Below are 144,179 nucleotides of genomic sequence, written 5' to 3' on the forward strand. Positions count from 1 at the left end.
TTTACTTTGTTTCCTCTTACTGTGGTTTTAATTTAGTCGCAACAGAGAGTGAAACCTCCCTGCTCTGCACTCGATGGTGACGTCCCAGTTGTCACCAGGAGCTGGATTATAGGCTTCACAAAAGTGAGGGGGCAGAAATATTCTAATTTCGTTTTTAACTATACAATAACAAAAGCTATTACGAACCAGAAAGAATACCTTAAAATTATCAGCCAAAATTAGATCCTCAGAAAGGCCTTTCAAAGCTTAATCAAGATAAAATGAAATGAACATAAAATTAAATTTTTTTTAAAATCCAGTAAAAGATGAAGGAATTCAGAGAAGAACAAGAAAAAAAAATAATTTATGGGAGAATAAGGGTTCTAAATTAGACACCTCTCTTGAATCATTGTCAAAGACATATCTTACTTGAATTATGATCAAAAACCCATATCAATCTCCATCCACTAGAAAAATAGGAAACAATGACTCAAATTGTTGTCTACCTTCCAGGTATGACTCAATTCCCAATTCTATGACAATTTTCATGCTGTTTTTATAAAACACCAGAACAAATGAATGTCAACTTGGGAACAGAGAGCATAGCTCTCTTGCCCCCAGTCTTAGGAAGAGTCAAACATTTGAAGATTCTGTAGCTTCTAGGAAACACCACCAATCTCAAAGACAAAATGCAGATGTGGTTATTCCATAAGAAGAGAGTCCCTCTGTGTCTTTAATATGAAACTAGTATGTGTCCCAAGGTCTTATCACAACTCATTCTTCAATGAGTCAAGAGGGAATCTCTTAAAATGAAGGCACTCTTCCCAAGCCCACCAAATTAGTCATTTTAGCCTCCTGTGATATAGTAAACATCTGTATGATTTGTTTGTTTGCTAATTCACCTTCCAGGTGTATGTTTCATCTTCTTCTCATAACAGCATTCTACTTTCCAATGGAGAAACTTTCCTCCCTTCCATTAATCCATTTGGTTTGGGGAAGGGGACAATGACCAATCCCCAGTTCCAAAAAAAAAAAAAAAAGAAGAAGAATATATACATATATATAAAATCCAAGATCAGAACATTGGATGTCCTGGGCTCAGTGATTGTTTCCAGGATGGGTTTGTGACATCAGCTAGGCCAATAAGACAGATATCTCCAACCTTTGCTAAAACTGTTGGTTCTACCACCTGGGTTGTCTAACCGGTGGGTAAATCTAGATCAGCTGGCATCATCTTTACTCCAGGAAGAAGCATTCCTGGGAATGAAACTAATACAAAGAAGAAAAAGCAGAGTCAAGAGATGGAGAGAGAAAAGGTCTCGGCACTATTATTTGAGCACCTGGGCCCAGCTTTACCTGAAGTTACTTACACAAGTAGTTTTCATTTATATCAGCAAATAAATTTACTTATTGCATTGAGCCAGTTTGAGCTGGTTTTCTGTCATGAAATCAAGAGTCATGACTAATCACTTTGGAAAGATGGTCACAGCTGCTCTATACTCTCAGCATTTGTTTTTTCTTTTGCCTCCCCTGCTTCCTCTATACAATGCAAATTTCCTTCTCTATGGCTTTGTTGACTTGCTCCCACCAGTCTGAAATGCCTTCTGTGTTTCTCCTTCCTTATCTCCCTCACGGTCCATATTCAGTCCCAACCTCAAGAAGCCATTCTGATCTGCATCTAACTCCTGTTTCAAAAGTCTACTACACTGCTGTCGTCCCATCGTTTGTTGTTTACATGCCAGTTTGTCTGTTTACAAGTTCTGTCCCCAGCTACCTTACAGGATCCCAGAATAAAACATTACTCCATCAATCTTCAGAGTTTTACGACAACGTTCACCTCAAGCCTGCAGCATTTCTCATTTGAGCTGCTGCTAAAGCCTCTAGACGGAACTCTCCATACCCACACTGCCCCTTTACCCTGCACTTCCCCACAGCTGATGGATACCCCTGCTGAAAACCCTTGATGCCTTTGGAATGCTCTAAGAATCATATCCAAATTCCTTAAAGTGGCCTACAAACCTCTACAGGATCTGGCCTCTGCCTTGCTCTGTACCTGCCCCTCCCACCCTCTTCCTGCCTTCTCTCTGCTCCAGCTGTACTCACAGTGTTCAGAGCCTCCTACTCACCATGCCCCCCCCCATTGCAGGGGAATACCTGCTGTCCCCTCTTCCCTTAACACTCAGCCCTCCCTTCTTTCCTAATCACTCTTATTTATTCTTTAGACCTCAGTGCAATCTCCATTCCCTTGGGAAGAATGTCTATGACCCTACCGATTCAGTTACCTTTCACCATCACCATTATAAGCTCTCATGACTCCATGGCCTTTCTTTTACTGCATTTATTAAATTTGCCATTATTACCTTAATGTGTATATTCACATGTCTGACCATTTTGTAAGCGTCTCTCTCCTGCTTGAATGTGAGCCCCATGAGACGAACAATGACTGTCTTTCCTCACCGTCCTATCTCCGGCACTTAGCAAATACAACCTCCCAGGAGGCACTTAATACACATTGGCTGAATCAATGGAAGAATCACCTGGTTGGGGGCACAGCAAATATTGCTGGCTGGATGGAAGGACAGACAGAAGGAAGGACAGACAGAGGAAGGGTGGATGCATGAAATTAGTGGTGAATGCACTTCTTTCCTCCAGCTGTGACTGCTGCCTGTATTTGGAAAGCTTAGTAAAAATAAATAAGGCTCTTAAGAAACGATTGCAGACTTGTCTGGGAAGATGAGCTCTTGGATGAGACACGGCAGTCACAGAGTCCTAAATTGAGAACAGGACAACCTCTGGGACAATAGAAAGTGAGAGAACCATGGAGAAGTTTTGAACAGTTGATAATTTTGCCCTGTGAGTGGCAGGTACCAAACATGTAATTTCAATGCCTACCACCCCAGTTCTGTAATTGAGCTCCATGTTTGCTTTGGGCCAAAAGAACAGCTAGGCGGAGACTATTTATTATAATCACAGAGCCTTCTTCTGATGTAGATTTCTAAGGCACTGGAGTCATATTTTATTAATACAGCTTTTCTTTGTGTGAAAACTAGCAGAGTTTCGCAGACCCAAGGTATTTAAAAACTTTTTTATCATGTCTGTCTCCAACCAGGTAAGTCAAGCTATTGAAAAAAATAAAAGAAATAAATAAAAATGACATTATTACAAGTCCTATCACCTGCTGATGGGTTTATGTGTATTAAAACATGCATGGATGATAAGGATTTTGATGTTTTCAAATAAGTTTTTAGTTTCCCAGACAAAATGGAATGTAAGAAGGATGATAAGGAGAATAATTTAGCAGTTAAGAACTGTGGCAGGCACTTCCTGAGAGCTTTATATGTATGATTATATCATGGAATCTGCAAAACAGCCCCAGAAGCCAAGCATTATTTTCTCCTTTTAAGAGATAAAAAAGGAAAGGGTTGGAAAGGTTTAGAGTCCTGTTCAAGGGCATTCAATAAGCAAGATGCAGAACCGGGATTTGAACCCAGGTATCTGTCTGGTTGAGTAAACCTCTGAGCATCTTGCCCAACTTCATTGCCTCTCTGTCAAAGAGAGGCCCCATCTAGGAGGCTAGAGTTTTATGGTTTTTGTAGAAATATTAACCAAACTAAAGGAAATTATGAATTGCTGTTTCCCTGATGATAATGACCATCTCTATGCTAACTGCTAGGAATAAATAAATAGGACAAATCTTTGCCTTTGAGAGGCTCAGAATCTAGATGGCTCTGTTCCTAATGTAAGGAGAGTGACTTTGGGATCATTGGATCGGGAGGGGGGGAGGAAGAGAGGTAATCTAGAAAGTCACGTAGGACAGGCAGTGTTGGGAAGTCTTGGGGACCCTTCAGGGAATGGTGGTCCCAACATAAAGCACTCTGAGAGCCACAGGGAGAAAGTGTGCCCTCCTAATGAAAATTCAAAATCTAAGTGTGTGTCCACTTACCAGATGATGTTACATGCACAAAGACAGATCTAAAAACCATATCCTAGGTCACTGCAAGCTTTCCCTACCCATAAACATATAACCACTGAGGTTCCCACCCATGGAGTACATCAGAATCAACTGGGCACAGTGTCAAAAATACAGATTCCTCAGGCTCCTCCCCCACAGGATTTTGTTCATTAGGTCTAAAGTGAAACTCTTGAACCTGCACTTTTAAAAAATGTTCCCAAAAGATGGTCATACTAATGGACTGAATTTGGAACAAACATTCTATTGGTAGAAGCTGACCATTATAAACCATCCTAATATTCTGATTTATTTTTAAAACCTTTCATTCTGGTTTTCCTAGCTTTCATCTTTTACTTACACATTTATTCATCCATTGATTTACTCAAAAGATGTAGTATGTTGTGGGTGTTATTGTCTTCATGGAAGATTCTCAGACAAGCTGGGCTGCACCACTTATTATCATACAATTTAGGGAAGATATTTATCCTCTGGGTCTCTGTTTCATAGAAAGTGAAGGTGATAACACCAGCCACAAAGTGTTGCTTTTGAGCATTTAGTAAGATAAAGTTTATAAAGTGCCTATCACCCAGAAAATGTTCAATGAATTTTAGTTCCCCGGGAGCTGGTCAGGTTTCAGACACTGTGCATGGCATTGGGAAAACAGAAACAAATAAGATATGGCCTTTGTCTTAAAATATGCTCACAAGTCTACAGTGTGGATTCTTGGGATGTAATCCACATAAATCGACACTGGGTGACAAGCAAGAGAAAGATTCTATTAGGAGGCTAAAGCAGGAGCTAAATTAAAGCAAAAGCTAAACAACCAGGCCTCACACATGAAGGAAACCAAAGCAGCTCTGGGAATCTGGGGACCGAACCAAAGGCCCATCATTTGGGGGATGCCATGGTCGAGAGCTGTGATCATGATTGATCTCAACTACTGGCCCGGGCCCTGCCTTCACTTGCTTAAGATTCAAAGTCAAGAGAGAGAGACTGATTGGCTGAGTTTGGGTAACATGAATGTCACACCTTAATGACAGAACCACCAAGGCTGCATGGATGCCAGAGAGGGGCTTCCGTGAAAGACAATGGAGGCAGTTACCAGGAGAATGAGTTCTAGACGCTAGGCAGATAGAACCATGTGTCCACCATGGACAGAGAGGGGGAAGCAAGCTCCAGCTATTTTGGAGTGATTTTTTTTTTTTCCCAAAGTCAGTAAAATTTTTTTCTTTCAGACATTTGCATGCAAAGCATGTTCTACTCACCTCATCAAAGAAGATATACAGGTGGCAAATAAACATATGAAAAGACACTCAACATCAGATGTCATTGGGGAATTGCAAATTAAATCAACAAGGAGGTACCACTACACACCTATTAGAAGGGCCCAAGTCCAAAGCACTGACTACAGCAAAGGCTGGTGAGGATGTGGAGCAACAGGAACGCTCATTCACGCTGAGGGGAATGTAAAATGGCGCAGCCACTTTGGAAGACAGTCTGGCAGTTTGTTGCAGAGCTAACCGCAGTCTTACCGCACGATCCAGCAGTTGTGTTCCTTGGTATTTACCCAGATGATCTGAAAACCTATCTCCCTACAGAATTCTGCACATGAATGTTTATTGCAGCTTTATTCGTAATTGTCAAAACTTGGAAGGAACCAAGATTTCCTGCAGTAGGTGAATGGGTAAACAAACTGTAATATAGTCACACAGTGCCACATTATTCAGAGGAAAAAAGAAATGAGGTGAAGCCCTGGAAAGACATGGAGGAAACGTCAATGCATATTGCTAAGTCAGGAAGTCAGTCTGAGAAGGCCACTTGCTGTATGATTCCAACTATATGACATTTTGGAAAAGCAAAACCGTAGAGACAGTAAAAAGATCAGTGGTTGCCAGTGGTTAGGGGAGCAAGGGGGGAGAAAGAGATAATAGGCAGAGCTCAGAGGATTGTAAGGACAATGTGATTATTCTATGACACTGTAATGGTGGGTGTATGTCATGAAACATTTGTCAAAATAGAATGTACAACACTGAAAATGAACCCCAACATAAGCTATGAACTTGAGTTAATAATGATTATCAGTATTGGTTCATGGATTTTAACAAATACACCACATTAACTCAAGAGGCTTATAATAAAAGGGAAACTGAGGCAGGGAGAGGAATTATATGGAACTCACTTTCTGCTCAGTTTTTTTGTAACCTGAAAATTGCCTTTAAAAATCTATTTATGATTTAAAAAAGAGTAATACTTAAACTTTGGTCCATCAGACTACATGCTACATCAAACAAAATATGCATCACTATTGTAGCACTATGGTCTAGAACACTACCTGACTCACAGCAGGTGTTCAATGATGTAATCAATGACATGTAAATGAATAAATGAGCCGAGGAACACATATCCACTCCTTCAGCATTTCTGATAAGATCATTCTTAAAACTATAGATCCTGAATCCATTAATATCAGGAACAGTTTATAAAATTGCATGATAGAAATACAGAAACTCAGCAAAACTTGAAAAAGTTGCCTCAAAACAAAGTACGTCAAGCAAATATAGTGATGAGTTTTAACTACATTTGAGAATGTATGCACAAATAAATATCTATGGCTTAACTCTATTAAATTGTAACCATAGAGGCTGTGTAGGAAATTGGAAATATGTGCAAATATTTTCTGAAATTTCTTTCTTCTTTGGCATGCTTCATAGCAATACATTTAATATAGGATTATTAAATAGAGAAACCACAAAAAGATTTTTGCCTCTATGTTAATAATATAATATTAACTTGTTGTAGAGGTAAACATCTTTATTTTTGCTGAGCACTTAGTACACACCATCACAGAGATACAAAACTGGCAAAGACCAAGTCCTTTGTAGTGGGCAAGACTGGCCAGTGACACAGATGGCTTAGGTTCCAGGAGAAGAGAGACTCTAGGATAGATTCTAGAAAATTCTGGAAGTGGTGACCATGGGTCTTGCTGATGGTCTAGCTGACAGCAGTGAGGGAAAGTGTTTTAGTTCCCTACTTGAACAGAGAGAACTCTTTTTGAATAGATGCAGTTCACCTAGGAACCTCTGCACTGAGGATCACAAAAAATTATCATTATACAACTTTTACCCATTATATTTTCAGCTTCCAATAACTATTGTCCCCTAAATACAGGGTGTGAGACAGGGATCCACCTCTATGGAGCACCTACTATATGCCAGGCACTCAGCTGCACATGTTACATGTGAAACCAAATAAAGGGCCTCTGAAAAGAATCCCAACTGGACAATGTTCAGCAAAAATATAACATTTTTAAAGTCCATCAATTCAGTTCAAGTGTGAACTGTCTATGCAGTGGTGTACCACGGAGCCACTTTGAAAATAACATGAAGGCTGTGTGTATGTTGATGTGGACAGAAGCTGCAACAGTGGCTAAATGAAAAAAAGATTATAATATATCATGATTTCATTTTTGTTAAATGTTTTACACAACATAAACATATACATACATACACACTTCTTGTCACATGTAGAAAAGCATTGGGAAGGTGGGTGTGGTAAAGGTATTAACAGTAGTTACCTTTTTATTTGTAATTTTTTGCTTGACAACTCATTTCTGAGTTTTAGATAATGAGCGTGATTGGGTTATAATAAGAGGGTAAGTAAATGTGAAAACCCCCTTAGGGGAGAAATCTGTCAATCCAATCAAATGGTTAGCCAATTCATCATGGAGGAAAATCAGAGCAGCCAAATCAATGGGCATCACTTAGATATAATAGCTTGCTCACTGATTTAACCAAATATTTTAAAGGCATTCCTTTGACATCTCATTCCAATTGTGTTGGATTGTTTCCGTCACATTTTAACAAGCACAAATTTATTGATTCATCTTGTGTGCCAAGCACCATGCTAGGCCTATGTGGTACAGCAGAAAACAAGGGGATGCCTCCCCAAAATTCATGTACTTGTGGGGACATGTCTGTGCCTCTCCTCCCATTCACACAGATCCACAAATAGACCCATCTCCCACAGATGGCAATCAAATCACATTAAAAAATGAATAACCTATTTAATCTGCCTACATTTTTGTTAATGTGTCAACAGGGGTTCTTTTTTAATACAAATATTTTTCTCAAATGTAAAACTGTTTAATAAAAGTGCAAATAATATTTTTTAAAATCCTAATAAAATCCATAACAGAGTGTTGAGCTGACTTGAAATCTACCATCCCCGAGACAACTCCTGTTAACTTTCTGGGGACATCCTGTTAGCTGGTTTTCTATAGATTTGTCAACAACCAACCATCTGTATTCACCTGGGACTGAGGAGTTTTCCTGGACACTGGACCTTCGGTACAAAAACAGGGACTATCCGAAGCAAAGCGGGACAGTCACACACCCTAGATGAGTGTGTGGATTTATATCCCCATCCCCATGTTGGCATAGTGAAAGTGTTCCATTGCATGAATTTGCCATAACTCATCTAAACAGTCCATCGCTAATGGAGATTTAGATTGTTCCTAGTTACAAGCCACTGTTTCTATTATAAACCATCTGTGATGAACATCCTTGCACATATATCTTTGCACATTTGACAATGATCTGTTTGGGATAAATTTCTGGAAATGAAACTGGTGAGTCAAAGAGTATGTACCTTTACATATTGATCTGTACAGCTAAACTGTCCAATTTAAACATTTTATTAATTCATACTTTAGCCCAGTTGAACATGAGACTATTTTCACATATCCTTGCCAAATCTGAGTTTTGCCAATCTTAAATCTTTTCCAATTTGATGGGCAATTCAGTTCAAATTCTTAATGCATGCATTCATTTTGAGGACAAAGAATTATTTTTCTATCGAAAAAATCAAATGCTTTATTATGAAATATAATTTACAATCAATCTTAAATAGCTTTATGGAGATATAATTTACATATCATAAAATTAGCCTGTTTTAAGGGTAGGAGTTGGTGAATCTTAGTACACTTATTGCTGTCAGCCATCACCACCATCTACTTTTAGAGCATTTCCACCACCCTAAAAAGAAACCTTGTGCCCGTTTATAGTCACTCCCCATTCCCCATGTAACCACAAATCAGTTTCTGACTGCCTCTCTCAGAATTAAAATTGCTTAGTATAGCGTAGGGTGACAACCCCCTGGTTTACCCAGGACTGATAGACTTCCAAGGTCACAGGATAAGGAGCTAACACCAGGACAGTCCCGGGGAAACCAAAAGTTGGGTCACTCCACCATAGTGTTTTTCATAAACCAAACTTTCTGGTCTCCCCTCCCCTTCTCACCTTTCACCTGACCTCTGCCCACTGGAGTCGCATGATTTGGTGAGTCAGGGTGAAGGCATCTCACAAAGGGAGAATCCCTGGAAATCAAGGTCGGTAAAACATTCTGATTTGAAGAGAATACAGCCACAAAGCAAAGTGCTCCTTCCGACTCAGAATAGAGCTGGCCGCCCCAGTTAAATCACAGGGACACAATGGTGATGCTCCTCATTTGATGTCCCTGACACACAATCCGCTCCATCCAACCATAACGTCGAGAAGGTGTCAGTACTTCAACGATACCAAGAATGGCGAAGAGGCGAGATGGATATTGCACTACACTGGGAGAAGTAACGGATGCCTGAGATGGGCCGCAGGACTGCCCCTCATCCTCCCTTCTCCTCCCTCCCATCCCCATGGGTGGGTACCATTAATCCCATTCTACAAACGAGGAAACACAGAGCCGGGCAGATGGCGTCACGGCTCATGGCTGGGCTCAGGGACCGGATTCCGCCTGAGTCTCAGCCCAGCACCAAAGCCTGACTTCCCATAGTTACCCCCACGGCCTCCTAGAAACAGGGAGGACTAAAAAAACCTAATTCACAATGTAGGTAGAAATACACTCTCTAAATTTACATCCGTTTCCCAACAAACACAGACACATAAAACCACTGATTTATTTTTTTTCCCCCAAAATGTCTCCTCTCCATGAAGGAGTATTAAATTGAAGTGGGAGGAGGAGGGTGGGAGTGGAAGGGTTTGCAAGTAATAGGGAAGCCAGCATAATTCAAAGTGAAACTGATTTAAAATTTTGCTAAAATTTTTTATGTTTGCATATTTCACACTTACAACATACCTTTAGTCTTATTTACAGTTTTGATTAAATCTATACTTTGGTACTTTACATAGTATAGAAAAATATAGTTTTATGGAAATATTTTTCAGGGAGATCCGTAAAAGTGTCTCCTGTAATTGATATGACATTTCAAAATACAGTCAGTGTTTCAGAATCAGATACATTTGCTGGGCTTAATGGTAGAAGGCACCTCACATTTATATTTACTAGTTTTTAATCACCTCATTATCCATAGTTGTGAGTATCTCTGATTTACCCAGACAGGAGATCTGGGGAGTAATATATTTGAAGTTACTGGAAATTTTCCATTTTTCTTTGCCTAAAATTTTTCTCCTTCTTAGAGTAATGGGACTGGAGAGAGAGAATCTCAGCCTTGTTCTTGTACCACCAATGGATACTGATCCCCGTGTATATCAGTCGGCTGCGAAACTTTGCTTGGCCATAAAATTGGAAAATGTAGCTAATGTCAGGACTTGCCTATTTAAACCCACATCACTGAAAATAAATCCAAAGACATCTGATATGTCATTTCTTATCTAGATTACTAGATTTCACTGGTACCTGTCACCGTTAACATTGCGGTGTGGGGAAAGCCACTTGAACATGGCTTATGCCTACTTTACCCATATCTGACAATGAGGGAGTGAGTCTCTGGCCATAAACAATTTGCATTTCCTGACACTGTATGTTGTTGTCTTTTGCATGCTCTGTAACATGGGCGGATAAGTAGCAAATCATCCATTTCCGTTCTCTAAAGCCACCAAGTTCTCAGTAAGTAGTTTCAGCAGCCGTCGCAAATGATCAGATTTGTGAAAGCAGAGAGACCACTGGGGGACTACAGACATGGCTTTGTTGGAGGTGATAGTAGTTTGGGCCAGGAAGTTGGTAGGGTTTCTTGACCTCAGCACACTGACATTTCGAACCAGAATGCTCTTGATGTGAACCATCCTGTGCATGGCAGGGTGGGCCACCAGCTTTCCTGGTACCCACCTTCTAGATACCAGCGGTACCTCCCCACAAGGGTAAAGACCTAGAATGTCTCCAGACACATTGCCAAATATTCTCCAGTGGGCAAAGCTGCCCTGCTCAAGGACTTCTGAGCTAGACAAACTGGACAGAAGGCAGAGGTATAGAAAGGTGGAATTAACAGGACTCGTTGCGCTTAACCCTATGTTTTCAAAAATAAATAGCAACTTCATGATCAAGTTCTTTTTTTTTTTTTTTTAAGTGCTAGAATCATTATCCAAGAGGTAATCCAGAGCTGTCTCCCTCTGTTCTGCCCCTTTCCTCATCTGGCCTTTCCCTTGGCACTAGCAAGTACTCTTGTTGTCTTCCCTTCCACTGCAGGCAGTGCGTGTCCAGGGCATGGGCACTTCTACACAGCAGCCGTCTGGGTCTCTCTAGGACCTAGAATGAAGAAGCCCAGAACGTGCTTCCCAGGAAAAAGAATTTCACAGGCTCAGATCAAGCATGATCTTCCCTTCGGTTCTTCTTTCGTTTTTTTTTCCTAAATAATAGCTTTATTGAGATGTAATTCACATATCATAAAACTCATCCTTTTAAAATATACAGCTCAGCAGTTTTTAGTATATCCACAAGGCTGTACATCCATCACCACTCTCTAATTCCAAAACATTTTTATCACCCCACGAAGAAACCTCATGCCCATTAGCAGTCACTCCCCACGCTCCCCTCCCTCCAGCCCATGGCAACTACTAATCTATTTTCTGTCTCCATAGATTCGCGGGTTCTGGACATTTCGTACCAATGGAAACATACAATAGGCCGTCTTCTGTGTGTGGTTCTTTCAGTTAGCATCAGGGGTTCGAGATCCACCCATGTTGTAACTAGTGTCAGAACCTCACTCCCTTTTGTAGCCAAATACTACTCTGTCCTATGGACAGACCACATTTGCTTATCCACGCATCAGTTGATGGGCTCTTCCCTTTGGTTCTTATTGGTGAGTTTGTCCCCTGATGTGATTGTGTGGACTGAGCCCCTTCGTGGTACAAACAAGTAAAACTTTCCAGCCTGACCCATGTCTGAAATAAAGGAATAATTGATTCTTTTTTTTTTTTTTAATAATCTCCACTGCCTTTTCTGAAGCTCTTGGAGTCTTTTTTTTTTTTTTTTTTTTTTTGAGAGAGAGAAAGAATGAGCAGGGAAAGGGGCAGAGGAAGAGGGAGAGAAACTGACTTCCCACTGAGCAGGGAGCCCAGTGACCAGGGGCTAGATCCCAGGACTCCAGGATCATGACCTGAGCTGAAGGCAGATGCTTAACTGACTGAGCCACCCAGGTGCCCCAATAATTGATTCTTTTATTCAATGTGTATTATTAAGCACCTAGTGTATATCAGTTCTAGGGCACTGTGTTAGGTCCTGGAAATACAATGATAAAAATAACCCAAGCCCCTGCTTGCCTGGGATATTTCATTCTAGCAGGAGGAAACAGACACCGAACAAGCTGGACAGGATGGAAATTCATTGATTCACCCCTCTGTTGAACATGACCACAGGCAGGCACCTCACCCGAGCTGCAAAGACATGGGTGGAGAAAACACAGAGCTTACCTTTCTTACACTCGCGTCTTCCCAGGGAAAGCTCAGACACACAATTACAGTAGTGAAGGGGCTCAGGGCAGCCAACCCCAAGATATGCCAAAGGAGCACATTGATTATTTTAAATAAAAGTTACTTGAGAAACAGCTGGTGGGGGAAGGACACTCTGACCCTCCTCTCTGTCCCCTAAAAGCAGGAAATGAATTCCCATGTGATAGGTACCCTTCCTGCACCTGGAAGGGGGGGAGAGGCAGGTAGAGAGGCATCCTTACCACGAGAAGTAGAGAATTCAGGGCCAAGAAGGCTATCTAAACAAACTCTGCTCAATTTCTCCACTAATTAACACCCGAGCCGAAGTTTCTTTGCCTTGTCAGTTCTTTACAAATTTTATTGTTTCTTTGTCTTAAAGGTATATAAATAGCCCGCTTTGGTCACTTCTTAGGATCCGTATCTATGAGAACTCCATCCATGCAAAATTAAATTTGTGTTATTTTTTTCTCCTGTGAATCTGTCTTTGTGTGAATTTAATCATTAGACCACCCAAAAGAACCAAGACAGCAGGGAAGATTTTCCCCTCCCAGATGGCAGGTTGCACTGAGGGCTATAATAAGCGTCTGAGCTGCAGTCTTTGGGGAAAGGCAGTAGGGAATAAAGAAAGACAGAAAAAGCTTCAGAGGGGAGGGGCACTTTGAACTGGCCCCTGAAGAGCACGCCTATCTATGGGGCCCCAGTGGACGGGAAGGGGGCAGGGAGCCCTCCTGTTGTCCAGCATATACATCACCAACTCCCCGCCACTCTTAGTCTGGATCTGGGACTCCTTCCACCTGACTCTTAGGCTTGCTTTTGTCCCATCTCCCCTTTGGCATTTGTCCCCTCCTACCCATCACCCCCAGGTCTTCCAGCTCCCATAGCTTGTTCCCTCTTTGATCTATCTGGACTTAGAAGGCTGTCACTGCTCACCAGATATGGACCTTTCTCTTGGTAACTATCCTAGAAATGAACAGCCTGGGGGTCCACTTGTTTGGTCTTGCCTCACCTGGGTCTTCTATGGACAAGAAGGGGGCAGGCCCCATGTCTCAGAAAGGAAGGGACCAGGGGGGCACCCTAATCCAGCCCTCACACCTAAAGAGGCACAACCCTCTACTTCTCCAGTACCCATTAGGAAGCATGCTCTGGAGGCAGACATCCTGTCCCAAATCCCAGCTCCACCAATGAGGTGGGCAGGTTAGTTCAGGCTCAGTGTTCTCACCCGAAAAATGGAAATAAAATTCAATCTTTGGATGTCTGTTCTAAATGAGATCATATTAGGTAAACACCCTTCAGGATGCCGGCATACAGCAAGCACTTGATAATTGTTAGTGCTTATTTCCTAGTTATGTTTCCAAGGCCTTTAAACCCAGCACCGAGAAGCTGCAGAGACTACAGTTCACGCAGGCCTGAACATAATTGGAAAATGGTACCCCTTTCTTTTAGAACTCAAGACGCGATCACTATTTACAGGATAATGTTTAGATGTTATGGCAGCATTTAATTTTAATGATCTATAGACGTGAATAAATGAAGCTTAACCATAAAAGCAGGCTGAACTCAAATGGATGTCCTATACCTGGGCATACTCTCAATTCAGACCAGCAGCGCATACAAACACAGGCAGAAGCGACACCACTGACCCCATGTTCCCTCCTGAAGCACTTACGGTTTGCAAAACACCTCCCAGGAGGTTTCCCAGGAGAGCAGGAGATCAGGACCCCAGTGCCCGCATGTTCTCTAACAGTCTCCTCACCTGTCTGACCACAATCCCTTTTGGAAGATAGGTACCAAGCCATTCACAGGCCAAGGCGTAGTACTTCTCCTCTCTCTGTAATACTCGGTGACTTCCTTCCCCTGCAGTGGCTCCTGTGGTGACCCCTGCAGCCAACAGGTGTGTGGTCTCTGAGGTCACACTGCTTAGATCTAGATACTGGTTTGGCTTCCCCCATCCATGCAACCCTGTGCAAGCTGCCCACCTCTGTGTGCCTCAATGTTCTCACCTGCAAAATGGGGCAGTATCAGAATATACTTTGTTACTACATTCCTTCAGGGTTGATGGGGGTTTGAATTTGACAAAATATATAAGGACAGTACTTAAATGTTAGCGATTTCTCTTTTCCCCATCCAAATTCCGTCAGAGCCTTGAACAAGCCTTGCAAGGACACAGTCAACTCTCAATCAAATATTCACTGGCTCTCTTTCATGACAATGAAGGGCCTAAGGAGGTGTCTGAAGCAGGATTTCCATGTATTCTCTAGAAATGTCTCAAGAGGAGCAATGAGGAAAGAAGTAAATTCTTAGGAAGTTAAAAAAAAAAAAAGGGAAGGGGGAATCGTCTGAGTTTCTGGAAATGATCTTCACCAATATTAGCAAAACAAGACAGAGTTCACCCATCCTCCATTCTTTAAGATAGTCAGGTGCCAAGCAGCTATGCAGTATTGGGGGCCACTAAATGCCATTCACATGATTTGTCTTATTTTATTTCAATTCAACCTGAAGTGAAAAATATTTTTACACAAAGCACAGTAATAATGCAGCAACCGCCACATAATGATCAGGTTCAATAACAGATAATTATATGGAAAGTACTTAAATGCTAACTATGTACTTTTAAAATGTTGCAAAAGTAGGTTCATAATTAAATTATAATTACAAGTAAAAATCAAGACAATGATTATTCCCTGAGAAATTTGCACATTTTTATTTCCAGGATTGCATGCGGCTTCTCTCACACTCTGATTCATTTCTTTTGTTGGTAGCTCCTCTCTGATCCAACTCGTTTTGCAGGATGGATTTTAAATTTAAAATTAACTAAAATTATCTTGCAGATTACTAATTACCATATACAGTGATTTCAATAGAATAGCTGGGTTGCCATTAAAAAGCAGCTTGTGAACATAAAAATTTGAAATTGTGCAAGATTTATAGTGAGAAAGAGAACACTGGCTAATCATCTAATGGAAATTTGGCTATTGGCTAAAAGGCTAGAAAGCCCTAACAAAAGTTACCAACTACTTATGGGGACAGGGACATGCAGCTATGAAAGTGGCAAAGCTGCAAAACTCCCAGAAGTTTGTATTAATACAAACTTGTCCATTTGCAAGTGCAAGAAACATACCCAACTGACTAAAGGAGAGAGTGTGAGAGACAGAGACAGAGTCGAAGAAGAGGAAAAGAAGAAGAAGAAGAAGAAGAAAGATGAGTAGGAGAGGGGAGGCGGAAGATAAGATTTGTTGATTCATAAACTCAAAAAGTTTAAGTGTAACTTCACTTCAGGCCTGCCTAGATCCAGAGTCTGAAATAATATCATTAGGGTTTAACTTCTTGCTCTGTCCAGCCCCCAACCCTGCTTTCCTCTGTGGTCACTTTTTTCCCAGCCAGGAACTCTTCACGAGGTGGAAAATGGCGGCCAGCAGCACGACTCACATCCTCAGAGCCGCAGAAGCCCAGTGGAAGATGAGGGCTCCTTTCCCAGAGTTTCAGCAAAGTCCCAGGTCTCAACCTCATTGGTTCAAAGGAAGTTAGGTCACCTTCCTTGAGGCAATCTCTGCAGTAATCAGGGCAATGCCGTACTCCGGTCAAATCTAGAACTGAGTTGTGCGCTAATTATATAGGGGCTCAGATTCCTGAAGGAACACTGAGCTGTCACTTCCAGACACAACAGGAGGAGATGCCTGGATGCCTAAAGCTCTCTGGATGAACAACCAAGTAACCAGATTTGTCCCCATTCTCTACTTTCTCCCATCATCTTAATTAAATAAAGGAATTTCCATCTCTGCTCAGCTTTTCATTACCCTCGAATGAGTCCTCTTCTCATTCAGTCAAATCTAGGGATTTCAACCAACATATACTTTACAAACTGGGCCGGAGAAATTGTTTACATGCATATCTGATCACGCTAACATCTCTCCATCACCACCACTAACCCTACGTTTTGACTACTTAAAGCATACGAAAAGTAGAAGAAATAATATGCTGAATTGCCATAAATCTATCACTCAGCTTTAGAAATTGTAGCCATTTGCCAACTTTCTCTGTAACCTCCATCGTCAGCACTTTTTTTTTTTAAACCGGAGAATTTTTTAATTTTTTTATTGTAATGTTAATCACCATACATTACATCATTAGTTTTGGATGTAGTGTTCCATGATTGTTTGTGCATAGCACCCAGTGCTCCACGCAGAACATGCCCTCTTTAATACCCGGTACCAGGCTAACCCATCCCCCCACCCTCCTCCCCTCTAGAACCCTCAGTTTGTTTTTCAGAGTCCATCGTCTCTCCTGGTTCGTCTCCCCCTCCGATTTCCCCCACTTCATTATTCCCCTCCTGCTATCTTCTTCTTTTTTTTCTTAACATATATCCCATTATTTGTTTCAGAAGTACAGATCTGTGATTCAACAGTCTTACACAACTCACAGCACTCGCCATAGCACATACACTCCCCAATGTCTATCACCCAGCCACCCCCTCCCTCCCACCCCCCACCACTCCAGCAACCCTCAGTTTGTTTCCTGAGATTAAGAATTCCTCATATCAGTGAGGTCATATGATACATGTCTCTCTCTGATTGACTTATTTCACTCAGCATAACACGCTCCAGTTCCATCCACATCGTTGCAAATGGCAAGATCTCATTCCTTTTGATGGCTGCATAATATTCCATTGTGTATATATACCACCTCTTCTTTAGAAGATGGACATCTTGGCTCTTTCCACAGTTTGGCTATTGTGGACATTGCTGCTATAAACATTGGGGAGCACGTACCCCTTCGGATCCTTACATTTATATCTTTGGGGTAAATACCCAGTAGTGCAATTGCTGGATCGTATGGTAGCTCTATATTCAACTGTTTGAGGAACCTCCATACAGTTTTCCAGAGGGGTTGCACAGCTTCCATTCCCACCAACAGTGTAGGAAGGTTCCCCTTTCTCCGCATCCCCGCCAACATCTATCGTTTCCTGACTTGTTAATTTTAGCCATTCTGACTGGTGTGAGGTGGTATCTCATTGAGGTTTTGATTTGGATTTCCCTGATGCCGAGCGATCTTGAGCACTTTTTCATGTGTCTGTTGGCCATTTGGATGTCTTCTTTGGAAAAATGTCTGTTCATGTCTTCTGCCCATTTCTTGAATGGATTATTTGTTCTTTGGGTGTTGAGTTTGAGAAGTTCTTTATAGATTTTGGATACTAGCCCTTTACCTGATACGTCATTTGCAAATAGTTTCTCCCATTCTGTCGGTTGTCTTTTGGTTTTGTGGACTGTTTCTTTTGCTGTGCAAAAGCTTTTTATCTTGATGAAATCCCAATAGATCATTTTTGCCCTGGCTTCCCTTGCCTTTGGTGATGTTTCTAGGAAGAAGTTGTTGTGGCTGAGGTCGAAGAGGTTGCTGCCGGTGTTCTCTTTTAGGATTTTGATGGACTCCTGTCTCACGTTTAAGTCTTTCAACCATTTGAAGTCTATTTTTGTGTGTGGTGTACGGAAATGATCCAGTTTCATTCTTCTGCATGTCGCTGTCCAATTTTCCCAACACCATCTGTTAAAGAGACTTTTTTCATTGGACAATCTTTCTGGCTTTCTCAAAGATGAGTTGACCATAGAGTTGAGGGTCCATTTCTGGGGTCTCTATTCTGTTCCTTTGATCTATGTGTCTGTTTTTGTGCCAGTACCATAGCGTCTTGATGACAACAGATTTGTAATAGAGCTGGAAGCTTGGAATTGTGATGCCGCCAGCTTTGCTTTTCTTTTTCAAGATTCCTCTGGCTATTCGGGATCTCTTCTGGTTCCATACAAATTTTAGGATTATTTGTTCCATTTCTTTGGAAAAAGTGGATGGTATTTGGATGGGGATCACATTGAATGTGTAGATTGCTCTAGGTAGCATTGACATCTTCACAATGTTTGTTCTTCCAATCCATGAGCATGGAACGTTTTTCCATTTCTTTGTGTCTTCTTCAATTTCTTTCATGAGTATTTTATAGTTTACTGAGTACAGATCCTTTGCCTCTTTGGTTAGATTTATTCCTAGGTATCTTATGGTTTGGGGTGAAACTGTAAATGGGATTGGCTCCTTAATTTGTCTCTCTTCTATCTTGTTGGTGTATAGGAATGACACTGATTTCTGTGCATTGATTTTATATCCTGCCACTTTACTGAGTTCCTGTATGAGTTCTAGCAGTTTTGGGAAGGAATCTTTTGGGTTTTCCACAGTATCATATCATCTGCAAAGAGTGAGAGTTGGACTTCCTCTTTGCCGATTTGGATGCCTTTGATTTCTTTTTGTTTTCTGATTGCTGTGGCTAGGACTTCTAATACTATGTTGAAGAGCAGTGGTGAGAGTGGACATTCCTGCCACGTTCCTGACCTTAGAGGGAAAGCTCTCAGCCTTTCCCCATTGAGAATGATATTCGCTGTAGGTTTTTCATAGATGGCTTTTATGATGTTGAGGTATGTACCCTCTATCCCTATACTCTGAAGAGTTTTGATCAAAAAAGGATGCTGTCCTTTGTCAAATGCTTTTTCTGCATCTATTGAGAGGATCATGACTCTTGTTCTTTCTTTTGTTAATGTATTGTATCACGTTGATGGATTTGCGGATGTTGAACCAGCCTTGCAGCCCAGGGATAAATCCCACTTGGTCATGGTGAATAATCCCTTTAATGTACTGTTGGATCCTACTGGCTAGTATTTTGGTGAGAATTTTTCCATCCATGTTCATCAAGGATATTGGTCTGTAATTCTCCTTTTTGATGGGTTCTTTGTCTGGTTTTGGGATCAAGGTAATGGTGGCCTCATAAAATGAGTTTGGAAGTTTCCCTTCCATTTCTATTTTTTGGAACAGTTTCAGGAGAATAGGTATTAATTCTTCATGAAAAGTTTGGTAGAATTCCCCTGGGAAGTCATCTGGCCATGGGCTTTTGTTTGTTGGGAGATTTTTGATGACTGCTTCAATTTCCTTAGTGGTTATAGGTCTGTTCAGGTTTTCCATTTCTTCCTGGTTCAGTTTTGGTAGTTGATACATCTCTAGGAATGCACCCATTTCTTCCAGGTTATCTAATTTGCTGGCAAAGAGTTGCTCATAATATGTTCTTATAATTGTTTGTATGTCTTTGGTGTTGGTTGTGATCTCTCCTCTTTCATTCATGATTTTGTTGATTTGGGTCCTTTCTCTTTTCTTTTGGATAAGTCTGGCCAGGGGTTTATCAATCTTGTTAATTCTTTCAAAGAACCAGCTCCTAGTTTCGTTGATCTGTTCTACTGTTCTTTTCATTTCTATTTCATTGATTTCTGCTCTGATCTTTAGTACTTCTCTTCTCCTGCTGGGTTTAGGCTTTTTGCTGTTTTTTCTCTAGCTCCTTTAGGTGTAGGGTCAGGTTGTGTATTTGAGACCTTTCTTGTTTCTTGAGAAAGGCTTGTATTGCTATATACTTTCCTCTCAGGACTGCCTTTGCCGTATCCCAAAGATTTTGAACAGTTGTGTTTTCATTTTCATTGGTTTCCGTGAATTTTTTTAATTCTTCTTTAATTTCCTGGTTGACCCATTCATTCCTTAGTAGGATGCTCTTTAGCCTCCATGTATCTGAGTTCTTTCCGACTTTCCTCTTGTGATTGAGTTCTAGTTTCAAAGCACTGTGGTCTGAAAATATGCAGGGAATAATCCCATTCTTTCGGTACTGGTTGAGATCTGATTTGTGACCTAGGATGTGATCAATTCTGGAGAATGTTCCACGGGCACTAGAGAAGAATGTGTATTCCATTGCTTTGGGAGGGAATGTTCTGAATATGTCTGTGAAGTCCATTTGGTCCAGCGTGTCGTTTAAATCTTTATTTCCTTGTTGACCTTTTGCTTAGATGATCTGTCCATTTCAGTCAGGGGGTGTTAAAGTCCCGCACTATTATTGTATTGTTGTCAATGTGTTTCTTTGCTTTTGTTATTAATTGCCTTATATAATTGGCTGCTCCCATGTTAGGGGCATAGATATTTACAATTCTTAGATCTTCTTGTTAGATAGACCCTTTAAGTAGGATATAGTGTCCTTCTTCATCTCTTAGTACAGTCTTTGGTTTAAAATCTAATTTGTCTGATATAAGGATTGCCACCCCAGCTTTCTTTTGGTGTCCATTAGCATGGTAAATGGTTTTCCACCCCCTCACTTTCAATCTGGGGGTGTCTTCGGGTCTAAAATGAGTCTCTTGCAGACAGCATATGGATGGGTCTTGTTTTTTAATCAAAACTGATAGCCTATGTCTTTCGATTGGGGCATTTAGCCCATTTACATTCAGGGTAACTATTGAAAGGTATGAATTTAGTGCCATTGTATTGTAAGGTGACTATTACTGTATATTGTCTGTGTTCCTTTCTGATCTATGCTGCTTTTAGGCTCTCTCTTTGCTTAGAGGACCCCCTCAATATTTCTTGGAGGGCTGGTTTCGTGTTTGCAAATTTCTTCAGTTTTTGTTTGTCCTGGAAGCTTTTGATCTCTCCTTCTATTTTCAATGATAGCCTAGCTGGATATAGTATTCTTGGCTGCATATTTTTCTCGTTTAGTGCTCTGAAGATATCATGCCAGTCCTTTCTGGCCTGCCACGTCTCTGTGGATAGGTCTGTTGCCAATCTAATGTTTCTAACATTGTAGGTTACATATGTCTTCTCCCGAGCTGCTTTCAGGATTTTCTCTTTGTCTCTGAGACTTGTAAGTTTTACTATTAGATGTCGAGGTGTTGACCTATTTTTATTGATTTTGAGAGGGGTTCTCTGTGCCTCCTGGATTTTGATGCCTGTTTCCTTCCCCACATTAGGGAAGTTCTCTGCTATTATTTGCTTCAATATACCTTCTACCCCTCTCTCTCTTTCTTCTTCTTCTGTAGATCCCAATTATTCTAATGTTGTTTCGTCTTATCACATCGCTTATCTCTCGAGTTCTGCCCTCGTGATCCAGTAGTTGTTTCTCTCTCTTTTTCTCAGCCTCTTTATTTTCCATCATTTGGTCTTCTATATCGCTGATTCTCTCTTCTGCTTCATTTATCCTAGCAGTTAGTGCCCCCATTTTTGATTGTACCTCATTAATAGCCTTTTTGATTTCGACTTGGTTAGATTTTAGTTTTTTTATTTCTCCAGAAAGGGTTTCTCTAATAACTTCCACGCTTTTTCAAGCCCAGCTAGTATCTTTAAAGTCATGATTCTGAACTCTAGGTCCGACATCGCAATGATGTCCGTATTGAGTAGGTCCCTGGCTGACGGTACTTCCTCTTGTTCTTTTTGCTGAGGTGATTTTTTTCATCCTGTCATTTTGTCCAGAGGAGAACAGTTGAACGAGAGAACAAAATGCTAACAGGTTAACAACGTCCCCAGCAAATATACTCTATACAAATCAGAAAAGAGCCGAAACCAGGGGAAAAGAAAGGGAAAAAAGAAAAAGAAAGAGGAAAAAAAAAGAAAAGAAAAAGATAAAAACAAACAAAAACAGTATAAACCAAAAAAAACAGAATATGATCAAATATGATCAGGCTAGTGCATAGATCAGTGCCACACACTAGATTTTGGGCATATTTTGGTCTTTTAGAAGAAAGTGCCTCCTAAAGTTTTAAAGGAAGAAAGACTTATATATGTACAAAATAAGGGTTGATACAATGAAGGGATGGAAGATGACTGTAAAGATGAAAATTATAAAAGATTTTATAAAAGGAATTGATAAGAAGTTGTTTGAAAAAAGAAAGAAGATTTAAAAAAAAAGAAAAAAAAGGGAGAGAATGTGATCAGGCAGGAGACTAGAACAAAGCCATACACTAGTGATTTAGGGTATATTTTGATCTGTTAGAAGAAACTTTTTGTCAAAATTTTAAAGAGAGAACAACTTATATATATATGCCAAAAATAAGGGTAACTTCTATGAAGGTATAAAATATGACTCTAAAAATGAAAAAAAATGTTTTTTTAAAAAAGGGATTGATAAGATGGTGGTTGAAAAAGGGAAAAAGAAAAATTAAAAAAAACAATTAAAAAAATTAACTTTGAAAAACTAATGAATCATGGTAAAAAAAAAAAAAAGCCATGAATTCTATGTGCAGTATTCCCCTTGCGCTGGAGTTCTCCCGTTCTCCTTGATCGGTAAACTTGGTCTTGGCTTGCTGGCTGTTCTTGCTGATCTTCTGGGGGAGGGGCCTGTTGCCGTGGTTCCCAAATGTCTTTGCCGGAGGCGGAATTGCCCCGCCCTTGTCAGTCCGGGCTAAGGAAGCTGCATCGGTTTGCTCTCAGGAGTTTTTGTTCCCTGCAAGCTCTCGGTACAGCTTTGGAGGACCAGGGTGAAAATGGGGGCCTCCCACTCTCCGCCCGGAGGAGCTGAGAACTCGGGGCCCCGCTCCTCAATGCGTCCCCAGAGAAAAGCAGTCACTCCCGTGTCCCCGGTCTCCGGCTGCACTCCGTGCTCACCCGGCCTGTGACCGAGCGTTTCTATCTCTGGCACCTGGCCCCGTGTGGAGTCTCCAAACCCAGCAGATCCCTGCGGTGCGCTCCCGCGCCGCTCCTCCCAGGGGAGGAAGGGGAGTCTCCCCGGCTCTGCCGCTTGCTGGGTCCCTGCTGGAGGAGCAGTGGCCTGACTGGGCCGCGGATCACAGTTTATGGCAACCCCGAGCTGAGAGCCCGCGCCTCGGCTCCGTCTCTGCAGCTGGCTTCCCCGCTCCGATCCCTGGGAGCTCAGCCGCACTCAGGCACCCCCGGTCTTTCTGTGACCCTGAGGGTCCTGAGACCACACTGTCCCACGAGGGTTCCACCCCCCACTTAGCCACTGGAGCGACGTCCCTCAGCGGAGCCGACTTCTAAAAGGTCCGATTTTGTGCTCCGCGGCTTTAGCACTTGCCAGAAGTGGCCGACGGAGGCCCCCTCCCCCGCCGTCTATCCTCCCGAATATCGCCTCGGATTCACTTCTCCGCACGTCCTACCTTCCAGTAAGTGGTCGCTTTTCTGTTCAGAGAGTTGTTGCTATTCTTTTCTTCGATCTCCATTTGAGTTCGTAGGTGTTCAGAATGGTTTGATCCCTATTCAGCTGAATTCCTGAGACCAGACGAAGTCCAGGTCTCCTACTCCTCTGCCACCTTCCTCCGCCCCCCTAACCAGAGAATTTTAAAGCAAATTCCCACTGTTGCCCTTCTAGGTTCTCTGACTGGCCTAATAGTTAAATTGACATAAGACAGGTTACTAGGAAAAAATAAATTTAATTTTGCATGTGGGGAAGCCCCACAAAGACATGAGAGGCTCCCTTGGATGTCAGGTAATTGAGGCTTATCTACTCTCCTGAGGTGAGTAGGAGGCAGGGGTCTGGAGTTTCAAAGGGGAAGGAAGACAGTTCACAAGAAGATGAGAAGACCCAATGTTTGGTAATCATGCCATGCAGCTAAGTCTTTCTGATGCAAAAAGTTGTTTTCGGTAATAGGTCTGTTCCTGGTACAGGTGCCCTGTGTACGGTCTTTTAGGCCATAAGAGGGAGTTAGAAAGCTCTTCCTGAGTCTGGCTGCCCTTGATTGTCTTGAGCAGGAAGTAATCCACATGCCAAAGTGGGACATTTGGGACCGCCCAGCCTGAACCTCCTCCCCCAAAACTTGAGCTATTGACCACCACCCTAATTAGGCATTGAGTCTTTTGTTCCAGAGAAGAAATACAATGGGGAAATTTTCCCCAAGTTCTCACTTTGCAATTAAGAAGATTTTGATATTTCTTTTCAACAGAGGATTATATCCTTTCATGTGATTCTAATCTCCACCCCCCCCCCCATCAGGGCCAACGACATGACATTCTGCTGTGTTCTCAGAAGACAGCAAATATTGCAGATATAGATTAGCCGTAATAAATTACCAAACTCAAATGCAATTCGACATATGCAGGGCACCCGGCCACCCTCAACTGCGTCCCCACATCTTGATGTGGTATATAATGACTCTGGAGCAAGTTTTCTTGTAACAATTAACAAATCTGTTCATTTGTTTCCAGTTTATCCTAATTACAAAGCAACATTACATGCTTTAGTCCAAACAGCAAACAACAGTATTAATGAGAGGATAATTCCTACAATTTGGGGAAGTTTGTACAAACAAGTCAGAATGCCTGCTAAAATCTCCGCTCATGTTCAAACACACTTTATCAGATTTATCAAAACAGCAAATCAAGCTACTACTTAAAAATAGTTCAGTTCAAGCAGCCATCCTCATCAGAATATTCATTCGCTTTGAAGAACACTCAGTGAAATAGCTTTTAATCAGTTCTAGGACACTCTAACCTCGGGGGTTCTGGGCAAGTGATGTCTTTATTGTGCTTCCATGAGATCACTGAGCTTCCCAATTGAATTTGAAACCCATTTGCTGCATGAGGATGTGTAAAGATCAAAGGCCAGGTAATGTCCTCAGCCAAGAACAATTAGCAAATTCAGTTCTTCCCCACCTCTTTTATCAAGGAGAATCATTGGTCTGCTTTAAGGGATATGTTTGGTCTCTATTAAAATCACTTGGGCACTTAAGGGGGGAAATTCTAAATGCTCAGAATTCCATAAGAATGAGCAACCTACACAGAGTTCATGACAAGGAACCAGACCCAACCAGCATTTCCATGAACAGATATATTAAATAGGTTCTCGCACACGCACGCACGCACACACACACATGCACAAATGGGCTCATAAAGAATAACTTCCGCAATCATAACAAAATTGATTTACATATACTAAACATCAAAATTAACAAAATAGAAAAAAACAAAGCCATATGCCAAGCCCATGGTCTGAATCTGGTCCACCACCTATTTTTTTTTAATATTTTAAATAAAGCTTTATTATAATACAGCCATGCTCATTCACTTATGTACCCAAGACTGCTTTCCCCATCTGATGGCAGAGCTGAATAATTGAGGTAGAGCCTGTCCAGCTCACAAAGCCTAAAATATTTACTATCTGGCTCTTTATAGAAAAATCTGCCAGACCCTAGACATATGAGGCTCAGAAGAGAAGATATAAATTATAAATTGGCTTCAGGTCTACAGAGGGGATAAAAAGAGACACAATCAGAAATTAAGAGAGCAGTGATATTGTTTGCTGAATGCAGAGATCTGTGTTTTTAAGGACAGTGAGGGCATCCCTTAGCAGGGGGACTTTAGATTTTCAAAAGATATTTCAAAACCTCCCCCTCTCCTCCCCCGACTGCATCGGGGAGCTTCATCCACATGAATTTGTCCGAAGCCCCTGGCACCTTTCCTAACTTCTTGCCGGGCATTCTCATCACATTCTGGGGCTGACAACTTGGTGATTTGCTCTCCAACTCTTCTTTCCTTACTTGGCTTCTCCGACTTGGCATCTTTTCTGCTATTGACTCAGTCTCCCCTCTCCGCGGGACCCTGACTCCAGTTTCAGTCTGTGCACTAGGTTTTGGTCACCAGCCTGAGAATGCTCTCATTCTTGACCTTGGCCCACCCTTGGCATCTTGGTGCAGACAGCTCAAATGGTCACCACCACACCATGAGAGTCCACATCGAACACCAATTAACTAAACATGTTTTTCAGTGTATTTTTTAAGAAGGAAGCCTAAGTGCCTCCCCTGGCTAACCATGTCCTGATGGCAAACACAGCTGACTTCTCCCATCTAGAGCTTGCACACTATGCCTGTCTATGTGGAGCCAACAACCACATAATATTCAAAAGAAAATGGGAGATGGCTAAGGGACAGAGTCTAGCCGTGTGGAGTAACCTTCAAACTCAATGCCTACACATGATTCAGTGACAAATCATCCTGTTTGAGACGTGCTATATAACTTTACAGACATTATGCTGTTGTTGTTCAGACTCCCTCCTTTAGCCTTCCACTTACAACTCTCAAAACCTCCTGTATGGGGATTACACACTCCTCCCTTGCCCTAACATTTCCCCATTTTGGTTTTCTCTTGGAGCTTAAATTATTGACGCCATAAACCATTTACTTACAGAAGCCCTAACTTCTTCACCATACATCTTGAGAAAACAAGTCTTTCCAGTCCCTGATACATTAGGAAAGGGGAAAATCATGGGCTGAAATCCTTCTGCAACATCTCCCTTCCTCCTCTATCATAGAGGACTGCATACAAAACCCTTGAACACTCCACTTTACAAACAATTCAAGAAATTTTCAAGGATGATTCTGATACTACATGATTTTTTTTCCATTTATGATTACTGGCTTCACAACCTACCCAGTGTAAGGGGAAACAGCATTATTTCTCTCCTGAGAACACACTTGCTCCCTGAATCCATTGCCCATGAGACTGTACAGTTGGTGAGAGCAGGATGGTAGCATGCCCCCAGCAGCTCTCATAGTGCCTGGCACATATTAGGTGTTCAAAAAAATGCATTTACAACCAATGAATAAATGTAGTAGGAACCAAAATGGATGATTTGGCTTCAGAGCGAAGATGCAGAAAGAACATGGATCAACTCTAATGCCCGTTGGTAAAGCAGTGGCTGAAGAAACTGGGCATTGCTCACAGAATAGAATGTGTAGCTATTTAAAGAAATGGGAGATATATAATAGATCTGCATAATAATAGACCACAGAAAAGAAATAAGTCACATATACATATATATTATTACTTCTCCTAGGTGTTTTATTGAGTAGGGAAAAGAAATAAGTTCCAGAACAACATGAATGGCATGATATCATGTATATAAACAACAAAAAAAATTTAGTTCTATATAATTTCTTTGCATATGTGTATGTACACAGATAATATCTAGAAGTGTATTCTTAACAATAATTATCTCTAAGGAGGGGTAGAGTGGGTCAAAGGAGACTTTAGTCTTATATGTAATGTTTTATTTGTTGTAGAGAGAACATATGTCTTTCTTAGGGAATTAAAATCACTTTTTTTTTTTTAAGTAGACTCCATGCCCAGCATGGAGCCTAGCGTGGGGCTTGAACTCACAACCCTGAGATCAAGACTTGAGCTGAGATCAAGAGTTGGACACTTAACCAACTGAGCCATCCAGGTGCCCCCACAATCACTTTTTAAAAAGCAGTGACTGGAAATGGCTTTAGTAGAATAGATATTATTCTTTAAATGTTTGGTAGAATTCCCCTGGGATGCTCTGGCCTTGAAAAGTTAAAAATAGAGCTACCCTATGACCCAGCAATTGCACTACTGGGTATTTACCCCAAAGATACAACTGTAGTGAAAAGAAGGGGCACCTGCACCCCAATGTTCATAGCAGCAATGTCCACAATAGCCAAACTGTGGAAGGAGCCAAGATGTCCTTCAACAGACGAATGGATAAAGAAGATGTGGTCCATATATACAAGGGAATATTACTCGGCCATCGAAAGGATGAGTACCCACCATTTACACCGACATGGATGGAACTGGAGGGTATTATGCTAAGTGAAGTAAGTCAATCAGAGTAAGACAATTATCATATGACTTATATGTGGGATATAAGAAAGAGCACAGAGGATCATAGGGGAAGGGAGGAAAAACCAAACGGGAAGAAATCAGAGAGGGAGACAAACCATGAAAGATTCTTGACTCCGAGAAACAAACTGAGGGTTGAGGAAGGGAGGTCGGTGGGGGGATGGGGTAAACTGGGTGATGGGCATTAGGGGGTGATGTGATGAGCACTGGGTATTTTACGCAACTAATGAATCACTGAACACTACATCTGAAACTAATGATGTACTATATGTTGGCTATTGAATTTAAATTTTAAAAAATTAATTAATAAAATAAAATAACAAGTAGTGAATGGGAGGTGATCACACGGGCCTATCCGTTCCGCTCCATCAGGAGCAGCCTTGCTATCAATAAGCAAAGACAGAGCTGCCCCATAGAAAGCCTGTCTCTACTCTCAGCCTTCCCAGAGCCCTTCCAATCTTTTCCTCCTGCTCACTCATTCTTCCCAAGCCTCTTGCTCTGCCGGGTGTCTCTCATTCCCATCCCACTGACTCATGCCAGCTCCCAACCCCCTCTCTCTCCGCCCACCGCTATCTCTCGGCACCCACTCTCAGGATCCCAGCACCCAACCCTGCAAACCTCCTGGAAGCCACTAATCCAGGGGGTGCGGGAAGGTGGGTGTGGTTCTAACAACATGATACACGTGGTGAGACCAAAATGTGGGCAACGGTGATTTGCTAAAATATAAAAAGCACTGAGTGATTTTCTAGGTATTTATTTTCATACATTATCCCACTTAATCTTTAAGGCAGCCTCCTGAGGTCATTTCTATTAGCGTTCCTGCTTCATAGATGAGGAAACTGATCACAAGGTGACAAAATCAGTAACGGGGAAAGCAGGCTTTCGAATCCAGGCAGTCTCACCCCAGAGTCTTCGCCCTTACCGATCACCATTTCACATCATCCCAGCCCCAGGAAGAAGCACAAGGGAAGGCAGGGAAGAGGTCAATGCTCAAAGGCATCATGTGGAGCCATAGGAGAAGAGATGATTTGAAAATTAGATTGAGGAAGAATAAAAAAATTTACACTAAGGCGTTTGGATGTTGTTTACTAGCAAGGTGGAGCCACATAAGGCTTATGAATGAGGCGGTGTAATAAATCCTGTGCTTCAGGAAGATTAACCCGGTACAGTGGACTGGAGAGGAGAGACAGAAAGAGGCCATTTGGAAGTCCTCTATTAAACTAGCCCAAGCATGACGTGATAAGGGCTTAAACTTGCTGGTGGAAAGAAAGAATGAGTTTGAAATTACTTAAAAAGAACACCTCTCCTTCTGTTGTCAGTTCAGTCTTTGTGGTGCAAGTCTGTATTTTTCCTTCAACAGTACATAGAGCTCTTCCCCTCCCGTCTTTGGAATTTGCTCCATCCTCAATCCCTTCCACTGTATTCAAATTCTGTTGTGCTTAACATTAAGCTGTGGTGCAATCATATATTATGATGCCTGAGAAATATTCTCGAGGGCTCCAGAGCAAAAGTGAGTTGGTGATTCAGAGCAGGGAGCATTAAGGTTAATTGCCTAATAATTTACTACAATGAGTGCATCTGTAGACACTTTGATTTTCACTAATTGTGGTGTTAAACAAAGTAAACAACACTCTGTTCATATTCCAGCTGTGGAAATGTGTCAAGGGGAACCTTTCCTGTGATTTATAACCCCTTGCTTTACCTTTGAGCACAGGCCACTTGATGGGAAGTTGGAAAGACCAATGGTTTTGCAGACTCCATGGACGGGTTTAGTAAAGATTTCCCTTAATATGACTGTAAGCTGACTGTGACATTCAGAGAAACCAGGCACGAGCAATGCTAATGTGATTGGATGGGTCTTGGAGGGCCTGTTGTTAGCACAGATCACCCTCTGTGCTTGGGGGCAGGTTGAATAAGGAGGGTAGGATGGGAACCCCAGACAGGGACAGACAGAATGAAATAGTTAAGAATGGAGTCAAATCCAGACTCCATACTCAGCTTCTCCAATTACTAACTGGGTGGCCCTGAGCAAGTGAATTAACCACCCCAAGCATCCTCCTCTTCATCTAACCAGAGACTATCAGTACTACTCCAACAATTACTGCGTGACCGAAATGTGACACTTCATTTCTATGAGGCATCGAAGAGTTTTGCCATCCCAACACCTTTCCCACTTCCTTGATTTTGTCTTGCAAAATTGGCTTTTCTTCTCCTCTCAGTCTGAGTGTTTTGAATGGGGACTGAGTCCCCATCTCTGGCTTCAAAGACAGGCATGTGACCTCACCTTGGCCACAGTTAATCAGTTTAAGGGTGCACACATCACCCAACCCAGACCAATCAAGCCAAATAAGGCCCAACTCAAGTTACTTTATTTTACTTTTCGATGGAAGAGGGGTGTTCAGCTTAAATCACTAAAAGAATTGGACATCAGATCAGAACAGACAGCAGCCACATCACCACCACAAGAGGAAAACCCAGTTAAGGAGGCCAACCAGAGGAACACAGACCAAAACCCTGAAGGGAGGAATATTGGGTTCCTATGACATGGAGCTCCTGGATCCAACCATGCCTGAAGCTAGAATATACTGAAACTATTTGTTTCATAAACCAGTAAATTACCTTTTGTGCTCATGAAAGTTGAGGTAAGGCTTTTGGAATTTGCAACCTGAAGAGTTCTAGTACTTTAAGTTTTTTTTGGTTTTGTTTTGTTTTAAAAGAGAGAGAGAATGAGCACATGAGGGAGCGGGCAGGGAAGGAGGGGCAGAGGGAGGGGGAGAGAAAGAGCATCTCAAGCAGGCTTCATGCCCAGCGTGGAGCCCAATACAGGGCTCGATCTCATGACCCTGAGATCATGACCTGAGCTGAAATCAAGAGTCAGAGGCTTAACCAACTGAACCATCCAGGTGCTCCATTTTTTTTAAGTAAAGCTTTAACATAGTTGGTGACACATAGAAGGCACAAAAAACTTTCTTATTATTGAAGACTTCAATATGCAGCCCAGTTTGAAAACCGTATTTATTTTCCAAATTACCAGAAGTCCATAGAAAGGGGATCCATTTCCTAGTTTCTGATGTGGTTCAAAATAAAGCAAATGTTCCTAATTTAGATCACCTTTTTGAACTAATAGAAAGGCCCAAAGATGTTTAAAGTAGTAGTAATTTGGGGGAGAAGTGGGGAAGAGGGCGTATATAAAAAGAAACAAATCTCAGCCTCTGGCCCGTTGTCTGGTAATCTAGAGGCCATCCTGTCCTGGTGGTGTGCCTAGCCATCGCTAGTCCAGAATTTAATCCACTCGAGGGAGGTACTTTGTTCATTCATGCCATCACAGTATAAAGTTTTGCATATTTCACTTCTTACCTTGCAAACTCATTCATGTTGTCAGATCTGTACAATAACCCACAGGACACACACCCTCTGACCAAGGTGATATTTGGAGCTCCACTTTCCGGATGAGGAAGCCAAAGCTGTAAGAGATTCAGTGACATGACAAAGTCTCATGACATGCCCCAATCATCTGCCCAACTATTTGCTCACCATTTCCCCTGAGACAACTATTAGCCCTTTGGAATCTCTTGTCCTTCATCCCTAACAGAACCAGGATAACAGGCTTTTGTTAGCCCCACCTCACCAGTGACCGAAGGTTTAAATGTGATGATGAATACAAGCACATCTAACACCAAGCCTGGGACAAAGGAAGAGTCCGGCAAATGTGCGTTAAGTTGGAGTCTGTGGGCACAAATCAAACTCCTCAGAGGAAAAAATATCGATTGGGAAGTTCTGCCCAGAAGACTCATGCGGCACACTAGAAACATGTCAAGAATATTCCAGGTGGTCTGTTTGTATTAGCAAAAAATCAAAAGCCATCTAAAGAGTGGCCCATAGACAGATGTGGCAACATAAAGCACACCTCCACAAGACAAAATTCTACCTAGCGATTAAAAAAGGTATGCAATGCAATAAGCCCCAACACAGAAAGATCTAGAAGATGTATTTCTGAGCAAGGAAAAAAAAAAGGTGACAATTATACGTGTAAAAGAATAAAACAATATATATTTGCAAAGGATATACATGTCTCCTTCCAAAGACTATACATAGAAAAGCACATAAAGAGAGGTTTGCAAGGACACACACAAAACCTATGGGACAAGTACTGAATTGAGTGCAAGGGTCAGAAACTAGTCACATCTACTGTGTTTCCATTTTTAACAATGAAAACGTGGGGGCGCCTCGGTGGCTTGGTCGTTAAGCATCTGCCTTCCGCTCAGGTCATGATCCCAGGGTCCTGGGATCGAGTCCCACATCGGGCGCCCTGCTCAGCAGGAAGCCTGCTTCTCCCTCTCCCACTCCCTCTGCTTGTGTTCCTGCTCTCGCTATCTCTCTCTCTGTGTCAAATAAATAAATAAAATCTTTAAAAAAAAAAAAAAAGAAAATGTGATCATGAATTACTGATGCAATTAAAAATTAACAATAAGGAAACACTTGAGGCAGTTGAAAGTAACCTCGGATTGCTTCTAGCTAAAAGTAACCTGCTTGAGCTACACAGTGCTGAAATAGACGAGAATAAATAGGAAAAAGACACATCCAACCACTTACTGGGATAGAAAACAATGGGGTGAGAAACAAGCTGATGGACTGAATTCTTCTTGCTTTAAAATGTTTATTTTATTATTGTTGTTATTGTTATTACTATTATTGCTTCTAATTGGCTGTGTTCCATAGACACAGTGCAATTATCTTTCTTCAAGATATCATCACTCAGTTGAATGATCTTGCCACATGAAAAACAGGTTTGCATATTGTTGGGAAATTATCATCAACTTTCTTTTCTCTCCGAAAAAAAATTCACAATGACACTGATGAGTTCTGTTGTTCTTCATCTAATACCTTCACCCAGTATAAATCCATAATCTGCACGAAGTCCTTGAAGTGTGACATTAATGGAGGAAATATCCTTATTGGAGTGCTGCAACCAAAATACGATTCTGCTAGACTCAGCGCGCGTGGACCAGTGCACGCTCCGTCGGCTCCCCCTAAGCAACGTGCTCTCAGCTGCCTGGCCACACATCCTGCCGTACAGTACATGAGTTTCTACTCTCATACAGCCCGCTTCTAGAACTCTGAAGAACAGGGGCCAGTTTGCAGAAGTGGTGTCAAGGCCACATGACAGTCTCTTCTCTCCACTTGGCTGACTTGGCCCATTTCTACTGGCTTTTGGCTACATAAGTGTCTTTCTTTAGTCCAGATCCACTTTTCCAAGTCTTAGGTTCATATGCCCACAGCTTTTTTACTTTGATGACTCATCTGCATCTCAGACTTAACATGTCCAAAATGAAAACAGTGATTTTTCTCTCCTAAGTCTCTCCTGGTCTCCCCCAATCTTAGTAAGTGACCTCAACATCCAAAAGGTAGCAGTGTGAGAGTCATCTCTGGCTCCACCGTGTCCCCTAATCTATTGGCCATATTCAGAAGCCCTGCTGGTATGACCTCCAAGTGTCTCTCAGATCCACCTGCTTCCCTTCTCCTAAATTCCTATCACCAAACTGAGATGAGCACCATTGCCTCTCACCTGGTCTAGGGCCGCACCTCTACTTGCTAGATGGGATGCTGCCTGGTTCGTGAATCATTGAATAGAACCAAGTAGATCTTCAAATTCAAAATAAAACAAAACAAACAGGGTTACTCCTCTGCTCTTAATCCCTTCAGAGGCTTTGCACTACACCTAGATTAAGACCTCAGCTCCTCCCTGGAGGCAAAAGGATTAGAGCCTGCATAAAGCCCAGACCTTTCCCTGACGGCGGCACACTTTCATCTGTCCTGTTCTAGAAAACAGTCTCCTTCCCACCACATTTCCTTTCCCCTGGATTTTTGCATCCCTGCTCCTTTTTGCCCTTAAATATCACCTCCACACAGAGCCTTCCACCACCACCCCCTCTAAGCTCGGCCCTGCCTGCTGGAACAACCACTGTGCTTCCTTCGTGGCACCAGTCATCAGCTTTATTTACCCTATCCCTGTGTTTATTTGCTCATTAGCAGGAATCTTCTCTAGCTTACATATGGCTGTAGACCCACTGCCAACCTCAAGGCCTGACACACAGCTGAGATGCAAATAATCATTTGTGGAATAAATGACTCGGAAACACATGTATGGGGTTCTGTGCTATGTGTTCAACACTTTGATGGGGCAAGGGGAGGGGACTTTATAAAAGGCATGGAATTGAATGCCTAAGCTCTGCCCTGAAGTATGGTGTACTCTATTGAAGAGACAGAATCTACACCTCGACAAGGTGAAACTAACAACATAAGCCAGTAGCTGCTTGAAGATTCACCTGAAGTATTAACTTGTATGCGTTCGGTCACATGGAGTTGGCCGCTGAACTTCCCGTGGAAGCAGGGCAACCAAATGGAAGACTTATGAATAAAAGGTGTAAAGTCACAAAAGTTGGAGAAGTGAGAAATAACGAGCTCTGGGGTATTCAGAAACAGTTTTATACAGGTGGCTGGATTTATACCAACCTAAGATGGGTCAGAATTAGTTGCAACCACCCGAAACCACCTAGAGCTATAGCCTGATGGTCCTGGAGGGATGTACAAAAAACAAGGAGGCCATTCGCCTGCCAAATAGCAAGACATTTTACTCTCTCTCCAGTATCTCCCATACCAAGGAGTTCTGGCAATTTCCTAAGTCAACTCAGAACTGGAACGAGACGTTGTCCAAGATCCCTTTGGTTCCCAAACTCCCAAGTCCATGCCTCCATGTCCCCTCCCTCCCCAACCCAGTCCCTGCCTCACTTGTAGGATTTTCTTGAGGCTGAAGAGAGAGACGGAAACCATTGCCTGAGAAAGTCTGCTACCATCTATGCCCTTTCTCTGAAGGGTTCTCCTCTCCCATTTTGTCCTTGTTAGCTCTAGTCAGTTTTGGTTCATTGGCATCTTTCCATAAGCAGTGACAATTCGGGGCGTTGCAAGACAGCTCCTGCCCTACGCTAAGCCTCAGGACACTTATCAGCTAGAGGCAGATGCATGCTCTTCACGTTCCTCACCTTATTTACCTAGGGCTGTGACTGGTCCAAAGTCCAAGGTCTTGCCTAACAAATGTATCTTCATGCAAATTAACTTGGAAGGAATGGGAAAAAAATAAACAAAGAAGCAACGCAAATGTTTAGCCACTCAAATTTTTCTGTCTTTAAAAATAACTCCAAGAACAAATGGGGGAGGGGGCAAAGTTCAAATGCTCTCTATCTATTCTGAGTCCACGTCTAATGTTCTTTTCATACTAGACCTTTATGCAATTAATAAGAACATAGATCAAGAAATTGAGGGGCATTCCAAATGAAGGGAGGGAGAAAATTTGGATCAAATGAGAAAGCTCTATGTTTGGTGTGCTCGAAAGAAGCTAAGGGGCAAGGCTGGCTCCAAAATTTCTATACAGGGAAACTGCGAGGATGACAATTTGTTTGGAAGGGTGTACAAGAGGAATGGATGTAATCCGTGTCTGCATGGCAAGCACGCTGCTGTAACTCGAACCATTTGCTTATTTAGGCTGGTAGGACTGTGGGAAATGACAGAAGGGGCTGAATTTCCCTCCAGCCATCTCCTGGCACTACCAATGATGAAGAGACAAGAGACAGGTGCAACCAAACTGAAGATGCCCATTTGGAGTAGTGTGAAGGGAGGGCTGGAGAGCCCAGCTAGAGGACAAGACAAGAACAGGTGAAAGCCTGGAATGTGCTGGTAACAGTGGGAAGGAGAGGGAAGATACAGGATGCATTCCAGAGGAGGAATTCAACAAGATGCAGTGACTGGATGCATTTTGGGGATGAGGGAGATGAGCGAGGCAGAAATTCTCCAAGGTTGCAGGCTTGGCAGGCTGAGCGTGTCTTAGGCAAGTCAGGAGGAGATATGGGTTTGGGGAGCACGATGATGAATTTGTTTCTCCATCTGCTAAATTTGAGGTAACGGCAGGATTCACAGGTGAAAATGTCCAGTATGTTATTGGAGATACAGGAGCCAGATCCAATAGAGTGCCTGGTATTTGTAAAACAGCAGGGGCTGAAAAACTCGCCTAAAATACACAGACACTGCAGTGCTTTGCTGAAGCCTCAGAAGCCTGTGAATTGTCTCTTCTCAGTTCTTCGTGATGCCCGGAATTATAGATATATAAAACCCCCAAGCCCAATGACACCCAGATCTTTCTAAACAGATAGCTCCGAGAGCAAAGATTCACAGAGTTGGGAAATGTATAGGAAATCCTCCAGTTCGGTCTGGATTTGGGACATTTGCTTCCTACCTGTATGATGCTTCTGCTCTGGCTTATGTTTGTATGTATGTCTTATCTTATGTGTCTGTATATTCTTTATGATTCTGACCGTATCTGGCTACCACTACATATCCATCCAACATGGCGCCTGTATACTGTTATAATTTCTCACCTAAATCAGTAGTGGTTTCTTTTTTTTTTTTCTAAATAAATTTAATTTATAATACAGTATTACTGTAAGTGAAAAAATAGCATCATTTGTTATAAATAGAATACAATTGTAAAAATAGAGCTAATGAGGAGAAAGACATTGAATTTAGCGGCCCACTAGCTTTTGTGATAGACATTTGTCATTTTTCTGGCATATACAGCCTCTGAAAGTTCTTCCTTTGTGGGGAAGTCTAAACTGTAGGGTCTTGACATCCACAGTGGGTGCTGAAGAAGCTTATGGAGAGCTCGGTCATCCCATCTCCTGGCAAATGACTTGGACTTGACCAGTCAGATGCTCTGGCTCATGACTTCGAAACTTAAAAGGAAAGAATCAAGGACAAAGAGATAGTCATAATGAATTCACACTGAGGCACCCAAAAAGGGCACATGGTACATTGCAAATATCATCCACATGCCCGTGCAGCCTGTTTTCATGACATGTTCTTACTTAATTTCTCAGATTTCCTAGACTTCCTTTGGTTGCAGATAGAGTGAGTTGAAAAATGTCCTGCCCACCCCCCCACCGCCAAAAATCATGTCCACTCAGAACCTCAGAATATTCTGTTATTTGGGAATATGACCTTGCAGATATAATTAGTTAGTTTCATCTCAAGATGAAATCCTGGACCTGGGGTGGGCTCTAAATCCAATGATTGGCATCCTTCTAAGAAGAGAGAAAAAACAGACTCGCAGAGGAGAAGACAATGTGAAGGTGGGGGCAGAGACTGGCATGATGGGTTGACAAGCTAAGGAATGTCAGAAGCTGGACAAGGCAAGAAAGAGTTCTCCCTTGGAGGCTTTGGAGGGAACGTGACCCTGTTGCCACCTTGATTTCAGACTTCTAGAATCCACAACGATAACAGAATAAATTTCTGTTGTTTTAAGACCCCAAGTTTACAGCAGGCTTAGCAAACTAATACACTGGGTTTGGGGACACCTCTTCTGATTACGTGGAGTTCCTTGTATCTGAGGTATGCCTTGGATGAACACACCTATTCATCCTGCTGGTAATTAGCATTTTCCGGTCTTGGGCTCTCATCTTCTGGGAGCTACCCAATTTATTTCCTTAAGTGGCTCCTGTTGTTTGCAGCCAAGGACCAGGTTGAAATGTCTATCAAAGTGTGTAAGCCTGAGATCCATTTTGTGCTGAAATAAAAGCAAGAGTTAAAGAGCAGTTGCAATATATAATAGCACCAGACAGAGACTTTCTCCTTGGGGCAATTGGAAAGACTGAAAGCATTTGAAAAGTAAATCTGTGACTTAATGTTATTTGATGCCACATCTCTTTACTGCCTGAAGTCACCTAATATAACACTCGTGGTATGTCTCACATCCTGGGAAATACCAATTTAGTAAAATGTCCCAACTTCACAAATAGAGAGATTGAATCTTGGTAAGGCAAAATAAAAGGACTTGCCTACAATCCTACAGAGAAGCCAATAGAAGAGCCACATCCATGACCCTGTTCTATATTTTCTCATTTGACACCCCCACACACACACTTTAACTACACATCTCTTCTTAGGGTTTGTATTCACCATATCGCCAGCTTCAGTAAACTTCAGTAAACATAGTAAACTATGCTTTACCATCTGCCCTTCATGCAAATATAGCAAGGACACACCTTGCTCTGGACAACTCCATAATATGCCCCAGCTACCTTGCCCTGGCCTCCTGTTTCCCTCATTACCACCACCCACTGGGGTGCTTTTCAAATGCAAACCAACCAACCTAGAGTCTCTAACCCCCTTGCTCATCAGGCTCTCACACTCCAGGCCACTATGCACCTGCCCTCATCATCCCAGGGCCAGGTACCAGACAACCAGGTACAGCCCCCATACCCCAGAGCCCACCAAGATCATTCAAACAAGCCAGTCCTAAACCGTTTATCCTGCCATGCCTGCTCCCTCCTTCAGAAACCACAAGAAAGGCTCTTGCCACACTTTCCCCCTTTATCTCCTGCCTCTGACCAGCCTCAGTGCTTCCCAGTGTGCTCCCTCCTCCTGGGGACTGTGAGTAACAAACTATCTTTCAATGCAGGCATCTCCTGATTTGTTGGCCTTATATCTCACATTTTCTCATCGTATCCTACATTTTAAGACAAGACTCTCAAGAAGGAAGTGTATGCCTTCAGCTGCCATAGTTGGGACAATTGCAAAAACCCTGAACAGCATTGGGATCTAGCATGATGACATTGACTTCTTTTACTATTGTTCCATTTTCATAGGAGATAAAGAACAGCTGGTACTTTCTTCACACATCCTGCTTTAGTACTAAAGTAAGAGCTTGAGAGGGAAGCAGCATAACTCTGGAGGTAGCCCGTGTGGTTTAAACCCAACCTTCACGACTAACCAGTTGTGGCATCTTGGTCAGCGATTAACCCCCCTAGCTCTATTCTTCCTGTCTGTAAAATATCAGTACGGCCCTCATAGGGTTCTTATGAGGACTGCAGGACCCCGTGTAATTAAATCACATAGTACATGCCAGGAAAGAGTAAAGAAGGGCTCACTAGACTTAAACTCCTAACTAGATCGATCAATAATTTCAAATAATGTACATCAGAAAAGATGTCCCCAAACCCCATGCTTCTGGAGGCTTGCACTTGGTGGGAACTTAATGCATGTTTGTTTATTGCCAAACAAGAACTCATCTATTTCATCAACCATGTATTGAACACCTTCAATATACCTTTGAATGTACCTCTGCCTGGCATAGACAATGAACATATAAAAATAATTAACTTCATTCTGTGCCTCCAAGTGTTCCAAACCTAGTTTACTTCCAACATAGGAATCTATTAAGGGCGCCTGGGTGGCTCAGTTGGTTAAGCGACTGCCTTCGGCTCAGGTCATGATCCTGGAGTCCCGGGATCGAGTCCCACATCGGGCTCCCTGCTCAGCAGGGAGTCTGCTTCTCCCTCTGACCCTCTTCCCTCTCATGCTCTCTCTCATTCTCTCTCTCTCAAATAAATAAATAAAATCTTTTTTAAAAAAAAGGAATCTATTAAAATTTCAAGAGAGAATCCCCTTGACTCGAAGAAAATCTCACCTTTCCAATAGAAAAAAATAAAACCGACAAAACTGATTTCATTGGGTTTTATCTTTTCTGCTCACCCAGAAATCATGATTTGTTAATGGCTCATGAGAAAGCACTACAGCCCATGTCACTGAACTATAGAAATCATGGGGACCGAGTAACAGCACAAGTACCTTATGCCCAAAGTTTCCAATAACTCAGGATAACTCTGTAATGGCTTAACACCCAGGTGAGAAAAGAAAGGCTATTTTCCTGGAACATTTTACAGAAGCATTCTTCAAAAGTGATTCATTCTTGGTTGGAACTCTTTGGCATGTTTGGGGATCATTTATCAAGTGTGTTTACAACAAAGGTCTCTCTCCAAACTTAGGATGTGTGAAAACAGCCCTTAACACAATAAAAATAATTCTAACCACCAAAGTAAGCAGACAGAGACTCTGGACAGTCAGCTATAGGTCAAAGCAGACAAAGTGAACATGAAGTGGGGCTTATGCCAGGCTCCAGGGATGATCTTGTTCTTCAAAGAAGAACTACTACTCACTCCCTGCTGCTGAAAATTCCACCATTAGGGCACCATGACAGCTCTTTCAGCAGTCTGTTTTGACCCTAATTAAAATGCAAAATACTGGGCGCCTGGGTGGCTCAGATGGTTAAGCGTCTGCCTTCAGCTCAGCTCGTGATCCCGGGGTCCTGGGATGGAGCCCCGCATCGGGCTCCCTGCTCAGTGGGAAGCCTGCTTCTCCCTCTCCCTCTCCCCCTGCTTGTGCTCGTGCTCTCTCTCTCTGTCAAATAACTAAATAAAATCTTAAAAAATAATAATAATATAAAATGCAAAATACGAAGCCTGCTGCTGAGAGACAATGCCCCATGAGTCTCCTGCATTTCTTCAAGTCTTCTGACTGCCTTTGTAATAGGCTATTCTTTCAAGAATTGTGTACAGCAGGGCGCCTGGGTGGCTCAGTTGGTTAAGCAACTGCCTTCGGCTCAGGTCATGATCCCGGAGTCCCAGGATCGAGTCCCACATCGGGCTCCCTGCTCAGCAGGGAGTCTGCTTCTCCCTCTGACCCTCTTCCCTCTCGTGCTCTCTGTCTCTCATTCTCTCTCTCTCAAATAAATAAATAAATAAAATCTTTAAAAAAAAAAAGAATTGTGTACAGCAATTGGAAGAGAGGGATGGTGTCTCCTTAGAGAGTGATGAGCAAGTTTCCTGCTCGAAGTAAGAAAGCTAAAATGTCTCTTTCCAGGGCAAAGGGCAGAAACTGCCCATTATAAAAGATTTGGGTTTCCTAAACTTAAGAATTCTCTCTTGTAACCCAACCGATAACCTGCTGCGTGTGCAGGCATCACCTGGCCCTCTCTCTGGTACCCTGTGGGAACTTGCACTTGGAGAGCAAGCACCAATGCTGAAACTCTGGCCTTCTACCATTGCTGTAAGTAGTAACCTGTCTGTCTCTGATCCAGGACTCTCGTGTCTTCAACAACATCTGTAAACTGTAAAGTCCTTAACACCTGCTGTCTCATTAATGTTCCTTTATCAATTGGAAGTTGGCTGTCAGGGGCTTTTCCATCAGCCCCTCCTCACATTTAGAGTATAAATAAAATGATAGGTTTGCTATATGGCTAAGGCTTCAGGACAAGTCACCTCAAGTCCTTTTTGGGGCAAGCTTCCCCCTAAGTCCCTCCCATATAGAAACTCATGGGGCCACCATGCCATGTAACTCAGCTACCCCAAACTGGGAGAATTTTGAGAATGCTGAAGACCTAGCAATCAGGAGAGAAGGAGCAAAGAATGAAAAAGGACAGAAATTATTCCAATTCTTGGCAATTTTGTCAAAACCCACCCTGCCAGATATTATTTAATTCAAAGTTGTGATCGATTCCAAAACTCAGTTCATGAATGCATCTTTAGAAAGAGTAAAGAATAAAGAACAGCTCAAATCTTTTGTATCCTATTATTGTTTATCTCAGACCAATCTAATTATCAAAATTAATTATCATGCTTACATATTCCATTGGAATACCAGGGCTGCCAAATTGCAATGCACTGATGAAATCCAGCTCCCTGCCTATTTTTATAAATAAAGTTTTATTAGAACACAGCACACCCATTCATTTATCATTGGTTATGGCTGCTTTTGTGCTACAATGCAGAAGGGAGTAGTCGAAGGAAAGACCAGATGGTCCCTGGTCCTAAAGTATTTGCTGCCTGACCCTTCACAGAAAAAGTTTGCTGACCCCTGGTAGACCCTAACTTTCTTTCAGTCACCCTTGCTGCCTGAGTTACCTTCCCAAATAACAAAGCTGACCTTCCTTACTGAAGTCTGGTGCCTTACAGGATGAAAGCAGACTCCCCCCCGCCCTCTGCGCACGAGCCCAAGCTTCCTCTCTGACTTCATCTGCCCTCACACACCCCTCACTTCTACATCCCCAACACCCCAATCTTTCCCCCTGTCCTAGGGTCTTCTAGGTCTGCCCCCAGCTCTGTACATTTGCAGACAATATCCCTCTGCCTAGAATTTTCTTTATCAGAGCAAACTTCTTACCCCACTCCCTTTTAGCTTTTACAGAAACCCATCTGCCTCAGGTCTCAAGCAGAGTGTGCTGCTCCATCCTGTGTCCTACTAACATCTCTGCTGAGCAGGAGCCCTGGAGTGGTGTACGGGCTGGGCACAGGCCTCTCCCCTGCCGCTGTGAGGTCGAGCCAGAGGTCGCTCCCCACATCACCTCCTCCTCCTCGTGCCCAGCCTCCAATCACTCCCCTTCTCTAGCTGTCCCTCGTGTCCTGCCTCATGGCCACTGCACCTGCTCCTCCTGCTTCTCAACTTCCACACATCACCCCTCCAGAAAGGCCTTTCCTCACCGCCCTGACTCCCCAGCCCGCCCCTGCCCACACCTACATTCCAGCAAAACACTCTATTTCTTTCTTAGGAATTATCATAAGGTCTAATGAACTTGTTCATCTTTTCATCTAGTTGATTTTTCTCTGTCTCTTTTCACTAAAATAGAAGATCTGCAAAGGCAAGAGATCTGTCTTGGGCGTGGACATTTCCCCAGTGCCTCACATTGTCCGCATTCCATATACATCTGTTGGTGGAGCAGGCAAATGTCTCTCAGTGTCTATATCGAAGCTTAACCAGAGGGCCGGAGCTGCTGGTCAGGGAAGCAGCACCAAGACTATGAAGCTGACAAGATTCACTTTCACACCTCGATGACATCGAGTTGGCAGAATGCAGTGCTTCTCAACATTGGCTGCACACTGTAATCAAATGAGCAACTAATAAACAAACAAACAAGCACTGATGCCCTCCCCCTCTCCCTGGAGATTAGAATTAAATTGACATTGAATTTTAGAAAGCGTTCCAGGTGATTATAATGTGCAGCAGAGGGTAAGTGCCACTTTACCTTGCTTGGTATGCAGGAAAGAGAATAGACCCCCTGGCACTGGGATTAGAGAGGCTTGTGTTACACAAATGAGAGAGAGAGACCAAGGCAGAAGGGGAGGAAGGAAGCCAGGCCATGTGTGGCCCCAGGACGGGAGGATGAGAGTGTTTCCGGAGTCAAAGGCCATGACTAGCCCATCTCTGGGCACCTGTGGGTAAAGACAGGCGGAAAGGCGGAAAGACGGACAGACACAGAGATTGGACTGAAACTAACACCGACGGCCGACAAACACACAGAAGTATGCGCAACATCACAGCGGTCACAAAGTCAGCAAGCAGGTGTCCTTTTTTTTCTATCCAGTTGGAAATTTAAAAAACAACTAAATTTTTTTTTATTTTAAAATTTTGAAAACTGCTGCATAATATTAGCAATACCCAGTGCTGGTGGAGATGTGAAGAGACAGACACCCACAATCAGTGACCTTCCTGAATTAGGTTTGGAGGGCGACCACCGAGACCCCACTTAATGGAAACATGGTGTGATCCCCCAAGATCCCTCCGTGGTACCAATTCCCTGGCTCCAGGCACACTGGCCTTGTGTGTTTAGCTCCAGTCACACTGGCTTCTGCCTTATTTCCTGAAGAATCAAGTTCCTTGCGGCTCACACCCTGGGACTTAATATATTAGTGGTTCCCTCCACCTGGAACATCACACAAAGACATGCCCTTCCTTTAGAGATACCTCCTCTGACCAGGCCACCTACAGGGAGCACCACCGCCCCCCATCACTGGCCCCTGACAGGTCCTTATTTCACTATGTCCCACTGATCACTACTCCTAGTAAGTCCTACTTATTGTCCACCCATGTAATGTCTGCAGCCTCACAGATGCAGGCTCTGAGCGGAGCTCGCCTGCTGTGCCAACAGCTGGGTCCCCAGTACCCAGGACAGAGCTTGGAGCTTCCTAGGTAGTCGAGTCGTCAAATGAGTAAGCATTTTGTTGAGAGCTGCATCCTTAATACTAAGAAAACTGCATGGCACAAAATAAAAACTCTCTAACCAGATTTGGAAGGAAGGAGGGGAGGAAATAGATTCTGGATGCTTCTCTGAGTGTGAGACTCAGTAGGAGGGAAATGGAATGGTGTAGGTGCAAAAGGAAACAGGGAAAGACAGCACCAGGAGAGAAATACAGGACACAGAGCAGGGCCTCAGGGTGGCTACCGAAGATCAAGGCCACCATACCATCAGGGTCCCTCGTCTCTGTGCACGAGCCTTTGACCACCAGCCGCGTGCAGCTGACCCTACACAGGTCAGTGAGTGAACAACATCCGTGTAAGGACCTCCAAAGGGCCCCACGCCTCAAGGTCTCCCTTAAGAGCCAAACACACAGGATTGAGGGAGCAAGGCCTTGCAGCCCCAGGCACCATGGTTAGCTGACAACTGACACCTGGCGGCAGCCACCCCCAACACCACCTACCCCAGCAGGGCGTCTGCAGCAGAGCATTAAAGAGCGTGGACGCCGAGGTGACCTGGCTCTCCTCAGCAGGCAGGACAGCTTGGGTAGATCTCTATTATCAGAGCCTCAGTTCCCTCATCTATAATATGGGCTAATAATGGGGCACCTGGCTGGTGCAGTCAGGTAAGCGTCAGACTCTTGATTTCGGCTGGGGGCATGATCTCAGTGTCGGGGGATCGAGCCCTGTGTCGGGCTCTGCACTCAGTGCGGAGTCTGCTTGGACCTCTCTCTTTCTTTCTCTCTCTCAAATAAATACATCTTTAAAAATTAAAATTAAAAAATAAAATGGGCTAATAATAATTATTGTACCTCCCTTGTGGGATTGCCACGAGGGTTAAATGAATGCTTATCTGTGAAAGAGTAGAACTGTGCCTGAGACGCAGGAACCACCAAGCATGGCCACTTGGGGATGGAACCTCCGCCGCTCACCTGTCCCCCCTCCCATGACACCGTGTAGTAATAAGAGCTAATCTTTATCACGGCCTCCCAATTAGCCAGCCATCACCCTAAGCCCTTTACGTGCACAATTTTAGTTAACTCTGGTAAAGCCCCTGCAGGTAGTTATCATAAATGAGGAATATAGATGGCAGACTTGCCTAAGATCACACAGCTAACAAGTCTCAAAGCCAGTATTTCAACTCACTTGGTTCTGGCTTTAGATCAATGTGTCAGTAAGTCAGTAAATGAAGAGACCCAAATAAAGCAACGCATTGAGAAACAGCGAGGAAGACCCTGAGCGGGGAGGGAGACATGAATGGCCCCCGTGCACCCCTCCCTGAAGACAACTGGTTTTATGTAACAACCTCCAACGTGGTTATGCACTTTTAAAAAATTAAAATCATTCCCCAGGGCACTTCAGCTTAACCTTCTCTTCAACTGCTTTATTAAGACATAATAAAACCCCTAACCTAGATATGAAAGCCTTCGCAGAGATGCCTGCCTCAGTCAGCGGCTTGTGTGCACTTTGTCCCCAGCTGGCTCACCCACTTCTGTGGCCGGCATGGAGGGGGAAGTGCTTACAAAGGGAGGCCCAACCCGGCCAATGTTCGTCAGGAAAATGTGCTTTATTAGGAGAAAAAGAGAACAACCCAAGAGATGGTCCTTGCAACCAGATCTGCAATTAAAGCTGAACTGCGCAATCTTTTTGTTTAAAAGGAGATCGATGGCATCGATTGAGTCCAATAAGGCAGCCACCTATGAACGCGTTACAGATCCGACTGCTGCAAAACACGGTTTTGAACTAAAACGTATAAAAATAACCATGAGCGTTTTATGGCCAAACATAACTGGGTTACCCAATGGGGAAGCTAAAGAGTGCTCATTTTATCAAGGGAATGGGGTGCAAACACATTGAATGAGGTCTTTGCTGGTGTTCCCTGCTCTGTAGTCCCCTCCACTCCCAGTAATTTGCTGGAGGGCTGATTTAACAGGGAGGATTTGAATGGTTGCACACAGCAGTCGATTAAGTTAGTGCCAAAACCTTAAAAGACTCCAACCAAGGTAATCAGTTTAGGGGGATTTAGGCCACATGGGCTCTAGATCTGGTTTTGCAAGGCAATTGTAAGTCTCCAGTCAGCTGGGTTTGAGAATGATGCCTCTTTTCACCAGGAGGAAATTTAGTGATGACAGGAAGGCTGACAGACTGGGGAGTCACCTTCCAACATTAGCAGCATCGTTCCAGGCTGGAACCAAATTTCAGTCTTAATAGTTTTCTCCATCTTAGGGAGGTTGAATCGCAGTAATTAAAGGGTCATTTAACTCCCCAACCCCAGTGTATACCAGGATATTTAAACATGTGAGTTGTTATAAATGACACAGAAACAAAAATGTTAATACCACGTTGAAACTGTTGCATAAAGATCTGTTCAAAGAATTTGTGTGTTTTTGGTTTTTTTTAAGGGTAATGCAGATTTGGAAAAGGCAGTAAAGCCAGGCACCAAAAGCTGCTTGGAAAATACTTATTCTCAAGCCATGATATTCCTGGCAAAGTTTTGGTTTTTTTTTTAAGAGGGAGCCCCCAGGAAGCCCCAGAAATGATTTTCCACGCAAAGCGCTGAAATGGAATTTTAAGTTTAACTCAGTTATATGGGGGCTTGGGGCTTTTATGTTGCTTATAACTTCATAATATAACCTGGCAGTATTTTCATCCCATTACTAGGGTTTCCATTAAATCAGATGCTGGGAAGAAGAGAGTTCTCAGAAGAACTGAAGAAAAGCACAGGCAATTTTCCTATCTCTAAACGAAAGTGAAGGGGATGAAAACCGAAATGCAGCCAATCACCCCCAGGATCCTGGTGAACTGACCTCAAGGGTTGAATAGCTAAACTACAAATAAAAATGAAACTAAATAAGGAGAAAGAAGACTGTACACTGAAGAGCTAAAGCTCTGCTTTGCTTTTGTTGCTTTTCAAAATACGTAAATCCATGCATTCATTCAACAAATATTTTTGGAGCACTTACCATGTGTCTGATAGAACTCATAATACTGAGGATAGAGCAGTGAACAACACAGACAAAAATCTCTGCCATCCTTAAGCTTACACGCTGCAGGGAAAGCCAATATGCAGGTAACAAGAGGGGCACCTGGGTGGCTCAGTTGGTTAAGCATCTGACTCTTGGTTTCAGCTCAGATCATGATCTCAGGGATCGTGAGATCGAGCCCCCACATAAGGCTCTATGTTCAGCAGGGAATCTGCTTGAGATTCTCTCCTTCTGCCCCTCCCCTCACTCACACACACGCTCTCTTGCTCTCTTTTTCAAATAAGTAAATCTTTAAAAAAATATGCAGGTAACAAGGATGGCATGTCAGTATTTAGAGAGACTCACACAGGCAGGCTTCAGCCAGCATAAATCTTTGAATTACATGAAGGTGCCCCATTCTGGGTGGATCAGTTAGAAAAAGATGTCCCTCCCTCCCCCTCCAGATACCAGGAGTGCATGAAAGGCAGAGTAGGGGCTGGATTCCAACCTCCCTCAAACTCTCTCTTTTGTGGAGAACACAACTAGTACTTGGCATCACAGAGGTTTACAGGTGGTCAGGAAAACCTTCTGGGATAAGATCTGACATGGATGAGGAAGCAAGACGTTTTGATATCTGAGGGAACAGTGTTACAGGCAGAAGGAACAGCAGGTGCAAAGGTCCTGAGGCATCATGTCCCGTGTGTCCATGTCTACTAGAACAAAGAGGTAGGGGTCTGGATTGGGGCAGTCATATTTCCTTCATCTGGAATTCTAATTCTAAATAAGACATAGGTTCTTTCCTTTTAGTAGGTATGAGACCTAGCTGGCTGCTGCAGAACTGCTTTGAAGAAAGATCTTTGGACACCTGGGTGGCTCAGTCGGTTAAGTGATCATGATCCCAGGGTCCTGGGATCGAGTCTCACATCGGGCTCCCTGCTCAGCAGGGAGCCTCCTTCTCCCTCCCCCTCTATCTGCTCCCCCTGCTTGTGCTCTTTCTCTGACAAATAAATAAATACAAACTTTAAAAAAAAAATCTTTCATGATCAGGTATTACATTTAAAAAAAAAGCTTTAAACTTGTGTAGTCTTGTTTCTACTTGACACACTGGCCATCCTGATGTGATCTTGGGTATTCATTCAACAAACACATATGAATATGTGAATATTTACTATGAACAAAGTTCTATGCCAGACAATGAGTAAAACATGAACACTGAGCTCATGATGCCTATGAGCCACAGTGTGGGGGGAAAATAAACAAGCGGAAAATTGAAATAACAAACATTGTTAAGGGCCATAAGATAAACAGCGTGTGTGGATTGCAGAAAGCAGTGGGGCATGGAGGGGGTTCTGCACTTTAGACAGGAAAGGCTAGACTGATTTCTTAAGGACTAGAAGACATTCTCGAGAAGGGGGGGTGAGGGAGGCAGTCCTAGCCATACACAGGAGCAAAAGTGCTTAGCCAGGAAAAATTTTGATCTATTGGAAGAACCAAAAGAAGTTCAGGATACCCAGAAATATGCATGAAGAGGAAAGATACTGTAATAGTCCATCAGAGCCAGATCTTGGTGGGTCTTACAGCTTCGGGGAGAGAGCTCACAGGGCTTTGCTATGTGCAGTGGGACAGAGACAGCCATGGAAGAGTATTAAGCAAGGCAGTAAGGCAGTCTGATCTTTTCATGTTGCTACACTTGATCCTCCCTAGGGAAGAGGTTCCCAACTACCTTAGTCTGTTCAGGCTACTATAACAACAACAAAATAAAACAACAACAAACCCAAAGATGAGGTAGCTTAAACAACAGACACAGATTTCTCAAAATTCTGAGAGAAATCCAAGAGACATCCCAAGAGCAACATGCCAGAGGATTGGGTTCTCAGTGAAGACCTTCTTCCAGGTTAGTAGGTGGTCATTTTCTCATCGTGTCCTCCCACGGCAGGGGGCAGAGAGAGAAGCCCCAATTTGACTGGGACAGTCCAATTTTATGCCTTGTGTTCCTACATAATTATGAAAAGTATCCTCTCACACTGCCAAGAGTGTCTTGGTTTGGACAAAAATAAATAAATAAATAACATGATCCCCCACCCAGGAAGGACATCTCTCACCAAGTGCAATGCAGTGTTTCCCTCCAGCGTTGGAATAAGTTAATGTTTCTCTAACTGAGCCCCAGATAAAGTAGCAGCTGACGTTTAGGGGCAAGCTGTATGAAATACATAAACCAGCAAGATGGCGGAGGAGTAGGAGACCTGGATTTTGTCTGGTCTCAGGAATTCAGTTGAATAGGGATCAAACCATTCTGAACACCTATGAACTCAATAGGAGATCGAAGAGAAGAATAGCAACAACACTCTGAACAGAAAAGCAACCACTTTCGGGAAGGTAGGACGTGCGGAGAAGTGAATCCAAGGCGATATTCGGGAGGATAAACGGCGGGGGAGGGGGCCTCCGTCGGCCGCTTCTGGCAAGTGCTAGAGCCGCAGAGCACAAAATCAGAACTTTTAGAAGTCGGCTCCGCTGAGGGACGTCGCTCCAGTGGCTAAGTGGGGGGGGTGGAACCCTCGTGGGACAGTGTGGTCTCAGGACCCTCAGGGTCACAGAAAGACCAGGGGTGCCTGAGTGCGGCCAAGCTCCCAGGGATCGGAGAGGGGAAGCCAGCTGCAGAGACGGAGCCGAGGCGCAGCCTCTCAGCTCGGGGTGGCCATAAACTGATCCGCGGCCCGCATGGAAGTTATTAGAGAAACCCTTTCTAGAGAAATAAAAGAACTAAAATCTAACCAAGTCGAAATCAAAAAGGCTATTAATGAGGTACAATCAAAAATGGGGGCACTAACTGCTAGGATAAATGAGGCAGAAGAGAGAATCAGCGATGTAGAAGACCAAACGATGGAAAATAAAGAGGCTGAGAAAAAGAGAGATAAACAACTACAGGATCATGAGGGCAGAATTCGAGAGATAAGCAATACGATAAGACAAAACAACATTAGAATAATTGGGATCCCAGAAGAAGAAGAAAGAGAGAGAGGGGCAGAAGGAATATAGGAGCAAATTATAGCAGAGAACTTCCCTAATGTGGGGAAGTAAAAAGGCATCAAAATCCAGGAGGCACAGAGAACCCCTCTCAAAATCAATAAAAATAGGTCAACACCTTGACATCTAATAGTAAAACTTACGAGTCTCAGAGACAAAGAGAAAATCCTGAAAGCAGCTCGGGAGAAGAGATATGTAACCTACAATGGTAGAAATATTAGATTGGCAACAGACCTATCCACAGAGACCTGGCAGGCCAGAAAGGACTGGCATGATATCTTTAGAGCACTAAACGAGAAAAATATGCCGCCAAGAATACTATATCCAGCAAGGCTGTCATTGAAAATAGAAGGAGAGGTAAAAAGCTTCCAGGACAAACAAAAACTAAAGGAATTTGCAAACACAAAACCAGCCATAAAGAAATATAGAAAGGGGTCCTCTAAGGAAAGAGAGAGCCTAAAAACAGCATAGATCAGAAAGGAACACAGACAATATACAGTCACAGTCACCTTACAGACAATACAATGGCACTAAATTCATATCTTTCAATAGTTACCCTGAATGTAAATGGGCTCAATGCCCCAATCAAAAGACACAGGCTATCAGATTGGATTAAAAAACAAGACCCATCCATATGCTGTCTGCAAGAGACTCATTTTAGACCCAAAGACACCCCCACATTGAAAGTGAGGGGGTGGAAAACCATTTACCGTGCTAATGGACACCAAAAGAAAGCTGGAGTGGCAATCCTTATATCAGACAAATTAGATTTTAAAACAAAGACTGTAATAAGAGATGAAGAAGGACACTATATCTTACTTAAAGGGTCTATCCAACAGGAAGATCTAACAGTTGTAAATATCTATGCCCCTAACATGGGAGCAGCCACTTGTATAAGGCAATTAATAACAAAAGCAAAGAAACACATTGACAACAATACAATAATAGTGGGAGAATTTAACACCCCCCTGGCTGAAAAGGACAGATCATCTAAACAAAAGATCAACAAGGAAATAAAGATTTAAACGACACACTGGACCAAATGGACTTCACAGACATATTCAGAACATTCCATTCAAAAGCAATGGAATACACATTCTTCTCTAGTGCCCATGGAACATTCTCCAGAATTGATCACAACCTAGGTCACAAAGCAGGTCTCAACTGATACCAAAAGATTGGGATTATTCCTTGCATATTTTCAGACCACAATGCTTTGAAACTAGAACTCAATCACAAGAGGCTAGTCGGAAAGAACTCAAATACATGATGGCTGAAGAGCATCCTACTGAAGAATGAATGGGTCAACCAGGAAATTAAAGAAAAATTAAAAAAATTCATGGAAACCAATGAAAATGAAAACACAACTGTTCAAAATCTTTGGGATACAGCAAAGGCAGTCCTGAGAGGAAAGTATATAGCAATACAAGCCTTTGTCAAGAAACAAGAAAGGTCTCAAATACACAACCTAACCCTACACCTAAAGGAGCTGGAGAAAGAACAACAAATAAAGCCTAAACCCAGCAGGAGAAGAGAAATCATAAAGATCAGAGCAGAAATCAATGAACTAGAAACCAAAAGAACAGTAGAACAGATCAACGAAACTAGGAGCTGGTTCTTTGAAAGAATTAACAAGATTGATAAACCCCTGGCCAGACTTATCCAAAAGAAAAGAGAAAGGACCCAAATCAACAAAATCATGAATGAAAGAGAGATCACAACCAACACCAAAGAAATACAAACAATTATAAGAACATATTATGAGCAACTCTGTGCCAGCGAATTAGATAACCTGGAAGAAATGGGTGCATTCCTAGAGATGTATCAACTACCAAAACTGAACCAGGAAGAAATAGAAAACCTGAACAGACCTATAACCACTAAGGAAATTGAAGCAGTCATCAAAAATCTCCCAACAAAAGCCCAGGGCCAGATGGCTTCCCAGGGGAATTCTATCAAACATTTCAAGAAGAATTAATACCTATTCTCCTGAAACTGTTCCAAAAAATAGAAACGGAAGGAAAACTTCCAAACTCATTTTATGAGGCCACCATTACCTTGATCCCAAAACCAGACAAAGACCCCATCCAAAAGGAGAATTACAGACCAATATCCTTGATGAACATGGATGCAAAAATTCTCACCAAAATACTAGCCAATAGGATCCAACAGTACATTAAAAGGATTATTCACCATGACCTAGTGGGATTTATCCCTGGGCTGCAAGGTTGGTTCAACATCTGCAAATCAATCAACGTGATTCAATACATTAACAAAAGAAAGAACAAGAGTCATATGATCCTCTCAATAGATGCAGAAAAAGCATTTGACAAAGGACAGCATCCTTTCTTGATCAAAACTCTTCAGAGTATAGGGATAGAGGGTACATACCTCCATATCATAAAAGCCTTCTATGAAAAACCTACAGCAAATATCATTCTCAATGGGGAAAGGCTGAGAGCTTTTCCCCTAAGGTCAGGAATGCGGCAAGGATGTCCACTCTCACCACTGCTCTTCAACATAGTATTAGAAGTCCTAGCCACAGCAAGCAGACAACAAAAAGAAATCCAAGGCATCCAAATCGGCAAAGAGGAAGTCAAACTCTCACTCTTTCAGATGATATGATACTGTGGAAAACCCAAAAGATTCCACCCCAAAACTGCTAGAACTCATACAGGAACTCAGTAAAGTGGCAGGATATAAAATCAATGCACAGAAATCAGTGACATTCCTATACACCAACAAGATAGAAGAGAGACAAATTAAGGAGCCAATCCCATTTACAGTTGCACCCCAAACCATAAGATACCTAGGAATAAATCTAACCAAAGAGGCAAAGGATCTGTACTCAGGAAACTATAAAATACTCAGGAAAGAAATTGAAGAAGACACAAAGAAATGGAAAAACGTTCCATGCTCATGGATTGGAAGAACAAACATTGTGATGATGTCAATCCTACCCAGAGCAATCTACACATTCAATGCGATCCCCATCCAAACACCATCCACTTTTTTCAAAGAAATGGAACAAATAATGCTAAAATTTGTATGGAACCAGAAGAGACCCCGAATAGCCAGAGGAATCTTGAAAAAGAAAAGCAAAGCTGGCGGCATCACAATTCCAGACTTCCAGCTCTATTACAAAGCTGTCATCATCAAGACGGTATGGTATTGGCACAAAAACAGACACATCGATCAATGGAACAGCATCGAGAGCCCAGAAATGGACCCTCAACTCTATGGTCAACTCATCTTTGACAAAGCAGGAAAGAATGTCCAATGGCAAAAAGACAGTCTCTTCAACAAGTGGTGTTGGGAAAATTGGACAGCCACGTGCAGAAGAATGAAACTGGACCATTTCCTTACACCACACACAAAAATAGACTCCAAATGGTTGAAAGACCTCAACGTGAGACAGGAGTCCATCAAAATCCTAAAGGAGAACACAGGCAGCAACCTCTTCGACCTCAGCCACAGCAACTTCTTCCTAGAAACATCGCCAAAGGCAAGGGAAGCCAGGGCAAAAATGATCTATTGGGATTTCATCAAGATAAAAAGCTTTTGCACAGCAAAAGAAACAGTCCACAAAACCAAAAGACAACCGACAGAATGGGAGAAACTATTTGCAAATGACATATCAGATAAGGGGCTAGTATGCAAAATCTATAACTTATCAAACTCAACACCCAAAGAACAAATAATCCAATCAAGAAATGGGCAGAAGACATGAACAGACGTTTTTCCAAAGAAGACATCCAAATGGCCAACAGACACATGAAAAAGTGCTCAACATCGCTCGGCATCAGGGAAATCCAAATCAAAACCTCAATGAGATACCACCTCACACCCGTCAGAATGGCTAAAATTAACAAGTCAGGAAACGACAGATGTTGGCGGGGATGTGGAGAAAGGGGAACCCTCCTACACTGTTGGTGGGAATGCAAGCTGGTGCAACCACTCTGGAAAACAGTATGGAGGTTCCTCAAACAGTTGAAAATAGAGCTACCATATGATCCAGCCATTGCACTACTGGGTATTTACCAGAAAGATACAAATGTAGGGATCCGAAGGGGTACGTGCACCCCAATGTTTATAGCAGCAATGTCCATAATAGCCAAACTGTGGAAAGAGCCAAGATGTCCATCGACAGATGAATGGATAAAGAAGAGGTGGTATATATACACAATGGAATATCCTGCAGCCATCAAAAGGAATGAGATCTTGCCATTTGCAACGACGTGGATGGAACTGGAGGGTGTTATGCTGAGTGAAATAAATCGATCAGAGAAAGACATGTATCATATGACCTCGCTGATATGAGGAATTTTTAACCTCGAGAAACAAACTGAGGGTTGCTGGAGTGGTGGGGGGTGGGAGGGTAGGGGTGGCTGGGTGACAGACATTGGGGAGGGTATGTGCTATGGTGAGTGTTGTGAATTGTGCAAGACTGTTGAATCACAGACCAGTACCTCTGAAACAAATAATCCAATATATGTTAAGGAAAAAAAAAAGAAGAAGAAGATAGCAGGAGGGGAAGAATGAAGGGGAGTAAGTTGGAGGGGGAGACGAACCATGAGAGACGATGGACTCTGAAAAACAAACTAGGTTTCTCGAGGGGCGGGGGTTGGGGGGATGGGTTAGCCTGGTGATGGGTATTAAGGAGGGCACGTTCTGCGTGGAGCACTGGGTGTTATGCGCAAACAATGAATCATGGAACACTACATCAAAAACTAATGATGTATGTTGATCAACATAACAACAAAAAATTTAAAAAAAAGAAATACATAAATCATTAAGTTCTAGAATGATTGTATGAGATACTTGAAGACGATAACATGGACTGGGAGTAAAGATGGACTTCTTCCAGTATGTGCTTATTCCAGACAGAAATGCACTCATTAGAATTTCTGCCAGTATCAGCTGCACAATTTAAATTGTTTCTCTCTCTCTCCTGCTATCTCTATCTCTCTCTCTCTCTCTCTCCTCCCCTCCCCACCCGCCCCATGGAGGGGTTACAGTTGAATTCTGGTAGGAGAACTATAAATACAATGAGACCAAACCAGAGCTGTCTCATGAGGTTGTGAGATTATCCGTGAGAAACAGTCACGGGGACTCTTGTTTTTGTCATCACTATAGATTTGAACTATTTTCTTGGCTTAAGTAGGAACCAACTGCTCATCATAATTGGTACCCCTCTCTCTACTTAGATATTGGCATATGTCATTTTCTCGAACAGGATTCTTTTGGGTAAAGGCAAAGTAAAGATGGCATGGCTGAGACTATCTGATAAATTTGTGATTTACAAGGATAGGGGTTGGGGAGTTGTTTGTTTGTTTTGTTGGATTTGTTGTTGTTGTTGTTGTTGTTGTTGGAAATGGCATGCCAAGCAAAAGAAACAGCAAGAGCAAAGAAATGGAAGAATGAGTTTGTGCACTTCAGGAAATGGCTAGTATTTCTAGTATGGTGAAGGCAGGTGAGTCATGGAGAAGGATGGCTGCAGACGGGATTAGAATTGAGCGACCTGGGCCGTTTTGCAAAGATTGTTGAACGCCAGGCTATGGAGTTTGAATTTCAACCAATGGACGTGGGGGAAACTGAAAGTTTTTAATGCAACGGAGCAACATAATTACAATGCTTGATAAATAAAGCTATAAAAGAAAATTAAGAGATGTAAATAGATGGTAAGATCAGAAGAAGGGACACTGGTTAGGTGGCCACAGCCATGAATGGGGAGAGAGGTAACTGACCAAACCATAAAGGAAGAGAACCAGAAACGAAGAGATTAACTCACTTGTTTCTCATGCAAATAGTGTTCACTGTGGCCTCCCTCCTCTCCAAGTCTCACTTTGACCCACTTTCCCATCTCATCTTGCAGTTGAAGAAGAGATGACCAAATGTGATCAAAAGTGAAAGATGGAAAAGTCTAAACGTGTTTCCTCTTGTCACCTGTATTGATAAAATAATGCCTACCATGCCTTGTATACTCTACCTGCCAAGTGCTATTGTAAGTGCTTTATTTTTATTACCTGACTTAATCCTCATGATGATTCTATGACCTATGCATAATTATTATTATTCCTATTTTGCAGATAAGAAAACTGAGGCACAGGAGATTAAGTCGCTGGCCAAGATCATGCATTGAGTAAGAGGGAGAGGTGAATTCAACTCTGAATCCAGAACCTGCCTTCCTAATGTACCCCTTCCCACTTCCTGATATAAAGAGGTCAGTCTGGACAGCTTATTGGTGAGGGACATACATGATATAATGCTATGCATGATATGGTATTCCACATCTTCAAGCAGGAAAAAAAGCTATTTTTAAGACCAAATATTACTTCTAGGAGCATAATCAATCACTATAATTTCTTTTTAAGGAATTATTTCTAGTAAATCCATTAAAAAATGGTTTGTGTTCTGCCCTGAAATTTGTTTGATTCTATTCAAGAAAGCTACAGGGAGCAAAGATGGGGAGATGGTACCAATGCTTTGTTGTCATTTTTTATTTGACAGATAGATTTGTCCCGGTACTCTGATGGAGACATCTCTCTCCCACCGACCCCTGGACAATAACTCAGATTTTCACACACCAAAATCTCTCCAATGCCAAGAGCACACTTTTCCTTCAAATCCCAGCTCCTCCCAGCACCTGTCCTTCTCCATGTTCTTAAGGCCATCAGATCTCTAGGATTCCAGTGACAGCCCAGCTTTTGTGCTGTTTACAATGGTGGCCCACTCTTCTTAAAATATAAGAGCATTGGCAATAAAAATTAAAAAAAAAACATATAGTATTGGCACATCACAATTGGACCTAATAAACAAGAGCAGGCTGAAAGGAATAGATGAAAAATGAACTCAGTTCTTCTCCCCCAGATGGTTCTACAAAAGCCTCCATACCACTTTTGTCTTTCTGTGCATCGGTGTGTGTGTGTATGCATAGATACACAAACCCCAGCGGTCTCAGGACATTCATTTTGTGTGTCTTGAAAGCTCTAATACCAAGATGAAGAGGGAGGTATGGGGGCTGGGGTGGGGAGGGCTTTTTGTTGCTGCTGTAGTTTTTGCCAAAGCTAAAGGATCCTTAAATGGCCATATATAAACCTCATCCTAGTATAGTGCTATAATGTTTATAATTATAAACATAATTTCCTGCCTTTCTTGCATTCAGAACCTGAATCAACTCATTGAGTTTAACTGTTTCACCTTAATTTTCTGCCAACAGACTATAAGCTTTCTTTATTCATTCAAGAAATATTTATTCATCTCCTATGATGACGCAGCCTGTATAGGACTCTAGAAGTCTAGAGGTAAGCAAAACAGATGCACATTCTGCCCTTCGTGGAGCCTATAATCTAGTGGGAGGGCCAACTATAATGAAAAGAAATACACAAGTTATTACATAATTCTTCTGCAGTATGTTCTACTCTAGTGGACTTCCATTGGTTTTGCATCTCTAGTGCCCATTCTCTCTTTACTAAAGCAGCACCTTGCTTTTCTGCTCAACCCCGCTTGGTGATGTGGTGTGGTTAGGTTGACCCCACCTGCCCAGGCTCTTGGGTCACACACACATTCTAGGCTGTCAGCTTCTGTGGTTTGTCTCAAAATGAGCAGGTGGTACATGTCTATCCAGTGACAAGACTATTGTTGGAACCAGTGGAGCAGAGATGCTCTGCCGAAGACCTCCCTGAAATCTGGGCCAGGCTGAGACTGAAGAACAGCTAGAAGAAAGCAGCCCAGACACTGGACACAGATCAAGTCTTCATGACACCTGAATCCAGCTGTGCCCATCACGCACCCCTCATCTACTCCAATGGCTACATGAGTTGCCATGTACATGAGTCAGTGAGTCCTCTTTCTTTCTTTTTGCTTAAGTTAATTTGATTGGGTTCCTTTCACTTGCAATAAAAAACATCCTGATTAGGGATGCCCAGGTGGCTCAGTCAGTTAAGTGTCTGCCTTCAGCTCTAGTCATGATCTCAGGGTCCTGGGATCGAACCCTGCTTCAGGCTCCCTGCTCAGTGGGGAATCTGCTTCTCCTTCTGCCCCTCCCCATGCTTGTGCACTCTCTCTCTCTCTCTCTCTCTCTCTCTCGAATAAATAGAATCTTAAAAACACCCTGATTAAACAGAACCACAAGGAGAAAGTGCAGGATAACATGAGATCAAATAACACAAGACTGGGTCTAATCCATGGTTGTGTGAAACTCTGAAGTGTGAGTGACAGCAAGCCAGCTAGGAGGGAACGGACTTGAGGTTGGGGACCATGTCTTGGCTAATTCATGACTTCCACAGAGCATGTATTTAATACCTATCTGTGGAATGAAGAATAAAGTATGAAACACCAGTTAGTCTCTCATCCCCACTTTGACCAGCTTACGTCGGCCACAGCAATCACAAACCACAGACTGTTGATTCTCACGGTTTTGTGGGTCAGGGCTCTGCGAGGTGACTCTGCTGACCGCTGACCTCAGCTGAGCTTGCTCACACGTGTGCAGTCAGCAGAATGGAACTGGAATCAACCAGCAGCCTGACTCTGTCCCAGTGTCCTTCATCCTCCAACCGGACCAGCAGGCCAGCCCAAGGACATCATTGTCATGGCGATGGCTGAGGTGCAAGGGGGACAGGCAAATCACAGAAGCATTTCTTAGGACTTCGATTGTACCATGCCCCTAATACTGCATTAGCCAAAGCAGATGACATAGACAGACCCAAGGACCAGGGACAGACAAATGTATTCTGCCCCTTTAGAGGAAAGGACAGTAAAACTGCTGCAAAATGCAGGAGTGCAGGGTGAAATGAAGTGTTGGAGCCATCATGCAATTGGCCATGCCAGTTTAACTTTCTTAGTTCTCTCCACCTGACTTCAAGCTTAGAAAAGTTAGACATATAGTCCAGATATTAAAAACTTAGTTTACTTTCAGAAAATAGGTGCTTCATAAAAACAAGCAGAGAAGCTCACGGGTGAGAGATTGCTCAACAGGAATCTTCCCATAAGAAACACCAGACGTGAGACTGAATAGGCAGTAACATCCAGCCCATTTTCTGGAATATCTTTAGTATAATCATTTTCTAGTAGTTCCATGTAACTTTAGAGCAAATCGCATGCCTGAAATCCAACCACAGAAAACACAGTATCTGTATCATCCTGTCCTTGCCTTGCAGCAACAAGTCAGAGTTATCAGGATTCTAGCAGAGAACAGCCCATTCAAAGGAGTAAAGGAAGACAGATCAATGAGGAGACTGTTTACAAAACCGTGGGCGGAGTTTTCAGAAACAACCAAAGCTAGTGAGGCACCCATGAACCGGCTCAGAAGGTGGGGCTGTGCCAACTTACAACGTATATAAAGGGACCTGTTAGCAGAACGCACCAAAAGCTTTACTTGTTTTTTGTTTTTGTTTCTGTTTTTTTAAGGAATTTATTTAAATTATTAGAGAGCGCACAAGCAGTGGGGAGGGGCAGAGGGAGAGGGAGAAGCAGACCTCACACTGAGCAAGGAGCACGATGCAGGGCTCGGGGCTTAATCCCAGGACCCTGAGATCATGACCTGAGCCAAAGGCAGACGCTTAACCAACTGAGCCACCCAGGTGCCCCCAAAATCTTTACTTGGGGGAGAGGCCGCCCAACGTGAGCTGTGGACAGACGGAGGAGAAAGGAAATGAAGAAAATAAACTACCCCAATTTTTTTCTTTTTTACCCTCCAATCTCCCACAAGCACATCTCTTAGCTGTACCCGACCAGAAGCCAGAGGTGAAAGGGAGTCCAGGTGAGGTATTCTGTGGAGGTCATCATCCTGGGGCACAGGGCCAAGAGAAGGGTGGAAGTTTAAGCTGGGATGTCACAGAATATCCAGGCCACTTATGTATAGTTCCAATAAAACCACTGTTCTTTGATTTATCTTCTGAAGCAGTCAAGAGTGTTAGTTACCAAACACCCCGGGCTCTCTGCCTCTTAAGTGCATGACATGATTGCACTGATCTGTCTCCCAGTATGAGTGAGGCCCAGGGGATTCTTTCTGGCCAATGAGCAGGGATGGAAGTAATGTGAGGCCCTTTGGGATCAATTACTTATTTACTAGGTCAAGACCCTTCAAGACTCTCCTTTTCCTCTGCCATAGTGACCAACAGCATTCCAGATGATGCTACTCCACCAGAAGGGGGTCCACAAGTAAGACAATAAGTAGATTCCCCCCACCCCGAGCCACACATCAATGGATATGTAGAATAATAAGAAATAAATGACTATTATTTAAGCCACTGAGACTTTTAGGTTGTTTTGTTACTATAGCATACCAAGCCTATACTGACTGATATGACCCCAACTAGAACTATACAAGCCTAGTTTTGGGGCAGGGAAAGCATCCTGGGAAATTTACATTTGACATTTATCCAGATGGTAGTTAATGAGAACCCACCATATGCAAAGCACTGTGCTTTGGGGTACAAAGATAAAATGAGTTAACTCCCGTCTTCCAGATGCTTTCTGCTTGCCAAATTAATTTCTCAAAGTAGGAATGTACTAGGTATTTACTATGTGTATGGTGGCAGGACGCTAAGGTGGCTGCCATAACCCAGACCTTCTGATGTTTACGCCTTTGTGTGATTCTTGTCCTGGTGTGCAGGCAAGATCTGTAAATTGCTATTAACCAAGAGAATATGACAGAAGTGACAGGATGGTATGATGACATGTATGCAATTACCTTACAGAAGACTGCAATGCCCACTTTGGAAAAAGAGACCACCTCCCTTCCTGACTTTAATGAAACATGCAGTTGTTTCTAGGGGTGGCCATGTGTCAAGGCACTAAGGGAGGCCTCCGGTCAGTAACTAGCTAGGAGCTGAGGTTAGTGTCCAGCTGACAGCCAACAAGCAACTGAACTCCCAACAACGATGTATCCTCCCCCAGTCAAACCTTCAGATGAAACCCAGCCCTGCCTGACACCTTGACTGCAGGCTTGCAGAGCACCAAGCTAGGCAGTACCTAGAGAAACTGCAAGATAACAGCTCATACTTTCACAGCACTGACTATTTGCCAAGCATCTCATGTGCCATATTTCATTTAATCCTCCCAATGGCCTCGTGATGAAGGTCATGTTTTTTTCCCCATTTGACAGATAAGGACATAGAGGTACAGAAGACTTAAGTAACATACCCATATCATTCGAGTAATAAACAGAGGAGTCAGAAGTCAAACCCAGGCAAACTGGCCCATAAGAGCATCTTCTCAACCACTATATAATCTACCCACCTCTAAATTGTAATCAGAATCCTGAAGTTAGGTAATGATTTTGTTCAAAATGAATCAGATGGGATCCATCCCTATGAAAAGTCATCCTCACTCACTTGCCTTCCGATACGCTCCCTCGAGTGGAAGAAGAAGGTATGGAATTACATCGGATCATGCAAAACCCTGGCTCTTCCCATAGGGAAGAGATGTGTATATGAATATCATCCATCACGTATGTCAACACAGAAGAAGTTTATGAACCACTGACCCAGAAATCCCATATCGCCCCGCCTTGCAGTCAAGGCCCTCTGTGGCTCAGCCATGGTCCGTCATTCCCACTTTAATTCTAAACGATTCCTTTTTCATGGACTCCATACTCCAGCTACGCCAAACTTCTTACACACACCACACGAAACCCCTGCTCACACTGGGTTCTTCCACCCTCCCCTCATCATTACATGTCCATTTCCCATCATTCAAGGGCCATTTGCAATTCTACATCCTCTCAGAATCATTTTTAATTTCCTTGCCTCAAGACCTTTGCCATCTAAGTTCAAGTTGGAAGCAAACTCTTCCATCTCTAAATTCCCATGACATCTCGTTTGTATTTTCTTAATACGCTTAATGTCCCCTGACTTGTGTCATAGTTATCTATGCATAAGCCATGATGACAATTACAACAACTAATTTTTTCTGCATGAGTGCTCTGCATCACATGTAGCACTAAGTGCTTTCACACACCTTTTTACTTAAAGACATGCCTCTAATGGGTAATGTGATTATCCCCCAATTGACAAGCAACCCCCATGCTTGGACATAAAAGGGATGATGCTTGAAGAAAGAAAAAAAGAGAAACTTTTCCCTGAAGTTTACCATTCAACAGAATTCTAGAAGTTTCAGTCCTGATAGCATCATCACTCCATCCTTTGCACAACAAAGGCACAGAACAAGGCCCTTCCATTTACTGCCTGAGCTGACCCTTCCTCCTGAAGGAAAGGGGAGTCAGTTAGGATGCTGTGGGAGTTGGGCTGACCCTCTTCTCTTTCATATCACTATGAGTTCAAGCATAGATTCCAGTCAATAGTGAATGTGTGTCCCTATTTTTCAATCTGACAGTACTATTTGTGGGAATTGAACCTTAACGTCTTTGGGGAAATTTATGCTCTTCCATCCTGAACTAGGGGGCATCTATGCTTTTTGGATACAAAACTGTTACAAATTAAGTATATAGTAATAATTATAGCTACCATACCCTGACTTGAGCACATTATATATGTACCTTTTAACCCCTTAAAAAAAAATTACCCAACTAGTGGATAGAGATATGGGATCCGGAGTCCAAACTTGAAACCAGAATGTTACAGGACAACCAGTTAGAAAATAAAGTAAGTAAACTTTATTGAGCGTGTATTATGTCTCATAGCCAGGATAAAGACTAATATCCTTCCTTGCAAAATTCATTTAATTCGGGGCGCCTGGGTGGCTCAGTTGGTTAAGTGACTGCCTTCGGCTCAGGTTATGATCCTGGAGTCCCAGGATCGAGTCCCACATCGGGCTCCCTGCTCAGCAGGGAGTCTGCTTCTCCCTCTGACCCTCTTCCCTCTCGTGCTCTCTATCTCTCATTCTCTCTCTCTCAAATAAATAAATAAAATCTTTAAAAAAAATTCATTTAATTCTCACTGAGAGCTAGATACTCATTATGCTCAGTTGACAGGAAGAAAGTACAAATCAAAGAAGTTAAAGATTTTGTCCAAGGTCAGATAAAGAGCCCGTGGGAGAGGTATTTGAACCGAGCATTATCTGACACTAAATCCTGTGTTCTTGATCACAGTATCGACGGCAGTGGGATACATGCAGATGGGGCAGCTGAATCCCTGCACTTGATATCTTAGTAAATTGCTTTTGGAAAAAGAACCAAAGAAATAAAAAGGACCCATCTCCCTTTTGGAACAATTAAATATTTGAAAAAAAAAAATTTTTTTTTAAATTCCAGTATAGTTAGCACACATTGTGATCTTAGTTTTAGGTGTACAATATAGTGATTCAACAATTCCAAACATTACTTAGTGCTCATCACGATGAAAAGAATTTTTTAATTAAATAGTAAAATGACATATATACATGATGAAAAGTGAAAGTATTAACCACACTATTACATACTTAAAATATTACATGTTAAAAACAAATCCTTACCTCATAGAAAGACATACTAGAATACGTATAAGCAAAATGGAATTTGCTTCAAGAGATTATGGGGGAGGGGGACTGAGTGGGCACACGGATGAAACAAGATTAAGAATGAAGGAATATTGCTGAAGCAGAGCTACTGCTGCATTGGGATTTGTTACGCAGTTATTTCTGAGTGTGTTTAATACTTTTTCATACTACACAATTCTCTTGAAATAAAATAAAGAGACCCATAGAAGAAGAAGGTAAACTCTCCTCCTCTGACCCCACATCGGATCCCTAGCTCTCTTTCCCAAAACAACCACTGTTGTTCCCGGTCTATTCATCCAGAAATTTCCATTTGTATACAAATGAAGATATCCATTGACAAATGGAAACAACTAACCCTTAATTCTTGCCTTGGCTTTTCTCACTGAGGATGTACCCTAGGTGCCTTCCAGGCTGCCCAGGGGCAGTGGGCTCCCCACCTTCCTCACCCATTTTGTCACGTTTCTTCTTCACCTCCTTCATGGCAAACAACATCTATATTCGTGGGCACAAAGATTTACTTTGGGTTTTTTTTTAATTGAGGTGAAATTCACGTAACGTAAAATTAGCCATTTTACAATGTCCACTTCAGTGGCATTTAGTACCTTCACAAGGCTGTACAACCAGCACCTCTGTCTAGTTCCAAAACTTTTCATCACCCCAAAAGGAGACCCTGTACCCATTAAGCGGTTGCTTGCCATTGTCCCCCAACCCCCTGCCAATCCCCAGCTACCCCCAATCTGCTTTATGTCTCTGTGGATTTACCCATTCTGGATATAAATGGGATCATACAATATGGGGCCTTTTGTGTCTGGCTTCTCTCACTCAGCACCACGTTTTCACCGTTCACCTGTGTGGTAGCATCGTATTCCATCCTGGAGAGAGACAACATTTTATTCAGCCCTTCATCAGCTGATGGACAACTGGGTTCCTTCCACCTCTTGGCTACTGTGAATAGTGCTATGAACATTCCTGTACAAGTTATCATATGAATACCTGCTTTCAATTATTTAGGGCACAGACCAAGGAATGGAATTATTTCGTTCGTCTGTTTTTACAGACGAACTTTTTCTACTTTTCTTTCCTGTGGTTCCTCTACCAGACTGTAAGCCCCCTGAGGTCAGGGCTCCCATGTGCTTCAGTCACCACTTTGTCCTCAGCCGGTAGCACAAGCCCTCATTCGTAGGGGGCACACAAATATTGGCTCAAACAATGAATGAATCAGTCAAGTAAGCAAACCAGAGCACAGCACATAAATCCACCCTATTCCCTCCAAAGCTGCATGGTGAGTTCCCTTGCATAGACTCGCCATAATTCCTTCCCCCATGGACTTGATCGAATATCTCCTCAGCCCTAAATCCTCCAGTGGGTCCCAGATTACTCAGAGTAGGAGCCACAGTCCCAACAATGGCCTGCGCGGTGTTACGTGACCAGTCCCCTCCAAACCCCCGCATTACTGAGCGCGCACCTCCTGTCTTCTCCACTCTGGCCACACTGATCTTGTTATTCTTCAATCTCGCTAAGTGTGCCCCCACCACAGGGCCTTCCCTCTGTCTGGGGAGCTCTTCCACCAAAAATATCCATGTGTCTCCCTCTGTGACCGCCTTCCTGCCTTGCTCATGGTCTACCTTCCCAGCCAGCCCTTCCTTTAATGATCACACTCATTACACTGTGCGCTCAGACACACACACAGGCAGGTGCTCCGGGAACACGGCCTGCCCCCCTTCCCCACCTCAGAAAAACACTGCATCTGTGTCAGGTCCAAATCAGCCTACCTGAAAAAGAAGCCTCGTGAGGGCACACATCTTTGTCCATTTGATCATTTCTGTCCTGCACGTAGTAGGTCCTAGGTGCATATTTGTTGCACAAAGAAACAACGAACTAACCGCCTTGTGACGGGACTCTGTGTCCTAACCCCGCTTCAGTGGGGAGGCTTCCTCTCATCTCCACTGACCTGGACATCAAACTTAGGGACAGTTCGCTTTCTGAATTCGGGACCAGGCTACATCACCTAGCAGGGAGCCCCACGAAGACTAGCTTCCGTGGCTCTGGGATGCTGAAATTAACCTGGGACCGTTGCTGGCCCCCTGGCTTGTCTGCACCAGTCCCTGCAACCTTAACCACTATCAGTGGGGACGATTTCCAAAATGCTCCTCCTGACAAGAACAGAGAATTCGATTAATTATAATTCTTTGCTCATAGCATGCTCTCATCATTGGTCCCTATGTGTTTGTTTATGTTTGTGTTTATTTTGAATAATATAATAAACACCTGTGAACACCCATCCTAACACAAAAAGAAAGAAAAGAAAAAAGAAAAGAAAAATGCTCCTCCTGCGCAGAGTTACAGGCAGATCACTGACAAACCTACAAGAAAACCAGGGAGTGATCATGACTGGAGTATTCTGCACTCACACAAATGCGCGCGTGCACACACACACACGCATGCACATTCCATGCATGGAGACAGGAGCATCATAAAATGCATGGATAATGCCTTTCCCCACAGTGATCTGAGCTCTCAGACAACTTAAATTACAACATTAACCACGTAGCTTTTGTTAAGTGTTCTCTGGGCTCTGGAGTCAGAAGTGCATGGTTCAAATCCAAGCCAGGTGGCCACAAATACATTATTAACCTTGCTGAGCCTCACTTTCCACATCTACAAAACAAAGATGATCGCATAGGGATAAAAGGGGGTTAAAATGAGATCATTTATGTAAGATACACAGCACTGAACCTGGCTCACATCTGGGGCTCATTCACTGCACACGTATTTGTTGAGCACCAAGCATGTACCAAGCACTGTGCTGTTTTATCTGCTCAGTGTCATGACACATGTAGATTGCCCCAACACTCCTGGAGCTTCCCCTTATCGAGGAAGATGACCTTAATTTTACAAGTATTTGTGTGACCATAAGATCAAAAACTCAAATAAATAGACTGAAGAAAAGCAAGAGCGTTCTGGCAGACTGCATATTCTAATCGAGCTCAAGTGAAGAAGCCTTCAAGAGAAGGCTTCCTGGAGGAGGTACCACCCAATCTGGCAGCTACAGGAAGAGCACTAGTTCACTGAGTAAAGAGGGATGAGAAAGCAGGGGGAAGCATTCTCCGTGCAGGCAGCACCTTCCACCTGTCCTGCTCTGTCCAGAACTTTCTTGGTTTTAGCACTGAAGGTCCCCCAGCCTGGGAAACCCCTCAGTCCCAGAAAACTAAAACAGCTGGTCCCTCCAGGTCAGTGGACATGCAGGTGGAAAGACCCTCAGGCAGAAGGGAGCATGGCTCGTCTTAGGAGCTAAATGAGAGCCAGTGTGGCTAGAACACAGGGATTCATGAAGATGAGACAGGAGAGTTGTCTTCAGAAGCTCTTGTGCCATATTAAGAAATGTATTCTTTTTTTTTTATAATTTTTTGTTATGTTAATCACCATACATTAAATCCTTAGTTTTTGATATAGTGTTCCATGATTCATTGTTTGTGCATAACACCCAGTGCTCCATGCAGAATGTGCCCTCTTTAATACCCATCACCAGGCTAACCCATCCCCCCACCCCCCTCCCCTCTAGAACCCTCAGTTTGTTTTTCAGAGTCCATCATCTCTAATGGTTCGTCTCCCCCTCCGACTTACTCCCCTTCATTCTTCCCCTCCTGCTATCTTCTTCTTCTTTTTTTTTTCCTTAACATATAATATATTCTTGGGATGCCTGGGTGGCTCAGTCTGTTGAGTGTCTGCCTTTGACTCAGGTCATGATCCCAGGTTCCTGGGATCGAGTCCCACAATGGGCTCCCTGCTCAGTGGGGAGCCTGCTTCTGCCTCAGCCTGCAGCTCCCTCTGCTTGCATGTGCTCTCTCTCTCTCTCTCTTTCTCTGATGAATAAATAAATGAAATCTTTAAAAAAAAAAAAAAAGAAGTGTATTCTTGATCCAGTGAGCAATAGGAAAACTTAAAGAAACTTAAACTTTGAAGCAGGCGGTCGAAGTGAGCCAAGGTGGGATTTTGTAAAATTTACCCCAGCTACTGGGTAGAGAATGGCCTGGAAGATACTGGAAGCAAGTGAGCAAGTTAATCAACTCAATAAATGCTAGTTCTTGTTAATACCATTAGTGTTATTTCGAAGTGGGGAGAACCACCCATTACAAATGCAGCATTCCAGTTTGGCTGTCGGGTGTTTGGAGGCTGGTGGACCTATCTGTGGAGTACCCACAGCAGCCACAGAAGCCGGCTCTGTTTCTGTCACATGAACTTCCAGAGAATGAGGAGCAAAGACTGAATTACGCTTTCACTCCGGTCAGCAATAATAGAGTTCCCCATTGTGAAGGACTGAATTCAGTCAAAAATTTAATTTTTTAAATAAATAGAACAGAAAGGTCAAAATACTGCTGGTAGAAATGGGGATGTGAAATTGGAAATTGCTCAGAAATGTCTTTTACTTCCTCTCTGTTCTATTAATGACTTTTCCAAACTCTCTCCCAAAGGAATTTCTCTTAGATATGCTAATGTCACTCCATTTCTCTAAAACATCAGGCCAAATAGAAGACACACTCGGAAATCACCTGTGACTAGCCAGTTCTATTTAAAGTGAAATGAAAATGAACCATCCCTATGGGTTCAAGTGGGGAAAAAACAATAAGGTTTGCCACCTAGATTCTGATCTGGCATCTCCCCTCCACCTGGACCATCCTCCCTCCCACTTCTCCCTACTCTTGGCTGGCTGACCTACGCTTACCTTAGAAGCCAGATTAAACACCACTTCCTCCAGGAAGCTGTCCCCAACTCCCCAGGCCAGATTAGACACCCTTCCTATACCACCCGGACATCCATATTCCCCCTTTTGCATCCAGCTCTCTTGTTCCTAGCTTAATCCTCCCTCTTTCCCCATCAGACTCTGGGCTGCTGGAGGGCAGTGACTATCTGTACCTTTGCATCAACTGTGATTCTAGAGCATCCAACAAGCCTGCTGTATAAGGACGCATGGCGAATGTGTGCTGCATGTTGAACGACTGTTTGTTGGTACTCAGTGCTCAAGGTACTGTATTATCTGACATGCTCTATGAACACCAAATTCCATCTGATCCCCTCAACAACTCTATAAAGTGGATATAAAGTTAACAGACTGAGAAAGTGATAGTCAGGAGTTCAATAAATTTATCGAAGTCATGTTGCTAATAAATGGCTAGGCTGGAATTCAAATCAAGTGTGTGACTCCAAATCCTATGTTCTCGACCATTTCGCCAGTGACTCACAACACAAGGACAGGAGGATATAAATGCACTGCATGTTTTGCTTTAAGGAAAACTTTTAACTCTTTCAGCCTCAGGTGCTTTCCTTCCCCAGCACAGAACAAAAACTGAAAGCGAAGCCAGACACCAAGCCACGGTGTTTTCTTAAAACTGAACTCTACTTGCCTTCACGGAGAAGGCAATTTGTAGTTACTGAGGTGAGATCCAAGGTTTAGTGGGTAATTGAAGCCCTCCTTGATCAGCTACGTGGAACAGTGATTAGGGAAGGGAAGACGCTGGGTCTGGGCACGATGCAGCGGGTCGAACACCTTGGTGGCACTTGCCCTCGGGCCCAGCAGGGACAGGGGCGGCTCTGGGAGCCACAGCCTCCTCCAGTGTGCACCCCAGGCACCTGGCCATAAGCTGGAGGCTCCACCCAGTCCTCACAGGGAGGTGCGATCTTGATCTTTCCTATGGATCATAAAGGCGGTGGCTGGCACCAGCAGAGAGAGGCTGAAAGAAGATGCAGGGGAAACAAGCACACCTCCTCCAAGGGTCCAGCCACCACCAGGAATTGCCAAAGAGACTGATGCACAGAAGTGATGGGTGGTGGCCAGCCAGCCATCCCACAAAAGGCAGCTTCTCACCAGCACACCGACGGAGGGTCCCAGCTGACCATCCAGTCTGCAACCAGGAGACACCTGGTACTCTGAGCAGCAGGCCTTCCAACAGGACACTCCCAGACAGGGATCAGGGTGCACCACCCCGCCCCCCGGGTCCCACAGTGCCACATCCTAGCAATGCTCTCGGGACGGTTGTAACACCAAAATAAATCCTTGACCGCTAGCAGGGAGGGGGGGCGCGGAGAATCGTGTGTGGGGAGGAGGAGGCTAGGTTTCCATGGTGCCCTTAGTGCCTGACGATAAGACCATCAGTAGGCATTGGTCCAGCCAACCCTAGTCCCATAGAATGCTGAAGAGGTGCAGTGGTGCCTATGGTTTAAATGTTTAGGAGATGCACAGGGCACCTGGGTGGCTCAGTCGGTGAAGCATCAACCTTTGGCTCAAGTCATGATGCTGAGGTCCTGGGATCCAGCCCCATGCCCTCCTCCTGCTCAGCAGGGAGCCTTCTTCTCCCTCTCCCTCTGCCCGTCCCCTGCTCATGCTCCCTCTTGCACTCTCTCTTAAATAAAACCTTGAAACCAATTTTTTAAATCAAAAAATAAATGTTTAGGGTAGGAGACCTGGATTTCATCTGGTCTCAGGAATTCAGGTGAATGGGGATCAAACCATTCTGAACACCTAAAAAATCAACAGGAGATCGAAGAGGAGAGTAGCAACAACTCTCTGAACAGAGAAGCGACCACTTTCTGGAAGGTAGGACATGCGGAGAAGTGAATCCGAGGCGATATTCGGGAGGATAGATGGCGGGGGAGGGGGCCTCCGTCGGCCGCTTCTGGCAAGTGCTAGAGCCGCGGAGCACAAAATCGGAACTTTTAGAAGTCGGCTCCACTGAGGGACGTCGCTCCAGTGGCTAAGCGGGGGGTGGAACCCTCGCGGGACAGTGGGGTCTCAGGACCCTCGGGGTCAAGAAAGACCGGGGGTGCCTGAGTGTGGCCGAGCTCCAGGGTATCTGAGCGGGGAAGCCGGCTGCAGAGACGGAGCCGAGGCACGGGCTCTCAGCTCGGGGTGACCATAAACTGTGATCCGCGGCCCAGTAGGGCCACTGCTCCTCCAGCAGGGACCCAACAAAGAGCAGATCCAGGGAGACTCCCCTTCCTCCCCCGGGAGGAGCGGCGCGGGAGCGCACCGCAGGGATCTGCTGAGTTTGGAGACTCCACACGGGGTCGGGTGCCAGAGATAGAAATGCTCGGTCACAGGCCAGGTGAGCACGGAGTGCGGCCGGAGACCGGGGACACAGGAGGAGCAGGCCCCGAGTTCTCGGCTCCTCCGGGCGGAGATTGGGAGGCCACCATTTTCACTCTGGTCCTCCGAAGCAGTACCGAGAGCTTGCAGGGAACAAAAGCTCCTGAGAGCAAACCCGAGCAGATTGCTTAACCGGGACCGACAGGGGCTGGGCAATTCAGCCTCCAGCAAAGACCTTTGGTAACCATGGCAACAGGCCCCTCCCCCAGAAGATCAGCACGAACAGCCAGCAAGCCAAGACCAAGTTTACCGATCAAGGTGAACGGGAGAACTCCAGCGCTAGGGGAATACTGCACATAGAATTCATGGCTTTTTTACCATGATTCATTAGTTTTTCAAAGTTAATTTTTTAACTGTTTTTTTTTAATTTTTCTTTTTCCCTTTTTCAACCAACATCTTATCAATCCCTTATAAAAAAAAAAACATTTTTTATTTTTCTTTTTTAGAGTCATATTTTATCCCTAAATAGTAGTTACCCTTATTTTTGGCATATATATATATATATATATATATATATATAAGTTGTTCTCTCTTTAAAATTTTGAGATACAATTTCTTCTAACAGATCAAAATATACCCTAAATCACTGGTGTATGGCTTTGTTCTAGTCTCCTGCCTGATCACATTCTCTCCTTTTCTTTTTTTAATCTTCTTTCTTTTTTCAAAAACTTCTTATCTTATCAATGCCTTTTATAAAATCTTTTATACTTTTCAACCTTACAGTCATCTTCCATCCCTTCATTGTAGCAACCCTTATTTTGTACATATATAAGTCTTTCTTCCTTTAAAATTTTAGGAGGCACTTTCTTCTAACAGACCAAAATACACCCAAAATCCAGTGTGTGGCACTGACCTATGAACAAGCCTGATCATATCTGATCATATTCCGTTTTTTTTGTTTTGCTCGGTTTTTGTTTGTTTTTATCTTTTTCTTTTTCCTTTTTTTTCTCCTCTTTCTTTTTTCTTTCTTTCCCTTTTTTGTCCCCTGGTTTCAGGTCTTTTCTGATTTGTTTAGAGTATATTTTCTGGGGACGTTGTTAACCTGTTAGCATTTTGTTCTCTCATTTAACTATTCTCCTCTGGACAAAATTACAGGACGAAAAAAATCACCTCAGCAAAAAAAACAAGAGGTAGTACCGTCTGCCAGGGACCTACTCAATACGGATATTAGTACGAAGTCGGACCTAGAGTTCAGAATCATGACTTTAAAGATACTAGCTGGGCTTGAAAAAAGCGTGGAAGTTATTAGAAAAACCCTTTCTGAAGAAATAAAAGAACTAAAATCTAACCAAGTCGAAATCAAAAAGGCTATTAATGAGGTGCAATCAAAAGTGGGGGCACTAACTGCTAGGATAAATGAGGCAGAAGAGAGGATCAGCGATATAAAAGACCAAATGATGGAAAATAAAGAGGCTGAGAAAAAGAGAGAGAAACAACTACTGAATCACGAGGGCAGAATTCAAGAGATAAGCGATACGATAAGATGAAACAACATTAGAATAATTGGGATCCCAGAAGAAGAAGAAAGAGAGAGAGGGGCAGAAGGTATATTGGAGCAAATTATAGCAGAGAACTTCCCTAATATGGGGAAGGAAACAGGCATCAAAATCTAAGAGGCACAGAGAACCGCTCTCAAAATCAATAAAAATAGGTCAACAACCCAACATCTAAGAGTGAAACTTACGAGTCTCAGGGACAAAGAGAAAATCCTGAAAGCAGCTCGGGAGAAGAGATACGTAACCTACAATGGTAGAAACATTAGATTGGCAACAGACCTATCCACAGAGACCTGGCAGGCCAGAAAGGACTGGCATGATATCTTCAGAGCACTAAACGAGAAAAATATGCCACCAAGAATACTATATCCAGCTAGGCTGTCATCGAAAATAGAAGGAGAGATAAAAAGCTTCCAGGACAAACAAAAACTAAAGGAATTTGCAAACACGAAACCAGCCCTCCAAGAAATTTTGAATGGGGTCCTCTAAGCAAAGAGAGAGCCTAAAAGCAGCATAGATCAGAAAGGAACACAGACAATATACAGTCACAGTCACCTTACAGGCAATACAATGGCACTAAATTCATACCTTTCAATAGTTACCCTGAATGTAAATGGGCTCAATGCCCCAATCAAAAGACACAGGCTATCAGATTGGATTAAAAAACAAGACCCATCCATATACTGTCTGCAAGAGACTCATTTTAGACCCGAAGACACACCCACATTGAAACTGAGGGGGTGGAAAACCATTTACCATGCTAATGAACACCAAAAGAAAACTGGGGTGACAATCCTTATATCAGACAAATTAGATTTTAAAACAAAGACTGTAATAAGAGTTGAAGAAGGACACTATATCCTACTTAAAGGGTCTATCCAACAAGAAGATCTAACAATTGTAAATATCTATGCCCCTAACATGGGAGCAGCCAATTTTATAAGGAAATTAATAACAAAATCAAAGAAACACATTGACAACAATACAATAATAGTGGGGGACTTTAACACCCCCCTGACTGAAATGGACAGATCATCAAAGCAAAAGATCAACAAGGAAATAAAGACTTTAAATGAAACATTGGACCAAATGGACTTCACAGACATATTCAGAATATTCCAACCCAGAGCAACGGAATACACATTCTTCTCCAGTGCCCATGGAACACTCTCCAGAATTGATCACATCCTAGGTCACAAATCAGGTCTCAACCGGTACCAAAAGATTGGGATTATTCCCTGCATATTTTCAAACCACAATGCTTTGAAACTAGAACTCAAGCACAAGAGGAAAGTCAGAAAGAACTCAAATACATGGAGGCTAAAGAGCATCCTACTAAAAAATGAATGGGTCAACCAGGAAATTAAAGAAAAATTAAAAAAATTCATGGAAACCAATGAAAATGAAAACACAAGTGTTCAAAATCTTTGGGATATGGCAAAGGTAGTCCTGAGAGGAAAGTATATAGCAATACAAGCCTTTCTCAAGAAACAAGAAAGGTCTCAAATACACAACCTAACCCTACACCTAAAGGAGCTGGAGAAAAAAACAGCAAATAAAGCCTAAACCCAGCAGGAGAAGAGAAATCATAAAGATCAGAGCAGAAATCAATGAACTAGAAACCAAAAGAACAGTAGAACAGATCAACGAAACTAGGAGCTGGTTCTTAGAAAGAATTAACAAGATTGATAAACCCCTGGCCAGACTTATCCAAAAGAAAAGAGAAAGGACCCAAATCAACAAAATCATGAATGAAAGAGGAGAGATCACAACCAACACCAAAGACATACAAACAATTATAAGAACATATTATGAGCAACTCTATGCCAGCAAATTAGATAACCTGGAAGAAATGGATGCATTCCTAGAAATGTATCAACTACCAAATTGAACCAGGAAGAAATAGAAAACCTGAACAGACCTATGACCACTACAGAAATTGAAGCAGTCATCAAAAATCTCCCAACAAACAAAAGCCCGGGGCCAGATGGCTTCCCAGGGGAATTCTACCAAACATTTAAAGAAGAATACCTATTCTCCTGAAACTGTTCCAAAAAATAGAAACGGAAGGAAAACTTCCAAACTCATTTTATGAGGCCACCATTCCCTTGATCCCAAAACCAGACAAAGCCCCCATCCAAAAGGAGAATTACAGACCAATATCCTTGATGAACATGGATGCAAAAATTCTCACCAAAATACTAGCCAACAGGATCCAACAGTACATTAAAAGGATTATTCACCATGACCAGGTGGGATTTATCCCTGGGCAGCAAGGTTGGTTCAACATCCACAAATCAATCAACATGATACAATACATTAACAAAAGAAAAACAAGAATCATATGATCCTCTCAACAGATGAAGAAAAAGCATTTGACAAAGGACAGCATCCTTTCTTGATCAAAACTCTTCAGAGTATAGGGATAGAGGGTACATACCTCAATATCATAAAAGCCATCTATGAAAACCTACAGTGAATATCATTCTCAATGGGGAAAGGCTGAGAGCTTTCCCCCTAAGGTCAGGAACGCGGCAGGGATGTCCACTCTCACCACTGCTATTCAACATAGTATTAGAAGTCCTAGCCACAGCAATGAGACAACAAAAAGAAATCCAAGGCATCCAAATCGGCAAAGAGGAAGTCAAAGTCTCACTCTTTGCAGATGATATGATACTGTATGTGGAAAACCCAAAAGACTCCACCTCAAAACTGCTAGAACTCATACAGGAATTCAGTCAAGTAGCAGGATATAAAATCAGTGCACCGAAATCAGTGGCATTCCTATACACCAACAACAAGACAGAAGAGAGACAAAATATGGAGTCAATCCCATTTACAATTGTACCCAAAACCATAAGATACCTAGGAATAAATTTAACCAAAGAGGCAAAGGATCTGTACTCAGGAAACTATAAAATACTCAGGAAAGAAATTGAAGAAGACACAAAGAAATGGAAAAATGTTCCATGCTCATGGATTAGAAGAACAAACATTGTGAAGATGTCAATGCTAACTAGAGCAATCTACACATTCAATGCAATCCCCATCAAAATACCATCCACCTTTTTCAAAGAAATGGAACAAATAATCCTAAAATTTGTATGGAACCAGAAGAGACCCCTAATAGCCAGAGGAATCTTGAAAAAGAAAAGCAAAGCCGGTGGCATCACAATTCCGGACTTCCAGCTCTATTACAAAGCTGTCATCATCAAGACAGTATGGTACTGGCACAAAAACAGACACATCGATCAATGGAACAGCATCGAGAGCCCAGAAATGGACCCTCAACTCTATCGGTCAACTCATCTTTGACAAAGCAGGAAAGAATGTCCAATGGCAAAAAGACAGTCTCTTCAACAAATGGTGTTGGGAAAATTGGACAGCCACATGCAGAAGAATGAAACTGGACCATTTCCTTACACCACACACAAAAATAGACTCCAAATGGTTGAAAGACCTCAATGTGAGACAGGAGTCCATCAAAATCCTAAAGGAGAACACAGGCAGCAACCTCTTCGACCTCAGCCACAGCAACTTCTTCCTAGAAACATCGCCAAAGGCAAGGGAAGCCAGGGCAAAAATGAACTATTGGGATTTCATCAAGATAAAAGGCTTTTGCACAGCAAAAGAAACAGTCCACAAAACCAAAAGACAACCGACAGAATGGGAGCAAATATTTGTAAATGACCTATCAGATAAAGGGCTAGTATGCAAAATCTATAAAGAACTTATCAAACTCAACACCCAAAGAACAAATAATCCAATCAAGAAATGGGCAGAAGATATGAACAGACATTTTTCCAAAGAAGACATCCAAATGGCCAACAGACACATGAAAAAGTGCTCAACATTGCTCGGCATCAGGGATATCCAAATCAAAACCTCAATGAGATACCACCTCACACCCGTCAGAATGGCTAAAATTAACAAGTCAGGAAACGACAGATGTTGGCGGGGATGTGGAGAAAGGGGAACCCTCCTACACTGTTGGTGGGAATGCAAGCTGGTGCAGCCACTCTGGAAAACAGTATGGAGGTTCCTCAAAAAGTTGAAAATAGAGCTACCATACGATCCAGCAATTGCACTACTGGGTATTTATCCCAAAGATACAAATGTAGGGATCCGAAGGGGTACGTGCACCCCAATGTTTATAGCAGCAATGTCCACAATAGCCAAACTGTGGAAAGAGTCAAGATGTCCATCGACAGATGAATGGATAAAGAAGAGGTGGTATATATACACAATGGAATATTATGCAGCCATCAAAAGGAATGAGATCTTGCCATTTGCAACGACGTGGATGGAACTGGAGGGTGTTATGCTGAGTGTAATAAGTCAATCAGAGAAAGACATGTATCATATGACCTCACTGATATGAGGAATTCTTAATCTCAGGAAACAAACTGTGGGTTGCTGGAGTGGTGGGGGGGTGGGAGGGATGGGGTGGTTGAGTGATAGACATTGGGGAGGGAATGTGCTATGGTGAGCGCTGTGAATTGTACAAGACTGTTGAATCATAGATCTGTACCTCTGAAACAAATAATGCAATATATGTTAAGAAGAAAAAAGAAGCAGCAGATGGCAGGAGGGGAAGAATGAAGAGCAGTAAGTTGAAGGAGGAGACGAACCATGAGAGACGATGGACTCTGAAAAACAAACTGAGGGTTGTAGCGGGGGGGGGGGCCTGGGTTAGCCTGGTGATGGGTATTAAAGAGGGCACGTTCTGCGTGGAGCACTGGGTGTTATGCACAAACAATGAATCATGGAACACTACATCAAAAGCTAATGATGTAATGTATGGTGATTAACATAACAATAAAAAATTTTTAAAAATTAGAATAAGAGCCAATTAAACGCAAAGTAAGCAGAAGAAATAAAGATCAAAGCAGAAACCAATGAAAATGTAAAGAGAAAAATAAATTGATGAAGGGGTGCCTGGGTGGCTCAGTCGGTTAAGAGGCTGCCTTTGGCTCAGGTCATGATCCCAGGGTCCTGGGATCAAGCCCCGCATCAGGCTCCTTGCTCTACGGGTAGCCTGCTTCTCCCTCTTCCACTCCCTCTGCTTGTGTTACCTCTCTTGCTATGTCTCTCTCTGTCAAATAAATAAATAAAATCTTAAAGAAAAAAAGAATTAAAAAAATAAAAAAATAAATGTTTAGGAGACCCAAAGTTACATCAAACTAATGGTGTGTTTATCCCAGGTCATTTCATATGCGAGCAAATTTTATCAATCTGCAAGGGTCAGGGAGGAATGTATTATGTCCCTAATTTATGAGGCTACAGAATGCTAAGAAGTCTCTGGTCTAGAAATCTCCTAAGGGCTGCCTCACAGACATGTTCAATCTGTCCATTGGAGTTCTGAAAATTTTTGAATCAGCAATAATGTGACATTTTAACCTGTCCCCGCTGAGACCGTCAAGGGGTCTCCACCCAGCATGCCATCTGGTATAGGCTGAATTAGGTCCCTCCCTGAAAATTCATATCCGTGGTGTGCCTGTGTTTGGATAAATCGCCTTTAAAGTGGTCACTGAGATCAAAGGAGGTCATGGGCGGGGGGGGGGCTGTAATCCAGAAAGACTGGTGTCCTAAGAACAGGAAGGAGGGCGGGGATGCACATGCCCAGAGAAAAGCCATCATGAGGGCGGAGCCAGAAGGCTGAGTCCAGGTAGACGTCCCGCCCCAAGGCTGTGAGAAAACAAGTCTATCGCTTAAGCCAGAGGTGCGTGATACTTGGTTACAGCAGCCCCTGCAAACTAGCAGACCAGCCCTCCTCAGGAGCAAACCATGTCATGCAGAAGTGCATCAGACGACCCTGGCCTTCTTGGGGGCCTGCCCCTCTTCACACCCCCAGGATGTGACCCCAGCAGCCCCTCGCGCTCCCAGAAGTCACACGGTTCAGGGTGCTCCGCTCCACCTGTGCCCTGCAACCCCCAGAGTTGGGCTCCAGGGAGCCAGAATCATTGCAAACCATTTGCAGGACCCCCTGCTCCAAAGCAGTGCTGGGAAAAACAGCTCCCTAAAGTGAAGTCTCTGAAGAATGAAGAACAAGCTCCTTCTCCTGACTTACCAACAGGCCTAGTGTCTCACTAAGACCTGTCAGTCAATTCCCTGTGCCGTCTCCCCCCAGGGCAGGCCTTGGGTCCCCTCCCACCGGCCCGAGGGGCTGGTTCCGCGCTTACACACAAGCAGGGGCCAATCAGTGGATGAGACCATGCCCATCCTTTTCACTGTTGTGTTCCTGTGCCCAGCACGGATTTTGGTATCTAGTGCAACTTCATAAATGTATGTTGAATTAATGAATGTTGCTCATTCGACAAAAATTATTGATGCAGAATAACTAAAAGCTACTTGCCGGATAGTAGAGAGGCAGTTAGGAGTAGCTGGATCCCAGGCCTTATAACTTACTAGCCGGGTAAATCTGGACGAGTCACTTACACTCTGTGAGCCTCAGCCTCCTCATCTGAGAAATGGGCATAGTAACGTTGGCCAGTCCATAGGGTGTGAGAGGACTAAAGACAGTATGCACAAGTGCCCAGCACAGGTCTGATTTATAGCAAGCACACACATGGTATTTATGACATGATCGTTACTTTCTTCCCCAGAGGCCAAGTATGAGTTATTCTTTACCCTGTCCTCCCTGACCTCTGTGCCTGATCCTGGGCTCGGCCCAAAAGGAGAACACTGGATACAGGGGTGCACAGTCCATAGTCACTAAATGTGTATTCAGTTATCAAATAAATAATTGAGGGAGTAAAAACATCAGTTTCATAAGCAGTGTGCCGTATTGCTAATACGGAACTGACCTATGAAAAGCTTTCAGATAGTCACTGAATAAATGAAGGAAGTGAAAACAGCAAAAAGTAAGGAGAGGGGGAGATGATGATGTTTCATTCCCAGAGTTTACTTCAGCCACTGAAATTGACATCTACTGTTTTTGTCCCCCTTTTATGGGTAGTCACAGCCCTTTTTCCCTGGGGAGCTATCCCTACTCTGCTCTCAGCCAACGGAGCCTGGCAGGGCTGACCCAATCGGCAAAATCCCATCCCATTGGCCATACTGATTCGGTCAGGCTGTATTCCTGAGCTCAGCTGACCCAACTGAAGTGAATCCTAAAGCTGAAGGATGTTCTTTAAAAGAAAAACTCTCTTTCCCTGCTGGAGATGAGCCACAGATGGCGTAGAGCTAGAGGACAGAGCCTGAAATCAGGCCCCCACAAGAGAGAGCCTTATAGGTTAAAACCAATAATATGCAACTGGAACCAAGAAGTGGAGAAAGAATCCTATTGCTATCATTTAAGAGCCTGGATGCAGCCATACCTGAGGCCATCACTCCCTAAGCTTTTCAGTTTCATTAGCCAGCTTTCTTTAATTAAACCAGTTTGATTTGGATTTCTATCACCAGCAATTTAAATGATCCTGAGAGGGTAGTCTTAAATGACCTTTGGTTCAAGGCAGGGCACAAAACAAAATAAAAGTCAAAACCATGGATATAAATCCTTAATTACACAAAATAGTAAACATTTTGAACACCTACTACGTGACAGCTTCCAGGCCAGGCCCTTCACACACATTGGCATTCACTCTTGAAATAGCTCTACATGGAGCCCTGGGTGTTATACGCAAACAATGAATCACAGAACACTACATCAAAAACTAATGAGGTAATGTATGGTGATTAACGTAACATAATGATAAAAATTTTTAAAAAAGAAATGGCTCTACAATACCCATATCATAAAATCTTCTAGCTATCTGATAAACCCTATGATCCTTTTTTTTAAGTAAGATAAATAAAACACCCAAATCCCCAATACCCAACTCCTTCTCTTGGTCTTTTAAAATGAATCTTGTGTCTCGGTTACCATTCTGTGTGTCAGGGGGGAAGGAAAACACACATACAAGAGAACCTCCACTTAAATCAATCTTTATTCCATTTCAAAGCCTGCAAGATTTTCCAGATATTCCAAAGGTCTCCTTCCCTGAGTGAAATATTACATTTATTTAATAAAGCAGGTAGAATTTACTATCTGGGCACGGGTAAGCACTTTTTACTTTTCACAAGATAGATGACAGCTGCTGGGAGGCTTTTCTCTCCCTCCTTTTTGCTTTTTCTCCCCCCACCCCTTGCTTTTGCTACGGCTGCACTACTTTACCTATCACAACAGAATTACCAAACCGAGCCAAAGACTGTCCCTGTGGGGGTGCTGTGTAGGTTGCAGGCTTTATTTTCCTTTAAAGATGACTTTGAAGAATTAGAAATAAATGTTAGCAAGTGTGGTTTTCAATGACTCTGACTTCTTGCTTTGGGGGAGGTCTCACACACCCCCAACACACACACACACACACACACACACACGCGCGCGCGCGCGCACGCACACCACCCCCGTAAGCTGAGTTTGCCAGGGACGGGAGGTGGGAAATGCGGAGGGGACAGTGAATCCACAAGCGTTGCCAGCCTAAATTCACCAGAGAAAGACAAAGGCTAAGCCAGGAGGTTTCTACCCCTTGGCTTAAAACCGGGAAAGAGTCAGCACTTTATTTAAAGAGTCTTGCCCGTGGAGGAGAGAAAGCAGCTGGGAAAGAGAGAAAAGTGGTTTGTTTTCATTTGCTGCCAGCAGGACAGAAGGTGAGGGTTTCTCTCTCAATATCTTCACCCATCGGTTGGGCAGCAAGCCAGTTTGCTCTTTGGCTGAAAAACTCCAATTAAAAATGCATGACTTTGGTCTTCTGGAGAGGAGGGGCAAAAAGTCAACGCTGGGTTGTGTAAACACTCGAGGCAGCAGAAGGGAACTGAGGAATCTCATTACCTTACTTACTAACCATGGATTGGGAAACAACACCCAGTAATTCTGGCAGAGAAAGGTGCAGTTCCAGAGTCGACTTCCACAGACCTGACAACTCATATGATTTCATCGTGGGCCCCTAAGCAATGATTTCAGAAAAGGCCACTTCCATTTTCCAGCCCAAATAACTCTTGCAGTTACTTATTTGTGTGTGTGTGTGTGTGCGTGTGCGTGTGCGTGCATGCACACGCACACACACACACACACAGCATCTTGCCCCTGGTCATGATTTAGAATATCTGAGGCATTTGCTTCACCTCAAATCTATTCACACTTTTATCAACTCTGGGCAGCAACTATATTGGTCTTTGTTCGTCTCTGTATCCCCAGCACTCAGTGGTTTGGTGAATAATATTATATTTGTTGAATTAAAGGGTAGATTAATAAAGAGGAGGCAAAACTCAATTTCCTCTACTTTCCACCTTATGAATATCTGACGTTCCTCAGAGGTGACCCCATTGTCCTCCTCTTTATGTCTCCCATAAGATTCCTTCCACAAACATGTAGTGATCACTGGAGACTTCCTGATGATTTTATAAAGGAAATGGATATTTGAAATGAATCTCTTCCCCGATCCCCCTTCTGCACAGCCCTCTTGAGATGGCTGTCCCTCCCAGCAAGCAACCACGCTGACTTCCCTCTACATTCTTATCCTCAACAATTCCACTCTGCACCCAAACATGCATTTCTGTTTTCACCCAAACAAAATTACCTGGACCCAGAGGCAATTTATGAACCACTGACGACCCTGAGTCTAAGCTCTCATGCCAGTGGCTTATCAAAGTATTTCTTCCCAACATCTAGGAGTTCTGTCCCCGAGTGATGGTCTCGTGAATGAAATGTTATCAATTGGAAACTTTTAAGTTTTAATGTTCAAATCCAACACCCCCAGAGTGTAAGGATGCTTTTCACTGCCTTTGTTGCCATGGGGTCTCGGATCCGGTTAACCCTGAGGACCAGCTTTATTATGCCAGTTACCACTACCCTTGAATCCATCAGAATTCCCTTTTGATGCTGTACCTTAGATGTAGAAAGTCTCCCACAAGCTCTGCTTATCTTTCTTATTTCATTTTCTTTGTGAATCAATTCTTTTTCCTTATTACTATCTCCCAAGAATCCCCTGGTATTCTCTGATATAATCCCATCTTTTGAGGGAGGGCTGGATCAATTGTTTGCTTTTATTCTATTCAGTGTGAATAGAATATGGCAAAAATGATGGGGTGAGCCTTCTGAGATCAGGATGCAAAACATGTGACTCTCATCTTCTGGACAGTCTCCCTACTACCATCTCAGATCGTACACTTGGACGAAAATGCCACATCTACAAGGCCCACATGGCAGAGAACGGAAGGCAGCCTTCGGCCAACCACCAGTAAGGAAGAAAAGCTTTTAATTCACCAGCTCTCGAGGAAAGGAATCCTCCCAACAATCATGTGAATGAGTTCAGATGTGGGTTCTTCCACAGTGTGTTCTTCCCAATGTGACCATGGGCTCCAGTGATACCTGCAAGCAGCCTTCTGAGCTACTCTCAGCCAGGGGCACCTAGTGAAGCTGTACGCAGACCTCCCACCTGCAGACATTGTCAGATTAAATATGTGTGTTGTTTTAAGCCACTATTGGTGATTCTGAACCACAGACACATGGAGTGGGGTCCCATAAAATGAATCACTGGTACCTGCTCGCCGGGCCCATACTACCGTCCCGAAATTCTAAGGACCCGAAACAACCAAGATGGAATCATCTCTGGATTATTGTTCTGTGAATGCCTTATGTACTTCCTTATTTTTTCTGGATTTTATTTAAGCTGCTAGTCTTCCATAGCTATGGCTCTGCGGTCATGACAATGGCCACTGCTCCCGCTACCAGACTGGCCCCCATAGGTGAGCTCTCAACTCCAAGTGGCCCACCTGCCTCGTTCACTCTTCTACTTCCTACAAATAAGTGGAGGTCTTCATCCTCCAAGAGGTCCACATCACTAAGGTTTTGAGCGGCCACATCTTGTGGGAAAAGCCCACTCCGGAAATTCATTTATCAGTCACTGTAGTGATTAGCTCCAAAGCAGCCGTACAAAGCTAGCCCCCAAGTGTTTCAGTTTCTAATCATAAGAGAGGAGGTCTGCCTGAGCTCTTGAGAAACCACGGCTGTGGATATAGAAATGCAGCATTCGGACCCCTCCTTCCGGGAAGGATTTGCTTCAGGAGATGCTTGGGCAGCAGACTTTCACTATCCACGCATCCAAGCACAGTGGTGGGGTGTGTGGAGGGCCTGGCCGGTTGGCCCAGTGCAGGATTCTGATGGGCAGTATTTGCTCCAATGCTCCTTCCTGGTGTACCCGAAGCTGTGAGGCCAGGCCTGCATCTCAGTTGGACTTCTTCAGCTCATTCCTCCTTCCTCCCTTCCTTTCCATATGTTGATCTCTCCTAAGGATTTTCTGTGCCCAACTCCGTCTCAGCCTCCACTTCCTGGGAACCCCGGCTGTGACATCAGTGTTAGAGACCCTCCCGAAAACCTGACTCCTCAGGAGAGTGTGTCAACGAGCCCAGCATAGCATCTGCCTCCACGTCGGTGTCCACGTGCGTAGTTCTGTCCCTGTTTTCTGGCTTTCCTTTGACTTCTCCTCAAGATGGCCAACTCCACCAGAGTAGGAACGGTCTCCTCCCATTCCTTGTAATCAAAGTGCAGTCCAAGGACCAGCGACATCAGTGTCAGTGAGTGGATCTCCCTCGTAGTGTGGAGTCTCAGCCTCTCCCCTACACTGACGGGGTAGGAATTGAACCGTTAAGACGACCACATCGAAGGTGCTAAGCGCTGTTCTATTCATCGCTACGCACCCACAGCTGCTAACGGCTGCCCCAGCATGTGGGAAGCATGAAGACCTAGACAGGCTGTCTGAGTTTACTTTAGGTGTGGGATGAGAAAGGTTAGAGGAAGGGAAGAGAGCCTTTGGGTTCTGACCCTATTGGTTAGGAAGTGGGAATCCTCCATTTTGGAGAAAAGGCATAACACTCAAAGGCTGAGAATGACAGAGCCACCCACCCAGCTGCCAGGGGCGTCCTGGAGTAGTTTCTCATTCAACTGCAACCTTCCCACCCCCACACCTAAAAGGGGCATTTCTACCATCAGACAGGCCTCTCCACATTCCTCTGTCTCCCCCACCCCCCCCCCGCTCTAGGGCCTTTGCATGTCAGGTATGTAAATAAGTGAATAAATTAAAGAAACCAGAGAAGATGCGAAGCTAGAGTTGGTCAAACAGGCCACTTGTATGAGGTGTTACCATGTGGCCTCTGAGCCGAGTCATGTGAAGGATGATTTAGGCATTTATCGTTTAGACACAGCATGGAAACAGAGATGTGCGGGGAGCCTCAGGTCAGCCTTCAAAGAGGGATTTTAATGAACTGGCTGTACTTCATCATTTTGATAATCACAGAAATTAGAGGGGGAAATGAAAGGCTTGGCAGGTCATCCAGCCCATCGCCTGCCTGTACTGAACGCATCTCTAGCGTATATTTTGTAGGTTTTATGGCATTGCTAGCTGAAATGCTTTGCAAGTCTAGAGAATATTAGGGGTCAGTTCACACTTGCTCCTTTGTTCTCCCTCCTACAAAGGTCATAGTCCAAATTCTGTTCTGCTCATTTGCAAACTATTTCTTGCAAGCAGAAAGTGTTAAGTGTCATTTTTTGTTTGTTTCACGGGGATAGTCTAGGGCATGCAACAGCAACAAAATATGAATCTCAAATAAACCTCAGGTGTTTATTTGTGGCTCACACTACACGCCCAACACAAGTCAGCAGGGGGAACTGTTTATCATGACTGAGGTCCTGGACTGATAGAGTTCAACATGTTCTTCCACAGTCGCTAGAAGAAAGAGATGGGAACAAAGCAAATTGCACATGGGCTTTGAAAGTGTCATCATGGAAGTGACATACATCAATTTTGCTCTCATTTTATTGGCATATCACTTAGCCATATGCCTATCGTATGGCCTACCCATGTGCCTGGAAGCGAGAAGCAGCAGTAATATTTTGTGGGCAGCAAGAATGATTACCACAAGGAAGAAATCTACTGCAATGCTAAATGGCCAACCTCGATCTCAAAGGCCACCTGATAATTAGAACAGGACCCCGCGAAAGTGGACAAACACCATTAGCATACCATCATCAACCAGTGGATATTTATTGATTCCCGACTATGTCAAGACTTACAGTGACAAAAGAAACAAAGTCACTTAATGATGGCAGTTACATTCAAAAGAGGGAGACAGGCAAAAGAAAAGAAAAACAAGTCAGCAATAAACCATATGACAAAAGTGTTGTGAAGCATATATACAAGACAGGTTGTAGGCATGTGTGTGTAATGGGCCATTGCATTAGGGATGCCTTAGCAGGGTGGAAAACGGCATCCACATGGACAGGTGACCTGACTTGAGATGATGAAATCCCAAGCGGATGAGGAGAGAATTCACACAGGGGAAGCAACCTGGCATAGGAGTGCACGGTGAGGAAGACTTCCACATCAGTGCGAGGAGGTGAGACGGGAGATGTTGGATCCTAAGTGAGGCAGGGAGAGCATCCATGCAGGGGAAGGAACAATGGTTGAAAACAAAGATTGGTTCCACAATGTGGAACCTCAAATTTCTAAATGAAAATGAAACCCGTGCTGTTGGACTGGAATGAGAGATTATCAGGATAAACTCAGCTTTGACAGATAAATGAATGGATGGATATTGGATAAATAGATCTGTGTTTGTGTATATGTTACACATATATTCCTTAGCTTGTCCACTGAGAAGCACCAGCGGTGAGCACACCTCACTCCCAGATCTTGGCTTCTAAGTACCAATATCCACTAAAAGGAACCAGAGTCTTAGAGGAAAGGCTGTTTCCTGTGCTGGGGAAGAAAAAGTACAAGGGTCTGGAACATCTTTTTGTGCAAGAACGTGCTCAAAGAATGATAGAAACAGGTTTTTAAAAAAATCTGAAACCAAACCAAAGGAGCTCCCTCTGACCAAACTGAGGACAATTTGAGCATTTAAAGTAAATACTGATAGTAATAGATTATAACCCAACAAATTAAGTAGGAAACCAGGAGTCCATACAAGTGCAGATGAACAGACAGTGCAGAGTGTTTAATGGGATGTTTGCAAGGTCTCAAAGCTCCTCTCCATCAAATCCCTCTTAATTCCAAAGGGGAAAAAAGAGTAACTACAATGGACGAGCCTGGGAGATACCACCATAATCCGACAATCAGAAGGAACATTATTAATGAGGAGACAAAGTTAAATTGTGTGCCACCTGCTAGGATGCAGGGGGGCATCACTTCTGCAATAACCCTGGCAAAGATGTGTGACCTGAATCCAATCATCAGGAGGCATCAGAGAAACCCAAAATGAGGGACATGTGAAAAATAAAGCATTGGCCTGTCAACCCCGAAAGTGGGCAGGTTGAAGGGGTGCCTGGTGGCTCAGTTGGTTAAGCGTCCAATTCAGTAGCTCAGCTCAGTTCCTAACCTCAGGGTTGTGAGTTCAAGTCCCGCATAGGGTGTGGAGCCTCCTTTTTTTTAAAGATATTATTTATTTGACAGAGAGAGAGAACACAAGCAGGGAGGAGGAGAAGAGGGAGAGTAGGGAGCCCCACGCAGGGCTCAATCCCAGGACCCCGGGATCGTGACCTGAGCTGAAGGCAGACACATAACCGACTGAAGCACCCAGGCACCCCATGGAGCCTACTTTAAAAAAAAAAAAAAAAAAAGTGGGCAGGTCGCAAGAGTCAGCCACAGACTGACAAGACATCCTGGAGTAATGGCATCTGAAGGGACATGATGACAGAATGCAACATAGGATTTTGACCTAGAACCTTTTGCTGTAAAAGACATCATTGGGAAAGCTGGTGAAACTTGCACAGAATCTGAGGATGGTAGTAATGCATCAATATGAATTTCCTGATTTTTATGGTTATATAACAGCCACGTGAAAGAATTTCCTTATTTGTAAGAAATACATACTAAAGTGTTTAGAGGTGAGGAACACACCCTCAAATGGCTCAGGAAAAAAAGAATTCAGCACTATATGTACAACTTTTATAAGCTTTTATTGCTTCAACGTAAAAAAATTCAGTTATACTAAAAAGAAAATATGATATATATATATTTTTTAAAGATTTTATTTATTTGACAGATACATAGCAAGAGAGGGAACACAAGCAGGGGAGAGTGGGAGAGGGAGAAGCAGGCTTCCCACGGAGCAGGGAACCTGATGCAGGGCTCGAACCCAGGACCCTGGGATCATGACCTGAGCCGAAGGCAGACGCTTAACAACTGAGCCACCCAGGCACCCGAAAAGATATTAATGATATATTAAGAGAACAAGAAAGTTACAGAGCTGAACGGTAGGACCCCAATTTTGTTTTTTAAAAGGAATACACATGTCTGCAACGTGAACGGTCATGTACCTCCCTGGGTGGTAAGATTAGGTCTAGAATTGTTGTTATTTCTCCAAATCACCTGCAATCAATTGCCATGAGATGCTCCCTTTGTGATGGGCTACAGGAGTCACCGGGCTTGGCTGTTCCCAGTGCTTGTTTGGGTTCTCCCAGCACCTGGATTCTACCGCCGCGGGCTCCCGAAGCACACGGCGTCACACCAGCTCAGCAGTGTCAGGACCGAGTCACCTACAGGACAGCGGGACTCTGCACATGCCCAGGCTTGCCTGGTGCACACAAGGGATCTCCAGAATCCGCCCCAGGAGAAGCCCCTGAACACTTGAGTTCACCACGAGTAGAACCCTGTCTACACTGCCAGCACCAGTAGCCCGGAGTGACAATCTTGGCTCTCGTCAGAGCAGTTTAAGGCTTGTACATGTTCCACAGGAGTTTCCAGTGCAGAGGAAGCCAGGAGGTTGGGTGCTCTCTCAGGGCCTCCCTTCAGCCTATTCCCCAGGGCTGAAGGCGGAGACCCGCTAACAAGCTTCCTCTCTCCTCCTCTCGCTAATCCCGAGAGTCCGGCTGGTCCCCCCGGAGCCGCAGCCCCACCCCGCACTCTGCCCCCCTACACATCCCAACTCCATCAGCACCAAGAGGCTTCTGGTGACAGTACCGTGGCAAGTTTGTAATGATTCCAACGTACAATTTGGAGCAGACATTTTTACGAATTTGAAGTAAAAAGATGGGTTAAAGTTGACCTCTTGTTTGGGACTGAAGGACGGCAATATTTGAAAAGTCACTCCGGAGCATCTTCAAAATCCAGCCGATCACTGGAGTCACCTGGAGAAGCTGAAAACCAGGACAGATCTGTGGGCTCCAACCCCAGAGCCACGGACCCCCATAAGTCAGAGATGCCAGTGGAGTCAGCAAGGAGACCTAGAATGATCTTTCTGACCTTGCCCGACACACGCAGCATTGTCTTTTTTAAGCAAACATGCGTTCATGTGATCATTCAGAAAACATGAGAGAAAATTAAACTGCCATGAAAATGACTGAGAGCAGACTCTTTAGGTTGGGAATTTAAAAAGCAGCTTCACACTTTGAGACTCATCAGCTTGGTGTAAACTTAGCAGCTGCATCCAAAAGACAATGAGCAATGATCTGACCGACGTTCCACATCCCAGTAGCAGGAAAAATCTCCACATAGTGTGGCGCTTTATGGTTTGTAAAACCCCAGGATGTATTTGCATTTAACTATTCAAAAGGTAGTATAGAAATCGCTAGTATCACAGTTCCCTATGGTGTTGGTCAAAAATGCAGATTTCCAGGGCACCACCCCAGGCTTACGGAATCAGAACTTTTGAGGATAGGGGAAAACATTACAGTATTTTTAACAAGCATCCCAGGGGGTTCTTACGGCTAAATTCAAAAACGACTGAAGAGCATTCTAACCCCCTTAATGTAGGCAAGGCAGGTAGGACTGGTCACTTGCCCAAGGTCACTGCACTCCCCTTTCCAAGGACCTGCAAAGCCACAGGAAGAAGAATTCCTCGTGAACGTGCTGCAGGCAGGTCCCAGAGCACTCTGCAGTTCTATCAGTGATAGAAGTAACAGAAGACCAAACACTTACTAAGGGAGGTAAGGAAGCGGATTCCCTCTACCCCAGCAGGAGCCAGATTCTTCTAGAAGTTATGTTCCCCTGGAATCACGAGGGAAGGCTTTTAGTGGTACTATGGGAACTGTTCGCGAGAGGGCTCTCCACGGTGACCAACATTTCTTCACTTCTGTGCTGTGAGCGCAGACTCCAGCAGGGACACACGTACACATAGTAGGAAGCACAGCGGCGAGTCCCAGACCTCAGGACGGGGTCAGGAGGTCGGAGAGATGGGTACGTAGTCATGTACCGCCTGTACTCCCAGGCTGGGCACACACCAGTGCTGGAGGACTACTTAGACAAAGTGAACACACTCTTTCTCTCTCTTTCTCTTCCCCCCACACCTTTCAAGCAGGTAACTCACTCTTTCCTCATTCCTTCAAAAGAAGTATGTGGCAGGAGACTGTAAGACTTCGCGCCATCATCTACCTGGCCCTCTGACCAAGCAGGTCTCCCCCCAACCCACAGTCCATGAGGCCCCAAACTACTGCCTAAATCCATGACCAATGGGGCAGAGCAAGAAAAACAGAAATGTTCTGCCAGCCGGTCTACATTTGGAGGGAGGTCTTAAAAGCAGAAATAAAGTTGATTATAGAAGATTTTTGAAGATTTTTGTTTTCCTTGCAAACCTAAATTTATAGATTCATATTTAACCTGCTACTCTTTCAAGGAAGCTGTATTTATTGGCTCACAGGAGGCCGGCTCTCCTAGAGAGAGTGCCCTTCACCTTCCCACTCTAGGTGTCAATAGGGACTTCCCATGGACTGCATCAGACTGGAGACCCGAGGTCCAAAATGACTTAGGGAAGCCTGGATGGGTACTGGGTCATCTAACACAGACACAGTGGCATGTAGGCCTGCTGTCCTGATCTCTCATGCCCAAAGACGTTCTTTAGAAATAAGGTATGATGGGCAATATTTAGGAGAGCAAGCCACTTCCTTCTCTCCAGGCTTCTACTACCCTCTGAGGTACTTTCATGCAAATTCAGAAAAGGACCTTCTCACTAAAGATACTCTCATCTGTCAGAAGATTACTGTAATATTCTTATTTCGTTAGGACAGTTTGCTAAATATAAAAACAGTTCTATGATGTCTATGATAGAAGCGGCACACCCCTGAGATAATGCAGTGTACAACCCCCACAACTGCACATGGCACCCCTGGTATCATTCTTCATTTTAAGCAAGACCCGACTCTGAAAGACAATTATGGTGAAAGCAGTGACAAGGTCACCCAGATCAGGTTGCTGTTTCAATACGCTTATCATTAGTGTTTATGGAAACTAACACACCGCTCTGCTTTCTAGATTGCAGAATCTCCACCCATAAAGTGAAGAAGCATTTGCAGAGGTTTGCAACTTGTAGGAAAGACGAAAGAGCAGATTCTGAGTTTACAGAATATGGAGCACATAGTAGGTGCACAATAAGCGTGTGATCATTTAGTCAGGGGGAAAAAAGGGGGGGGGAAGCAACAAACTCCAAAAGAAGGTTCTTGCTTTATTTCCTTCCTAACAGACTAGGTCTCTAACTCTCAAAGTCATGGATAACTGTGGGATTCTTGCCAACTTCAACTCATGACTTTGTACCAATCTGACAATAAAGGAGGACTTGATATTTTTTTTCTTTAATCTCTAACTACCAAGTCAGTCAACGAAAAGAAAATCTTGCAAAATAGGACTTTTTTAAATGGCTTTTGGGCTCCATCGTTCCCTTTACAGATACTTATAAAATACTGTCTTATCTTCTCCTGAGAAGGAAAAGGGGCAAAGTCCTATCTCCCCACAGACCAGCCCCAGGCTGTTCTGGTGCTGCTCTTAAATCTTGAAGCCTCCTGGCTCTGAGCTGCTCTCCTGGACGTGGCTTCCTTCCAAGCTCAGAAACAGCTTCCTTGAATTACTGAAATGTGGGGCGTTCCTCTCCCTGGAGAGAAGTTACCAGACCCCTTCCGCAGCATTTCTCCTTCCAATCAGGCTAGCCAAGAAGTGGAAGGGCAGAATCTAGTACACTTTCTGAGCCCACGGTTCACAATGTCACCCTAATGAAGAGAAGCTGCAATCTTTGCTGGTGAGACAGCATCTTTGTACCTGCCAAGAACTGACCTTAGCACTGAGAGAAAGGGAAAAAAAAAAAAAAAAAAAGGAAACAAAACTTGAACAGAAACTAAAATCAATTTTATTCCTTTTCATTCAATTGTCATTCATGTCAGATATCAATGAAATTTTATCATTCTTTTTTCCTAGTTTTTGGTTGAATGTGTTTTTATCCCTGTGCATTACCTCTCTGAGTGAAGGCTTATGCTAGCAGTTGCTCCATTTTTTACATGGGGGGGGCGGGCATGATGTTAAAAATGCTAATACTGAAAGTAAAAGCCAAGCTATTTTAGAAGAAACGCTCATGAATGTTTATTTCTAAATAGCTAAGGAACTTGGAAGAAAAACAGCCCCCACACGACTTACAAAGGGAGCTGGATCCATTTTGTGTAGACACAGGAAAGGATCAAAGCCCCCTAACCCCAACCGGAATGCTGAATCATGCAGACTGGCCATCGTCTTGGGTCAAACGGGATAACTGCCCGATCAAAACAGGGGGTTACAGACAGTAGAATAAAGGGTTTTGCTGTGTCACTCGGGGCCTAGAGACATTTTCCGACCTAAGCACGCAGTGTGGAAGCACTCGGCCTATTCCCTGTCCATTGTAGCAGGCTTCATTCCTATATGGTGCCACCCTAACCACATGCTACGGTCTTGTCCCTTGTCACCGCACAGCCATCTCCAGACCCACCAGAACTTATTTCCAGCCTGATGATCGTCGGCTGCATTGAATGCTCAGAGCACCATATTCCCACCCTCAGATGGGCCCGGGCCTGCTCCTGCTTCTCACGTCCCTTCTCTCGGGAACCCCCTGAAAGAAGACCACTGGGTGGAAAGGTCCTTTTAAGCCACATCATCCTATCCCAAGGGAGGGAGAAAAAAAAAAAAGTAATGTGAAAATAGCCACTTGACCTGCATTAATGTCCCTACATTTTCTTCCTCTGATTGATTGTACCTCGGCAGTAAGGCTGAAACATGACCGACGACATAAATAAATAAATAATAACAAACAGCAGCCTCTCTGCGCCCCTAAATTGCGAGCACAGAGCAGATCTTTGTGAGCCCCTCACCTTCCCCGGGAACAGCCAGACCGAAGCCCTCTAGGGTTTCCTGGAAAGTCAGAAGGTCAAAATTTATGTTCTCAAGGTAACCCAGGGGAAATAAAGACTTCCCTAGCTCAGTACAATGTGTTTCTCATTGTAAATATCACCAATTGGTCCTAAAAATTGTTAAGAAAGACGTCTGCCCTTGGATGAATTTTAAATGTACTGAATGACCTGCTAGAAACTGCGTTGTTGTTGATCCTTCTGAGCACACTCTCTCTTCTCTCTCTCTCTCTCTCTCTCTCTCTCACACACACACACACACACCCTTTACTCGATGGAGCAGTGTCTTCTGAAGCCAAACACCATGTGTGCTTAAAGGCACTGCAATCCCTGGAGAAGGATCACTTCAATTACAAAGAAAAAATGCAACATAACTACATCTTTATTTCAGAACAAACGCTGACAAAATGAGGAATGTCACTAAGGGTTTTCTCTCTTCACGAGAAAGCCACTTTCTGTGGATGACTTACCTTCGTTTTCACGCAAGCGGCTCCCACACCTTTGCTCTAGGTGAAGTCTTCCTCGAGTCCTTCCTCTGCACAAACTGGCAGCAGTCCCTGGAGCCTCTTCCCATCACAGAATAAGAGTCCCGTGTTCACCAGCACGAAAGCTTCAGACGCACTGCCTTCAGCCCGCTGCGTTATAAATAGGGAGGCTAACAGGAGCATTTGTAGTTCTGGGTCACTGCAAAGAAATGCCCTGCACCTGGATGGATTGAGGTTAAAAGAATCAGCTGGGGACTTGGTGAAACTGAAGCCCAGCCCACGAGAGTCTGATGCTGGTGGTCCCGGGTTTTACTTAAGGACAGGGCTTCATAAATGCTCCTGTGCCTAAAAACCATGGGGTGGGGCAAAAAGACCTTTTGAAAAATGCAGATCCCAATTCAGTAGGTCTGGGGTGAGTCTAGACCCCACCTGGGATATCTAACAAGCCCCCATGTGATGTGGCAGCTACTGGTCCACAGACCACACTTTTGAGTAACAAGCCTTTAACAACAATGGACAGTCTTGCCATTCAGCGTGTGTGTGGTACCTGGGACAGGACCATGAACATCATCTGGGAGGCAGTTTCAGGGCCCACCCCAGACCTATGATATTGGAATCTACATTTTTATCAAGATTCCTAGATGGTTCTTATGCACATTCGTTTGAGAAGCTGACATAAGAGAACTTCAGGATCAAATTCACAAAGGAGTTGTCTTCCACAGAAAAGGCAGCTTGCAGCTTGGCGGGGGGGGGGGGGGGGGTGCAAAAAAATGCATCTTTTTTTTTATTCTAAAGCAATTGAAACCCATATTAAAGGTAGGCCTGCAGTAGAGGGGACTGAGTAACCTATTTAAAAACAAATCTCTTAAATCCCACCTTCTCCCTACCAAAGGGAACCACTTGGCACAAGAATTCTATTGTGGCTCCACGGCTCTGAATGTGAAACTGCTACCATAAGGTATCACCTTCCTCTGCTCATCACTTCTTTATGGGCATTAGGTCAACCAATTTGGGGACCTTGCTATAACCAGTGCATTACCATTGTTCTGGGGACAGGCGGTTTAAACAGTAAAGGGGGACTGATAAAGCCCAGTATGCTCAGTCAGGAGGCGAGGTGGAACCGCATGTTCAGATCTCGGTTGCTCCTTGCAGACACTCTGTGTCTGATGTTTAGGGAGGTCTGAAAAGGGCAGATGTCACCACTTATATGAACTCAACACCTTAACAAAACGTGTGACACACATCATGAGGATAATTTCATCAGTGTTGGCTAAAGAGATTTATTTCAAGATTTAAAGCAGTAGTTAAATAAAAAATCTTTAAAAAAGGTGGGGGGGGGTGCCTGAGTGGCTCAATCATTAAGCGTCTGCCTTCGGCTCAGGTCATGATCCCAGGGTCCTGAGATCGAGCCCCCACATCAGGCTCCGTGCTTGGCGGGAAGCCTGCTTCTCCCTCTCCCACTCCCCCTGCTCGTGTTCCCTCTCTTGCTGTCTCTCTGTCAAATAAATAAATAAAAATCTTAAAAAACAATTTAAAGCAGTAGTTTGATAAAAAGTAGAGGCCAAAAGAAGACATTTGGCTATAGATCTCCAGAAACCAAAAAGAAAGGGGAAAACAGACTTAATTCAAAAAAAAAATTAAAACAAAATTTTAATTAAATAATCACCTTCTAACAGAATCTGGGGTCATGGAGAGCACCCTAAAAGCAGTTGGAATCAGTGAGATCCTGTGCACAAGCTCCTTATTTCCTTCAGTTGTGTTTTCCTTGGGATTCTGCTTGCTACAGATAATTGCCTGCATTTGTCGATCAATAGATCAAGGAACAGTCAAAGGAGATGGGGAACATCTAGGAAGGGATGATGCTGGCATTGACGAATGTGGACAGGGCCAATGCAAATACTGTGTTCAATTAGCATTTTTGTGGACCGAGCAATTTCTGGAAACTGTTCTCAAGTCACAGAGCACACAGGGAGCATCTGGCTCCATTTCTGGAAGCACTTCTGATACCCTTGCTTCCAGCTCTTCAACTGGCCCCTCCAGCTCAATTGTTGACCCTTCGTCATGCCGGTCTGAACATTCTCCTTCTGCCCTACTTACTGCTTTGCTGTGCTAGGGCTGCAGGTATTAGTAATAACAGCCAGCCCCTCGCTGGGCTTCCTTACAGAGTCCGAGGCACTTCACGCACCTCATAAAATTCTCACAACAATTTCTCGTTTACTAAGGAAATAACGAAAGCTCAGAGAGGTGAGGAAACCTGCCTCAGGTCACAGAGCTGGTAAGTGAAGGTTGCAGGATTCCATCCTATGTCTGTTCCAAATCCAGACTCCCCTGACTAAACCATTCTGTCCCTTATTGTTCCCTCCCTTCAACCTTACCTTTCCAGCCACTGTGTCTGCCTAGCTCTTACTTCCTAGACCCGGTCTGGAGTAAGAACCTGAGGCTTTCGTCGGACCTCGTTGATGAGAAGTCTCCTCTGTCGACTGGGGTTCCTCCCTCCTGCAAGTGCCCTCCCACATCTGATAGCCACAGCTTCAGTACCTTTTCATATTGAATTTTTCGGGGAGGTTTTGAATGGATTTTGCATTCCAAAATATATACACTGGAGCTTAGGGATTACAGTCAAGCCCATTGCCAACGTTCTTTTTATGTTCAGAAAAAAAATCAAGAAAAATAAGGGCAAGCCCCAAAGGATGGCCACAAGCAAATTTATATAAGACACTTCTACACTGGTCTATTTAGTTAAGCCCCACATTTTCTCTCTTCCATCATAGGTGTCTATTAATAATTCCAATACCCTTGAGCCATTTTGCCAAAACAATGACTAATAGTGTATTTATCCAAGTATAAACCAGTCTGCTGCAAGGTAGAGATGCAAACCCTGAATACAGAGAGCCGGGGGGAGGTTACATTAGAGCAGGTATATTTGCAGAGGATGCCACTCATGTTTAGATGCAAGTCCCCTGTGCAATACTGTTTTCTCACATTATGCAATCACCAAGGAGGAAAGTTTCTGACTGAAAGCCAGCTGGAGAATGAATAACTTGCCAAGCAAAACACTGAGGATCCAATGCTAACATCTCCAGATAATTCTTCTTGGGGCAGGAGGAGAGTGTTCCTGTGATGAATGAATATTTTGGCTTGGTGATTAATCACAATTATGCTAGAAGACCTGCCTACATGTATCCTCCTACAGGGTCCTCTAAAACCTTCCTTGCCGCCACCGTCTACAGAAGGGGCTCTCCAAAATTGCTTTAATTGACAACAGACCAGGAAATTGAGCCAAAGCTCCAGATGAGACATCTATAATAATAGTTCCTCCTCAAAAGAAACCTGTGATCTTCTACTTGTCTTTTAGTGTTGTGAAGGGGGTGGAACTTTTCCCCGAAGTCTTCATGTTGAAAATAGCAGTCTCTATACCCATGGCCATGCACTCATTCACTGAGCACCCTCCGGAGATTTTAGCCAATTTTTTCAACTTAACTACCTAAGAGTAAGTCCCTTCTGAAAGAAAAGTTTACGGAGTCCGTCGATTTTCTTTTGGCAGGCTGACAACTCCTGGATTAGAACAGATTAAACACAGGGAAGCCTTCCCACGCCAATTCAGAGAAGGTTTCCCCCAGATTCAGAAAGCTTTTCTTAAACTCCGGGAAATGGAAACAAGAAGGGGGAAGGAAAGAAGGTTTGGTGAAAAGGGGGAAATAAACCACGGAGAATACGTATTTCCCGAACCAAAAGGACAAAACAATTCAGCTAACATATATTAACCTTTATTCTATGACAGAGACATAAATAATTTTATGAATTCATATGAGCTGTACAAAAGACAAAATAAGATATTGCACTAAGTTTAGATATGGGATATTTGGATTTAATATTAGCTAAACAGATAAATATATACAATTTAAGGAATTAAGGCAAAACCAGATGATACTTTCAAACACAACAGAAGGCTTGAAAAATAGGTATAATTTAAAACAAGGGCATCCCATCTCCAGTTAATAAAGTGGTCGTGTCTAAGGGGAAAAAAATCCCTTAGGTTTTTAATAAAGTGGTTATTATCCATCATGTTAATTCAAGCTGAGCAAGAAAGTATAGGATTTCCCATGGAGGAGGGCGGTTTGGTGGAGGTTTGGGGGCTGAGCACTTAGAACTCGAGTAAGCAACTTTTTCCTTGTCAGATTTATGATCTATTCTTCCTATTAGAAAATATAATTTGGAAAATATGACTCTTTCACATATATAATTAAAATACAACTATGAAGCATTCTTTTTTGTTAAGGGAAGTCATGTTGGTGATCTCATAGGGTAACTTTGCAGGCGAGCCATTCATTACCCTATTTGTAGAGAAGACACAAAGCCAGTCACTGAAAAACAATCCCCAGTTACTGTAAGAGAACAAAACAAACTGATTCCAAAGGAATAAAAATGAGTGTAATCAATATATCAACACAGCACACAGTTCTTTGGCAGTATCGCACTAAACGTTGATTGAAGTCAGAACTTGAGAGTTTTCTAATTCTTAGACCCGGTTGCCAGTCTTTTCTTAAAAACAAAGAAATAAAATTCCACATCTGCAACGAATTCAGTGATTCCGGGAAATTAAATTCAGAATAAACCTCGCAGACAGCTTTTGACTGTTACACTTGAGCACAGGTACATATTATGTCTGCTGGGAGTCCCCATCCGAGTATACAGAGACGCACACACACACAAAATAATCTGTGAGACTGTGTATTGGTTCGGACAGGCCTAGAATCCTTAAAGAGAATCCATATTCACCCATGAGAAACCGATAAAAGACATCAATCCGAGGATGAGAAAATGATCTTCCGGTAACTCAGGGGTGGGCCACCCCTCCCCTGGATCAACATCACGGAGAAATCAAATCCTATAAGGGAAACACCAGAAAGCCAGAGAACGTGGAGTACTGCCAGCCTCCAACCAAGTTACCTTTCTCCAGTTTCAGGTAAACTTTATCCTCCTTATCCAGGTAGAGAAGCACACCGTTAGTAGCAGCTTCACGAGTAACATCTTTGTCCCCGGCAAAGGCAGATATTACCGGCTTCCCATTTAACATCAGGTTAACCTATGAGGAAAAAAAAAATCACTGAAAACATCTACCAGGGCTAATGAATAATGTCTGAGATGACAGACCTGGTAAAACATCTGATGTTCAGTAAATTCATCCCCAGCAATGGCTGCACTTAGTAGGTCTATTGAGCTGATTTTTTTTTTTTAATTTCTCCCACAGAAATTTCCTGAAATGCCTACAAAAGAATACCATCCACGGAGAGCAACCTACCCTTGGGAAAACCGGCCTCCCTTCAACACATAAATTAAGTTTGCTGTTTTATTTACTTCTCACATTCAGTAGCAATCTTTTGGTAATGAAGCAAGCCTGAGGCTTCCCAGTATATTAGTAAAAAGAAGCCCAGTGCCCTTTGCTCTGATAAATCCAGATACAGCAAGATTCTACCAACACATTTTTCAGGTTACTAAACCTGCAACAGGCATAGTACTGAAGATCATTTGAAATTATGAAATGTATGTGTGTGTGTGTGTGTGTGTGTGTGTGTGTGTGTGTGTGTGGGTTGGGGGGTGTTCTGTTTTTTTCTTTTTTCCCTGATAATGTGTATTAAAAATAATAAATGTACATTTATTTATTGTGTATTAAAAATAATAATCACCACCATAGTGAAGATTTTAATGATGGATAATTAGCAAGGAATACATAATTAATAAACTCAAAATTATTAACAAATAATAAACTCAAAATTTTCTCCCGACTACAGTTTTGATTATACTGTGTTAAACATTACATAAATTTCCAAATATTGGGGCTTGGGAAAAGCTTTTCCACGCTAGTAAGTTTGTTTACTAGATAGTCATTCCTTTTATGTTAAAAGAAAGTACTGCCTAAATTAAATCTGAGGATGATCAATTTACCCATTCGCTAGGAGCTGTGAAAGCTGTAGGAGAGTATGTAATCCACCTTTCATGTGGCCATAGTATACAACACACACACTGAGCATAAGATAAAGAAAATGCTAGAATTCCATAGACATGCACTGGTATTATTGGGTGTTAGCATATTTGAATATTCTAGGAACTCGTCTTTGAGTGTAAGGTCAAGCCTATTACCTGAGAAAGGACAACACAAAATATGTTGCTAACTGTGGAACTGAAATTTCTAAGAATTCACTAGTTTTTAGAGTAACTGAGGATAAACTATTTAAAGCATACGCAGAGGAACACCCTTTCATAAAAAGTGTATTTTTTCTAATGGTTAACTGTAGCTCATAATTTCTAACAATGATAGCAAATTTGCTTTATTTAATATGTACTTGTAAAGTTCTGCTAGTCTTACAAGTTTCTTCCTTACCAGTTGAAATAATTTTTGCACAGGCATTTAATGAAATCAAGATCTTATAAAGAAATTTGTGCCACTGAGTTTTTAACTAAGCCATGTTTTCTAAATGGTTCATTGTTATTAAGGTAATACCTTCTTTTGTTTATTTGTCTATATGTTTCTTGTCATAGCCTTAATGGATGTAATAAAGAAGAAAATTGGAAATTAAGTGTTTTAAAAATAAGCTATAAAGATGGTTGTTTATTTTTATAATGAAAACACATCTTTGGATAAACACTTAAATACATAACCCACTGCCAATAAACACTGCCATTTGGGGGTAGAGAGGGAGCAGGTCAAAACACGTACCTGGATTGTTTGGCTCTGGTAGACTTTAATTACATGAAAGCTGAAACTGTAAATTCCTTTTCTTGGTGCTACAAAGACAGACTCCAGGGTGAAAAAATTACCCACGTTTACTAGGATCTATAAATAAAAATAATAAGTAACAGTAAATTATTAACAATAATCTCTTCTGTAAGTTTCCTTCCTTCCTTCCATCTTCCCCTCCCTCCTTCCCTCTCTCTTTCTCTATCTCTCTCTGTCTCTTTCTCTCTCTACCTCTTTCTAGCTTTATTTCTTTCATAAGTAGTTTAAGAAACCACAGAGAATAAAACATTGAGTTCTACTCTTTTCCTCTTTGGTGACTTGGAAAATAGATTTGTGTAATGGAAGGTTTTGCTGTCTTTTAAATGGTAGAGGAAACAAATAAAGTAACTGCTTTGTATTCATGCCTCAATTTCCAGCAAGGCCTGATGGCTCTGGAAACATCTAGGTAACACGGAGGGCTTATAAATATTAGCTTTACCTTGAGAGTCAGATAAAAGGCATCTGCCCTGTATTAATATTCCCATCCTCTACAAGCCTTTGCAATGTCCAGAGATGACGTTTCCAAGACAGCCAATCGGCATCCATGGACTCTCTGCAGTCATTCCTGGACACATCACATAGAGGCCTGGGCACCCCCTCCACCCTGTGACATAATCCATGACACTGAATAGTGCACAGACTAATCTGAATACCTAGCCCTCCCCTGAGCCTCCGCCAAACCTTTCCTAAGATCCATGCCATTTTTTCAGTCCTGTGCTATCTAGGCCTTAATTATAATATTTTGGCAATGACTCAGCCTTTGCAGGCTGCCAAAAGTAGAGCATGAATAAGGACAGACTGTGAAATTGGTGGCCTTCTTGTGTTCCTGCCAGTGTTATCCATTATCTTCTTCTCAATCACCTGCCCTTTATTTAAACTTCAAGGGTCAAAAATGAAAACTAAAATAAGGCACTATTTCCTAAGAAAGCAGCAATGCATTTTGTATTCCAAGATGTGCAGCCTGTTTCTACTGCTTACGAAATTAACTCTGAATTTCAATAAGTGACCTCTTAAACCAAATTTGCAAATGTCGCGTAAGTCAGTCCCTTCCTATGAGAAGGAGAGTGAGAATGTTGGGGGGTGGGAAGTTGTAAAATGACTGGGGTTTATTCCATTTCTCTCCAAGAAATGAATCTATAACTGGCATTCAAAAACATAGGATGTCCCTATAAGGATACATTTCCACTGTATCAGTGGCAATCTGTCACTATCTCTTGTAAACACTACATTCGTTCCAATATTAGGCCTTTTGCATAATTCCCTAAAAACATACTATCACCTCTGAGCAATGCACCAGAATATAGTAGCGGGTCAAGATGATGTACCAGGTTCAACCCTCGACTTAAAATACATGTATGTGTACAATTTTATTCTGAGAGTTCACCTTCTTCCAAATAATCCTGATTTCTTTCTCTGACCTGATGATCAATGATCTTTCAGCAACCAATCACCAGCTATGCAATAATCCCCAGCAGAGCTGTTACAAAGATTTTTTTCAAGCACATTTAAAATAATTTTAGGTACTTAGCGGGGACTTCCTGACTCAGATACAAGTAGCATAATTCATTAGCAATAATGGAAATGTCTGATTAGTGTTGACTACACACAAGGCTGGATGTTGACTCTACATTGTAATTGGAGCATCCCGGCACATACAGATTTAGAACTAAATGTGTCTTGTGCTCTCTGAGATGCATGGCTCCCCAAACAGAAGAACAAATCCTCTCCTCTTCTAATTGATGGAAAGGTCATGGAAAAGAAGGCATTGTACAATGCCATGTCCACAACGTCCAACATTTAATTAATGCATTTAAATATAAACCAGACTTTATTTCCATCAGGATGGAAAATACTGCACCAAAACCCCAAAGGGGCTGCTTCATTCTTTAAAAATTATAGCTATCTGATAGTAAGCCCCAGAGAAGCATTCTCTGCCTGGCCAGCTGGAGAGTGCATTACTTAGGAACAATTAAGTAAGGAATGGAAATATCACCTCTTTCCTTCCCTGGCACACACTGCAGTACCACTTAACCTGTGTTCCCACACATGTGTCTTTGCATACAACTGTGTACTACACAAGTGACTATGGAATTTAAAAGACTCTGGGTGCTGTTAGAGTTGAAATTACAACCCCGGAGTCAGTTTCCAGTTTTAAGACTCCTTGCTAAAGCTAAGTTGATACCCCTGGGGTTTCTCATCAGCCAAACCCCAGAGCTCCAGCCACAGATTTCATCAGTTCCTCTCCACCCCCTACCCTCAACCCCAAAATCTGTCTTTCCCCAGTAATTTGCAATTCTCTGAAAGGACCAGAGCAGGGGCAGGGAGCACCGGCTCCCCAGCGCTTCCCAATGGGAGCTCCCTGCGGCTGCCCTCCCTCTCCCTCCACAACTTTTCTCCAAGTACCACAGAAATGCTTTCCGCTGCAGCAGCGCCTGCAGCGTGCGAGGGGATCCTGGCAGCAGAAAGGTGGGCGAGACCTGACCCACGCCATCGCTGCCCACCCTCGGCGGCCACCTGCGAGAGCTCTGCAGAGAACGTGGACCCCAAAGCTCTCCTTGGGGAGAAGCTTCTCCACCTGGGGGAGGGGGAACAAATCATTTATCCGGAGACCGCGAGGGGACCGCGCGGGAACCGCCTGGGCGGCACATGCAGAGGAGTCTGAGCGGGGGACGGGGGGGGGGGGGTTGGGGAGGTGGGGGCAAGCTCTGGCCAAGCGATTTCGAGGTCCAGGGACCAGACTCCCGACAGCTCCTATGGACCTGTTGCTGTGAAACTCGCCCCGAGCTCTTGTGGCTGGGCTCTGCGCTCCCAGCCTCTCCCCCTCCTTTCTCTCCGGAGACCAGGAGGGAATTCGGGCAGGGGCGGTGGTGGGAGAGACAGAAGTTCCAGGCCCAGACCCATTTGGGAAGGCGAGCGCCGAAATGATCCCCCACATCCCAGTCAGACCAACTTAGCCTGAGCAGGCAGCCTGGGTCTCTGGGCTGCCAGAAGATCGACCCCTCCACCCCACCACCACCACCCATACACACACCCGGTGCCCTGCATCCCTCAGGGTCTGACCTGATCGAAGTAAATGATGCGCGTCTTGTTGCTCATCTCGGACGGCTCATGGTTGGTGCTCCGCACCGCCGAGAAGGCGACCTTGGAGTTGGCCGCCCGGACCGAGATCCCCAGAGGGGAGGAAGAGGAGCCCTTGGAGTCCGTGGCCGGGTTCGAGTCGCACACCACCAGACACTTGCCCTCCAGCACAATGGGCTCCGTGTCGTTCTGTGCCCAGACGGGCAGCGCCGGCAGGGTGAGGGCCAGCAGCACGGCTGGCACCACGGACAGCGCCCGGCTCCCGGAGCCCATGGTGAGCCGCGTGGGCAGCCGCAGCCGGCTGGCGCTCCCGCTCGCCCGCTTCGCCTCCAACCCCGGGACCCCGGCGCTCGGGAAGATGCCAGTGGCTAGATCTACAGCGCTGCAGGAACGGCGGCGGCGGCGGCGGCGGCGTGCACACTTCCCCCAATTCTGTGATTTGAAGTCAAAGTCTCCGCTCGCGCTCTCTCGCTGGCTCTGTTACCTTTGTCCTTTAAGGAGCTCATGCAGAACCCCCTGCCCCACCCTCCTCCGCCCAAGAATCAGCCCTGCCTGGGGCCCCTGCACCCACCCTTGTTCCTGGACATCTAAAAGTCACCAAACCCTCACATTCACAAGTCAAAGAGGAAAACGGTAATAAATTCTCACCCCAAACCCAAGCACCCCCAGGTGAACGACGGAGCAGGAAAAACAAAGGAGACTCAGAGAAAAGCCTCGGGGCTAGGTGGGTGCCGAGCGGTGCGGCTGTCGGTCCTGTACGCGTCCGGCTTGCGGCAGGGACGAATTACAGAGGCAGAAGGTGTTTGCCGGACTGAGAAGAACGGGAGGCTGTGTTCACCGCCAGGACTCCGGCGACTCCCACTTTCGCCTCGTCCAAAATTCCCCACACCTCGGCGCCTCTCGGACGTCGGCAGGTAGACAGCAGCCAGCCGGGTCCCGGGCACGGAGAGCACCGGTTCGCGGAATCAGTTCCAGGGCGCAGGGCGGCTCGGCGGCGGGGTCCTCTCCAGCCGCTGCCGCGCTCCCCGAGTCCCTGCGCACAACTTTGTCTGTCCTCGCGCAGCCGGGAGGGCGCCAGGCGGGCACACGCGCGCTATTTATAGGAGCGCCGCGTCCGCCCGGGTCGGCCTCCAGCTCACCCCGCTGGCTCCCGGGAGACGGGGAGAAGGAGTCGAGTGACCCCAGCGAGCGGCTCCCGCCCGGCGTTGAACGCACCCCGGAGCAAGCGCGGCTCACACCGCTGCTGTCCGCCGAGGTCCGAGGCCACCCAACCCGGGGAGCGCGCGGCGCGGAGAGTGTGTGCCCAGAGAGACGCGCGCACAGCCCGGCGCTCGCCCAGCTCCGCGCCTGCTCGCCCCTCCTCGGTCTGGGCGGGCAGAGGGGGCTGCGGCTCTCCTCGCCCCTCCCCAGCGCCGGACTCCGCCGCCGAGCGCTCTCCGAGCCGAGCGCGGGCCGTGCAGCCGGCGGCGTGCTGCCCGGGACCTGGGGACCCGCCGGCGTCCCGACCGCGGCTGGCCCAGAGCCGGCCCCAAGGAGCCCTGGCGCCTGGCGAGCTCTGGGGAGCCTCGGGGCGGACCAAAGCCGGCGGGGGCCGCTGGGAGGAGGTGCCCGATGCCTTCCGCTGGGGGAAGACGAGCCTCAGACGCTGCAGGGGCGCGCGCCTTCCCACCCACACCGCGAACCCACCCCAAGCCAGGCCAGAGGAAGAGTGAGAGAGAGTTAACAGGGCAAGAATAAGTCCTCCGAAACCGTACCCCTAAAAAAAAAAAAAAAAAGGCCAACTCCACTGCTGAGAATACAGCACCCTCTTGATGTGCCACCCTCCCCTTTGGGCCACCCCCCTGCCATCTTGGCCTCTGATTGGCAAGATTTATCTTCTTTCGCAGCCACCACTGGAGGGAAGGGCTTGTCTCTGTCTGGCTGCGTGAACTTGGCCAAGTCACCTACCCTATCTGTGAGGGCAGGACTCCACTATGCAAGGTCCTGTCAGCCCTCCGGTTCTATCACGCTTTGGGGTCCTGTCACTCTCTTCCCAAATGCCTTTTAGACTTCCAGCTGACAAAGGACAGGCACCGCATCTTCTAGCAAAACAGCATCCCCAGCAGCCATTCCTGACTAATTATTAATCGAAGGGATGTTTGTTGAACAATGTCCCCCAGAGAGATGGCTCCCCTGTTCCTTCCTGAGTGAAGGGCATCCTCATGAACATGGATTCAAGCCCCTCCACAACAGAAGCCAGACCTGTATCTTCAGTCTTGGAGGGTCCTTCAGAAAGGCTGAGTGTTGAGCCATAAGCACCACACCGCACCTCCAGTTGTTAAAACTGGAAATACTTCTACTGGTTGTTATTTCTCTGGCCCCCATTCCCCCATAATCTTGCAACTAGATGAGTCCATGCCTGGAGCCAGAGGCCCTCCCAGATGCTGCGCCAGAACAGTGCTCTGTTCTGACTGGCAAATGCTCTTTGTCCTAATGCTATCACCAATCTAAGCTACAGCCGAAGATGGCTACCATTTCTCCAAGCACTGATGTCCCACCCTAAGCCTAGCACGGCTTTTCACATAAACCCTTTCTACCCTGAGTAACTCTCTTCAGGCTCTTACCACAGTCAGTCTGGATAGCAGCTGCAATTTCCTCTCACCTGATGCTGTCTTTTGAGAGCAGAGCCTGGATCTAATTTGGTTCTTCTTTCTCTCCTGTAGGGGTAAGCACCCTGCCTTCCTTTTCCAGGACAGCTGCTTAGTAACTGAGACCTGGTTTGTTCAACTGCAGGCTAGAAAGGGTTTGAGAAGAAAAGCTCTGTTGGTGACAGAATTGTTAAGTACCCCCAGAAGCTATCTTCCCCACCAACCCCAATATACTCTCTGCATCTTTTCCTTCTCTGGGCATCTTCCTTCCTGCAAGAACTCAGGTTTAAAGAAATCTTTTGCCCTCCCTCCTCTTTTCCTCACCAAAAGTATTTATTTCACAGCCCCCAAATCTAGCAGACTGATAATATTAAGGACTCAGTAATCAATATGGAATGACTGGATGCTTCCAGATAGAATGGAACATTCATTTACCTAATAGTATAAGCTAGTATAAAGGAATCTCTCTCAGTAAAATTCAAATTCTAAGCTTCCTAGATAACCAGAGATGAAAATCTTGGTTTTCTATAAAAGATGTTCCCCTATTCAGGATGTTGTGACAAGGAGGAACACTGCATTTCCTGTTGACTCTTACTAAGAGAAGTGATCTGACGCTGTGAATCATAGAGTCCTGTCTCCCTTCCCACCACAGCTGATTGAACAGGGGTAGCCTGTGGGTTCTAGGGCTGTCAAGCCATTTGATACCAGAAGCCCATGACTTGTACATCCTGACTAGCAGATGAGCTGGGGCTGCCAGATTTTTCTCTCTTTGGGATCTGAAATGAGACACTGAGATGGCCTCCAGTAAGCACTGGGTCCTGCAGAGGAGAGGTCTGCGGTCTCCTGAACTAGCCATGGAAGGGCCACATGCAGTCTGACACAGAGGAGCATGTTGGAAGAAACAGAAGAACTGACCACACTTACAGACAGAAGCCAGCTCTGGAGACTGTGCACTTCTGAGACACTGTGAAGGGGGGGTGGGGGGCAGCCAACAGTGAATTTCCAGGCCTGATTCCTACTCACAAGAAGCCCAGCAACACTTTCCTCTAAGTTTGGGTTCCTTGAGAACTGCTTGTGTCCTTGTGATAAAACCCATTTCACTTGAGCTCATTTTAATAGCCCACTCCTGTTCCTCGCCATCCCAAATCCTCATTAGAACAACATCCCAGCAATCATACTACATCCGGACATGCATCTCCTGCCAAAAGACACTAACAAATCCAATCCACTGCCTATGGGAAATGTTGTCCTAACATTTGGGGAAAGGAAGCATCACCTGCTCCTCACCCCCGCCTCCAGCCCCAGCATCCCCAGGAGAAAAGAGGCAGAATCAAGTCCAAGTCCGCAGCACAGATCTGTTCCTTCCTTTTCCTTTTTTTTTTTTTTTCAGTTGAAAATGTACTATTAGAAAACCTGGTTGTGTTCTGAATGTTTCCCTGTTCTGAGATTTCCTGATTGTACTTGATGCCCAGAAATTTTGTTCCTAGACCTCTAATGATTCCATTTCTCTGCAGTTGGGCTCAACTTGAAGTAAGTTGGTAAAGTACATTAGAATCTGAACTGGTCTTGCCTAGGAAAGACTACTTCCGAGGTCAGTAAATTCCTTGACTAATGGTCTAATCATCCCTTAGAGAAACCACGTTCCAAGCAAGCCCAAGATAGTAAGGATCATGAGCGATTTTCTGTTTCTGAAGAAAACGCTCCAAGAAGGCAAAGGCAGACACAGGGTATCCACCTCAAAGGACCTTACCTGAAAAATAACCCCACGGTTGAATGCAAGAAGACTCTGTGCATCACGTAGCACACAGTGCCCCAGGTCAGTCAGGCCAAAGGTGGAAAATAGAGAGAGAGAGAGAGAGCAGTGAGACAGACTCACATCATCACCAGATTAGGGTCCACTGAGACACTTAATTACCCTTTGCTCTCTACAGTGATAGTTATCAGCCCAAGCAAACATGATTCTTCAAGGGAGAATAAGTATCTTGAGGATAAAGAGGGTCTGTGAATAACCTTTATGACGTGAATCCTGAAAGTTTCAGAGCAGTGCTGAGTAAATCCTCAGGACTCCCTCTGGAGACAGCCAGACTACTTGACTTTGTATGAAGAAGGTATTATGGGGGAAAGTAGATGGGTGTTTTAAAAATCATTTCTAATTGATTTTATGATTTAAACATTGTTTGAGACACTTCATCTCTGCAGTCCCCTCCAATCACCACACTGGACAAAAAGGTCCAAGTCTAAGGTGGCAGCAAGCAGGCAGGCTTCTGGGTTATAGTCACAGACAGACTCTAATGCCTCTCTTCAGCCTTCCCATAATACCCTGTGCTTGTGTCATTCATTATATTTTTCACAATTTTCCAAAGTTGTTGATTTATTTGTTGTGTTTTCCATGCATGATCAACTCCTCAGGAGCCCAGGATTTAGCAGAGAGCCCATAAGCAGGGATGGAAAAAAAAAAAGTTTACTGAAAAAGTAACATATCATTGCCCTTATTTCTCATAGAGGAAATAATATATCATTTACTCTCTGATACAAGTATGATAGGGAAAGTAAAATTCTCTCTAAAATTTTGAGGGGCTTGAAATGTTTAGTCCATCTGTAGTTACTAAGAATGGAAAGCCAATGAAGCACAAAGGGGATTTATTGGAAGGACCTTCACAGAGTCCAAGGGCAGAACTGAGCTTTGGGAATGGGATGAAGCCTTGTAGATAACCCAAAACATTGCCTGCCTCTCTCTCTCTCTCTACCCCCCCACTCTCTCTCCCCCTTCCTCCTCCCTCTCTATCCCCTTCCTCTCCATCTCTCTATTCCTATCTTTCTCTCCCTCTCCGTGGCACATCTGTGTTATTCTTTTGCTCACTGCAATCTAGCTTCCTCTGAAGCCTACATGATGGACAATGACAATGAACACTCCCAACTTTACACACAGCAGATCCATCCGCTCAGAGGACAGTCCAGAATCCCAGGGAAGAGACTCACTGCCCCATCTGATATTAAATGCCCACCCTTTGGCCAGAGAGGCAGAATTTGAGTGCACACCGCTGATTCCAGCAAGCAGGTGTGCTGCTGGAGCAGGATCAAGCGGAGAGCACAGGCCCTACAGGAGAGGTGCAAGCAGCATGTAGTGGCGTGGAAAAGAAAAGATGTGGATCCACCTGTATGGTGCGATCCCATGTTAATGGTCTGTAAGTCCCATACAGACACAGATATGCTTGAATAAGCAGAGGGAAAAATATGAAAAGCTAGACAGCAAACTGTTGGCTTTCCAGGAATGGACAGAAGGAAAGAAAACCCCCTATTAAGGTGGCTCAGACTTTTATTACTGGAATGGTTTGCATTTAAAATATACTTTTCTTAATTTTTTAAATTTAATTCAAGTTTGGAGAGAAAAGGAACTAACATGCTTTCTCATATGCGGGATTGGCTGAACAGCAATTTTCTTTATTTTGTTATATTGATCCAACTCTAAAAAATCATTCACTCAAAGTCTAGGAAGACACCCAGACATAGACAGCCTCACAGTATACACTTAAGAAGAATAATTACATTGCAACTAATAAAGAAAGCTCTGATCACATCTTAGATTTAACTTGGCACTTTATATAACATGTAGGGGAAGCCCTAGTTCAGTGCACGATGTGTGCCTGGCCACTGTTAGTTTCTGCTGCATACATGAGGAGGGTCTGAATGTAGAGTCCAAACCAATGGGCCCTACTTGTAAGCATCTACCGGGAGGCTTACCATCAAGGCAGACTCTCTGTTCCTACTCTGAGATGATGATTTTTAGCCCATGAACTGGGAATATGTTTATTAACTAGCACCCGGTGACCGTGAAGCAGATGGTGCTTTGACTTTGTAGATGCTGCTGGTGGGGTGCATCCACCAAGGGTCCATCTGCAGTCAGGCTGATTAGCCTTTTGGCTGAAAACAGGGTATTTAGAATTATCTTCATCTCCTACTAGTTTGATGTCCATGGGGAAAGTTAGAAACCTTCCTTTAGCCAGGAAAAATGCAATCATAAAAATAATATCCAGTTCCTAGCTCCCTGTGGGTCCTGAACAGGGAAATGTATGCAGGGCACCTAGCAGAGTATCAGGAATGCAGGACGTGCTTAATGAAATGTAGTGATGATTACCATTAATTTATTGAATCTTTTAATGACTAAAGGTGGGTGATGCACTGTGCACCCTGGACCAAGGCCCATCAACTGCATTGCACTGGCCACAAGTCAACCTCACAGACATTGTAACAGGGAAGGACATAGCGTGCCCGCATGTGAGAGAGACTCGAGGTTCAGACACCCAGTGCAGAGACGGGAAGCAAAGCCGAGTTGTCGGGGCAAGCATCACCAAGGGGTGGGAGGCCGAACTGCAGGGCTCAAGGCACCAGGCAGGTTTGTGAGTCCCCGACAAGGGACAAAGAGCTCGATTTTCTTTTGCTTTCTTTCTTCCTCTTTCTCTTAAGCATTGGGTCTCATCACTCAGAGTATCTGGAAGTAGCATTTAGCAGAAAGAGATTCTCCAAAGGGAAAATTACACAGAAAGTCAAGAAGGGCTGGCCACAGTCATCACAGCAACAACAGAATGAGAGACATGTTGCAGTTGTCAAATGCCCAGGGGTCCTCAGAGCCGGACAGAGGTATCTTAAGGAGCTGGTAGTCCAACTAGTTATTGGGCAACTGGAGGGTCCTAGACACTTTGAACTGTCCTGGGTTTAACAGGATGCATTTCAGAGAGAAAAGAGGGAAAGGGTTTCGTTCCAAAGGTGACTCTCCTCCCCACTGACTGCACTCCGTGGGCACCTGTCAGAGTGAGTGTGAGGCCCGCGGGACACGCATTTCTGTGGAGATGGCTTCCTCTCTGATATGAGCATCTTGCATCAGTGAGCATGATTCTAGTGTTTATGGAGAAGTCTTTTCCCCACCATGGCCACTAGAAACCAGCCAACAACTTGATCTGATGCCCAGCTGAAGGAACAGCAACCTGTTTCTCCTCTCAAGGGAGAGCTGACTGGGGTAGCTCCCTGAGAGAATTCCAAGGATTCTCAAGGTCAAGTCTGACTCCAAGCAGTCTCTCTCCCTTGTGCACTACCTTTAGAATCTAATCCTCAAATATAATGCAACTCCATTGGTTTTTTTTTTTTCCTTTTGTTTGGGGAAAACTCAAAAAAAAAGTTGTTGATAATGTCTCCCAATTAATTGCCATGATTCATCAGAGAGATAGACCTTATGACCCCCATTTCACAGATGGGGAAATAGAGGGTCTGAGTGGCTGCAGCCAGAGGGTGCTCTGCTAGTAAGTGGCAGGGGCAGGATTTGACTGCAGGACACCTGTCTTCACGCCCAAAGCTCTTTCCCCTACAGCATAAGAGAAAGGTTGAAACAAAAATGCAAGTGGATTCTAGTAGGTTCAGAACTATTTTTTGCCAGTTGAAGGACACCAAACTCAGAAGAGAAATTGCTTGTGTTCCCAGAATTATTAATATCAGTAGAGGGCATGTAGGAATGAAACTTATGGCAGAGGAAGAAGATAGGCTTCAAATCACAGAATGTTTAATAAAAGCTACCGACCATAAACGCAAGGTGGAGGAGCATATACGTACATGCGTGCACACACGCATACATATTAAATATATTAAATCAATTATATATGAAATATTATGTATATAATTAAATAAGTAGTTAGATCATCTTATGACCTTCTCCTAGCTTTCTGTGCTTTTCATTTAGAATGAAAATGGCAGTTTTACATTCCTTGGTCTTGTTATGTGACTCGGAGTATCTACTACACCAAAAGTTCCATGAGGGCAGAGGTGGGCGGCCTTTTCCTTATCATAATCGATGCCCTCAGAACAGTTCCTAGCACAGAGCACAGGCGTATTAGATGTTCGTGGAAGTTCGTGAATCAAGTGGTGTGGCACAGAGTCCAACTCTGGCTACCTTCTCTGAGGGTATTTCCAGTTATAACACTAGATAGTTGCAAAAATCAACTTATGTTTTTCCTCTAATTCTCACTAATTATTTATGACATATAAGAAGCCATCCTTCTGTACTTGGAATTTAATATGTTTCTGGAAAAAGTACTGTTAAGTTGCCCTTCCTTTCCTGGACACCCATTTCCACAGCTGTTCCTTGTTTTCCACTCCTCCAGCTGGGGTATGAGTGTCTTACTTCTGACCACCTTACCAGCTCAGCCTCTTTCTTTTCTGTCATGGGGGTTGTGAAAATGCTTCCTTTGCTAGGTGTGGCCTCAGTGAAGCCAAATCCCCCTGCTCTGTCTTTTGCCTGCTAATTGGGTACCTGCAGGATTCCAGGAACAAGTCCAAGGTGATGGGCTATGGCTTCTGAATCTGTTGGCTTCTGGCTATTTCAGCTGGTGGCGAGCATCCTGAATGACAAACAGTACACCAACTATCTTGACTTTCTTGGCCATCTGTCTGTTGGCTAAATAACTACCTCTTGGATAGACCAACTCATCACTTAGGCAGCTGGTGTTTTGGCGATTGACTGAGCTGGGTCCAATATTTCCTGACCACAAAAAAAAAAATGAATTTCGCAGAGCTTTACATGGGCTTTGTAGAGTCTTTATAAAGCAAAAATAGATAAGAAAAGCCAAATGAGTAAGGAAATAGATGGGCTGTGCTTTAGAGCAAAGCTTTTGAAGGCATGAGTCACTTTAAATTTCGCCCCTTTGTGACTGTATTTTATTCTCTCTCCCTTTGCCTTTCCATGTTTCCTTTGCTTTTCTTCTTTTCTAACCATCTTCCTATCATTTTTTTTTTCCTGAAGTTCCTAGTCTTATACTCCCTTCAACCAATATTTAACTAGGGCTTGGTGTGTACTAGGTAAGAGTAGCTAACCTAAGTGTCTTCAGGGGCTGTGGCAGGTACACACTGTTCTTCTTGGTTGCTCAGTATCAGAAACCCCTCCCCATGTCTAGAGACTCTTCCTCCTTTATGAAACAGAGCCCGTCTCCCACCACAGAACCCGAACGTGCCAGGTACTCATTTTCCAGCTTCTCTTGCACTTAGGGTGCAAGCGTGTGACCCACGCACTGCAAATCAGACACACCTGCCCCAGACACTGAATGAAAAGTGTGTGAGAGGGAGCAGGGACCTCCCAGAACCCCTTCTAGGGAAAGCAGCAGCAGGGGCAGTGACTCTGGGGCAGGAACCAGCATCACGTATCCACAGCAGGTGATAACGTGAGCACCAGGCTATGGGGTCTATGGTCGGGAGCCCCCATTCTGTCTGGGTGGTCACCATCCTGCAGGAGAAGCCAGACCAAGGTGTCACTCCCACCCTCATCACCTCTAACCTGCATCTCTAGTCCACTACTGAAGGAGCCACTGAATATATGTTAATAAATTCCTTTTCTACTGAAATGAGCCAGAGTCAGCCTTGGTGGTTTGAAAATAAGAGTCCAGCTGAATACTGGACATTGAAGCTAGTTAGGGACCATAAACAGGTGACCCCAGCAGGAGATAACTGTAAAAAGCCGGAGGACCTATGACTCCTCTCCAGCAGGCAGCCGCTAGTAAACCACGTACTAGATGAACCTGGCAATGATCTTTCAACAGAAAGACAAAGTCAGATATTCTGGTGAAACCTTCACTTCTGGATGTTAGCAACAAGTTCAAAAATGTTAGTGAGCTACCCAAAACATGGCTGTGAGATACAGAGAGCTCAGGGATGGCCAGTGTGTAACCTCTTTACTTTTAACTTTTTACTTCTAAGAAGTATTCAGAATACCTATAATAAAAAGGCTTCCTGTTTCCCCTCTGCGCTCTACATTTTATAGGAATTCAGTTAAGTCACAGATTTAAATAGAACATTGCCTGAGGACTAGGATGGTGTGAATGGGAATAGCATACCCTGATGTCAAATGACCACGTAAGCTCACAGCATCCCGACCCAAGCCACCAGCCAATCAAAATGTTTGAACCATGTAAAATCTGCAGCCTCAGATACTGCCCTCTGGCTCAGAGAAGCATCCAAATTATCTCCTGATGTCCCCCTGCTGCTGTAACTGGGCACCTTGGTCTCAGCTTAGCCACAGGCTCTGTTTAGTGCCCCAGCCCCACAAGCCAAGGTCTTAGGGCAATGCATCTCATTGGTGGGACCTATATCTAAGCATAGCTGCAAGGGAGGCTGGACACATATGTTCCTGGCATTTTTCAGCTTCTGAAGTGGGAAGTAATCCTTCCTCTTGCCAAGATTCATAAGATGTGCAATTCCCCAAACATCGGGGTTCAGATGCTAGTGGCCAAAACTATCCCCCAAGCCTGACTCCCCACCTGCCCTTTCCATCAGCAGAGGAAGAATCAGACAATAGCCACCAAAAATGGACTATGATTTCTGAACAATTAAAGTGAAATTATGTATTACATTCTGAAAGTACACTTGGCTTGATTCACTTTCTTTTAAGATTCTACCTCTTGTCACCCTATTGCAGTTGTACTCACTAGTGTTCCCCAAAGTAGCATCTTTATCAGAATAACCAAGAAAGCATTAAAAATGCTATAGATTCAGGGATGCCTGGCTGGCTCAGTCAGTAGAGCATGTGACTCCTGATCTCAGGGTTGTAAGTTGAAACCCCACCCCATGTTGGGTGTCGAGATTACTTAAAAATAAAGTCTTTAAAAAAAAAGTTACAGATTCAGAGGATAAGTTCAGACCCACTGAATCAAATACTCTAAGGATGGGGTCCTGAGAATCCATATGTTAAAGCTTCCTTGGTGATTTTAATATGATAATTAGTGATTAATGTTTAATGATTTTAATGTTTAATGTTGTATCCACCTAGTGTAGGTATCTTTCAAATTTGAGGATGGAAGAAGTATCCTTGGATTAAACTCAGGTCACTTAGCATGGTGGGTAAGCATCTTATTTTTACATGCAAGCATATGCCTTTCCACTGGAAACCTGCTCCCCTCCACATCAATGCTGCAATTGACAAGGGCAATGCTGATCATTGCCAGGAATGTTCCCAGGAATGGGCTTGTGACCCTGCCCTAGCCAATCATCCTACCCCATGCTCTCAGCCAGAGCAGTTGATCCAGAGATGAACATGTGACCCAAGCAAAACCAAGCAGAGTTGTCCCATGAGGATTTATATATGGAAACAGAGAAAGGACCCTGTTTTTGGCTTCAGAATTGGGCACCTGTGTTGGCCTCTGGGAGGGACCCGACCAAAGCTGATGCTGCTATCTCTTCTCTACATAAGGAAAGCATGCTCCCTTCGGTCCTTGACTGCACTGTGTTTTTCTTTGGAACTCTGATTACCAAGATGCAGTGGGACAGGAAACAGATGTCATTTGCCTGACATCCCATGCATCCTATTTATATTTAAAGTGGCTCAAGTTGGATGTCTGCCCCTGGCAACCAAAATCTCTGGAGTAAGAGGGTTGTATTTTGCTTTCACTAGAAAAGAGTGAAAGGATACAGGGGCAAATAAATCTGATTAATGGTAATTGTGACAGTTACCCAGAAAACCAAACCTAGTGGTTGTTGGAGGTGAGCGAATCTGGGGTGGGCGTGGGGTTCCAGGAGGAAGTGACATTTAAACAGTCTTGAGAAAATGCAGGAGTGACTGGGTGAAGGGGCAGAGGCAGGAGGAGGAATTGTCTCTGTAGGGGGACCTGTGTGCAGGTGGGCCCGAGGTCAAAGGGGTCAAAGTTGGATGTGAAGGGCCCCTCGCAGCTTCTTGGAGGGAGGAGAGCAGAGGAGAGACTGTGCCAAGGCTGGTGGAGGTGAGTGGATATCGTAGGACAGGTGAGGACTTTGGATTTTATCAGCAGGTAATGGGGAACTAATGAAACATTTTCACTGGGGGATTCATATGGTTGAAGCTGTGTTTTTAAAATCCCTCTGGCATCGGTGAGGAGAATGGAGGGGGGGATTTCCTCTGGAATCAGGGTGACCAGTTGGAAAGCTCTTCAGGACCCAGGTGGGAGATGGTGGTGGCTTACGCCAAGTGATGGTGGTGACAATGCAGTGGAAGTGGAGGCCCATCTTCCAGAAGAAATTCTAGGGGATCATTAGAGAAGTGTCCACTCCCACTTCCAGACAAATGTTCTCTGTTCCTGCCGACTTTTCATCGAAGAATTAGATGCTGTGTTGTAGAACGGTAATACTGATGCCTTCTTTATTCCCAAAAAAGTTACAGTTTCAGAACTTTCTGACTGAAAGGGGGCTTCAAGCACTTGAGAGGAAAGGGGAGTGCAAGGTATTGAAGCAAGGACTGAAAACCCAGAAAGGGAATGGGGAGGGGCATTTGGAAGAGTGATGGAAGCTTTATGACACTTTTCTCTTCCACATTTCATGGATCAAACAGGAGCCCCTCACTCCTGACCAAAAGCCAAACGATTTCTGTAGATCCTCTTGGTGAAGAGATTTTCAACCATTTCCTTTTGAAAAGAGCTACCCCATGCAGATCTGCAGTCTGGAGGCCGAACGTCTGCAGGCCGCTTCAAGGATGTTTCTGGCGCGCGCACACATGCGCATACATGTGCCTACACGTGTGCGCACACACACAGATTCGCGAAGTTGCCTAGAACTTGAGAATCGTTCCAGCATGTGTTTGTGTGTGCGCGCGTGTGTTTTCTGTTTGACATGACAGTGTTTCCATAGCAATGTGAACTTAGAGTTTTCAAGAGGCTGTTTTGATGGAGCTTTGGCAAACCACGGAAAATCATTAATTGCGCTTCTTTGGCACCAGCTTGTTATAAAGGAAGCTCTGGGGAGACTGAATTGGTGGGCTTTGGAATGACATCTGTAGGTCCCACATCCATCTGTGAGGGAAACAACACTTGTCTTTCCCTTCCCTCTCTGCGGCTCGGCTCCCTCGCTGGGCCCGTCCAGTGCCAGCCCACAGAACAACCTGGGTACAGACAGCAAGCTTGGCTTCTTTAGTCCAAGACTTGGGCACTTGTTATTGATTACTTAATTGCCTTTGTTAAAGGCATTTCCCCCCAGCCCACTGGGGCCGAAGTCCTCAGTTAATTGCCCTCAAAAGGTCACTTTGAGGAAGGTCAGCCCTTCCTTGTCATGGTATACAGTCGGACTGGCTTCTTTATTAACACTTTCTTGTAAACTCAATCAGGGTAGCTTCTTGGTTAGAGCTAAGAATACTAAAAAGTTAGTAGGCAGATGTTCATTTCATGGAGATTTATTCTTTTCTGATAGTTTATAAATTCCACGAGACCTGTGATCACCTCTGTCTTGTTCAGAATCATAATCCCTATACCTCACACAGTGCCTAGCACACAATAGGGATTCAATAATTTTTTAATGAATATATGAGTGAGTTAACAGATTCTGGAAATTGGCACCTGTGCCATAAATCCCATAAGGGATAACACCTTAATTTCAGCCTGCTGTGCTGTATAGCATAGTGTGCAAGTATTAATCTGCATGACAGCAAGTGTCCCGAGCCAGATCTCTACTTGTCCAAAACACATCTGTTAAGTCCCAACTTAAATACTGTCCAGACTTCTGCTGTCAAGATGAAGGAAGGGAAGAGTGGGCACAGGGAACAAGCAAGGAGGGAAAATTATCTTTGCAGATGGATTTAGGAGCTGAGAGTGAAAGATTCCGGAAGCCTCAGCAAGAGACGTCAAGAGAAGATGGTGGCCAAGCGAGCTTGTAGAATCCCACTGGTGTTAGAAAGCAGACTTGACCTCAGCAAAGGCAGTCAAGGTCACAGCAGAAGGACCACAGGGCACAACCCCAATATGAGGTCAGGGATGATAAGGGAGACTAGATGGCACATTTAGTCCAATAGTGGGTGGAGAAGAGCTTGTGACAAGCGATTCAGAACTGAACCCAGGATGGAGAGTTTTCAAACTGGGGCAGTGTTCACTTAATTCCCAAAACAGTCTTTGTGGGCGTGTGTGCTCTGAGAAGCCATGTTGGGCTGGACTTGATTCCCTGTGGTTTGCTTGATTCCTTCATCCCTCCTCCTCCAAAGACTGAGAGCAGCCTGCATGTACCTCCTTCATTGCACTCGGCACACTCTGGCTCAGGTCAGAGGTGCCCCGTGGGTGTTCTGGCTAGCCCGGGAGTGCTCTGAGGTCATCTTGTTCACATCTGAATCTCCTCCCGATCACAAGGAGGAGCGCAGTGTCTGACACATGGAAAGTGGAATCCTGATCTCTCCGACTTTTAGAGCATCGTGGGGTTTAATTTCATGTGTCAATTTGACTGGGCTGTGGGATGCCCACATAGCTAGCAAAACATTATTTCCTTTGGTTCTGTTTCTTAGCAGAACCCAGACTAGTAGAGATTTTGGTACCAGGAGTTATTCTAGAGGAATGGAATTTTATTTTTATTTTTTTATTTACTTGACAGAGAAAGGGAGAGAGAGACAGAGAGTAGCAGAGGGAGAGAGAGAAGCAGACTCCCCACTGAGTAAGGAGCCCAATGTAGGGCTCGATCCCAGGACCCCGGGATCATGACCTGAGCCGAAGGCAGACACTTAACAACTGAGCCACCCAGGTGCCCCAGGAATGGAATTTTAAAGTTTTCTGAGTTAGTGTCAGAGTTTCTGGAATTGGCTGTCTATTATGACTACATCTAAAGACTATCTCCAGTAGTAAAGGAAGAATGCCATGGTGTGAACTGTTTATAGAGACATGCAGAATATCTCCACTGGATATGCTCAATCAACCCCTTATAAGAAGCAAGGAGCCAAGAGATTCTGTATATGGCACTTTCTAACGTTTTTGGAAAACCAAGGAATATAATGACATTGGTTGGTTGCTCCTTATGTTTCTAGACAAAGTAATGAAAGAAAAGGGTGAGTTCTGGGATTCGATCATTGAATTCAACTGATAATGCTGATCATTCTGATAATAATGACCTAATTATTATCATTAATACTGATCATAACTAAATCTGATTGATAGTGCTGATTAAAACACTGATGTGAATGGTTTGGGTCCCACATGATTTATTTTAGAAGAGCCATTCATTCAATGACATCTAGTCAACATTTGCCCTATGATTTACTTTCAACAATCAGGTACCACATATGCTCCACACTCTTGCTGCCCCCAATCCATTCTCTTTGCTGCAAAAAAAAAAAAAAAGTGATTGTTTAAAAAGCCAAATATTCCCATGCTTAGAATAAGAAAGATTACTTACTGCAAGGCTTTGCAGGTTCTGTCACACACCTTCCATCCTTGTGCTGAAATACCACAGGTTTCCCTCGGGTCCCCATGTGGACCACACTCCTTCTCACCTCTGGAACCTCGCATGAAAGTTCACTTGTCCAAATCACATTCATTTTTCCAAGCACCACTGCCCAACAGAACTTTCTGTGATCATTGGAATGTTCTAGATTTGCACCGTCCAATATGGCAGCCGGTAGCAACAGGTAGCCATGAAGCTCTTGAAATATGGATAATGCAACTGAGGAACTCAATTTGAAATTTTATTTCACCTTAATTAATTTAAATGTAAAGAGCTACATGTGGCTAGTGGCTACCATATTGGACAGTGCAGCTCTAGATTTCAGTTCAGATGCCTTTCCTCACCCTCCAATTTTAGGAAGATATATATATTAACTGTACTTTTTAATCATAGGATTTATCACACAAATTCCATATGTTATTAGTATGATTATTTATCTTCAATTTCCTCTGCTATTCAGCAATTTCCATGAAATCAAGGGGCAGGTCTGTCTTGTTCCATATTGATATGGTCCCTAAAGCCTAGTTCAAGTGCCTGGTATAGAGTAGACAACAATATTTGTGAATAAATCAGATTCTGTGACTATATGACTTCAGAAAATCATTGCATGTTTCTAAGACTCAATTACTTCACCTACAAAGTCTATGGATCCCTTCAAGCTTATGTCCTGTGTAGAAAATACAGAAATGGGGCACTAGATAGAAAGTTCTAGACATTACTTAACACCATTTTGCCACCACAATGACTTTCTGTAAAGCATTTCAGAAAATGGCCAGACTTTATAGTTCAAAAACCAAATATGTTGGGGTGCCTGGGTGGCTCAGTCAGTTAAGCATCTGACTTTGGCTCAGGTTGTGATCTCAGGGCCCTGGGATCAAGCCCCACATCAGGCTCCACACTCAGCAGGGAGTCTGCTTGTCCCTCTCCCTCTGCCCCTCCCCCTGCGTGTGCTCTCTGTCTCTCTCGCAAATAAATAAATAAAATCTTTTTTAAAAAAATAAGCTCTGATGGGTGGGGGGATGGGTTAGCCTGGTGATGGGTATTAAAGAGGGCACATTCTGCATGGAGCACTGGGTGTTATGCACAAACAATGAATCATGGAACACTACATCAAAAACTAATGATGTAATGTATGGTGATTAACATAATAAAAAAATAAAAAAAAATATGCTCTGAAATTTTATCAAAGCATATTTCTGCCACTTCATTAAGGCATACAGTATCTATACAGTCCATATTTGATCACTGAAACATTTCAGTGGGGTGACCGTTTATATTTTGCAGAACTGGAAAGCTTTTCAGACTCTAAGTTAAAAACCTGGGGTCTCAAAATGGGAGAGACACTCTGGTAATCACTTCACCTCTGCTTTGTGCAACCTAGCAACTAATAAAATATGGATCAGAGAGATTTAATATCAATTTATAATTATCTTTTACTTCTTATTACTTTTGGTAATAACTTCCATGGCTTTAGTATCACACACTCTTCTTTCAGAACAAAATTAACCACCCCAACAGTGTAGAAGGGCTCATTTGGCCAAGTTGTCAAATAAATTGTAAAAACAGTGGAAAGATGGAGGGTCTACATTGAACCTGAAAAGTTTATAATGAACTTAAACTTGGCAAGGGTCTTGTATACAATACTAAGTTAATTGCCTATTTTTAAGATTCAGGATTTAGAAAAATCACAGCCCTCCTTTAGAACTAGTTTAAAATCCATCCTTTCTTCCATAGTGCCCTAGCCATGCTAAGGCCCTCTCTCCTCTTGGCCTGAGGCAAATGCCTAATGAATGATAATGGGGACATCAAAGGCAGCATAGCACAGTGGTCAAATGCATAGGCTTGGATGAAGACTGCTTATATGTTAATCTTGACCTCAGTTTCCTCATCTGTAAAATGGGGATAATCAGAATACCTACTCTAGAGTTGGCATGAGGATTTAATGGGGTAATACATGTGAAGCTTGACACAGCTTATACACATCAAAGAATATCAACTATCATGACAACAGTGAGAGAGGAACAGGAGCAGATCTGTCTGCAAAGGTCTTATACTCGGCAACTTTGTAAAATAGTGTTAAAAAATAAATAGTGTTGTCAATAAGCTTAATGTGTCATGCTTTCTAGTGGCCTTTATGTTTAATTTAGTAACTGCCATTTATCAAGCACACACTGAGTACCAGATATACAAAATCTTTTTTTTTAAAGATTTTATTTATTTATTCATGAGAGACAGAGAGAGAGAGAGAGGCACAGGGAGAAGCAGGCTCCCAAGGAGCAGGGATCCTGATGCGGGACTCGATCCCAGGACTCCAGGATCATGACCTGAGCCGAAGGCAGACGCTTAACCATCTGAGCCACCCAGGCGCCCAGGTATACAAAATCTTATTAAATCGTCCCCCAATAACCCTGAGAAGTAATAGCAGTTGTACTGGTGGTAGTAATAATTGTTGTAGTGGTAATCAGAATGGAATAATACCTAGCAGTCTTTGTGTACTTAACTGCTCCTAGCACTGTGATGAGCCCGTTACGTACACAACCTCCTTTAATGCCCCCTTAGCAAACCTAAAGATTAGAATGATAGTTACTGTCATTTTAGAGAACGTGGGCTATAGTCCAGAGGGCTAAGTAACAAGTCCAACATTAGACGGTCTGCATGCGGGAGAGCTGAGGCAGGGACCAAGTTTGGCTACTTCCTGATAGCTCAATTCTATTGTCTTAGGAATGTGGACTTTGAAAACAGAGTATGTTTTCATAGTCACATACTGCTATTTTTTATTAACAGTAAAAATATGAACCAGGCGATTATGTGAACGAGGGCTGGGGCTGGGTGAGGAAAACAAGGTGTCTAGGATGCAAAATCCAATGAGGCACTCAGTCTCAGGAAGAACCCAGAGCAGCTGGGATGGAACCAGAAATCTCCTGTGTGTGTCACTGGGAATCGTGCCAAGTGGAGTCACTCATCCTTCTACTCTTTGGTTTTAAAACCTATGCTTTCTGCCTGTTAGGGACCAGCATCATATAATGGACCTGATTTAGGGTGTCTGTTGAACCCCAGATGATGGCACCGCATCCTCTCAGGATGTCCTCTCAAGCATCTTGAGTTGCATCTTCGAAAGCCTGTCCTTTACTCTATCAGACTGGCAGCTTGAGGGGGTGTAGAAAGCAGTATGTCCAGAGCCACACCTCTGTTACCGTGAAGTGGTCCACCACCATATTATGCAAGATCCCATGCTCGTGGATCAAAAACTGTAAAGCCTTGGGACATGGTGCTGGTAGAGACCCTGTGAGCGAGAACAGGAAAAGCCAGCCTGGAATAGATACTGAAACCAACCAAGATGAAATGCTGTACCTTCCATGTAGGAAGGGGACCAATGTAACCATTTTACCACCAAGTGGCTGGTGGGACTCCTCATGGCATGGTACTCTATCAGGGGCTCAGCATGCACTGATGCTGGCAGATTAGAGGTCCAGCAGTAGCAATAGCTGGATCAGCCTTGTTGATCAAAGAGTCCTGCTTGTTGGGCCCATGCATACTTTTGACCCCTGCCACCACAACTACTTCAGCATGCACTTGTGCCAGCACAGGGCGGTCAAAGACAGATACTGGCTGACATCAACTAGCTGAGTTATTCCGTCTCCTTGATTATTTGGTGCTTCCTCCCTGGTGGTTGCTCTCTGGTGGCATTAACACGTAATACAAAGATTTTCATACTTTGTACCTATTCCCATATTTCATCCACATGTCATATCCCCAAATCATCTTGATCCCATTCTTCCAATCTTACTCCTTTCAGGCCCCCAACCAACCATTCAAACCAATCTTCGCCATCCAAGAGTCCCTATTCTATCCTTTCAACACAAAGTGGATAATGGAGTGCACTGTCCAAAGCTCTACCATTAGGAGGATTTCTCTTCACTACTGTTTTCTGGAACATCTGAGAGCATACAACAGCTTGCTCCCATAAAAATGGGCCAACTCATCCATGAAACAAATTCGGCCCCTTTTGTTCTTTATCAGCTGGTCATAAGAGAACCTCCAAGTAGCCACAGGTGCGAACTGATGGATGACCAATGGTATAACCCCGGTGAATGACATGGGGGACTGGCCACCTCTTCATGGAGTTCACTTGTGCCCTCTGGCATTGCTCCTTCCCAATCCTAGATATTCCGTGCACATCTTACAGTGCATTGCTGATGAGCCTGATAGATCTTGGGTCATGATGGATAGCCTTGACCACATGTTCACTTGGTATCACAGGATCAGGAACCTCATCTGTACCAGGGTCAGTAGCATGCCAGGACCTGTTTTTTAAAATGCTGTATAATTCTCTGCTGAAGATAGCCTGGCTGTCCTCCAGAAACCTAGGGCTCTGCATTATTATTTTTCTACTGGAATTTGCCATAAACTCCCATTTTGCATCCTTCCCACAGCAGATACCGTCAATGCCATATGGGCTGTCAGGTCATATGACCCAAACAGCAGGACAACTGCACTGAAGTCTGGATCTCTGCAGGGCCTTCTTCTGCTCTGGGCCCTCCTCACTGCTGGAAGCTCTGAAATTATGATTCCCCATTCAGTTTCCCACCTTGAGAAAAAAGAGCCAAGCCTTTATACCTCCTTGACAGCAAGTCATTGGGATCAGGCTCCCTCCAGGGCAACGAAATTTCTCTTAAGCTAAAGGAAACCCAGAGAGCAACTCAACTGAGAGCCACTGACCACCAACACTTCCAGTTGCTGCAGAAAAAGATGTCTCAGTCCCAAAAGGGGAAGCTAGGTAACAAACCACCTCATCCACTACAGGATCTGTTTGAAATGCCTAAAGGAAGTTGGCACAGACAGAAGAATTAAGCAGAGCTGGCTAAGGTAGAAGCCCACGTACCCCAGTGAGAGAGAGAGTCAGAGACAGAGAGACAGACACACTGACTGTTTCTCAGTTCTTCCCTAACCCTGATTTCTATAAGTATCCCATGTCTTTAAAATAACTTAATTTTCCAGGGCGCCTGGGATCGAGCCCCGCATCAGGCTCCCTGCTCCGCGGGAAGCCTGCTTCTCCCTCTCCCACTCCCCCTGCTTGTGTTCCCTCTCTCGCTGTATCTCTCTCTGTCAAATAAATAAATACAATCTTTAAAAAAATAAAAATAAATAAAATAACATTTTCCCAACTAACCTCATTGGATTTCTGTTCCTTGCCACTGAACATTCTATAAGTGTCTGTGGAATTTTCTACCTGTTGGCTGTAAGTAATTTGGATGAAGTAATAAGAAATCAAACTTCCATGGTTTGGGAATGCAGTTCAAAAATGAGCACAATATATTCATTGTTCTTTTAAAGAGTTCTTTTAGTTTTCATTTAGTATAACATAAGATAGAAACTGAAAAGGCATATGAAACCAAGGATCTGACTAAATAGTAAGACAACCCTCAAAACTAACTCAAGTAATTTAAGGGTTTTATTTCATCAAGAGCATGGCTCTAATATTATACATACAATTTATTTCCTAAAGACTATATAACACAAGATTTGTGCATTGTAAAAAAATTTTAAGCACAAATCAGGGATATGGTCACTTATAGGATCATCTGTATCTGTTTCACCTTTATTCCCCATTAATAACACTATTACTGTTATGGATATTGTTGTATTGGTTAGCTACTGCTGTGTAACAAACCACTCCAAATCTTAGTGACTTAAAAGAATAAGCATTTATTATTGCTCATGCATCTAAGGGTCAGCTCAGAAGTTTGTCTGGTCTCTGCTGTGCTTACTTATACTTCTAAGATCAACTGACCCTCAGGTGGGTGGTACTGCTTGACTGGACTCTCTCACACATTTTTAGTCTGGGATAACCTTAACTGAAACCACTGGACTCTTTTCTATATGGATATTTATCTTCTAGGAGGCTAGCCTGGGCTTGTTCTCTTGTAAGAGGCATGGATCCAAGAGACTGGGTTGGAAGTATTTAATGCCTCCTGCAACCTAAGCTTGAACTGGCATATAGTCATGTCCATCATATTCTATTAGCCAAAGAAAATCACTGAGCAAACCCTGATTCAGAGTGGAAAAACAGATTACTCTCCATGATGGGAGGAGCTTCAAAGTCACAATGCAAGGGGCATGGATACAGAAAAGAGAATGTTTATGGAGTCATTCTTATAGTCTATCACAGCTATAAAAATTAATATCCTATTTAACCATTGCTACTTGTGTGACCATAAATAATTTAACTACCCTGCCTGGTCCTTATTTTCTCAATGTATAAAATAGATAATAATATAAAACCTATCTCAATGTTGTTGTAAGTGTTAAACAAGGCAACACATAAAGTGCATATCACAATGTCTGGAACATACTCAAGAAATACTAGCCATTATTTCTTATTGATATTATTTATAAGCCTCCTCATGCATATATTAAAACTTTCTTTATAGATCCATAAGTGGGGGATGGGCATGAATGAAGTGGAGATGACAGTGTGCCCGGAAGTGAGGAATAAATGCCCTGACATTACATTCCACCAAGCTAAATTCTCTCTGGCCTAAGCTATTTCTTGATGAGTAGATAATTTCGTAAGTTACTTTATGCCAAAATAAAAACTTCACAAATGGTTATCCAAGATGGGGAAGACAGAGTTCAAAGTGCAGCTACAAAGATGTCAAAAACAAAAGCTGGATGGATTTGAAAATAAATGCACTGCTTTTGCATTTGGCTTTATTTGCATTTTTCATTAGTATTCTGTATTAGTACAGAACAGTAGCTAACTAATCTAAATTTACAGCTTGTAGAACAACTGGGTTACTAACAGGGCACAGGCACTTCCAAAAATATTCCAAATGAAGGGAAATTCTTCTAACCTAATTGAGAACAGAGTCAGAGAAGATTACAGGCAAAAAGAGACTAATTTCCAAATATAGTTTTATCCCCATAGAGGTCCCCTTTAGCAAGCTCACATCACTTTGGATTTGAATTCTTTGCTGAGTAGTTTCTTTGGCCTCCACTATTGTATCAGTGTTTATTCAAGTTTTCTTTTTCAGGATGACTAATTGAAGTAAAAACTTAAAAACAAAAGCTGTACATGTATATTAGAAAGTGTTTGAACATCAACCTAAAATTAAATATGGTAAAAATATGATTTCCTATTATGAATAGCTAGTTGCCCACAAATTTGATAACTTACATGAAATGGACCAAATCCTTGAAAGGTGGAAACTGCCAAGACTCACACAAGGAGAAATTAATAAACTGGATAGGCTTACATCTATTAATTGAATCAAAAACTAATAGCTTTCTAAGAAAGAAAGCACCAGGCCCAGAGGGTTTCACTGGTGAATTCTACCAAAGATGGAAGAAAGAAATGACACTAAGCTTCCACGACCTATTCGAGAAAAGAGAGCAGAAACAATATTCTCTAACTCATTTTATGAAAACAGAATTACCCTAATACAAAAACTAGGTGAAGAAATTATAAGAAAAGAAAAACTACAGACCAATATCTCCCACGCATATAGATGAAAAATCCTCAAAAAATATTGGCAAATCAAATTGTATAAAAGAATCCCACAGGGCACCTGGGTGGCTCAGTTGGTTGAATGTCTGACTCTTGATCTCAGCTCAGGTCTTGATCTCACAGGCTTGAGCCTACTTAAAAAAAAATTGGGGATGGGGGTAGGAATCCCACTACTAAGTGAGATTTATTCCAGATACAGAAGGCTGGTTTAACATTTAAAAACAAATCACTGTAATTCACCATACCAACAAGCTAAAGAATATAGCTCACATAATCATATCAGTTGATAAAGATAAAAGCACTTGGGGACACCTTGGTGGCTCAGTGGGTTAAGTGTCTGCCTTCAGCTCTGGTCATGATCCCAGGGTCCTGGGATCGAGCCCCACATCAGACTCCCTGCTCAGCAGGGAGCCTGCTTCTCCCTCTCCCTCTGCCCCTCCCCTCACCGCTTGTGCTCTCTCTGTCAAATAAATAAAATCTTTAAAAATAAATAAATAAATAAAGCACTTGACAAAATCCAACACCCATTCATGATTTAAAAAAAAAAAAAACCTCTCAGCAAACTAGGGATAGAGAGGAAATTTCTCAATTTCTCAATCAAATTAAAGAACATCCACACAAAAAAATCTACTGCTAACATCATACTTACTGGTGGAAAATAGATATTCCCCCTACAATTGGGAACAAAGCAATACTGTCCTCTCTTGCCACTCCTATTCAATATCCTACTACAATCCTAGCTAGTGCAATAAGACAAGAAAAAGAAATAGAAGGGAAATAAATGGTATATAGATTAGAAAGAAAGAAAACTGTCTTTACTCATAAATGACAGGACTATCTATATAAAAAATCTGAAAGGATTGACAAAACAAACAAAAAACCATCCTGGAACTAATAAGCAAGTATTGAAATAGAAAGACTATAAGATACAAGGTTAATATACAAAGGCCAATTTCCTTCTTACATATCAGCAATTGAAATTTAAAATTACAAAACAATACCATTTACAAAAGTACCTAAAATAAGTGAAATACTTTAGGATAAATGTAACCAAATATAAACAGGATCCATATATAAAGAACAAAATCTCTAATGAAAGAAATAAAGGAAGAACTGAATGGCAACATATTCCATATTCATGGATTGGGAGATTAAATATTGTTTAGATGTTAATTCTCTACAGTCTGATCTATAGACTCAGTGTAATTCAATCAATAGCCCAGCAACATATTCTATAAATGACAAACTGATTCTAAAGTTTATATGGAGAGACAAAAGTTTAGCCAACACAATACTGAAGATGAAGAACAAATTTAGAAGAATCACTCTACCCAATTTTAAAACTTACTATAAAGCTACAGTAGGGGTGCCTGGGTGGCTCAGTTGGTTAAACCACTGCCTTCAGCTCAGGTCATGATCCCAGGGTCCTGGGATCGAGCCCCACACTGGGCTCCCTGCTCATGCGGGAAGCCTGCTTCTCCCTCTGCCTGCTGCTCCCCCTGCTTGTGCTCTCTGCCTCTCTCTCTCTCTCTCGCTCTCTCTCTCTCTGTGTCAAATAAATAAATAAAACCTTTATAAAAAAAAAAAGCTACAGTAATCAAGACAGTGTGGTACTGGTGAATGAACAGACACATAGATCAATGAAACAGAATAGAGTACCCAGTAATAGACCCACACAAATTGAGTCAACCAATGTTTAATAAAAGGGCAACAGCAATTCTTAGCATAAATAAGAAGGTACCAAGCAAAGGTAAGTTGGATGGTCAGTCTTACTATAGAAGTCGTGGTATGTACTTAGACACAACCCACAGCCTGAAACACAATCTTTAGCCACAGCCCTCAGTAAATCAAACACAGAAACAAGACTCCAGAGAACCTCTTGAGGTGCTATTTGGCCTAACATGCCTTTTCTATAACCAGACTACTATGTTGAGGCTTCCTTGACTACGACATCTGTTCCACTTAAACAAAAATAATATATTCACTCTCTCTTTTAATAAGGGAACTCTAGCAATGGAAAGTTTCAGGATCAAAAGAGATCTTTTCTTTGTTGTCTTTTTTTTTTCTTGTGGCCATTGAGTTTTTAAATTCAAATAGCCAAATGAAAAATCAAGCTATATCCAGATCACGATGCTACCAGGTATATACAAGAATATTAAAAGAAATGCTTCAGAACCCAGGGATCCTTTGGACCAAAGGCAAGAACACAGATGTGGTCACTTGAAGAATCTTAAGACGACCCCTGTTCTCTGACAAAGTTGATGGGACCAATGTATAACTGGATATACCTGATTTAGTTGCAGCCTTCCTTTGTCCTTTTTTGGAAGTAATGACACAATCTGCTTATGCTGGCATTACACGGGCATCAGTGATGTGTCATTCCAAGAGCAGAAGAAAGTTTGAAAGAGAGAGAAAAATCAAAGGATGTTTATAATGAGAAAATTATGTGTTAAAGAGGAAGGCAGCAATTCTTGACAATATTATAAGAAAATTCTTAAAATAGCAGCAATTTTTTCTTGTTAACAGCATTGGAAATAAGAGAGCAGCAGTATTTTGGTGAGCATATTTTTATGTTAGTAATAAGTTGCCAAGAAGATAACTGGGAAATTGCAGACTTTAGGAATTAGGTTCATTGGTCACATGTACCATCCTTCCCAGGAAGAAAGATTAGTCTGAACTTTTCAAAAAAGTGAAAGGAGCCGAAATAATCCATGCTTATTATTTGTTCAGATTCTGAAACTTAATTGATGTAAATGTCTTTATAGGAAGTGAAGTCTCCTTGGGGACTTCCAGTCTCATCCTGGCTCTACCGTTATAAGCTCTGGGACTTTAGGGGTACCTGGGTGGTTCAGTCGGCTAAGCGCCTGGCTCGTGATTTCAGCTCAGGTCATGATCTCATGGGTGGTGAGATGGAGCCCCATGTTGGGTTCTGCACTCAGTGGTGAGTCTGCTTGGGATTCTCCCTCTTCCTCTGCACCTCCCCCCATGCTCACTCACACTCCCCTCTGTCTCTCTGGAATAAATAAATAAATCTTTAAAAAAAATAAGTTCTGGGACTTTAGACAAAGTCTTTAAGCTCTCTGAACCTCAGCATCCTCATCTATAAAATGGAGAAAGTACTACTACTTATTTCCTAGGGGTGGCGGAAATATTAGATAAAGCACCTGTTACAGTGCACACCACACACACAGCCAGCATTCAAACACCTGCGTGTTATTCTGACTGCGGCAGCAACTCACCATGCCTCACAGACCCTCTCCTGTCCCACCACATGTGTCCCATCTCAGGTTTCCTGTTTTACATCCCTTGGCAAATGATGAATGTTGGAACCACAAAGATGTGGAAATGAATTTTGAACACACACCAAAACCTAACTACCCACTGGCGTGTCTGTTGGATCACTTTTTTCTTCCATGCAGTCACACGCGGAGGCTGTGCACTTCCTCCAAATGGTCGCACCATTTGTCCAGTCATTCTTGGAACTTTACTCTGGGGACTGCCTTCAGTTCAGCTCAAATCTTCACCCAGGCAAACCTCTCATTGTGTTATAGGAACCCCTCGTTTTTGACCAATATGGCCACATGCAGTTTGTCAAATCCCTTCTTCACCCAACTAATATTTAATTGAACACTTAACTACGTGTGAAGAGCTAAGCTCAACCGAGTATGTATTCGAATAAAACAGATACGGTCCCTGACATTTTGGCCCTTACAACATAGTAGAGAGAGAAACAATAAATAAGTGTCAAGTGAATAAAATAAATATATATAATGGTCCTCCCTTGTCTGTGGGGGATATGTTCCAAGACCCCCCACTGGGTGCCTAAAACTGTGGATACTACCAAACCCTATATATACTATGTTTTTCCTTATACATACATATCTGTGATAAAGTTTAATTTATAAATTAGGCACAGTAAGAGATTAATAATAACTAATCAACTAGAACAATTATAACAATATGTTATAGTACAAGTTATATGAAGGTGATCTCTTCCAAAATAGCTTAGACTGTACTCATCCTCCTTGTGATGATGTGAAATGATAAAATGCCTTCATGATGAGATGCAGTGAGGTGCATGACACGAGGTGCATGACACGGACACTGCGACAGAGTATTAGGCTACTATGGATGTATCTGACATATCATCAGAAGCAGGATCATCCACTTCCAGACAGTGGGTGACCACAGATAACCGAAAGCACAGAAAGCAAAACCGCAGATAAGGGGGGAGGGGGCTACTGTAATTCTACCTTCTGACAAATGCTACAAAGAAAACTTACATGACACAGTAGTAAAGAGTAATTGTAGAGGATGCTCCTATTTAGAGCACAGTGAACGGTAATCTCTTAAGTGCATAGGGAAATGACTACACTGTTTTAAGATGGGGAGTGACAAACTTGGATTTACATTTTCCCACAGGCACTCAGGCTGCTCTGTAGAAAAATGAACAAAGTGCCAAAGTGTGTGTGAGGAAACCAGGAAGGAGCCTATTAAGATATCCGGGCGAGAAATGATCACAGCTCGAACAAGAACCCCACTAGGAGCTACAGAGAGCTATATGCATTTGAAAGATATTTCTGAAATAGGAAAGGCAGAATTGGATGTTGAATGTGGGTAGTGGAAAAGAGAGAATCCAGGATAACTGCCAGGCAGAGGTGGACTTATCATAAGGGAGCTTAAGCTTCAGGTCCCTTTTTATAGAAAGACCCCTATCCAAGGCTTTGGTGAGGGTCCTAGCAGTAAGTTTATGTGATCATATTATTGTTAATATTTGCAAAACTAAGATATCTGTGCATACTTTTTTAAATGAAGTGTCTTCAGATTACATAAGCCTTAAAACCTCTATCTACCCGTTTCCAACTTCGAGCTTTAACCACCAGGTGGATGGGGCTCCCTCTTTATGGAGATAAGGCACAAGTTGGTTGGGAGGGCTAGAGCTCCATGTGCATGTGAGAGTGGAGATGTCTACCAGGCATTCAGGTCATCAGACACTGGGTTGGAAGCCATCCTAAATGGCTTCCAGATCTTTCCAAACATAAAATCCACTTTCAAAGAAAAAATCCTCTACCATTGAAAATATTTAGCTTCTAAATCAGTGGTTGGATAATTTAAAAGTATCCCTGGGGCACCTGGGTGGCTCAGCTGGTTAAGCACCCAACTCTTGATTTCAGCTCAGGTCATGACCTCAGAATCGTGGGATCAAGCCCCGCATAGGGCTCCACGCTGGGCATGGAGCCTGCTTGGGATTCTCTCCCTCCCCGGAGGGCCCCCACCGCTCACTTGCTCGCTCTCTCTCACTCTAAATAAATAAATAAAAGTATACTTAATAATTTAGAAAACCTATATATTTATCCTCTCAGAAAATGCACATACAAGCAGTTTAATTCACCCTGAGCCAAGAGCCCATCTCTTCTCTAAATGTAGTCACCACTCTATGGGAAAGGCAAAGTGTAGATATTCCATTTTTCTCAAGATTGTTCTGATAGGCACAACATTTTTTTAAGTATGAATTTTAGAACGTTCAATCAGCCATACTGCCTCACAGTCCCATCTTATTCCCACAATGGCAGTACATTTGAGAACGTAGGAGATGACAGGGTTTCAGTGCTCCAACCTTCCGAGAATGTTTATTTTCAAAGCACATTTCTCATCTTTTGCGTGTTCCCAGGCAATGCTATTTTAAAGAATTGGATGTATTTCCTACGCTCAGTAGCATGTGCCATTTTTTAAGAGCATCAGCCGGTCACTGTAGAAATTCATGAATACTAACTATTGCTCTGCAGAAGGCCTTTTGCTGGCTCCCTCCTCTGGTGTCACTCACCGGTCCTTTTGTTTATTCACTGGGTAGTATTACAACGTCTCTGCCTTTTCTACATAATTCCGGGATAAACCTCAGGATGGGAAGTGCCGGTAGATGCTCCTGATGGGAAAATGAAAGTGTTATTTACCAAATCATCAAACCATCGATACAAATTCTGTGAGGACCTAAATTCAGTGTCCTTTGATGACAGCAGCTTCTGCAAGATTTGCCTGTGGAACTCCAACCTGTTTTCCTAGGCTAGCTTCCCATCCATCTGTCACCTCCACTAGATAGAGCACTTCTTGAGGACAAAGGCATCCATGATCCTACCTTTGTGATCCGCACTTTGCACATGGTAAATACGGAAACAGACACAAAGGAACTGAAAATGATGAAACTGGTTTGGCTATTCGACCTCACGAATTGCTAAATCTGTGGTTTTTCAATTTTGTTTTGTTCTCAGCTACAATTTTTTAGGCACCTGCTACCCTGCAGGAAATTTACCAGGCATGTCTCACTGACTAATTGTTCATGAGAATCATACTGGTGATATTGTCCCCATTTTGCTGATGAAAAAAAAAAAAGGGTTTTGAGGAATTCTGTAACTTGCCCAGTTTATTCAGCATCCAAAAAGTTTTGTCCGACTGTCAAGCTTGTGCTCTTTCCACTCTCCATCCACACTCACTCCACTGCTCTCTCTGCTGCTAATCTGGCCTCCTGAATGTCTGCCAGACACTCTAAGCTTCGTCCTACCTCAGGGCCTTTGCGCTTGTTCTTGTTCCTAGAAGGCTGTTCTCCCCCAGCGATCTTTACGCTTACATCTTCATCCATATCCCAATATCATTTCTTCATAGAGGCCATTTCTGACCACTCTATTCCAAACTGCTTTTTTCCCCTGGCCACTTCCTATTCCTCTGCCCTGTTTTATGGTTGGTATAGCACTTACCTCTGCCTGTCAGTATGTCACATTATGCAATACGTCTGGAGTTCAACTATTTCCTAAAATTTTAGAATTGGAGACATTTGTTGACTGGCTTCAGAGGACTTAATTTTGTAGCAATTGGTTTTTTTTCTCCTGTTTGTTTTGTGTTTGTAAGTGACATTTTCCCATTTACCAGTTGATATGGTTTAAGTAGATAATAGAAGATGCCAGTACGAAGGCGTGTGAGCAACATCACCACCCCTGTGGAACATTTTATTGCATTCTTTTTGACTGGAGGGCATTTATTATTTTCCATTTCTTCCTTTATTGCTATTGGCACCATTTTCCACCCCAATGTTAACTAAAAATTAATCCACAAAAATATTAAAATGTGATATGTTCCCTAAGCCTTGTTTTCATTTATCATCTTTATGCCCTTGCCAGTAAATTTTTTTGGCATTTGTTTTAATGTTGCATGCATTGAGAATTGATGGAGTGTAGAAGCATGAATCTGGCTGCAATCAAAATTTCACAAAGGGACATAATTAATACCAAAAACAGCAATAAGGACGCTAGCTGGCATTTAATGGGTCTGCGCTACATGCAAGGCAGTGTTACATATGCTTTATGGGTGTTTGCGAACAATCCCTACAGCAGACCTATCTTGTACGTGCTGTTATTGCCCCATACAGATGAAGATTCTGAAGCCCAAGAGTTGGAGAACCTTGGCTAAGTGGTGGAGGCAGAATTTGAATCCAGACAGTCTGGCCTCACGTGCGCTTACCTGTTCTGTAACCACACGGCTGCACTGGGGGTGGTCCCCTTGGATGCTTCCTCCAGAATTCATAAATGTAGGCAGAGAGTTGAGCAGACAGACCTAAGGGCCTGATGCACAGTGAATCAATGTTAGATGCATCCTGGAGTTGCATATTTATTTGGTACTTCTCTAAATGCTTACATGTTCCATAAAGCCTTTTGATGTCCCCATCAACCCGAATAGGCAGGTGCCATTAGTACACTCATTTTAATTTTAAAGAGACAGAGGCAAGGGAAGGATAAATCATGTGTCTACATTTGCCCAGCTGGTGAGAAGGGGAGTGAGGAGTCAAACCCTGAAAGCTCGCTCCTCACCCACTGCCTCCTCTTGGTCTTTCACAGACGGAAGTGTCTTGTCAAGATGTAACACTTCATGGTGAGTTTTTATTTATCATTTTCCTTTTTTCATCTAGGAAGCTCGAGGGACAGACTGTGCACGGAGCCTTTAAGCCATGAATACTCTTTAAAACTTACAACAGTAAAAAATAATAGGAGAGAAGGAAAGAGAAACAGTTCTCATAAATCAAGGTGGTTTTTTTTCCCCCTTCATCTGAGCATTTCCAATTGGCAGGGAGTTTCAAGAACAACAAGTTTTTATATTTGTGGGGAATTTAGATTCAATCAATAGCCTCAATTTTCACATTATTAAAGTAATTCTGAAACTTTCAAGGATGCTGACCCATAAACCACGTCTATATGTTGGAACTGGATCAGTCACAGAACAGTCAAAAATCTCATTTTTCAATCCACTTCATCAACTGGATAGTAATTGACCAGTGCCTGCCAAAATAACTCAGCTCATTTGTAAAAACAATTAGAAGAGAAGCCTTTTGGGGATCAAGAAATGTGGGCCACAGGGGATGAACCATCAAAGCCACGTCTCTAAACATGTTTCTAAATGCAGTCCTGTTGCCATTTGAAAATAGTTGGGACTTGTCAACAAACTCCCATGTCATGGTGAGAGAGAAAGCTAAACTACTCCACAGTCTGTAGGCATCTTGACACAGAATCGAAAGGTCGGGTGGCAAAGTGCTTCACAAAATCAATGTGAACAGGAATGGTGTGCAAATTCTAATGCAAATTCTTGTTAAGATGCAAATTCTAATTCAGTAGGTCTGGGTTAGAGCCTAAGATGTTATATCCCTAACAATCGCCCAGGTGATGGGTCACATTTTGAGTACAAAGCTCACACGGTGGGAAACCATAGGCTCTGAAATCAGACAGGCATGGTTTGAACCCCATCTCTGCTGCTGCTTGCTTGCACGACCTTAAGCAAACCTTCCTCCTCTCTGAGCCTCCATCTCCTCACTGGTCGAATTTCTCCCTGACAAAATAGAAACTACGATTGTTGTGCCATGTCTGGAAATGAGCAGGAATTGAATAAATAGAAGCCATCCCCATAATAATGCATATTATTATGCACATATTAATAGTTATTGTTATCTAAAAAGACTGGGGCAAAATGGGAAAAGATGTTAGAAGTGAGGATGTGAACAGGATCAAATAAAGTTCTTCTCTTCATTTATTAAGCATCCTTCTGTGCCAGTCATGGCTTGAGTACTTTCCATGCATAATTCTTTTGTTTTTTACTATTATTTCTTTTTTTTTTACATTTTTTTAATTTTTTTATTGTTATATTAATCACCATACATTACATCATTAGTTTTGGATGTAGTGTTCCATGATTCATTGTTTGTGCATAACACCCAGTGCTCCACGCAGAACGTGCCCTCTTTAATACCCATCACCAGGCTAACCCATCCCCCCACCCCTCTCCCCTCTAGAACCCTCAGTTTGTTTTTCAGAGTCCATCGTCTCTCATGGTTCATCTCCCCCTTCGATTTATTCCCCTTCATTCTTCCCCTCCTGCTATCTTCTTCTTCTTTTTTTTTCTTAACATATATTGCATTATTTGTTTCAGAGGTACAGATCCGTGATTCAACAGTCTTGCACAATTCACAGCACTCATCATAGCCCATACCCTCCCCAATGTCTATCACCCAGCCACCCCACCCCTCCCACCCCCACACCACTCCAGCAACCCTCAGTTTGTCTCCTGAGATTAAGAATTCCTCATATCAGTGAGGTCATATGATACATGTCTTTCTCTGATTGACTTATTTCACTCAGCATAACACCCTCCAGTTCCATCCACGTCATTGCAAATGGCAAGATCTCATTCCTTTTGATGGCTGCATAATATTCCATTGTGTATATATACCACCTTTTCTTTATCCATTCATCTGTCGATGGACATCTTGGCTCTTTCCACAGTTTGACTATTGTGGACACTGCTGCTATAAACATTGGTGTGCACGTATCCCTTCGGGTCCCTACATTTGTATCTTTGGGGTAAATACCCAGTAGTGCAATTACTGGATCGTATAGTAGCTCTATTTTCAACTGTTTGAGGAACCTCCATACTGTTTTCCAGAGTGGTTGCACCAGCTTGCATTCCCACCAACAGTGTAGGAGGGTTCCCCTTTCTTCACATCCCCGCCAACATCTGTCATTTCCTGACTTGTTAATTTTAGCCATTCTGACTGGTATGAGGTGGTATCTCATTGAGGTTTTGATTTGGATTTCCCTGATGCCGAGCGATGTTGAGCACTTTTTCATGTGTCTGTTGTCCATGCATAATTCTTACGACTGGAAGAGTAAATCACTTCATTTCATTACCACCAGGACCCACAAAGTAGGTGCTAATACTATCTGCATTTCTCAGAGAAGGAAACTGAGGCTCAGAGTTACTAAGTAACATACCCAAGGTTGCCCACGAGTGACAAAAGAGGGACTTGAATTTGGTTCTTATAGCTCCCAAGCTCTTGCTCTTAAACACTAATAAATGGTCTTGAGTATACAGCTGATAGTAAGTGGAGTGAGGTTGGCCCCCTACCTGAGAGGGGCTCCTGTTCCCCTGTGTGAGGCTAGTCGAGGACAATTTGAGATGCACCGCCAATCGACAAAACCATTTCAATTACTCTGAAAGAATCAGAAAGCCCCTCAGGGAAACATCCACTTACACAGATTGGCAATGAAAGTCCAAGCGTTAGGGTGTCTTTGGGAAGAATCTGGGTATATGCTGAGCTTCCCAGTTATTTTATAGAATCGTAGTTGTTCTGGAAGTAAGCAATTCATAGCACTCTGCCTGCATTCCCTTACCTATTAAATGGAGCCACCTTCATGGAATTATTCCACTCCTTTTGTGGTAAATTGCTTTTCACATTTCCTCTAGTTCCTGGCTATGTAATCCTGAGTATTTCATTTGCTGACTTATTGATGCTGGATACAGGTGAGGGACGCTAGCAAATAAAGCTCAGTTCTCTGATTGTTTGTATAACTCAGGGCTCTTTTTGCCACAAGTGACAGAAATTCAATTCAGACTAGTTTAAGAAAAAAAGCTATTTATTGACTCGCCTTCCTGAAAAATTTAGGGTGATGGGCTGGCTTCAGGAACAGCTAGACCCAGGGGCGCAAACAATGTCATGAAGACCTAGTTCCTCCATCTGTCAGTTCATCTTCCCTTTGCATTGGCTTAGTTGTCAGATGTCTTCTGATGGTGACAAAATGGGGCACAGGAACTCTGTGCTTACATTCCTATCACAGTGTATGTTTCCTTCTCCGTGGTTTCAGGAGATATCTAGATTTACTCCAATGGACTAATCTGCGACACTCCTTTGTCTCTCTCCTTGAATGGATCACCATGGCCAAGGGAATGAGATATGCTGACTGACCAGGACTTGAACAGGTGACCACCAGCCCTAAAGCTTGGGGCAGGGTCACCCAATGACTATGTGGATGAGGTGTGGGGAAGAGGCAGTCTACAAAAATGCTATTGTCAAAACAAAAGAAAACAAATGTTCAGCAGATGAAAACATCAGAAAGCCACCATGGTGCTTATGGACAGGATCTCACTAGACACCAGGAAATCCTAAGAGGCCTGGAAGAAGCTGCAGTTACACTGTTAGAGACACACCGGTAAGAGGATTTATCCCATCTGGCCTGATGGCCGTTTCCGATCACATGACACGGACAGTACTGCGGTACTTGCAAAGGAGACTTACACAGGTAGGATGCAGGCTTGTGCTAGTGGATGGGATATTTTATGACTGCTGTAACTCCTAGTCTAAAACAGTATGGCTTGTACGGCTGACCTTGGGCATGGCCCTACCCACCTTCCGTGGCCCATGGGGTGCTGGAAGATGACAAAATTTCCCAAGTTAGTACCAACATGATTTATCTTTATCATCTACCTTTTTAGGTTTCTCCGAGACCCCAAACAGCAATGAGTTCTGTAAAAGAGGTACCTCCTGAGCAAGCTAGTGAAATATCGATGTGGACTCTGGTGCTGACCGTTCTTGGCGGCAGAACTCTTTCTGACTGCCACCAAGTCAGTCTAAAATGGAAAAAAAAGAAAAGGAACATGAAGTATTTGGGTGTTTGCATGCGCATGCACACATAGTTTTATAGAAATCATTTAGTTAAATGCAATAGACCACCCAATGCTAAACAGTTAAGCCAAAGGTAGAAACAGAAAAATTACTATGACCAGCACAAATTCTACTCAGGGCCTCAGGGATCTGGGTACCATGGAAATAGCAATTGTTTTCAAGGCTATTACATGATCCACATATCAATGAAGAAGTTTCATATTTGGGGAATTTAATGATCCACAGAAAATTGCCAGCAAGTTAAAAAACTATATAGTGTTGATTACTGTATTGGACTTCCACATCTTTTTCGGTTTGCTCTCTTCACAAGGGACACCAAAGGACTGATGAACTTAACAAAAATACTCTGGAAATTCAGCAGAGAGTGCAAATCAAAGGTGATGATACCAGAATTATTTTCAGGATCATGACTTCTACAAAGTTGGCCCTCTTTGCTTAGAGAACTCAGCACTGCTATTAATTGTAAGGGGCAGAAACCCCAGTCAGATTGGCTTTAGGAGAAAAAGACCATGTATGGCATCACTGAAGAATCGAGGGAAGGCTCCAGCTATGTCAGGGACTCAAGTGATGTCATCAGAAGTTGGTATCTCTCTCCCTTTCAGCTCTTTCTCCTTCTGTGTTGGTCTTATCCTCAGGTACATACTACAGTCCCCAGGGACTCCACACTTACCTCATCTCAGGTTAAGGACGTTAAGAAATAGATTCCATTGTGGGTACTTCCCTCACAGGTCCTATGATACCCTCTGAGTAGGCTGACATGGATCTGGGTCTCTCCCGGACCAGGCACTATGTCCAGAGGAGCTTGGGTCCCTGATTGGCCGGTTCTGCTTCACCGGATCCACCCTGAGAGTGAAGAGCACAGCTCCTGTTAATGGAGGAGGGGCTGTTTCCTCAAAGGAGATGCAGGATACTATCAGCAGAAGACAAGAAAATGCTTTCTCCATAGCCAAAGGAAATCATGTCTTTGAAAAAGGGTTCAGGGGCAATGAAATTTTCCATGAAGGCTAAGGGCAAATGGCTACCCATAGACGGACAAGGAGAGAAACTTTCTTACTCTTCTAGACACCCGTTCTTCTGTGTTGCTTTTCCCCTTGTGACCCAGTCCACTTCTTGCCTATCTGAAAATTAAACCACTGACTTGCAGTCCAGTGCCCACCATTAGATGGACTTCTTTTCTTCACAAAACAAATAAGCAATTCTGCATTTTGTAAATGATTTCTCCTCTCTGTCTTAGGCAACTAAACCAACCCCTCTGAGGTCATGTCAGTTAATTAGAAGACAGGCAGGTACTCAATGTTAGATCAAATAATAAGACTTCTGGAAGGCACAGTGATGAAAACACGAGTGGCCAATTTCCAGCACACAGAGCTGTAGGTTTTATAAGGAGCGTAGGAAAGCAACGTGAGAAGAATGGGGTAAAAGCCAAATAAATAATCAATAAACTTTGTGTCCTTTTGACACAAAATGGAGAAATTAATGTTTCTTCAGTAGGACACAGGTTACACACATTCCCTTTCCTTAATCAAATATGAGTGAATACGTTGTATGCCTCACAGTAAAACTTCAAAGATCTTTCATATCTCTTAGAAATCATGGCTCTTTAAATACTGGCCTGAAGGTTCCCAACTTCTCACTCTACTCTTGATGTGAAAAATAAAAATAACAAACAAACAAATAAATAATTTTTTAAAAGACCAAGAATATGCAGTTAATTATTTCTAAAGGGGTAGAAAATGTACTAAGGGAATTCCTTTCTGTGGGTTAAGATGCTTTCTAAAAAAGCAGAATCAGTTTGGAATGTGAGTGACCACTCCCAAAAATCTAAGGATAACAAATAGATACATGCCCACTCTTCCTGAGTCAGTGATCACCTAGACCAGGGGTCAGCAAACTTGTTCTGTGAACACCTGGAGAGCATCTATTTTGGTTTTGTAGTCAACTCTGCCTTTGCAGTACAAAAGCAGCCATAGACAATATATGACCTAATGAATGGGGCCATGTTCCAATAAAACTTTATCTATAAAAATAGGCACTGGGCAGACATTAGCCTCACAGGTCATAATTTGCTGACCCCTGATCTAGAACACTATGTTGAGAAGGATTCTGGGGTTTTGTCTGAACTCAGGAGGAAAGATTGTCAGGTCAGTCAGTGATGTTTGCCAAAGGCTCGGGAAAGAAAGGCTGTGGCACCATCCTGCACGTCCACTACCCCTGCAAGCCCAATGGTTTGTTATTCATCCACATGCCCAACATGTCCCCTGGGTCAGAAATTGTGAACTGGCAGCCCAGGGTGGAAGACGTAGTCTGAGTTTTCTCTCAAGGTTAACTAACTGCCCCAGATAGGGATCAAGCTCATGACCTTGGCCTCATTAGCACCAGCCTTAACCAGCTGAAATAATCTTGCCACAGATCGGGCTCCTGCAAAAGCAGGAAAAAATAATGTCCTTGTTCTTTTGAAATGGTAGCAACTCACACTGGGAAAATGATCATTAGGGGAACGAAGAGTTAGCGTCTGTCCCAATTTAACCTTTTGTTATTAGATATCCTTAGCTCTCCTACTTCAGGGGTTGTGGATTAACGAAATTTATAATAAGCGTGCTACACCTTCAATAAACACAGGCTGCTGTTCCCTCCTCTGCGAGGCACATAATGCACTGTTTGTAAGAAAACCGGAAATCATTTCCAAACTATGTAATATGGGGAAAATGAAAAGAAAGCACAGGAATTCATAACATGGGGATTTTTTTTTCTCTTCCAATTATGTCATCAATGGAGATAAAAAAAACAACTTATTTTTTTGGAAGAGATCTAACAGGAAAACAGAAAACCAGGCATTTCAAAGATGTTAATCATACCTGTTGCTTTGGTGGGGTGGTCTTTACACAGATTACAAAGGACTTTAGGAACCACTGGTAGAGTGGAGGAACCAGTGAATCATACTTCTGCAACAGTAAGCAGAGCTGGCTTTACTGGCATGTGGCCCACACATCATCCAGGACCCAGCATGCATTAGGACCCCCACATTCAGAAGGGCCCCCATGTTCAGAAGGGCCCCAATGCTCACCTGTCACCATCTGGAATTTCTTAATAATTTTTGAACACAGGGTTCCACATTTTCATTTTGTACTGGCCCCCACAATTATGTAGCCAATATTGATTGCATGAGTTACCAAATATAATTTAGTTCTAGTCTCTTCCATACAATTTGGTGAAAGGTATCCAGAGATTACTTCTACTCTTTCATTCATTCCTTATTTCTTTCATTTTTTATCACTTATTCACTCAACGGTAAATCTTTGAAGGCTTCCTCTATGTCCCCCACTGTTTTAAGTTCTATCTAAACTGATCATTACCACAACTCTGTACAAAGGAGAAACAAAGACTCAGGACATATATAAGGCCACATGGCAGCAAATGTCAGATCCAGCACATAGCCCTTAGCCTGTGGGATTCTAGAATCTGATCTTTTAATGAATTTTCAAATTTTAACCTAGAAAAATCTCAGGGTGCTTGGGTGGCTCAGTCAGTTAAGCATCTGATGCTTGGTTCAGGCTCAGGTCATGATCTCATGAGTCATGAGATCAAGCCCCACATGGGCTCCATGCTCAGGAGAGTGCTTAAGATTCTCTCCCTCTGCCCCTTCCCCCACTCTCTCTCTCTGTCTCGCTAAAATAAGTAAATCTTAAAAAAAAGTTTCAGATGTAGTTATATTTGTTCTTCCCATCCAGTGTTATTCAGATTCTTCAAAGTACTCCCCAAAGTGTGACCTTTGACCTCATGGGGCCACTTCTGCGATTCAAGGTAGGGGAGAACATCACAGGATGATCATCCAGCACCACTTCAAAAGCTCACTTAAATAAAACTAGATTCCACAAACATACAAGTGAATGGTAAGCTACAGTTAAATGACCAGGCTCCAGGAACCAGAGGGGGAGTGGAACACAGCATTGCTTCCCCGGGTTCCCTTCTCACAGATAAAAGCTGAAATCCAGCCAAACAGCCCTCGGGGCTCCCTGTCAGGCAATTCCCCAAAGTGTTCCTGAGAATGGAAAACAAAAAACCCCATTTTACTATTTTACTGTGGCAGATATTTTCAACCTTGTAGATTTTAGAAGTGCAAAGCATATTCTGTTCAGAGTTTGAGACCCTTATGCTATGAACACAAACAGTGGAATAAATTGGCCTCTTCAGAAATCTCCACTGAGAAATCAGAGGCGCTGGGACAAATCGGCCCCACGCCAGTGCAACCATTAGACTCCACACCTTCTGACGGGAGCCATACATTTTAACAGCACTGCATTTCCAAGAGCATTTCTTCTAACATGCAAGAGAAACAGGAGTTTGGCTCTCCCACACTAGTATACTGACAGCTTGCACCATCGAAGAGTCAATACTGACCACGGTTCCCACTGTCACTGTGTCACACTCATGCTCACTTGGTGGGGGAGGAGGTCTCATTAATCTGGTCAAAAGAAAACTTACATGTTGGTCAGAGATATTCTGAATAATTCAGAGTGTCCCCAAGGCCCCAGTTGGACCCTGAAGTTAACCACCCAGGGCCGTCTGGAGTCACCACACCCAACCCCCAGCAACACATCAACATGTATTTAGCCAAATGAGTCAGCACGTGTCACGCTTCTCTAAATCAGAGTACACTGATGTTTGTGCAGGGACGCTGTACTTACTACTTTAGCCCCAGACACGGCAATGTGTCCAGCATGCAAGATGCTCAATAAATATGTAGTGAATCAATGGTTAAATATATTAATTAATTAATTAATTAAAGCACTTTTTTTTTCTTAGCTAAAAGTGATAATGTTCAGAACCCCAGAAGATCTTCCTAGCAAATCGGCCAAGCTTGGCCAGATGTGAGGAAGTTGTCTGACGACACTGTGAACAAAGGGTGACAACAACCATTTCTCGAATGCCTACTATCTCCTAAATGCTTTCCATGTACCAGCATATTTCATGTTTATGGCAGTCTGTGACACAGATCCTATTTTTACCCCCATTTTACAGGTGAGGCAAATGAGACTGCTTATGCCAATGAGACATAACCAGACTCCGGGAGAGGGTACAAATCTCGTGGAAAATGTATTCAGTTGGGGCCCCTTTTTATGAAAAAAAGACAAAATTGCAAATACAAAATTAGAGACTAAAGCAAGTATTCAATCTTGTTTGAGAAAAATAATCACGACAACTTTCCGGAGACTTAGAGATTCACGACCCTTTCTTCTAAGATCTCTTTAGCAATATCAGAACTGCTGCACAGAAATGCTTCCTGATTGCACCATGACTTCCCCTTCTCCCTAGAACATTCCATGAACTCACAGAATCACAGTGGATGCTTGAGCTTCAGTAGCTTCAGGGTAAATGTGCCTCTGCCCAGATCTAATTGCTCTGTACCCTTGTTTCCTTGTCCACAAAATGGAGGTTACAACAGTACCTACCTTCCATGGTTGTTGGGAGAAATAAAGGATTTCAGTACATGTAAAAGTGCTTAGATAGTGTTTGACCCTAGAGAGTATTCAATAAGGAAGGAAGGATGGAAGGAAGGGTGGAAGGGAGGGAGGGAGGAGAAAAATCCATCTTGACAAATGCGTGACCCTTGGCTAACTCCTTCAATCTGTTCCCAAAGTACCTGGTTCACAATGTTCAGTGAAAAGAACCAAGTAAGAAATGGAAATCTGTTTAGAAAAGCATGAGCCTAAATCTCACAGCACGTCAGTGATGATGAGGATAACGACCATGAGGGATAATAACCATCTGTTGACTGTTTACAAAATCCATTCATAGATTAACTCCTGTGATCCTTACACAGGTTCAACCAGAGACATATGACCTGCTTAACACACCGTTAGAAAAAACTACAAGTTCTGCCTTGCTTCTCAACTTCAGAGTTTTGAAAAAATTTCACCATTGGCTCATGAGGAAAGATGAGTGGCTCTTAGAAGCGGAAACTGGTTGGATATTGAGTTAATTAAGCACGTGGACTGCAACCCTTGTGAACCTCCCCTCGGAGATCATGTGAGTACATCGTCCACTCACAGATCATGACCCCAGGACACTAACTCTACCCTCCATGACTCAGTTTCATCATCTGTAAAGGAAAGATCATCATCTGATCTTACCTGTCTTTCCAGTTTGTTGTGAAGATTATATGAGATAACACGTGTAAAGTACCTCCTGGTGTCTGCACATAGTAATGCTTAATTATTAACACTTCGGCAAAGTCATAGAAATGTACTTTCCCTCTTGAACAGTAATTGAACTCCGGAGACTTCTCCCTAAGAAAAATTAACAGACAATAAAACTACAGGCACAAAGATATTCCTTGCGGGATCATCTGCATTTATGTTAGAAAAGTATTAAAGATACTTGTTATCTATAATAG

At 43.4% G+C, this 144,179-nt stretch overlaps 1 protein-coding gene across 1 annotated transcript; it reads right to left on the reverse strand.

Annotated features, from left to right (window-relative positions):
- Positions 1-31,440: 31,440 nt before the first annotated feature.
- Positions 31,441-102,741, reverse strand: CBLN4 (cerebellin 4 precursor). Its single transcript, XM_028089098.2, has 4 exons — positions 102,451-102,741; positions 99,331-99,447; positions 97,563-97,698; positions 31,441-31,526 (listed from the first exon to the last, which is right to left on the reverse strand). The coding sequence occupies exons 1-4, from the start codon at positions 102,739-102,741 to the stop codon at positions 31,441-31,443; spliced, it is 630 nt and encodes a 209-aa protein (XP_027944899.2).
- Positions 102,742-144,179: the final 41,438 nt, after the last annotated feature.

The sequence above is a fragment of the Eumetopias jubatus genome, unplaced genomic scaffold (genome assembly GCF_037043125.1).
Source record: "Eumetopias jubatus isolate StellerSeaLion01/CBP00866 unplaced genomic scaffold, mEumJub1_p1.0 scaffold_9, whole genome shotgun sequence".
NCBI classification, from domain to species: domain Eukaryota; kingdom Metazoa; phylum Chordata; class Mammalia; order Carnivora; family Otariidae; genus Eumetopias; species Eumetopias jubatus.

Bases quoted from the DNA above. Each gene is read 5' to 3' on its own strand.
- CBLN4 (XM_028089098.2), bottom strand. From the start codon at position 102,741: ATGGGCTCCGGGAGCCGGGCGCTGTCCGTGGTGCCAGCCGTGCTGCTG. The intron at 99,448-102,450 runs GTCAGACCCTGA...TTTTATTTATAG, and splicing joins GCATCATTTACTTCGATCAG to ATCCTAGTAAACGTGGGTAA. The intron at 97,699-99,330 runs GTACGTGTTTTG...TTTTCCTCATAG, and splicing joins ACCAGAGCCAAACAATCCAG to GTTAACCTGATGTTAAATGG.